The 144,179-nt window shown below is 43.1% G+C and overlaps 11 protein-coding genes across 12 annotated transcripts in view; 4 read left to right on the forward strand and 7 right to left on the reverse strand.

The window, feature by feature from the left end:
- Positions 1–9,189: 9,189 nt before the first annotated feature.
- Positions 9,190–19,580, reverse strand: LOC135699267 (proline-rich protein 36-like). Its single transcript, XM_065219470.1, has 3 exons — positions 19,191–19,580; positions 18,566–19,069; positions 9,190–11,580 (listed from the first exon to the last, which is right to left on the reverse strand). The coding sequence occupies exons 1-3, from the start codon at positions 19,506–19,508 to the stop codon at positions 9,250–9,252; spliced, it is 3,153 nt and encodes a 1,050-aa protein (XP_065075542.1). The 5' UTR covers positions 19,509–19,580; the 3' UTR covers positions 9,190–9,249.
- A 24,762-nt stretch (positions 19,581–44,342) lies between these two features.
- On the forward strand, positions 44,343–47,517 carry LOC135699565 (uncharacterized). The gene is made up of 3 exons (XM_065219840.1): positions 44,343–44,482; positions 44,550–44,931; positions 46,395–47,517. The coding sequence occupies exons 1-3, from the start codon at positions 44,379–44,381 to the stop codon at positions 47,505–47,507; spliced, it is 1,599 nt and encodes a 532-aa protein (XP_065075912.1). The 5' UTR covers positions 44,343–44,378; the 3' UTR covers positions 47,508–47,517.
- Positions 47,518–47,956: 439 nt separating this feature from the next.
- Positions 47,957–49,235, reverse strand: LOC135699574 (zinc finger protein 570-like). The gene is made up of 2 exons (XM_065219850.1): positions 49,121–49,235; positions 47,957–49,050 (listed from the first exon to the last, which is right to left on the reverse strand). The coding sequence occupies exons 1-2, from the start codon at positions 49,177–49,179 to the stop codon at positions 48,012–48,014; spliced, it is 1,098 nt and encodes a 365-aa protein (XP_065075922.1). The 5' UTR covers positions 49,180–49,235; the 3' UTR covers positions 47,957–48,011.
- A 1,057-nt stretch (positions 49,236–50,292) lies between these two features.
- Positions 50,293–52,460, reverse strand: LOC135699583 (sodium-independent sulfate anion transporter-like). Of its 2 annotated transcripts, none has more exons than XM_065219865.1 (3): positions 52,232–52,460; positions 51,508–52,163; positions 50,293–51,444 (listed from the first exon to the last, which is right to left on the reverse strand). In XM_065219865.1, the coding sequence occupies exons 1-3, from the start codon at positions 52,269–52,271 to the stop codon at positions 50,314–50,316; spliced, it is 1,827 nt and encodes a 608-aa protein (XP_065075937.1). In that variant the 5' UTR covers positions 52,272–52,460; the 3' UTR covers positions 50,293–50,313. The 2 variants fall into 2 exon arrangements, with proteins under 2 accessions (XP_065075937.1, XP_065075945.1); XM_065219873.1 differs by having other exon boundaries at positions 52,228–52,250.
- Positions 52,461–58,346: 5,886 nt separating this feature from the next.
- Positions 58,347–58,994, reverse strand: LOC135699280 (uncharacterized). The gene has a single exon (XM_065219497.1). The coding sequence runs from the start codon at positions 58,992–58,994 to the stop codon at positions 58,347–58,349; it is 648 nt and encodes a 215-aa protein (XP_065075569.1).
- A 188-nt stretch (positions 58,995–59,182) lies between these two features.
- LOC135699286 (uncharacterized) lies at positions 59,183–60,256 on the reverse strand. Its single transcript, XM_065219509.1, has one exon. It carries the CDS (start codon positions 60,254–60,256, stop codon positions 59,183–59,185), a length of 1,074 nt encoding a protein of 357 aa, XP_065075581.1.
- Positions 60,257–60,364: 108 nt separating this feature from the next.
- On the reverse strand, positions 60,365–62,882 carry LOC135699294 (uncharacterized). The gene is made up of 3 exons (XM_065219522.1): positions 62,379–62,882; positions 61,073–62,186; positions 60,365–61,005 (listed from the first exon to the last, which is right to left on the reverse strand). The coding sequence occupies exons 1-3, from the start codon at positions 62,880–62,882 to the stop codon at positions 60,365–60,367; spliced, it is 2,259 nt and encodes a 752-aa protein (XP_065075594.1).
- Positions 62,883–69,946: 7,064 nt separating this feature from the next.
- On the reverse strand, positions 69,947–79,436 carry LOC135699595 (sodium-independent sulfate anion transporter-like). The gene is made up of 5 exons (XM_065219884.1): positions 79,346–79,436; positions 79,125–79,286; positions 71,199–71,854; positions 70,381–71,136; positions 69,947–70,320 (listed from the first exon to the last, which is right to left on the reverse strand). Exons 2-5 carry the CDS (start codon positions 79,183–79,185, stop codon positions 69,961–69,963), a joined length of 1,833 nt encoding a protein of 610 aa, XP_065075956.1. The 5' UTR covers positions 79,186–79,286; positions 79,346–79,436; the 3' UTR covers positions 69,947–69,960.
- A 10,815-nt stretch (positions 79,437–90,251) lies between these two features.
- Positions 90,252–92,429, forward strand: LOC135699304 (uncharacterized). Its single transcript, XM_065219551.1, has one exon. The coding sequence runs from the start codon at positions 90,252–90,254 to the stop codon at positions 92,427–92,429; it is 2,178 nt and encodes a 725-aa protein (XP_065075623.1).
- A 72-nt stretch (positions 92,430–92,501) lies between these two features.
- LOC135699312 (uncharacterized) lies at positions 92,502–95,054 on the forward strand. The gene has a single exon (XM_065219562.1). It carries the CDS (start codon positions 92,502–92,504, stop codon positions 95,052–95,054), a length of 2,553 nt encoding a protein of 850 aa, XP_065075634.1.
- A 6,200-nt stretch (positions 95,055–101,254) lies between these two features.
- LOC135699952 (sodium-independent sulfate anion transporter-like) overlaps positions 101,255–144,179 on the forward strand; it is a 56,065-nt gene continuing 13,140 nt past the window's right edge. Inside the window, exon 1 of the mRNA XM_065220281.1 lies at positions 101,255–101,380. Coding sequence (XP_065076353.1) covers positions 101,299–101,380 — 82 coding nt within the window. The 5' untranslated portion in view covers positions 101,255–101,298. The remainder of the gene's footprint in view (positions 101,381–144,179) is intronic.

Consider the following 144,179-nt stretch of genomic DNA (forward strand, 5'->3'; position numbering starts at 1 on the left):
ATGGTAACTACCTATTTCAGTCTGTTACTGACACAGTCTAAATGAAAATACCTGTTATCGACGTGACTACGCCATGCTTGGCATACACAGTTTTGCTCACGAACTGCTCATTTGCTAATAACTTTTCACAGAGTTGACGAAACATAGTTCTGTTTGAAGCAGTCGATAGAATGGAGTTCCAGCAACAATCAATACGAAACTAATGGTTTTAAATTGGCTCACTACTTGACTAGCCTATTGGTCCCAAGCAAACGATTAACGTACCCCATTCTAGTCAAAATTCTAGTACTACACAATGTTTGTTTTGATTTGCTATGAAAGTTTGACAGATAAAATGAGGGGTTAGTGGATTTTCCTATGACCAGTTCCATTCATCGCAGCTATTTGGAACTGGATACAATGTTTACCGTGATGATCGTGATCCCATTAGTACGGGAAGTGGATGTGTTGATTGCCATCTCAAAACGCTAAAACGTTGAACGATGGCAGCAGTGGCACGACTGTGGTGGGAGGATCGGTTGCTTCCATTGTACCAACGTCGTTGCGTCCCAGAGTAGATGTAGTTCGATCCAGGAACATATCAGTTGATAGCTATAGGTCCGCTAGATGCTTCTGAAAAATTGGACAGATATCGCTCCAAGCTGAGTGGTCGATGCTGAGTTCTTTGTCCTTTGCAAGGTTACGCAGTTTGTTCACCAGTTTACAGTTAACACACTTTACGACCGAAGATTCACAATCTTTTGCTTCGTGATCACCAGCACATTTGTTGCAGGAAGATGCTGTATGGCCATCCTGCGAACGTTTAAATTAAAGAAAAAACTTAAAAACCCTACCAGCGAATTTCGACTGTATTTCTGTTTTGTCGTAATTAAATGGCAAAAAATTACATTATTTATATTAACTTACCTATTTTGCGATCTACTGTGTTTCCTGACCTATACACGCAGAGAAATGGTTTTTAATTTCAAAAATAAATCACATTGAAATCAACAAAAAATATTGTCGACTCAGGGCCTATGCAGATTTTTTCTTTGAATCCAAAATAAATGTGAATACCCTGCGCTTTGGTCAGAGAGCGTATAGGGCGTCGTTGTGCCAATTTGGTCGTGGCACATTTCGAGTATGAGAGAGTGATTGCAGTTTGCTCAAAAGTGCCTGAGTAAAATGCAAGTATTTTCGATGATTACCCGTAGTTGTTACAGTGAAGATATACACCCATATTCGCGTCTATGTCTGGACGTGTTTGCCATACAGAAACATTTTTATTTGATTTTGTGTGGTGGATGGGTTTCGGGCTTGGACGGGCATATGGGTGATAATATTAAGTTTACGTTAGGATAACGTTGAAACATTGAGAAATGTATCGCTTCAGTTTAAGAAGCACTTCACTTCGCAACCGATGAACCATTCTGACGGCCCACATTGCCGTGCAGGCGCCGTGTGTTGGCAGGGTCCAATATTGGACAGTTTGAAGTTTATAAAGTACCATCAGTTAAAACTGTATTTTTGAACTTTATCTCTATACATTCTTAGATGTTTCTTAGTACATTATCATGTTTGTGTAAGCTGATTCAAAGAGTAAATGGTATTAACATTAAGCTGTCCATAGTTGGGCGTTGTTGACCCTCTGGTACTTGCACGACACTTCATGTGAATACCAAAGTAACCATATAATCACAAAATAGCTTTAGGTGTGGGTTCAGAGTGGTACAATGTCACTGAGATATGGTTAGTTGGGTATTCAGATGAAACTATTACTTTAAAAAACTAATCCTGGTTGTATCTCTTTTTCGTTTTTTCGTTTGCATGTAACACTGTTTGATATTACTAACAGCACCGAGCCTTCATTCCGGGTGGTGAGCGAACCTGAAGAAGAAGAAGAAGAAGAAGACCATAAACCCTTCTCGGAACGAGTGTTTTGTTAGTGGACCTGGTCTGCGATTCAAGGTTGGACTCTGTGATGATAAGTATCACATAACAGGTAAAGTAGGCAGCACCATCTTTATCGAAATGTAAGTATTATTGACAATAATCATAACTAGATTATATTATTATTAGGGGAATTTACGTATTCTCGTCAATCTAAGCAGTGTCCACACTTCTATTAGAATTTTCTCAGCGTCACGCACATATATGACGTGTCTGTTGGTTTACATTCATCTGCTGCTTGCTTCTCTATCCGTTTTAATCGACAGAATTCTTCAAAACTGTTTGAAAGCGTTTTTACAACGCTCCAAACTTCTCAGGTGAGTGTGACTATTGTCGGCAGCCTCGTTTTCTTCGGCAGCCTTCCCATTAGAACTGCGTGTTAACCAGCTGTTCTATTATCGGCAGCTTGAAATCAACCCCATTTTAGAGTACGTATGCTTCATTTGAATAAAAATCTGCCATAACAGGACTGCTCAGACGTACACATACAATGAGATTGAAGCTGAAAGACTAAAGAATCGTTTGGATGCATTCAGGGAAGTGTGTTGATGGGAAAACATAGTGAAATTAACGTTTAAATTTTGGTTGCCGAAAACAGTCAATGGGTGCCGAAGCCGACATTTACCCTATTTAACTTTATTAGCTAGATTATATGCAAATTTATATGATAGGTACCTGGATCAACGTTGTTTAAACATGCGCATTCAATCGTGACGGCATCTATTTCTGCATTTTAAACCTACCCAACCCTTCTCCTTTCTACAATCCCTGAGCCGCTGGTTCACCACAAGCAGAGTTGAAAATTATCTGGGGAGAATCACCCGGGTGCAAGAGATATCATTCTCTGGGGTGAATCTCTGCTTGTCTCCTCGGAGATTTATCCTGGTGCCACTGGAGAGATTTTTAGACACAGCACGAGAGAGTGAGAATGTTGACAGTTCACTTTTTGTCTGTTCATACACTCACTTCCGTGAAAAAGATTGCAGCGCAATTGCGTTATTGTTTCTCCAAAGATTCCAGCAGAGCTTCACGTGAGTGAGTGAAAATTTCAATAAAATGGCTGAAAAACGTATACAAAGACAAGGGCGTAGCCAGGTTTTGAGCTAGGGAGGGGTGAAAAAAAAATTACTATGGAAAATTTGGCCGAATGCCATTTCACCGAAAGCCTTTGTGTTGCTGAGTTTAGTGCGGTTTGAGGACGGTACCGAAAAGGTGGTTGTGAGTGTTGTGCTTTGCAGGGCAAATGGAAAAAGCATTAAAAGTGGTCACGGTATTCAACTTGAAGCGGCATCTCGTCAATATTCATCGGGTGTTCTGGTGTGGCTAGATCGCTGCTCCTCTCTCCATTTTCGCTGCAGCTGCTGACGGCATTCCAAGTGCCTTCCTCTCGACACATTTCATCGACGACATTCTCCACGTTAAGGACGGGCATCTCCCTTCACAAAACTGCCTCGAACCTCGGACAGTCGAAGACCACATGCTCCGACGTTTCATTCACGTTGCCACACTCCGAACAGAGGGGTGACACTGCGTGTCCGAATCTATGCAGATACTTCCTGAAGCAGCCGCGGCCAGACAAGAACTGCGTTAGGTGGAATTTGACGTCTCCGTGATTTATGTTCACCCAGGTCGAAAAAATCTGTATTAGTCTACGTGGTTAGGTTAGGTTATCTTCAATAGCGAGACTTTCAGCCAGAGGCTGGTTCATCTCTTTATTAGTCTACGTGTCCATCTACCGTTCTCTGCCGTGTTCCACTCCTGTTGCCACTTAGCCAACGACTCCGCTCTCACAACTTTCCGTACTCTTCCGGCTTCCCTCCGCCTGTAGCACTCGCGGTCTTCCACTTTGAGGTTATGGCATGCCTCCGACGGTGATATCTTCCCGCTGTACCGCTCTACAGTTACTGTCCGATAGAACTTCCGTTTTATGATGGACCATCTGCAGCTTCGCTCCTTACATCCAGTTACCAATCATGTCGATCGCCTCGGTCGCCAGCACTTCCACCTCTTCCAGCGTCTCGCTTGTTACCGTCAAGACGATGTCGTCCGCAAAGCCAACGATCTCAACTCCTTTGGGCAGCTTCAGCGTTAGCACGCCATTGTACATCCCGGTCCAGAGCGTTGGACCAAGGATGGAGCCTTGTGGAACTCCCGCTGTGATACTTATCGATCTCTGTCGCATGTCTCCTTGCTTTTTAAATTTATCCACGTATCGTAAAACATTATTATCAATCGTACCATAACTACTCAACAGGGACTTATGTTCTTCGCAAATTGGCGCATTTAATATTTTGGATTCTCGTAAATCTATTGTTGGTTCCAAAAAACTATTATTCATCACATTGGACGCAAATTTGAATCCGGCTTTAATTGCTAGAGATTTACATAAATTTATTTTGTTGTTGGTAGCTCTACCACAGACAAACAGACGTAACTCTTTATTGTGTATCTTCGTTCATGCATTTAACGGTTCATTTGAATATTATCAGTTCCGCGAACTACTCGCCGCAGCGCTGGCATCGGATCACTTTGACGGTTCTATACATTCTATAGAACTTTTATGCAATATTGTTTACGAGTAAGCGAGCAAGCTTGTTTTCCGCGAGAAGCCAGAGAGATGTCGTTACTGAGGTTATATGTTTTGAGATACTATGTTTTCAAGAACAAGTTTTTCAAAGAGTTACGTCTGTTTGTCTGTGGCTCTACTATACTGTTTTGAATCTCTATGTTTTGCCTCACCTCGCATAGCCCATTGATGTCGAGGAGCATCTGATTGTAATATGAATGTAGCGTAATGCAATAAATTATGGTGTTTGGGCTTTAGCGTGTCATTAAACAATGTCAAATACTGTGAATGTTGCACATCTACTAGCTTTTTCAAAATCTGCAGGTACTCTGTTGGAATTTCACGCAGCATGAGAATGTGGCAGATTTGAAGCATTAAACATAAATGTTTCCAAACCTCATCTTCTTCTGGCACTAATCTTCCTATAATTAGTGGAATGAAGTTGACTAACGTTTTTATTTCGCTTGCAGTCATTTTGATTTTACTCTTAGATATATTTATTTCTTTAATATCGGTTGGAATATTGGACGAATTAAGGTTTCGAAAACAAATGTATTTTTTCTAAAATTGAATTCCTCAAGAGAGAACATTTTCTTAATATTAATAAAATAGTTCAAATAATGTCCTAATCCATAAATACATACTCCTTCCCAAAGGTCGTGCATCATATCAAAGTATATGTTAAATGTCACGTGAAAAGACGGAGTCTCATTGAAAATGCTTTCTTTTTTCACACCAGTTAGTGATACATCATCCATGTCTAAGTCTTCATCGTAGCTCTTAACAGTTCTGAAAGTTTCTGCATACTCGATAGTATCATTTTCCCTCTGATGTCGATTTCTCTTACATATGCGGCAATAATAATTGGCACGAACGGATTCAACTAAGTCTAAAATACCGGAAAGCCCCAAGTTATCACCGGTAATGAAACCTAGCATGAAATAAACAACTTTTATGTCTCCTTTAATGTGTATCTCTAATCCATTAGTCTCAAGTTCAATCAGTGTATCTACAAGACTACGAAAAAGATGCTTATTGTCAAATTCTTTCCTATCCTCCGACAGTATGAATCCAGCAACATGAATGTTCGAAAGTTTTGTCAGAATGCGTAATAATAGATGCCGCAAATAGAAGTTCTGGCTGCATGTGATGAAACTGTATCGCCAGTTGTAAAATCGTCAAAAAACAAGTTCAACGGTACTATAAACTTATTCGTCGAGTAGATTGTGCGTTTCTTCCAGAGGTCACCGTCAATCATGGTTCTAATGTATCCGTCACTTGATGGCGTTAAGTTGTGTAATATAGTATCCATTACACCATCTGATTCCATATATTTCCGAAGTTGAAACTTCAAAGGCATCAGAATTGCTAAATGTAAAAATATGTTATGTTTAGTTATCAAATATTTAGTTATTTAAAATAAATGATTGTATTACCAGTAATAGGGTCATTAGTCATTTGCTGCTCATTCCGCACGATACCTGGGCGTAATTCATTACTTATTACGAATTCCCTCGGTTCTACATACAAATCATTCACCTTCAGTTTTTCCACGAATTTATGCTCTGTATCGCTGTTACACATATCTCCGAGTATCTTGTTAAACATTGTTTTTCCTTCAGCCGTTATGTACCTCGAAGACTCCATCTGTTCAACTATGCTACTAAGCGGGTAAAAAAACATACTCTGCATATCTTTTTGCATATCGAATACTACTTTCCTTGGAAGAGTGTTTGCACTTAAATATTTTAAATTAAAACTAATAGATACATTCTCCATTTGATTGATCATCATATTTAGGATGGCTGGATTCATCGAGTCGCGCGTTTCTTATATTGGTGGTATATATTCTACGTCAGCATCGATTTCCTTATCAATATTACATTATAGTGTAGGTGTTTCGGCATATGCAAAAGAATCTCCGTTGAAATGATGTTGTGCTGCGTTGTCATCTATCGTGCTACTGATTTCTTCAAAGTGTTTCTTCAAGTGCCGATAGAATGAAGATTTAACGCTATACTTCCTTGTACAATTTCCGATGTTGCATTCGTAGACGTCCAGATTTCCGTGATATTTGTTTAAATGGTCGTGTAAACGATTGACCGATTGCGATGTCCAGCTACATCGCGGTGCTACACATCGAATCATTGTTGCCGTTGTTGTTGAAGACTATTCCGCAGTGAAGTGCACAGTGCCACAACGTGAGTTTGTTCACGAGAAACCTCAAAGTCGAATAACAGGTTTGCCAACAAGCTCCAAACTGACGATGATTGACGTGGGAAAGCAATGCGATATGATTTGTAAATTTTCAAACACACATCAAGTGCTTTTATGAAGCTTGGTAACTTGTATGAAACCACGTTGTTCCATACAGAAAATGATGTAGGGCTTTTTGGGTCCTCCCCATGAACCACAATGAATGGGGCTAGCTCTATACTTCTCGATTGTAATGATTGGAAAATTTTGGCAAGCGTAGTTTGGAACTCTGAAAAATCTTTCACTAAAACTGCGACGCTCTCCCGTGACTCAATAATTGACGGCTTCCAGCGTTGTTTTTCGGCAACATGAGAATAGGACTTGGCAAAATGTGATTCAAAAGCCATCTGTAAAAAAAAACATTATTGTATTGAATCCCAGATTGGATCAATCTACCTACACTACCCACCATAAGTATGGAATCGATATAAAAAGTATTGCAAAACACAAACTGAATATTGCAGCATCTTGAAAAGTTTAAAAACCTGAACAGAGTAGGGTGCAGGGTAATGCCAAACTTCTTGAGGGTGCTGCAATATTCAATTTGAGTTGTAATACTTATTGAAGCGACTCCATGTAGTGTAAATTCTGGTGATGAACACAGTTCAAGAGGAACATGTGAAAAGGCCATCTTAGCTTTTTGTAAAGCTCGCCAACCGAAGGCCACCCACGCAAACCAACATCCGGAAGGGTAAAGTTTCCCCTACCCCTAAACAAAGGTTTACAAAACGCTGAGATGACCTTGGGGTCAATTATGCGTTCAACTGCATTATAGATTATGTAGTATTACAATTTCCAGTTACACTTTGACTTACCATTTGAAATGTCGACTGTTTTTAGTAAATTTAGTAAACTCTTTCCGACGGTATCTGTTATCTCCAGTTCCAAAATTGAATAAACCTCGCTGACAAATAATTCCCAACGATCGAAAAGGAGTTTTTCCTTTTCCGGGAACCGTTGTTGAAAATCGATTTGAATCAATTGATAGGCGGTGTCTTAAAACAGGATACTCAGCCAGAAGGGAAGCAGCGTTTCGAGTTTCGTTCTGAGACAATTCAAATATTCTTTGTGTTGTTGTTTGCTTCCACTTACTTCGCACTTCGTCCGCGTGATGTAATAAAATGGCGGTCAACACATAGACAAAAAATCAGATCATTTCCAAAATATTTGTTTTAATCAAAAAGCAAGGTCTTTGTTTCTAATAACAACTTTGTAGAATGAACTCTGCTATACATTAGAAACAAAGATTTTTTTTCTTTGAATCAACAAAACAGCATGAGTTTGAATTAAAAATGCAATGTATTTGATTCTAATACGCCTTGTTTCTCTGCGTGTAAGGGATATACGTTGTGTCCGCGGGCCCCGGTTACAAAGTATACATGCTTCGTTTAATTTAACATAGCATTTACAATGCAAAATTAGACGAGATCATGTTCCCCCGGATACAACGTATATTCATTATGAGTCAGGTAAAACAGTAGGGGGATTTATCATTGATCTGTCAATGTCAAAAGAAGGGGCTTTTCATATCCAGAAACGTTCGCGAAGACACCACTTGTCTAAAATGCAAGATTCACGAGATAATTACTTTTGAGTTCTGGACCACTGTGCGACAGTCAGGCATGGAAAATCATTTACATTTATTTTCCTCTAACTTTTTTCAACAATAGAATTTCGTAAAATTATATGTATATATACATATAATTTTACGAAATTCTATTGGGGAAAAAATGTTAGAGGAAAATGAATGATATATGTACATGAAGCTTTTGTAGGTTTGCATGACGAACTAGAGCGGGTACAACATGTACATTCACTTAAAAACAATGGTAGGTTCTGTTCGCTCTGGTTCATTATGCATAAGTTTTGAGTTATTGACAAAAGTTGTATTCATTTTGTTAAAAAAAAAGTTTTTGTTTAAAATCATTAATATTTTATTTTTTTCCAATAGGTACTCAGTAGAATTCTCAAGAACACATATGGACGAGAATAATGAGTACACCGAGAAGTTTAAATAAGTACTGACTATTTATTAGTAGATTGACAAACATGAGACGTACCGAAAATTTGAGGAATCACCTGGAAAGGAGAGGGTTAACTACAACTCGATGATAAGTGGTGTGTTGTTATGTGAAGGGCTCGGTGACCTAATGTAAGACCGTTTTTGCTTACAACCGGGCCCAGCTGCAATAATTTCAGTTATTTTATTACCGAACCCGGTAAACTGAATTGATTGTGTAAATAACAAGTTTTGAACTATGAACAGGAATGAACACAAGCTTACCTTAATTCAGATGCATTGTATATTTACCTTGAAGTCATCTGGCTCCGTAGAGTTTTTTTAAAGACATTCGATCCTAATCAACCAAACGAATAGACGGAACAAAAAAAGTCATCATGCATAAACTAAACACTCCACCGCCAGCGTATTTAAGCCGAAAATCATTCATTTATTTACATAACATTTTACAACCAACTTAAAGGGTATTTTTTAATCTCTAGCGCCAATTCCCACCGTAGATGGCTAACCGCTGCCGTACCAGTGCGTAGTCCATGCCGTGCCGTTTGCGGAGATGTTTCACCAGTCCCTTTTTCTGCTCGAACACCTTATCCGAGCAGAAGGGGCACTTCCAATCCTGAGACGAAACCAGCGGAATGAACGACGGTTCCGGTTCCTTCGATTTCTTTTGCTTCACTTCCGCCGTTGGAACAATTTTCCTACTACCATTGGCTCGTTGCTCCTGCTTCTGCGTATCCAAACTGTTCCGCTTCGGTTCCACCTTGGGAGATTTCGATGGCGGTGGAGCTTCCTTCGCAACCGGATCCGGTTTGGTGTCCGATTTCCGCTTCGGCGGCTTCGCCTTCTGCGGTGTGTCCGATTTTTTATTTCCTGTTTCGGAACTTCTGGTCAGTCGTGCCACCGCAGGCTCCTCTTTGGACTGCTTATTCTTCGCATCGTTCTTCACTTCCGGCTGTTTCCGATCGGGCTTGGTAGGCGGGCGACTTTCCGAGGCTTTCTCTTCGGCAACATTCGATCGCCGAGTGCTGCGAACCGGAGGTTCTTTGGGTTTTTCTTGAGGCACCTTGCCAGATTCAACTTTCGGAGAGTCCGGATCCGGTTTGATGGTGATGATCTTCGGCATCGGAAATCCGACGGAGTCCTGGAATTTAAGGGGAACCTTTCGAACGCGGGATGATCGCGGTGAAGGCGGTGGAGCGTTGGAGCTAGGGGCCGGTGGTGCTGGCGGGGTTTCAGTTTGTTTTGGTTTTGGAGGTGCTTTGGGGGCAGGTGGGGTTTCAGTTGGTTTTGGTTTTGGTGGTGCTTTGGGGGCAGGTGGGGTTTCAGTTTGTTTTGATTTTGGAGGTGGTTTGGAGGCAGATGGTGCTGGTAGGGTTTCAGTTTGTTTTGGTTTTGGAGGTGGTTTGGAGGCAGATGGTGCTGCTAGGGTTTCAGTTTGTTTAGGTTTTGGAGGTGGCTTGGGGACAGGTGAGGGAGCGGAAAGTTTTACCGGAAGCTTCGCTGCTTGAATGATCGGTTTGTTTGGAGTTGGATCTCGTGGACTTTCAGGGACACTGTTTTCCTTCTGTTTCGGTTGCGGAGTGGCCGAGGTGGTGTTCGTGGGCTTCGGGACCGGTGATGCGGCGGTAGGTTTGACCGGGAGTTTCATTTCCTGAAGAACTTGTGGTTTTTCGGATGGTTGTTTGCGTTCGTCCGGGTTCGATATGGGCACTACTACTGCAGGTTTAGGACTTTCCACGGGTTTAGGGCTTCCCGAAGGGGTTGGTGATTTGTGATGTTTTCTAGACCCGGAAAACAATGTAGTCATAGTTCCGGGGAATTTCACTGCTCGTACCAGTGATTTGGGGAACATTCGACCAATGGATTCCTTCGGGGTACTTTTTTCAAGAACTGGCTTCCAAACACGGTGCGGAAAACGACCGCTCGTTATGCCTCTCGTTAAGGTGCTAATAGGTTTGAGAGAATATTTCTGATTAGCAAGCGCTCTAGCGGTGGCCGATGGAAGCAGTTTCACTGCCTGTAGGACACTCGGAGGATTCAGTTTTCTCTGCTCTGGGCTTGCCATAAGTTGGTGTAAGGGTTTGGCTCTGATGGTATTCATAGGAGAAGGAATCTTCGGTGGTTGCTGCTCCTCAATAGGTTCTTCCTTTTTGACGGTCACATCTTCCGATTTGCCCTCAGCGTTGGTTGCGTTGTGACCTGTACTGGGTACTTGCAGTTCTACGCCTTGGTTGGAATCCGTTGTTTCCGCTTGAACACGGATCAGCGTCACAGGAACGATTCGACCGTTCAGCTGAACTCCTTCCGGTGTGGAACTACTTTCCGATTCTGCGGGTGGTTTCTCCCCGTCTTCAGCGCTCGCCAGTGGGTCATCCGAGGTTGGAGTCTCGGCAGCAGGTCTTCGATACGGAACCGGATAGAGCGTGTCTTGCATCCTTTGCGCACGCAACGGTTGGTTTCGTTCGATGGTCTGCTGACGCCGTTGGTATCGTTCGACGTTTTCGACGCGCTGAACCTCTAGTAGGGGATCTTCTCGACGCCGCGCTGGAGATACGGAGCTAACCGTTCGAACCGGTGTCACCTTCTGTGCCGGACGGGTTGGAATGATTTCTGTGGTCTTCGTCCGGACGGAGGTCGTCTGCGTGCCGAACGATGGGGACCGGGTTGGTGTGCTGCTCATCGAGGGTAGCGGAATTCCTCGAAGGGATTGATCATTCAGCTGGACCAGTTTGCGAAATTTGACAAACTCTTGTACACTGGTGTAGCATCCGGTGCAGATCGAAGACGGAAAGTCTCTTTCAACGCAGATCTAAAAATGGAGAAATATTGTTGAGGGTCATACATATTTTGCTTCAAAGGGCAGTTATGGCTTCCTGGAAGATCTAGATACATTCAGAGAATTTCTCAAAAGTTATTGGAACTTTTGGAAAATTTTCAGAATTTATAGGAAGTTCTTGCAATTTCTTGGAAGTTACGAGAACTTTCCAGGAATGTTGAGAATTACACAGAAGTTCCGAGGACTTGGAGATTTCTGTGGAAATGTCCGAGAACATCAGGGACATCCAAGGAACTCTTAAAGTGTTAAAATACGACCAAGATTTTCAAAAAAAAAAAAAACTTAAAATGAGTTTTCTAGAGAGCTTTGAATACTTCTGCATGGGAAGTTCTGAGAACTTTGTCAGTTCTTAAAAGGAAGCTGTATTTGGTAAAATGCTAACCTGCAGTTTCGAAATCATTCTGAAGTTCTCGAAACTCCCCTAAAGCCTCGCCTTAAGCTCCCTAAAATTCTTAGACCTTGAAGTATTTTAAATTTCAATGAAGTTTTCGGCATTTCCTTGAATGTCTTGAAACTATAGAGAAGCCTATAGTTCTCGGGACTTCTCTGGAAATTTCAGAACGACACAGGAGATTTCGGGACTTCATTGAAGTTCTCGGAGCTTCCCCGCATTTCCGTAAAATTTTCTGAACATTTCGTATTTGAAAGTTTTTCTAGAACCGGAAGTCGTCATATTGGATTTCAAAATTGATTCATACTACGATTTTCGACCTCTAAACGGCGTCCCGTTCCAAAAATATCCATATTACCAGAATTTAAAAAAAACTGAATATTGTCATCTTGAACTTCAGAAAACGGGAAGTCGCCATTTTTTAAGAATAGAAAAGCATCTACCATAGATTATCGGCCTCTGCATATTGGAGAATATTTGAAAGTTTTACACAAACCGGAAGTCGCCATCTTGGATTCCAGAATGGCATCAAACATCGATTTTCGGCCTCTACATGTCGTCCCCGTTTCGAAAATATAGTGAGGAATCCTTATTACCGGATGGTTTTTAATCCATTTAAAAATAGCATATGCGGTCAGTATTCTTACTGTCAAAGGTCAAGCATCTAGGAATCCGGATGAAGTAATACGGGCAAAACAACCATTCGGGCGTAAGGGTTCCCGACTAAACCCATATCGTTGGGTATTGACAGTTTTTCACAACCAGAAGTCGCCATCTTGGACCTCAAAATGGCGTCACACAACGATTTCCGCCATTCACTCGTCGTCTCCGTTCCAAAAATACCCATATTGTAGGGTATTTGACAGTTTTTAACAAACCTGAAGTCACCATTCTGGATTCCAGGATGGTGTCAAACATCGATTTCCGGCCTCTACACGTCAATTTCATATCCATATTGTTGGCTATTTAACATTTTTTCACAAACCGAAAGTCGCCAGCTTTAATTTTAAAATGGCGTCAAACATAGATTTTTTGCCTCTACAAATCGTCCCCGTTCCATAAATATTAATACCGTTCGGTATTTGACAACCACAAAGCGGAAGTTGCCATTTTGGATTCCAGAATGACGCTTAACATCGATTTCCGTTCTCCCCGTTCCGAAAATAACCATATTGTTGAAGATTGGACAGTTATCTTGGATTTTAGAAAACTGAAAGTCGCCATCTTGGATTCCAAAATGGCGACAAACATCGATTGCCGATATTGTTGTGAATTCGACGGTTTTCCACAAACCAGAAGTCGTAATATTGGATTCTAGAAAACCGGAAGTCGCCATATTGGATTCCAAAATAGCATCAAACATCGATTTCCGGCCTCTACACGTCGTCGCCGTTCTGTAAATATCGATATTGTTAAAAGTAGATACATAGTTGATAGTCTGACAACTTTGTAGAACGTTTCAAAGCTCTTTTCTATCGGTCCTCAAAAGTTATAAAGCATTTTTGAGTTACGTCTTTCACTTATCGAAACGTTGAAGTTACATGATTGCAGTCCTGAAGTCTTAAAAAAATTCGACAGAACTTTAATGGCATCTTCGATTTGCAGTTGGAAATCTTTTAACCCTCCGTTACTCGCGCTGTTGTACTTTGTACAACACACATGAGTTTTCCATTGCCATTTTGTTGCTGAGTTATCAATTGATCTGAAACCATCGAGTATTTCTCAAAAAACTTGTTTTGATCGAAACAAGCTAAACTTTGATTACAGTAAACACCTAAAAAATGCGGATAATAGGGAAACTGTAAATGGAAACCGCGTAAACTGTGACCTCGCTGTGACCATACTACGTGAGATTTGACTTAATTGATTACAACATGGAATATATCGAGATCCTGATTAAGGGCCGTTTCTTCAACTACAGCATCATCAACGTGCACTGCCCACACGAAGGGAGACCCGACGACGAGAAAGAAGCGTTCTATGCGCAGCTGGAGCAGGTGTACGATGGCTGTTCGCAACGGGACGTCAAAATCGTCATCCGCGACATGAACGCTCAGGTAGGACGGGAGGCAATGTATAGACCGGCAATCGGGCCAAACAGCCTGCATGCCGTATCGAACGACAACGGCCAACGATGCGTGAACTTTGCAGCCTCCCGGGGTATGGTAGTTCGAAGTACCTTTTTCCCCCGCAAGGATATCCACAAAGCCACCTGGAGATCACCTGACCAACACACAGAAAACCAAATCGATCACGTTGTAATCGACGGGAAATTCTTCTCCGACATTATCAACGTCCGCACGTACCGCAGTGCGAACATAGATTCGGACCACTACCTAGTTGCAGTATGCATGCGCTCAAAACTCTCGACGGTGCAAAACACACGTCGAAGTCGAACGCCACGACCCAACATTGAGCAACTACGGGACACCGGAGTTGCCCAGGACTACGCGCAGCAGCTAGAAGTTGCACTACCCACGGAAGAGCAGCTTGGCGCAGCTTTTCTTGAAGATGGCTGGAGGGTTCAGCCATAGGTAGTACTGCTGCAGCGGCACTAGGTACTGCAATCCCGGACCGAAGAAATGACTGGTTTGACGGCGAATGCAAACTGTTAGTAGAGGAGAAGAATGCAGCACGGGCGAGAATGCTGCAACACCGCACGAGATTGAATGTGGAGCGATACAGACAAGCGCGGAACAGACAAAACTCGGTTTTCCGAAGGAAGAAGCGTCAGCAGGAAGACCGAGATCGCGAGGCGATGGAAAATCTGTACCGCGTAAACGACACACGGAAGTTCTACGAGAAGCTAAATAGTTCGCGCAAAGGCTACGTGCCGCAAGCCGATATGTGCAAGGACTTGGACGGTAACCTTCTCACGAACGAGTGTGAGGTGATTGAGAGGTGGAAGCAGTACTATGACGAGCACCTCAACGGTGAAGCAGCAGAAAACGAAGGTGGCACGGCAACAGACCTTGGAGCACGCGCAGAAGACGACAGGCTACCGGCCCCTGATCTTCAAGAAGTTGAGGAGGAGATCGGTCGGCTGAAGAACAACAAAGCAAGTGGTGTAGATCAACTACCAAGTGAGCTATTGAAATACGGTGGTGAAGCACTGGCTAGAGCGCTGCACTGGGTAATTGCCAAGATTTGGGAGGAGGAGATATTACCGGAGGAGTGGATGGAAGGTGTCGTATGCCCAATCTACAAAAAGGGCGACAAGTTGGATTGCTGCAACTACCGCGCGATCACACTGCAGAGCGCCGCCTACAAGGTACTCTCCCAAATTATATGCCGCCGTCTGTCACCATATGCAAGAGAGTTCGTGGGGCAATACCAGGCGGGATTCATGGGTGCCCGCGCTACCACGGACCAAATTTTCGCGATTCGGCAGGTTCTGCAGAAATGCCGCGAATACAACGTGCCCACACATCATTTGTTCATCGATTTCAAATCCGCATACGACACAATCGATCGAGATCAGCTATGGCAGATTATGCACGAGTACGGATTTCCGGATAAACTGACGCGATTGGTCAAGGCGACGATGGATCGAGTGATGTGCGTTGTTCGAGTATCGGGGACACTCTCGAGTCCCTTTGAATCTCGAAGGGGGTTACGGCAGGGTGATGGACTTTCGTGTCTGCTGTTCAACATCGCGTTAGAAGGTGTGATCAGAAGAGCTGGGATAGACACGAGTGGCACGATATTCAGGAAGTCCATCCAGCTCCTTGGTTTCGCCGATGACATTGACATTATGGCACGGAACTTTGAGATGATGGCGGAAACGTACATCAGACTGAAGGCTGAAGCTAGACGGATTGGACTTGCCATCAACGCATCAAAGACAAAATACATGAAAGCAAGAGGTTCTATGGAAGACAATGTTAGCCTCCCACCCCGAGTTCAGATTGACGGTGACGAAATCGAAGTGGTCGATGAGTTCGTGTATTTGGGCTCACTGGTAACCGCCGAAAATGATACCAGCAGAGAAATTCAAAGACGCATTATGGCAGGGAATCGTGCCTACTTTGGACTCCGGAGGACGCTCCGGTCGAATAAAATTCGCCGCCGCACGAAGTTGACTGTCTACAAGACGTTGATTAGACCGGTGGTCCTCTATGACCACGAGACCTGGACTATGCTCGTGGAGGACCAACGCGCCCTTGGTGTTTTCGAACGGAAGGTGTTGCGTACCATCTACGGTGGAGTGCAGATGGATGATGGAACGTGGAGGAAGCGAATGAACCACTAATTGCACCAGCTGCTGGGAGAGCCATCCATCGTCCACATTGCAAAAATTGGGCGACTACGGTGGGCTGGTCACGTCGTAAGAATGCCACACGACGACCCAGTGAAAATGGTTCTAGAAAGCGACCCGAAAGGAACAAGAAGAAGAGGCGCGCAGCGGGCAAGGTAGATCGACCAAGTAGAAGGCGACCTGCGAACCCTTCGCAGACTACGAGGCTGACGAACTGTGGCCATGGATCGAGTAGAGTGGAGACGACTTCTTCGGACAGCAGAGGACAACAAGGCCTTAGCCTGATTGGTAAGGTAAGGTAAGAATCTCGAGTTTAGCCTACGCGAGAATTGTACACGTTTACTAGCGCCATGTGGTGAGAAAATCCTAGGCTACTGTCCACCAGCCAAAAAGTCTTGACCCCCTGAACAAGTTTGCCAAAAACAGTAACTTTCTATCTGCTCAGGATCTCGAGCTATTGTATATGCGAGAAATGCATGTGTATACTAGCACCGAGTAGTGAGAAAATTTTGAACAACTGTCCACCAACGAAAAGATCTTGACTTCCTGAACAACTTTGCCAAAGACATTTACTCTCTATCTGGTCAGGATATAGTGATCTATCACATGCGAGAACTTAACATGTATACGAGCACTACCTAGTGAGAAGATTCTGAACAACTGTTAACCAGCAAAAAGGCTATGATCTCCTGAACAGCTTTGCCTAAGACAGTAACTTTCTATCTGCTCAGGATCTCGAGCTATTGTGAGAAAATTGCACGTATATACTAGCACCACGTAGTGAGAATTTTTTGAACCACTCCATCAACGGAAAGATCTTGACTTCCTTTGCCGAAGACAGTAACTTTTTATATGGTAAGGATCTAGTAATTTTTTATATTTGCGAGAATTTTACATGTATACTAACGCCGCGAAGTGAGAAAACTCTGAACTACTGTCCACTAAAGAAAAGGCTTTGACCTTCTCAACAACTTTGCCGAAGACAGTAACTTTCTATCTGGTCAGGATCTCGAGATATTTTATGAGAATTTCACGTGTATACTAGCGCCGCGTATTGATAAAATTTTGAACTATTGTGCACCAATAAATAGCCTTTGATCTCATCAACAACTTTGTTGACGACAGTAACTTTCTATCTGGTGATGATCTCGAGATATATCACATGCGATAATTTCACATGTATTCTAGCGCTACGTAGTGAGAAAATTCTGAACTACTCTCCACCAGCGAAAAGATCATGATCTCTAGAACAATTTTGCCCCAGAAAGTAACTTTCTATCTGGTCAGGATCTCGAGATTTTCCATGTTGTAACCTATTAAGTCAAATCCCACGTAGTACGGACACCGTTTAAGCGGTTTCCATTCGCATTTTCTCTATTATCCGCATTTTTGGGGGTTAACTGTGATATCAATTGGTAGCTCGGCTGCAAAGTGGCAATGGAAAACTCACACCTTTGTACAAAGTACAACGTGCGAGTACTTGTGTTACAAAAGTTGGCGCGTGTAACGGAGGGTTTAAATATTTCCCGACCAAACTGTCATTTTGCGAGACGATTTGAGAAACGCTATTCAACCACTGGGTTTTGTAAAACAAAAATTAAAGGACTTAATTGAACATTTTGATAATCTGGAGATATTTTGATCAACCAGCAATCTTGGGGGAGGGACTGAGGGACGCATTTTTTTAGCATTCGAGCAGTTCCATTCTAAACGGCTTCCCTTTCCGACAAATTCCATGAAACTTCGCATAATTATTCGCTAGGGACTATAAACCAGTGCCAGTGTGCTTTTTTTAAGTTAATAAATGCTACGACATTTTCCAAACTTGTTCAAAGTTTCAACTTGTACGAAGTTATCTGAATTTTTACAAAGTTCTTTGAATTTCTACGAAGTTATCTAAAGCTCTACGTAGTTTGTAGGATTTATATGAAGTTTCCTGTATTTCTACGAAGTTTGCTTAATTTCTACTAAGTTCAATGAATTTAAACAGAAACGTTTGATTTTGATGTCTACATCAGCATCGAAATCAAATGTATGCCTGATGTTAACATTACAAAACTGAGCTTCTACAAAACTAGCTGACATTGTTTCACATATGCTGCAGTTCTGATATTCTACACAATTCCCTGAACTTCTACGTTCTTCTAGTCCATCGAAATCAAATGATGTTACCATAACTTCTGTAAAGACTCAGCTTTGAAAATGTGAAATATTGATCACTACCAATGCAATCCCTAAAACGAAAACAAATTGCAAATCACACTACTCACCATTAAAGAGCCTAAATTTAATTCAGGCTCTTTACTCACCATCACTTCGGTGCATCCGAAAATCTGATCAATCAGATCCGGCTCGATCAGCGTTTGATCTCCGGTAAAGATTGGTTCCAAATCCTGGCGTTTGAAGCACAACCGACAGTACTGTAAACTCGGAGGGACCTTCCGCGGTCCCGCACTGGCAGTGGTGGCGGGAGCGGTGGAGTCGGTCTGTACGGCTTTGCAGTATCTCAATCGGGAGGGACTCGACACGTATGCCAAGTGTTGACTTTGCATCCTATGGGGATCTAACGGATGTCCACGCATCCCCAGAGGCGGGGGCATTGACGACCTTGCCGCATTTTGTCGTAGTTGGTCCGCTTCCGTCATACCCGCCGGCAGAGTCATTGGCCAGCGGTCTGTCAACGGTGGAAGGGCGGACATATTCAGCGGTGGCATATTAAGATGCGGCACAACCCCCTTTTTCACCAGCAACTGCCGCTTGTAGCCCGGAGGGGCTGAAATGAACTCCTGGAAATCTTTGAAATCATCCGGCACCTAAAAGTGTACACGCAGGGAAAAAACGGGTTCAAAACAAATCAAAACATTCAAATAGTGGCAGCCATCTTGAATAGCGATACAGTTCGGCACAATGTATTATCGCATAGGGTGAACTTGCCTTAAAGTGACGCGAGCAACAGTAGCTTCGCTTTTTGTCGCGGGCGGCTTGCATCAATGTCAACCAAACGAAGCGCCGCTCTGGGTAGCTGTGGCCGGGGACGCACACAAACAGAATCTCTGGGTTGCGCAAACTGTTCGAATCACAGTTCCGGACATCGCAGATCTTCGGTCGGATGCGAACACCGACAGATGCTGCGGGGGTTGCAGCTGGCGGTGGCGATGGCGAAGGCAGTGCTTGTGCCGTTGGTGCAGCAGCTTGCGGTGGAGGCGATTCAGCCGTCGGCAGTGGTTCCATTTTGGTTTCATCGACGCTCATCCCTTGCTGTTTGGCCCTTTTTTGCTCACTTTACTGGGGGGCGATGATGCGTTTTTGACACATCCGATCTGAAAAAATGCACCACTGAGACTGAGGTGGAGGAGCTACCGCGACTGACAGCTTGGTCACGAGTGGTGAATTGTGGCCGTCGAAGTGTGCGACAGTGGTGAGTTATTGTTGGGCGTTTGCCTCTGCAGTCTGGCTCAAGAGGCTGAAGAGGCGGGGGTGATGGGAGGGGGGAACCGTTTATGGAGTCACTAAATAATGCTCAGTGGTTTTGCTGGGGTGTCAATGTTTGTATGAAAACGGCATTTTGATGGGTTTGTTTTGGGTTAAAATGAGAAAACTCGCTTGATAATCATGGCTGACATTGTTCAAGACGATTAGCTCCGCAGAAATGTAATGTTCCGAAGTCCGCTTTCACGACTTGTGGTGTTTGTTTCTGCCGAGCTGTTTATATCTTCGACAGATATTGTTATAGTACCGTTTCACTTCTTTAATCTAGTACGTCGTTTGCAGTACTGGATTAAAGGAGTACAACGATACTACAATCTAAAGAGACTTAATTGGGTAAAGAGGCTACATCTTATCCATTTGACAGGTCTTCTGCTCGATTAGAATAACTTTTCCTATGACTTTGACAGATAATCGATTGATCTAATTTTGACTTGACATGTCATCTCTTTATAAATTCAGGCTCTTCACTACAATAATGTCTGTCGATGGTATTAAATGCAAATAAAATCCTCGATAAAAACAGAGATTGCAGTATACGTACTTTATAAAAGGTCCTCACTGTAATAATAGATTCCCATAATGGATAACAAAATTTAATAGGTCACTTTTCAGAATAATGTTTTAATGAACTCAGTTCCAACATGTCATTGGGGCGAAACTGTTTTGTAAACAATGACTTCAACCGCCAATTTCTCGCAAATAAAAGCTTACTCCTGCAAATTAACAATGCCAGCTGTAGAGGAAACATTCCTCTACCTGATGGTGTCGTTAATTTGCATGTGTGAATTTTTATTCGCCAGAAATCACCGGCTAAAGCCATTATTTACAAAAGCAGTTTCACCCTTGTCGCCGCCTTTAGCTACTTTCTTCTCCGGTTAGGGAGAGTCTTTCGCTTTCAGGTCAGACACTGTTTCTCGATTCTAGGAGCTACTTTTTTCCCCGGTTAAGGAGAGAAGTTTTCACTTCTAGGCCGAAAGTTCTTTCGGATTCAAAAAAGAGAAGAATCTGGAGTAACCTATGAAACTTAATTTTATTCAACAAAATTGTACAAAGTGATCTTACGGCTACGTGTTGCATTAGCAACTTATAATTATGTAAAACTTTTACATGATTTGTCCAGGGTTTTACATATCCCTTTCAATACCGGACTTTTGACCTAATTTTGCCTATTCTATTAGCTAGGATTTCGATCGCCCTTGAAAGGGTAAATTTGTGTTATTTGGATCTTATATACTATGCCCTCTCAGATCTGGGATTTCTCGGGTTATCTTGTAAGTTTATTTCTTTTTGTAACTCAGATCTGATATGGCTCTACAAATAAGAATGAGACATTTGTAACGTTTAAACATAATAATTATATCCTTCGTTAAGGATAAACAGAGAGGGAAAGCTAAACGTAACCTAGATGCGCAAGCATGCCATGCGTGGGCGTGTTTATCCTACTTGAACGCAGAAACGTTCCTAAGTAAATACTGCAGTTAGATTATGTAAAACGAGCTCTCGCTCCTTTTGCCCTACTTTTCATTTCATATTCTTGGCCTTGGTATCAACGTCAGCTAGGGCTATGCAAACGGGATGCAACTATGTGGTTATCTTATGGTTTTGGTTTTAAATTAATTGCCTCGCGGTAACATTCCGGAGCCCGTAAATCCTTCTAGGTTTACTTATATATGATCGTTATTCCGCGAGTGTAGGATTGTACTTTGTGTATCATTCCCACAAAGCAATCTTTTTTAATGGTAGTTTCAACATCTTGGTGTTTCAACACCCGTTTTGATGCTACTTGTTCTTTTTTATTGTCTTCATTTGAAGAAGCTTCGCCTGGCGGCTCAACATCCATAATAGCCAATTTGACTACTGGTCGAGTGTATTCTCCAGAGGCTGTTTTCACAACAGCCGATCTTACCTGACCATCCTTGCCTACATGTGTTTTCAAAACAACTCCCTTTTTCCACTTTGCCTTTTGATCATCTTCAGCAATCATAACGATGTCTCCTTCCTTTACATTTTTCACAGCTTCCGACCATTTTGATCTTTTGGCTAATGAAGGAAGGTATTCGTGTAACCACCTATCCCAGTAAGTTTTAGCCATAGACTGCACTTTCTTCCATTGTTGTCTAGTGGCCTCTGCCTTCGACACATCATTCAATGATGGTTCGGCACCGCCGGCACAACCAATTAGGAAGTGGTTTGGAGTGAGTGGTTCGTCATCCGTGGCATCTAAAGATATTTTCGTCAAAGGTCTACTATTTATTATATTTTCGATTTCTGTTAATAACGCACGGAATGTGTGTTCTGGCATAGTTTGATTTGGTAAAAGACTTTTAACTTCTTGAACCAACCTTTCCCATGCTCCACCAAAGTGTGGAGATGATGGAGGGTTGAAATGCCATTCAATTCCTCTTGACGCAAGTCTGTGCTGAATCTTTTTTAGTTCATTGTCAGGAATTTTATTCTGCCTCGTCTGTTCTGCACTGAGTTCAAGCATAATAAAAATGCATCTGCAGACAGATCATGGGCTATTTCAAGATATACTGCCCTTGTTGTCATACATGTAAACAATGCTCCCCATCGTTTTTCTGTTCTCCGTCCGATGGACACATTGTACGGCCCAAAGTAATCTACTCCGGTATGGGTGAATGGTTTCACGAACGGTTGCAATCGACACTCAGGTAGAGGTGCCATTTTAGGGGTATTTATCTTCGCATTTTCATTTTTACAATGTTGACATTTTTTTATTGTCCTCTTCATTCCAGCATCTATTTGGATAACATGATATTTTTGTTGCACTGCTGCTATCGTAGCCTTCATTTTTTTATGTTTAAACTGTTCATGTTGATTTTTCAATATTAAATCAACTACATGATGCTTTGCTGGAAGTATGTAAGGATATCGAGCCGCATAAGGAACGCACTCTGCATCCTTATATCGTGTTTCTGATTTTATTGTACCATTTTGATCTAGGAATGGTGTTAGCGTTCGTATTTTGCTAGATTTGTCAACCGTCTGTTTAACATTGAGTTCCGTTAACTCATCTGGAAATGCATCCCATTGAGTTTTCAGAATCAGCAAAATTTCTGCCCTTTCCATATCAACAGCACTGATGGTCTTATCGAATCTCAATTCTTTGTTTGTTTTAGACCTAAGCCACTCTATATATTTTATTGTAATGCATACAGACCTCTTTAAACGGTCCCAATCCGAACACCATTTAACGTTCAGCCAATCTAAATTTGGTTTGCTTATGCTCTTTATCGAATGTACGGGACGTAATTCTTCATGACTTAAGTCTGAACTATGATTGTCCCCATTCACGGATGGCCAATGTTTCTCGTCCAGCTTCAAAAACGCGGGTCCTTCAATCCAAGACGATTTCGATTGCCTTACTTTAGTTCCTTCATCAGCCGGGTTTGCTGCTGAACTAATATATTTCCATTGTGATTCAACGGTGCTTTCGAGGATTTCACTAACACGGTATTGAACGAATTGTTTGAACTTTCTTAATTCAGATTTGATCCAACTTATGACTGTTTTTGAATCGGACCAGTATATAACCTGGTCTATTTGTAGTCTTAATGCTCTCTGTACTGTATTAGATAATCTTGTCCCTAATACAGCAGCTTGTAGTTCTAAACGAGGTATTGACATTATTTTCGTGGGAGCAACCTTTGATTTGGCAGCAACAATCGTTACATCAATGCCGTCTTTGCTTACTGTTCTCATATATATAACAGTAGCGAAAGCGTTCAGTGAGGCGTCGCAAAAAACATGAAGTTCTCGACGTATCACGCCTTTAAAATAAGAGTAACATCTTGGGATTTTTATCTTAGATAGGGAAGACAATCTATTAATCCAGGTTTGCCAAGTCTTATTTATGTCATCGGGAATTTTATCATCCCAGTCTATACCACGTCGCCATAAATCTTGCATTATTATTTTAGATTCGATTGTTATATGTGCGATTAACCCAAGAGGATCATACACACTCATAATAAAAGACAACACTTGTCTTTTTGTCGTTTCCAACATTACTAAATTGGGAATGTTGATTTTAAATGTAAGTTTATCGTTTTGCATGTCCCAATACATACCCAGGACCTTTTCATATACATTTTCGTTATCATCCAGTTTCACTTCCTTTATTGGAGAGATTCTATCATTTGGTAATTGCTTCAAGCAGGACTTCGAATTTGATATAAAATTCCTCATTCGGAAGTTAGCTTTATCATGTATCTGAATGATGTCTGATACAGTTTTTACAGCTTCTTTTACTTCGTTGAAGCTGTCTAAATAATCATCTACATAGTGATTTTTAATTATAGCCTCAACTGCTTTAGGTCTTTCATTTATGAATTGTTTAGCATTTTCATTCTTGACAAATTGCATACAAGCTGGTGAGCAAGTAGCTCCAAAGGTCATTACTTGCATTTCATAGATGTCCAATCTTGTATTAGGTTGCTTTCGAGATACCATTCTTTGTGATTCTCGATCTTCTTTTCTGATTTTCACCTGATGGAAGGCCTCCTGAATATCCCCGGTTATTGCTATTGGACCTTCTCTAAATCTCATCTTTATATCAAGAGCTGACTCTGTCATGTCAGGTCCTGCTAATAATTGTGAATTTAAAGAAACTCCATCAATCTTAGTTGCCGCATCAAATACCATTCTTGGTTTAGGCGGTTGTTTACTTTGGTTGATAGTTATAAAATGAGGTATGTAAAAGGTTCTCGCAGTATCAATCATATACTCATCAGGACTTAACTTTTTAAGATATCCTTTCCTTACATACTCATCAATTTGTGTACTATACCATTCTTTTAAAGAAGAATCCTTCTCTAATTTCTTTTCTAATAACAGAAAGCGATTCAGAGCCGTAGAAAAACTATTTGGAAATTCGACCTTATCATTTTTCCACAAGAGGCCGATTTCGTAACCCTTATCAGTTGGTTTCCATGTTTCTTGCATAATTTTTAGAGCGCGTTCGTCTAATTTTGATATTAATTCGCTCTGAGGTACCTTTACGCCAAAGGCTTCTGTAGAGAAGTAATCTGCCATTATCTCCTTCATTGTTTTTTCTTCTTCATTCACCTCATTCATTACAAACACATGATTTTTGTTTTCGGTGTTATTTCGGCTGGTACCGAATATAACCCATCCCAACTTTGTTTTCTTGGCAATAGGTTCAGAAAATCCACGCGATCTTTCTTCAATACCCTTAAAGAGATATGCATGTGGTAATCCTAATAATATCGTTGGGACTGCCTTATCGTAAGATTGCAGTTCTATTCCCTTTAGATATGGGAACTGTTCTTGTATTTGTTTTGAATCAATAGATTGCATGGGTAAAGCCAGTTCATTAATTGTACGTAAATCCTTAAGCAAAAACGATTTCTCGTTTTCACCTTTGATATGGACTTGAACGGTCATACTCTTAGTTTCTTCTTGGACCTCTCCGTTTGTCCAAGCTATAGTCATAGGCTTATTAAATCCTGAAATATTCAATCGTTCAACTACGCTATTATGAATTAAGCTTACCGATGAACCTGAATCGAAAAATACGTGAGTTTTTAAACTGTCTTTTCCGTTGTTCAAAGTAACAGGCAAAATTTGATAATACACCATGTTGTGTTTTTGTACGTGACAGTTTACTTTGTCAGACGCAATAGTGGTTTCAGAACTTTTCCTTAATTTTTCTTTTTTATCAGTTCTTGGATGTAGCAATCGATTATGTTTACTGGTACATCCGTCAATATTGCATGGTCGTGCTACTCTACAATCCTTTAATATATGATTTGGATTGCAACATGAAAAACAAAGTTTCTTCTTCATTATAAACTGTCTTCTTTCTTCGGAAGACAATCCTCTAAATTCATTGCATCCTGTTAATCGGTGATTTTGTCCACACTTAAGGCACTTAGGATACCCTGTACTGTGGTAGTTCACTCTATCGGGTCTTTCCAATCTGGAAAACTTTTCATTTTTAATCCCCTTATCAGCTATCAACATTGTAGCCAGTTTTTCTTGGGGCTTTAACCATTCATAGAAATCACATAGTGTTGGAGCGATAAATGGATTTAATATAGTTGACAATGTCTTATTTTCATTTACATGCATCAACCATTGTTGATGCAGCCCATTGGGTAATTTTCCCGCCAGATCTCTAATTAATCTTTGATCATTTAGATATTCCTTATGATCAAGACACGTCATATTAATTACCAAATTCCCAATTGCAGAGATGAAATCCACCATTGTTTTTGGGGTTTCAAAACGAGGATTTCTAGTTGCAAGAACCTCTTGCAATAATCCAGAATAAACCAATTCTACACTTCCAAATTGGTCCTCTAATTTTCGTATTATCAAATCCACATTATCGGAGTCGAGAAGAAATGCGCTAACCGCGCGCAATGCATCTCCTTTTAGACTTTTCTGTATACGGTGTAAATTTTCAAGGTCCGAAAAATTTCCCCGCTGTGTGGTTTCGAGGTATGTTTTTTTAAATCTTGGCCAAGCTTTGAAGTTTCCATCAAAATATGGCAACTCCAGTAATGACTGTCTTAAAATGTATTTTTCCGTTGTGTTTTGTCCGCTAGCATTGATACCATTAATTTTTTTAATGATCGCTTCGAAAGCTTCTACTTGGCTATCTGCATTAGTCTTGTATTCTTTCCTGTTTTGAAGAGTTTGTATTTGCTCTTCCTGTGTAGCCAAATGGACTCTAATCTTAGTACATTTTGTACATGTCCAAGGCTCTTTTTTCTTCGGTATGTGATCTAATCCTACACAGGTCAGGTGGAACCAGCGATCGCAATCGTCGCAGGCCACCATGTTATCACTGTCGTCTTTCTCAAAACAAAGACGACAGTGTCCGTTTTTATTAACAACAAATTTTTCACTCATCTTGTTTTTTTTTTTTTTTAATTTATAAATTTCTACCTGATAATATAATAGCGTCAACTCTGATTTTACTCACACTTTAATTTGAACTTTGTTGATATTAATGGCCTAACAGCTCGCCATTGGTCTGCTCCTTGCCACTGGACGTCCTTCTAGGATTTCGGTTGGCCTATAGCTTTTGTGATATTTTCGGCCTTCAGCCGTGGGAGTCCGGATTTGATGAACTTGTAGCCTTGTTGCTTGTGGTCTGCTTCTGGCCTTCAGCCGTGGGAAAGTGCGGCGTTTTATTACTCTGGCTTGAGCTACTTCTTTGTGGCGTGGTGTAAAGTGAATTTGCTAATATGTTGCCGGAACACTTTTTCTTTATCGGTACCGCGCCACAAGGTCACTGGAAACGCCTTGCTTTCACAATACACTCCCTTTGGAAAGGGTTCATTTAGCCACTTTTTATATTTCTTTACTTTTTTTAATTTTGCAACCTGAATGTCGATTTCGTTGAAATACTCGACCAATTCATCAATTTCTTTTTGCAAATCGTTCATGTCCACTTCCACCGATGTCCGGATTTTCTGAAACTTTTCAGATCACTTGGCTATAAGCCTACTTGGCTTTGACGAGCCCAAATGTTCGCACTATCTGACCTTTGTCAGATTTGCACTTTGGCTCAACGGCCCACTTAAAACGCCAACTTTGCGGTTCTTTGCAGTCAGATTTCGACTGACTGCTATTTGGCTTAACGCCACACTATTTGGCACAAAGGCCCACTGGAACTGCCAACTTGCGGTTCTTTACAGTCAGATTTCGACTGACTGCTATTTGGCTTAACGCCACACTATTTGGCACAAAGGCCCACTGGAACTGCCAACTTGCGGTTCTTTACAGTCAGATTTCGACTGACTGCTATTTGGCTTAACGCCACACTATTTGGCACAAAGGCCCACTGGAACTGCCAACTTGCGGTTCTTTACAGTCAGATTTCGACTGACTGCTATTTGGCTTAACGCCACACTATTTGGCACAAAGGCCCACTGGAACTGCCAACTTGCGGTTCTTTTACAGTCAGATTTCGACTGACTGCTATTTGGCTTAACGCCACACTTTGTCAGATTGACACTTTGGCTCAACGGCCCACTTAAACCGCCAACTTTGCGGTTCTTTGCAGTCAGATTTCGACTGACTGCTATTTGGCTTAACGCCACACTTTGTCAGATTGACACTTTGGCTCAACGGCCCACTTAAACCGCCAACTTTGCGGTTCTTTGCAGTCAGATTTCGACTGACTGCTATTTGGCTTAACGCCACACTTTGTCAGATTGACACTTTGGCTCAACGGCCCACTTAAACCGCCAACTTTGCGGTCCTTTGCAGTCAGATTTCGACTGACTGGAAGTTCGCGGGCTCAAAACGTCGGAAAACGTCCTCCAAGATTCCTCTCTGGAGCCACCATGAAATGTCGCCGCCAAAAGCTACTTTCTTCTCCGGTTAAGGAGAGTCTTTCGCTTTCAGGTCAGACACTGTTTCTCGATTCTAGGAGCTACTTTTTTCCCCGGTTAAGGAGAGAAGTTTTCACTTCTAGGCCGAAAGTTCTTTCGGATTCAAAAAAGAGAAGAATCTGGAGTAACCTATGAAACTTAATTTTATTCAACAAAATTGTACAAAGTGATCTTACGGCTACGTGTTGCATTAGCAACTTATAATTATGTAAAACTTTTACATGATTTGTCCAGGGTTTTACATATCCCTTTCAATACCGGACTTTTGACCTAATTTTGCCTATTCTATTAGCTAGGATTTCGATCGCCCTTGAAAGGGTAAATTTGTGTTATTTGGATCTTATATACTATGCCCTCTCAGATCTGGGATTTCTCGGGTTATCTTGTAAGTTTATTTCTTTTTGTAACTCAGATCTGATATGGCTCTACAAATAAGAATGAGACATTTGTAACGTTTAAACATTATAATTATATCCTTCGTTAAGGATAAACAGAGAGGGAAAGCTAAACGTAACCTAGATGCGCAAGCATGCCATGCGTGGGCGTGTTTATCCTACTTGAACGCAGAAACGTTCCTAAGTAAATACTGCAGTTAGATTATGTAAAACGAGCTCTCGCTCCTTTTGCCCTACTTTTCATTTCATATTCTTGGCCTTGGTATCAACGTCAGCTAGGGCTATGCAAACGGGATGCAACTATGTGGTTATCTTATGGTTTTGGTTTTAAATTAATTGCCTCGCGGTAACAACCCTTCTGAAATATTGGCACTGAACACTGTGTTTTAGAAAATAATAACTAGCAACTTTCTGAAATTTGTCCAACAGGTTGTATTGGCTATCAAAAGCCGAGTCAAAAGCAACATCAAACGCATCAAGGAATGTTAATCCTAAATCAAAAGATAAAATCGACGAAAAGAATCGATAATTGTAATTAGACCCTTATGAATGCTCACTGTCGATTTGTTCACGATGCCGTGGCCTTACGGTGATCAAAAGAGAAGTCAAAAAGAATCTGCATTTAGGCTGTGAACCATTTGCCGAGTTAAATTTAACTCGAGGTTAAAAGTGACATTTCGAAAGTTATTTCTTATGTTCGAAAATCCCCGTGCTGTCGATCGACCGTTTTTCGAGCCACGGTCGTCAAAATTTAACTTCTTGTCTGTCAGAAGTAACCACGCTCGGATAGCAGGGTTAATCGATAACTTTTCATCTGTCAAATTTTAACCAAAAGTTAAAATAATCCACCAAATGGTTCAGAGCCTTAATAGATAATTACACAATGACCACCGACATGTCGGTACAATGACGCCAGCAACACAATTTTGATAGTTGAGGGAGTTTGTTTACGTCGACTTTTGGTGACATCGTTTTGAATGTTTGCGATCTCATCAGGATCAGTATTGCTCGTAGGATGCTTCAACTAAAGCTAAAGGAATTCCTTTAGTGGCAATTTTACAAAAGTTTCACGAATCATTTCGATCCCTGACATGTTATCCTTAAATTAAATTGTAAAGGCCCGCTACTAATATTTAACATCTTTCAACCGTTTTCCTTCACCAGTGCCAGATAATACAAATAACGAATATGCATTTACCTCAATACCCCTAAATAACCCAATTGGGTTCTTTAGGGGTATTGAGGTAATTGCACATTCGTAATCTGCATTTCAGATGGAACCGAAATCCAAAGTTTCATCAATTTTGGAGCGCTGGAACTATTTTAAATAAGTGTGATTACATTACAATTACCGAACAGTTATCTGTCAAATTTGTGCAATTCAAGCCTCTTGATAACATAATCCATGCATCTAGTTTCCACTGACACTTGTACGTTTCATATCAAGATACTCTATATCAAGTAATGCAGGCTGTGGTGCATAAAACAAAAATCGAATCATCATCGAAAGGCGTTTAAAATACCTTTCTTACCTTTTTTTTCGAGAATCTGTTAAGGAACATTACTAGTTCAATGTTGCATAATAAATCCTCGAAAATATATTGCTAATGTAATTAAAACCTGCAAATTGTCATCTTGCCCCTGGGGTGCATCGTACCCCGTTTTACACTACTATGCAAGTAAATACAATGATAGTGGACCATTTTTGATTGAAAAATATTTAATGACGTGTTAATTTATTCCTCGGAAACCTGATTGTACATCATATCAAGAGTCAATATGGTTGTGATCCATTTCATGAATTTTCACTTAAATTTGACACATAGAAAATAAATTAAAATAGGTCGTATGAATAAAAGCGTTTACTTTACTTTTCCCGTAAGAAAAGCACGGGAAAGTAAAGTAAACTCTTTTTATTCATACGGCCCAATGTTTGAACCGGTTCGAACATGCCGAGGAACATGCCTCTGCTATTGATAGATCGATTTTCATCAAAGGTGTTCGTCAAAATCGATTTCTTGTCTGCCAGAAATAAGTAAATATGCTAGAATAGTGATTAGACTAACCAAAAAAATGTATGAAATTATATCTATCAAAATAAATTTGACAGCGGTTTGTTATGTATTTTCCTCGGATTTTCCACTACCACAGTTTCACACAGCGCACCAATACAACCTTGCGTGAAAATCTCTATAGCAGAGTTATTTGGACATTTTCCATCTGTCAGATTTAAGTGGAAATTCACCAAATGACTAACTGCCTATTTACCATAGCCCTAATAAAATTGTTATGGTTATTTTGCTTGTGGAATAGTTCTATCATTTGGGTTATCGTTCGTTCATGGTATTTTTGATTTTTTTTTTATTAGGTAATGTTGACGTAATTAAGCCACTTCGAACGCAGGAAATAAGAATGGTGTGTACAGGTGTGCATGTGTGTTCGAATTTAACATATTTAGCAACGTCTGCACTTGCTCGATACAACACCGTACAGTATGCGGTCATACGTTGTTTCTTCTCTGTGTTGCGATCGATCGACATTCGCGGTGCACGAAGGTTGAGGGGAAATTTTCCATCTTATTTTTCCTTGCCTTCTGGGCTCGCATTTATACAAATACAACGATAATTTATTCAACATAAGTGGTGAGTTTTGCAGCTCAAATCAAATTTGTTTCGAACAGTGAAAGCACCACTAGGATGGAGTCACTAAAACGCTTACAGTACGCTCATCATTTTGCATTTTCAGGGAGAGCTTTATCACATCCGGTGCCTGATTGAGCACCGGATTCACTATTGCTATTGCTTACTGGACGACCAGCAATTTGACCCAAAGTCAAACTGACGGCACTTTTCCTGTAAAACCAGCAATTTAACTGTTTTTTTTTAATGTTCATCAACCGATATAGAAGCATAGAGGTAACTCTAAGACCACTGGGTCCCGAAGAAAATCATTATTATTTTTGGCTCACTCAGTACCAGAACAACGGTCCCAAGCAGTCCCAAGCTATTTCACTCACCCCTGCATGTTCTGCATGAATCCACACACCCCTGATGTTATCTGTCAAACTTTCATAGCGAATCAAAACAAACATAGTGTAGTAATAGAATTTCAACTAGAATAGGGTACGTTAATCGTTTGCTTGGGACCAATAGGCTACTAAAGTGGTGAGCCAATTTAAAATCGTTAGTTTCGTATTGATTGTTGATAGAAGTCTAGAACAACAATTGAAATAACGGAACAACCAAACGTAAACAATGGCTTCATATGCAAATTTCTCGAAAATCAAAATACATCTACACAATCTAACACCAGCATCTGAAAGAGGATTTTTTATTCTTTATTATAGAGATTTTTAGCGAGATTTTTAGCCATATGGCTAGTTCATCTCTTAAGATTGAAAAAAAGAGAAAAAAATGGGTTCCCAGAAGGAGATTCCCAATCTTGGCTGTGGTACATTTTGCTATAATGAAAAGGTGTAGAAAACTGCCAAAAGGGCTAACAAAACTGAAATACAAACAAGAAACACTCAGATATTGTGGTAAAGGTTCGCCTCCTTTAGGAAGGTGATGCCGGGGACTCGTCGCCCAACAGGTTCCGAATGCTGATTGACTCCAAGCCGAAGGCAGCCCGAAGGTCTTCCAACTCGGCGCAGTTCGCGAGGATGTGCTCCACGGTGGCTGGCACTCCGCAGGTTTCGCAGGTCCTCCGAAGTTGTGGGAGAATCTGCTGTTCTCGGTGCGCAGCCTTGACACCACTCACTGTTCTGGTAGGTTTGATCGATCCTTCCAGGTTCCGGTGGTCGCCTTGATCTTCCGAAGATGGTGTGTCCTGTTGTTCCTCAACTCGGTGTCCTAGGCTCTCCGAATCGTCCACTTGACCCACTTTTTGACATCTTGGAGCGGTACATTTCCGGTGGACCTGGGTCCGGTGTGGCCTGAGCCGGCGAGGTGGTCGGCTATTACGTTCCCTTGGATCCCGCAGTGACCGGGTACCCACATGAATACTGTGTTGGACGGCGCGTGATTAACCGTTCCTTGGATCCACGGATGCTTCTGTGTTTCTTTTGTTAGGGCCAATATCACGCTGTGTGAGTCAGTTACGACTAATATCGGCCGGCTGGCCGGTAACTTAACCGCGTAGAGAATGGCCACTGCCTCAGCTGAGAACACCGAGCACAAGCAGACCATCTCCGGAGACCCCCATTCCCACTCCGCTCGTGGAGAGAGAGCCGTCGGTGTACCTAACTTCATAACCTTGGTAGTGCGCCCCGAGAGTTTCTTTAACTGTCCGGTATAAAGCCAGCGAGTTGTCTCCTGCCCTGAAGTGGTCCTTGATTCGGCTGTCAATTCTGATTTTGTGCGATTGCCAACTTTTGCCTCCGTACCAGTGGACCCTAGCCAGTGGAGGGAGATCTACGTCGGCGGCCGTGCAGAGGAGTCGGTTCGCCTCGTCGAGGAGAACGGTCCTGTTGTTTCCCGACGTTTTAGCGAGAAAGGCAGCGGCTTTGGTAGCAGTAGCTGCGGTGAAAACGAGCCGAAAAGGTAGGCCGCCTGGCTACAGAGTCGCCGTGATCGCCAATTGATCAACAAACGTAAAAATTAATGGCAGTGGTGCCAGAATTCATGAAAACATTAACTTTTCATGCGACGGATGCGTGTTAGTGGGTATTTGAAGTGTGTCGAAGTGTGTTTTTGTGGGTATTAGAACAAGGCGGCAGAGTGACTTACCCCCTGGGTTTTTCCTATGTTTCGAGGGGTGATTCGATTAGCTTGGGACCGAAGAGAGTACTAGCAACAATCAATACGAAACTAACGATTTTAAATTGGCTCACCACTTTAGTAGCCTATTGGTCCCAAGCAAACGATTAACGTACCCTATTCTAGTTGAAATTCTATTACTACACTATGTTTGTTTTGATTCGCTATGAAAGTTTGACAGATAACATCAGGGGTGTGTGGATTCATGCAGAACATGCAGGGGTGAGTGAAATAGCTTGGGACTGCTTGGGACCGTTGTTCTGGTACTGAGTGAGCCAAAAATAATAATGATTTTCTTCGGGACCCAGTGGTCTTAGAGTTACCTCTATGGTACTAGAGCTGAGCCAAAAAGTTGAGTTCGTTATTTCAGGACCTTGCAGTCTTAGAGTTACCTCTATGATATTACTGAACTCTACATCCCTTCTCCACTCCAACCAAACAAAACAAAACAAACGCACAGGCTAGCACACGTCACATCTGCATATACTGAAACAAATCAGAAGAACAAAATCAACAAGACAAGACACACACACAAAATATGAACAATAGTGTAGCTTCGAAATACTCCAACAATCAAGACCATAACATTCTACATCAATCCTACCATGTGATTTTGTTTTTTTAGGAGAAGATAAAACCTATGTTTTATTTTATATGAGCTTCTCATCATTCAGGAGTGTTGTATTGATGGGATTAACAACCTCATAAATAATTTTTGGTAATAGGTTGAATACATTAAAATCATGGACGGTTTCTATACGATATGATGGAATTGAGAACTGATGCCGTAGTTGTGCTCTTCCCTATTAAGACTGTTAATCGACTTTTACCGCATTATTTCTTACGTTGGAACAATTAAGTCACTTTTCCAATACGAAGAGCACTCAAGGAGCATACGTGCACCGTAATAAGTTTCATATAAGTAACCGCAACTGTTCAGTGACAAGTGTGCTGCTCGGGATACTTCTTCTTACTTTCCCTGGCTTTCACGCCCTCACACAAGTTTACTCCTGCAATCAACCATGGATGGATCACCCAATGCCTCTTGGTTCGTTCTGCTTCAACCAGCTACTGTCGTCCACCTCCAGTGATATTTGTATCGCAACTAACTCGATAACGCTTGTGATCATCCTATCGTTCCTATTGTTCGCCAATACTACTAGACGAATACAGGGATGTATTCTAGTCCAACCATACAGAGGCGTACCAACAATCAATACGAAACTAACGATTTTAAATTGGCTCACCACTTTAGTAGCCTATTGGTCCCAAGCAAACGATTAACGTACCCTATACTAGTTGAAATTCTATTACTACACTATGTTTGTTTTGATTCGCTATGAAAGTTTGACAGATAACATCAGGGGTGTGTGGATTCATGCAGAACATGCAGGGGTGAGTGAAATAGCTTGGGACTGCTTGGGACCGTTGTTCTGGTACTGAGTGAGCCAAAAATAATAATGATTTTCTTCGGGACCCAGTGGTCTTAGAGTTACCTCTATGGGCGTACCTCTGCATAACGTATAATATTACTGAACTCTACAGTTGGAAGTGCGGCTCAAAGGATGAATTCCGATCGAGGAGCACTCCCAAGACCCTCACGGTGTTTTTGGTCGGTATCGCTTGTTTTTTAATCATGATGGGCTGTCCGTTGTTGCGATGCCTGGTGGAACACAGAAAAAAAAAGTTGTTGAATATTACATCCAAACTGCTGCAACCAGTTCAATCCATCGGTTGTTTAATATAACGTTGTACGATGTACATCGATTTTGCGAACAAAATTACATCCATTGATGTAATATTGTATCTACTTTTTGCTATTACATCATTATTTCATACATCAGCTTGAATTACGTTGATCGATATTACATTTTTTTGCTGTGTATATGGCAGCGCACACTCTTGCCGGCGGAAAGCTGGAACCAACAGAATCAGCCCATCTGACCACCGAGGAGACTGCCGCTTGCGCTCTCAGTTTCGTCCTCTGCAGGGGCTGAAAGAGAACGCTTCCTTTATCGAATGGTTTTGTTAATTTGCGTAGGTGTATGTTGAATCTCGGGAAATTTGCGTTTAAAGCCATTGTTTACGTTTGGTTGTTCCGCCTATTTCAATAATTGGTCTAGATGTATGATTATCCAACATAGCGTAATGCCAATCATTTTGCTGGAAGAACAATAACCCTCAACTGATTATAATATTCTTGATAATCATCATTATTACTGAAAATCACTATATATCACTAGTTACTGTATTATCATCGTACAAAGCTTTATTTTCTCATGTGAGGAGACAATTTTTGAACAAACGATGAAAAAATAAATCATGCCTTATTTTAAGCTCAAATAACCTTTTAAACTTAGTCAACCTAAAGTTAAGAATACTTACTCCATGATTACACTGAACGAATTTGACATATTCTTGTTATGTGGAAGTCTAATAAATTTGCGCTATAAGATAATCCATTGAAAATGATATGATTGAAAATGTGTCAGGTAAATTCTATATGAATATCTGATACATTATTTGAGTGAGCCAAAAATAATAATGATTTTCTTCGGGACCCAGTGGTCTTAGAGTTACCTCTATGGTACAACTGGTATAACTTTGAAATTTCCCTCCCCTTGGCTAGTTTTTTAACCTGGACGTTGGTGGGCGGGCCTAATCTTATGCTTCATAGTGGAGCGTTGGAGACGGTTGGTTTAGGTCCGGCATTGTTGGCTCATGCCGTGACAGAATAGCGTCATGAGCATTCGATGAGGATTACTGAGCTTCCCCTCTCTGATGAACCATTGCATAAGAGAACCAAAGTTCTAGCCTGAAGTGATAGTATCATAGAGGTAACTCTAAGACAAGTAGGTCCCGAAGAAACGTGCTCAACTTTTTGGCTCACCTCTGGTACTATCTTCGGTCCCAAGCTTGTCGAATCACCCCTCGAAACATAGGAAAAACCAATAACCCCTCATTTTATCTGTCAAACTTTCATAGCGAATCAAAACAAACATTGCGTAGTACTAGAATTTCGACTAGAATAGGGTACGTTAATCGTTTGCTTGGGACCAATAGGCTACTAAAGTGGTGAGCCAATTTAAAATCGTTAGTTTCGTATTGATTGTTGATAGTATCACACTTGTTACTCCTTTAGTTGAAAGCCGCGTTGTAGTACGCTTACGTTTTGCCGCAAATCACTCTTATTTTATTTATTTTTACGCAGATAGATTTATTTGGGTTTGCAAGGGGATTAAACTATTGAAATATTTCAGAAAGTGCCCAACAGTGCTCCTTCTACTTGCGTGACAAGCTTTCGTTGTTGTTTTCATTGAGGTATTACTCAGGGAACAATGTTAAACACCATTTTTGTACATGATATTACAACTAATCTTATATCCCGCATAAACGCGAACCATAAATTGACCTTACCTGAAATGGTTAAAAATTGTTTATAATCCCTGCTAAACTTTATCTGAAATGGTTATGGAACTTTACATGAACGTTTAATGATAAAGTTTCAACCTTATGTATTATGGTTTTTTGGAACTGGACCTTACAAATAATGGGTTGTTAAGAACCATTACCGTTCCAAATTCTTGTTTCCTCCATACATTTTCGGAAAGAGAACTATATTAGAACCTTTTAACTTATGGTTTGAGAACTTTAATGGTAATGGTTATGGTAGTCAGTAAGGTCCACGAATGGTTTTGTAACATCGATCAACTTTATGTGGAATATATCGCGAATTGGTTGCCTGTAATTTACTGATTACCAATTCACGATATATTCCACGTAAAGTTGAGCGATAATACAAAACCATTGATGGACCTTACTTACTACCATAACCATTACCATTAATGTTCTCAAATCATAAGTAAAAACGTTCTTATATAGTTCTCTTTCTGAAAATGTATGGAGAAAACAAGAATTTGGAATGGTAATGGTTCTTAACAACCCATTATTTGTAAGGTCCAGTTCCAAAAAACCATAATACATAAGGTTGAAACTTTATCATTAAACGTTCATGTAAAGTTCCATAACCATTTCAGTTAAAGTTTAGCAGGGATTATAAACAATTTTTAACCATTTTAGATAAGGTCAACTTATGGTTCGCGTTTATGCGGGATGTGCTTCATTTTGATTTGGGATAAGTGTTTGAACTATGGCTCGGGATTTCCACTGTGGCGTGCTTCTATTGTGACATAACCATACGTATTTTTGTGGTGCGACAAAGTGGAAACGTGTGAGCGTAGTTGAAGCATATACCCTATGTAATTTAAAAATCAGCTAGGAAACTAACTTCAAAGTGAATCATTTTAGTCACTTGAAGGTGTCACCTGGGACGAACTAATATATATTAAATATAGGTCAAAGTCAAAAACAACTTGAAACACGTTAAATTTTAGATTACATTCACAAGTGCAGGTACTTAATAAAGCATGGTAGGTAGATTAGAGATTTCAATTATTTATTAAATTAGACTAGAGATATCATAATCATCAAACGAACTTAAATAAGAAAATTTAGATAGCCTAGTAGCATTAAGTGGATTAACAGAAGAGTTAGGATGCGGAGGGTTCGCTTAGGGAGGCAACTAGCCTTTAAAGCAACTGGCAACTAGCCTTTTCATGTATTGTCTGTTTATTTTGATTATTGCTTTAAAATATCAATCTGGTATATATGTGAAAGGATGAATCAGTGGGAGATGGATTTTCGGTTTCTTTACATTTAGCATCACTATGTGTCATTTCCTCAAAACCCCCCAATAACCGGCCTCTTCAATACTTTCCTTTTCCCATGGCGTTCAAGTGGTCCGCATTGTCCCACCAAACGCTGCAAAATGAAAAATGCAAATGAAAATAATATCATCGTAACTTTGAAATTTGACAAAGAACAACAAAGATTGCCATCGATGCACATTTATAATCTCCTTGTTATCGATTTGCATCGCTGGTTAAAGAGAGTTCGAGACACACCAGGTGACAGATGGCAATGTTTATATTATTTATCGACATATTCGGCATTTTATCGGAAGAAGCAATCTGCCGGTAAATGAATGAGAAGACCGATGGCCGCGACGCAGCAAATGTTTACCATTGTAGTTCTTCAAGTTTAAGTCTATATATTTAATAACCCGTGATAACATGCGTGGTGGAATTCTCGGCATTTGGAACCCAATGAGTAAAATTTATACCTATTTGACCTCTTTTAACCTACATGGCTGACTGGTTGATGGTTATGACAAATAAATATTGAATTCATGTATGAAAAGATTTACAGAAATTTCAATACACCACATACTAGAGTGTGTTTGCCTGTCGTTGATAAGATCATCAACAGCAGCCGTGGACCGGAGGATTAGCAACCAACAACGAAATCAGTACACCCCAGATGGCATGGGATCGAAACTAGAAATTATGCAGAAAAAAAATCACAAATAAAATCAGCAGTTGTGTATCGATATTTTGATTTTACAACAGAAATCGATATTTTGATCTGGCAACACAATCGATATTTTAACATTGGTAACGATTGGTAGCAATATTTTGAGAAAGATCTTTATAAACGATTCACGATTAGACTTTTAGCATCTTTACAATTATTCATGAAATGGTGACGATCGCTATCGATTTTTCTTATGAATGGCTTTGAAGATCGATGTATAGAAAATTAATGAAAATTAACGAAATGGTTGGTCGATATAGGTCGGGATGACCATTTATTCCAGCTGTATAGAGACAAAATGCATTGATTCAATTGAGTTCTGAATTATAAATGAATAATTCTTTGATCGACGTTCTCTAAACTCCTTCAACCAGAAAACCGATATAAACATAAACAATAACAAAAGTCATTATAAATTTAGGGTTGCCAACCTCGTGGCTTACTTCGGCACGTTCTGCACAGCGCTTGGCAAAGCATCCGGCACTGCTTAAACACTCGGCAAGTTTTAAAAATTATTATTATTTTTTTTTCAGGTTAGAAAAAAGGCTCATTTATTTCTATACAAATCATTCTTTGGCAACATTTTTTAGGACTTAAAATTATTAAGTTATAATTGTTTGAAGAAAATGATCACAAAAAGGTTCTGCCCTTTCCAAATGTTGCTCCAGATTTTTTTAATAAAATAAGTATGCAAAGTTGCTTAAGTAGACAAAATCTATACACTTACAAAGTTTCATTGAAATCTACCAAACTATTACTACAGAAATTAAACTTATTCCACGATTTGCATAAAAGAATCAAAACTTTCGGGTATTTGACAAGAAGGGATTTTATAGAAATTTTAAAAAGTTTATAATTTTGGATCCGTGTGAGGTTCTGTGTGATGAATTGTAAATTTGCTCGAAAATTTGTTACGTTTTCCTAATTTTGCAATTTTATAATTATGGGATAAATTCAGAAATATTCAAAAACTGAAGCTATTCCTATCATTTCAAGTTTTCTAGAGAACACATCACGGACACTGATGCGACCTTTCTCATGAAATTGGAACTCGCTGTTTGCTGCACCGCAGAGTGGTGCCAAGGGTACCAAAACACGCGCTTTTTTATTTACGCTGAAATGGTTGATTAAAGGTACTAGGTGTCTTCTGAGAAGTTTCTCGGGTAACAACACTCCTTCTTATGGTAAAAGAAAATTAAAGATTAATCCACCTAAAAGTGAGATGCAAAATTATTTTTTTTAATATGATGAGAGAACATTACTGTGAACAAATTTGCTGAAGACTATAACTTTCTAGTTCTTATAACTGCTGAGATATAAAGGTTTTTTTGTGGAGATATCGTTAAAATCAATTTTGTACCTGTAACTTTTTCTGCAATATTTCTACACTAGGGGCATCCCACTCTAAACTTTAGTTCCAATACTCATTAAGTATTGTTAAATCTCTGTTAAGTATTTTAAAGTATTTTCAAATATTTTTATCTTGACGTTATTTTGATCATAGTAAGTCTAGGCTATAACATCGGTTTCTAGTGTAATTGTTTTTATTTATTTCGATGTCAAACATTACGCGTGAATTTTGCAAAATGTCTACCGAAGAGTTAGTCTCCTGTACGGTAAGTAAAATATACATTAATTCACTAATTCATTAATTAATACTGATAGGATGAAATAGCTGTTTTGATGATTTGAATATAATTTAATTGACTATTGCTGTTACTCATTTTATATTAAATATTTTATTTGCAGTCACATGGATTTTCTTGTAAAGATTAAAAAGGTGCTAGACGAGCTGGCAATTTCAAGTAGCCTAACCATAGCGCTCTTGAAGTCTGAAGTTACATCACAATTGGAAGAGGACATGAGGACGATGACAGAGTCAATTTGGAAACGGCACGACGTCAACTATGCAGACCTGTATGGGGACTTCAGTTAAACCCCGAGAACTTCCACCTGTTTACCCAATTGTACCCCTAACCTCGAGGATACCACGAGTAATCGGTCCTCGTTCCATTAACATTAGGTTTAACAGAGTTTTGTTAATCTAAAATTGAACTTCAACTTTGTGAAGCTAATGCAAATGAGCTTTGACAAATAAAAAAACATACAAATATATTAAAAAAGGCATGGTTTATATTTGCCTCACTGTCCTGTTTCACATGTTTGCCAAATACTGAATTTGGTCAATGGATTCAAATTAATCATTAATCTATTTCTATCTATTTATGTATTACCTATCTAACCTTATTTTGATCGAAATGTATTTTCAGAAATACAAATCCGGTTCGATCCAAATAGGGAATAGGAGTGAATATTATAATGAAACTTGTTCAGAAAAAGTGTGTTTGCTCAAAAACTATCTCAAATATAGCTACTTAAATAAGAGAGGGTACTTTAGGTTGAGAATCGGTGCAGCTGGAAAGCAGTTTTTTTTTTAAATTTTCTCATGTCAGAAGAAAAGACACATTCTCATAAACGAAAGACCATAATTGACCTTTCTTCTGAACTTGTAAATCTCTTCTTTTGTATGATTTATTCACTAAATACTTTAACGCTCGCAATGCACACAATCCAACCTAACACATAAAATCCTTGACAACATTGAGTAAACAAACAACAGAAATTTGTCTAGCAACCAGAGAAGCAATCTAGTAATAAGTATTTACTAAGTATTTTTAAGTATTTATAGATATCTAAGATACCAGTTAGAACTTTATAAGTACATCGTGAGAAATACAAAGTTTAGAGTGGGATGCCCCTAGTTTCTACATGTTTGGCATGTTGTACAAAGATGTTAGAAATATCAAAGACATATCTTTTCAGAAGACTGCAAATTGCTATCATTAAAAATTGAAAAGTTATTTACATTTTTGGTTGAAAATTACCCAACTTCCAATACCAATAACTTCTAAACGGGCAAAAATGAGCAGGCCATTCTTTGAGCAATTGAAAGTACAAGAAAATGCAATGAAATGGTCAAGAAACCAGACCGCCCCCACGTTACCCTTAACCGAAATACTGGCATTGCAACTTGTCACTTTTCAGAATATGAAATGGCGATTTTGTGAAACCTGGACTGTTATCGAGTAGGTGTGAAAAGAGGCATACAAATGGATAACCAAGCAACCTGGGTTATTTCTAGTGACTAACAAAATGACTCGGTGTCAACACCAGACCACTCCCACATGACCCCTTGACTGAATCGTTTATGTACTTTAATTTTTTTTCGATTTTGTCAATAAACAATACCAAAATCATTAATGTTTAATGTTTATTACGTTCCGATTCAAATTGTACGAATCTCAAAGAGCGCTTGTAGTTTCCTCTTCGTCGATATCGCTGTTCTCGCTGTTGTCATCTGTGATGGCCAAAAGTTGCAGAGCTTCTTCGTTTCTGGTAATGTTTTCTACAGCTTTCCCGAACACAATTATTTTGTATCTCATCATATTAAAAAAAAAATAATTTTGCATCTCACTTTTAGGTCGATTAATCTTTAATTTTCTTTTACCATAAGAAGGAGTGTTGTTACCCGAGAAGCTTCTCAGAAGACACCTAGTACCTTAATCAGCCATTTCAGCGTAAATAAAAAAGCGCGTGTTTTGATACCCTTGGCACCACTGTGCACCGGCGAAAATATCATGAAAGGACTTTAAAGACTCTGAAACGTTATAGCTGTGTCTAAATCAATCTCAATCATTATTTAGATGATCCACTATTACAAACAGGTGCACACTTCCTTTAGAGGCTATTAAAACAAATTTTGAATGATTACCAAAACCACATTTTTTGTTTGTTTGGAAAATACACTTTGAACGAGATTGAGAATATGGGTTTCAGCCTTTTACATAAATTTAATCGGTAAGGACTGTGATATAAAATAACGATCAATTTTAAATTAACGTTTTCTCTTGTGAATTAAAATAACAAAGAGGCATAATCGGACTTTTAGCTTCCCTTTTCCGTCTTAATCTTGGTCATCATGGCATTGAACTCCTGAAAATCAACAATCTGAATGTGGTTCCTATTTTCAGCCAGAAGGTTGCTGTCGGTCACAATCTGCTCACCATCCAGTCCAGGTTCCGATTTGATTTCCTTCTGCCCAATCGGAGGCGGTTCGTTGGCCCTCGGATTATGTTTCAATCTTTTACTAACGCCGCCTTCCACCGATTGCGGTGGCAAATCCGGTTCAGTCTTAATGTGAACCTGCTCCGTCGAAAGCAAATGGATCTGTTCGATGTCCCTGGTTTCGATGAGCCCCTCCTCCCACGTCCCGTCTCCGATGTTGGAACTTTTCGGATACACATGTTCCGGGTACAGCTCCTTTCTCTTCTTCGCCGGCATGGATGCCAGGTAAGTCCGGTGCTTGCTTCTCGATTGTAGCCGAAATCGATAGGCCTGCTCGGCCTGTTGTGCGCAGTTGGCACAAATCATTGCACTCGGTTCCCGGTTCCAGTGGAACATCAACCCGGTTGTAACGTAGAGCTGTTCCATCAGGCCCGGATCGGTCGGCTGTTGAGTGTCCTCGCAAAACAGTCGCCGTAGATTACCGCTGGTGGCCCGCACGCCACGAAGGCACAGTCGGCAGTGCACTTCGGGTATGAACATCCGGCCGGTTTGATCTCCACTGCATTCGACGTCGTCCGTTTGGATCGTGACGGTAGTGGCGAACGATGGCGTTTTCGGTCGCATGCAGCAAGCGCACTGACAGGGCCGCACTGGCGCCGTTTGTACGGGATTCTCCCAGCCATGGTAGCTGTAGGAGCCGGTTTTGAGGTTTTGCCACGGTAGGATCCCCGCACGGAGCCGACTGCCGGTGGACTTGTGGAAGAAGTCATGTTCTTTCTGAAAGAATTAGGGAGTTACATTACGGATGATTTTTTTATTAGTGAGTACATGGTGGGATAGTTACGTCAAAGTGGTTATCGCAGATGAAGAAGGCTTTGCTTTTCGGCATCGGATCGGTTCGTTTTATTACTCCCATGCGAACGAGCCATTCGTGGCGGGTTTCGGGATTGTTGGGGACGCCAATGAACCTCCCGGCGTACGTGGCGGAACTGTGGTCACAAGCTGAACAATACCTCATCTTAACCGCTTCCAGAGGGTCGGACAGACAGGAACTCATTTCACTATTTTAGATAATTAGATCATTAATTTAAAAAAAAATATTAGAAAGTTTTACAATGCTATATACAACGATTTGTTTTGATTGGCAGAGTGACGTTTCCTACCTACTCTGACAGCGCTGACAGCTTTCAACCACTATAGTGACATCTGGTTGTCAAGGTAGTCAGTTTACTGGGAACGTAATTTTTTTAAATAGTTTTTAAAAATGTTAAATGTATTTTTTTAATCAAGCATTCGATTTACTATTATATAAGAACTATTTCGTCAAAGTAGGCTTTGAATTCAGACTTAGCTTCAACGGACCTGAATCATTGAAATGATCAGTCATGCGACAGTGTTAACGGTCGAAATTCAAACATTTGTCACTTACCTCTGAATGACATTTATCAAATGTCACGAACGTCAACTCCACCTATCAATGTTATCATGTCATGTCATGTCAAAACCGGAACAACTGTCATTCAGTTTTTGAGTGGCTGTAAAAAAAAAAGATTGATTGAAAATTTGTTTTGTGAAAAATTTCATAATCGCGTCATGCCGCCGAAAAGGATGTTGGTCTGTGCGGTTCGCGGCTGCAGTAGGGGACCCGTCAATATCGAAACCACAACGTGCCACCGGTTTCCGTTGGAAGTGGGAGAGTAAGACCCTTCGTGTTTGTGCTTTTTGGGGCGTGCAAATTAATCATCTGGACGTTTCGCTTTTTAGGGCCGCCGAATGGGTTCGCTTCTCGCAGAATGCCTACGCGGAGCATCAGTTCAAGCTGGCCGGTCCGATTGGCGTTCGGAAGCTGTGGATATGTTCGCAGCACTTTGAACCGAGCTGCTACAAGGTACCGGGAACCAAAACGACTCTCAAGTACGGCGCGATGCCGACGTTGAACGAAGCCTGCGATGAACCAGCGGATCCGAATGAGACACCGTTTATGGTCGCCTGTCCAACTAAAACAGAAGCTAAGAAGAAGAATGAGAAAGCTACGAGTGGCATCGGGGAGGACACCGAGGAAACGTTAACGGATGTCGAGATGGCTGGTTCGTCTCCGGGGACCGCCGGAGTGAAGAAAGGTTCACACAAGCGGAAGAATTATCGGGTAAGTTCTTGTATAGGGTTTCCGTTATTGGCGGTTGGAAAAGGCTTTTTTGTGTCCCTCCTGGTGGGGGAAAAGGCACTTAATTCCGAACACTTATTTTTTAAATTGCTTTTCGTTCACATAATCATAACCTCTTCCTGTGGCAAAATTTCATAAAGCTGTGAGACCCTTTGGCCCATTTTGTCCGATAATTTAAAAAAATCCCTTACTATGAATAGGCTCTTTTGATGGACCATCAATGTAGAGTGCGCTAGTCGATTTTGAGAGAAAATATCATCCAATCTGTTTTGTTAAACACTGAAGCAACTCACTCAATGGGAAATTCATTTGCAGTCGGGTTATTCGCAAAAAAGAAAATCGATGAAGAGAATTGATTAACAATGATAGGATAGGTGAAAATCGACAGTGAGCATGCATAAGGGCGTAAACACGATGATCGATTCTCTTCGTCGATTTTCTCTTTTGTTAATAACTCGCTAGAGTTGACGTTTCTCGGTGCGTTTGCTGTTGCTTTTGATAGCAAATACAACCTGTTACAACTCTGCATTGAACAAATTCTAGAAAATTGTTTCACTTAGCTGTAGCAATGCAAAGAGAAAACCGATCATCGCATATACACGCCCTTATTCAGGCTCACTGTCAAAATGCTGCATTTGCAAAATAAAAGCATTTTAAGATTGCACATCATCACTAACTTTCATAGTAGTTCTTCTATTCCCACACATGATTTTTTGCAATGTGATAAACAAATGATATAGGGGAAATGGATGTAATGTCGGCCTAAATGCCCCTAATTTGGGTCCATACATATTCAGCAATCGACTAAATTTTCAATAGCGACCAAAAAATAATATCCATTTGTACCGTCCCAATGACGCGTTCATCTAGATAAAATTGATAAATAGCCGTTTTTTTTTCGATGGGCCCAATTCATAGGCCAACATTATAGCCATTCCCTCTATGTGTCGGACACATAGTTTTTATGTGTACACATATAATGCATGTGTAGCCACACATACTATTCATTTGACTCATAAATTTCATGTGTACTTCTGGGGCCACATTGCGCATCTCGAAACGAAAAACTTGTTCATACAAGCGTTCGTACAAAAAGCCATCATTTATTTGGATGACAGTCATATATGGATGCTCCTCAGCTGATGACGAATTCAACCATAAGGAAATTATCCGAAATTCAAAAGCATATTGTTAGAGGGCTCGAGCAATGCAATAATCATTCGAAGTATTGTGGATGTTTTCGTTCAGTGTAGATAAAAAAAATCCTATGGTTTTGACAGATCGAACCGCTGCACATTTGAATCAGCCGTTATAGATTTTCGAGCAAAATTTAAGTATAAGTTTCATGTTGGTTTGTCGGTGAATATCCCAAGAAGTCTTTCTTCGCGTCTGATCTCGTGAAAGTCCATCTCAGTACGTTCACGCTCCATCTTCTCTCATTCAAGCGCGCCAGTGACCGGTTCTTCGACTTCCTAATGGACGACGACGACGACGATGACGACGATCTGGACCTGGATCTGCGGCAAGTAGCTAATAAAATTCGAAAAGAGGACCAACCTGCACCCCTCAAGAGGAAAATCCCCAGCAAACACGGCCAGTTCTGCCTCTGCAACAGCTGCCGAAAGGAACGTTCGGCGAAGGCTATGGAGAAAGCCATCACGCCAAACAAGTCCACTCAAACCGAGGACAGGGGACCGCAACCGGTAGCGTCTCCGGTTCCCGCCGAAGTCAACCAGGACTCGTGCCGGCTGTGTTTCAGCACGGATCAGCTGGAACCGCTCTGTTCCGGGATGATTGTGGTTCGCGACGAGATGCTGGACAAGATCTACGTTTGTACCGGGATACTGATCATCCCGCGGCCGAAGGAGTCGATCTTCATCTGTACGCCGTGCGCACAGCTGATCAACAGTTTCCACAGCTATCGACAGCAGGTTTGCAGCAACAATCGTGCTTTGCAGCGGTTCACGGCGCGAAAGATACCTGTGGCCACGGTGGCTGTCAAGGTCCGTAAAACAGCGCCACCAGTTACTCCGCTTACCAGGAAACGTCTGCCGGTTACTCCGGCAGTTCGAAAGGTTCCAGCCCCTTTGCCACTCGTATCACAATATCGCAAGATTGCTCCGAAAGTACAGTTGCCGATGATGCAGCCAGAAATTACCATCGAACCATCGGTTCTGATCAAAACGGAACCGGAAGATCCGCTGGAAGGTTGTGGAGAACCGGCGCTGAAGATTCCCCCGGCTGTACCGCTCCCAGCAAAGATACCGACCATTGCGTTGATAAAGATGCCGGCACCGAAGATGGAAACGGAATTGAAGAAGGAACCCGTACCGGAAACAGGGCTACTCATGGAAGCGGAAGAAGGCTCACTGGATCTACCGGAGCAGGAAAGCTGGAAATGCTGGCAGTGCGAGAATTCGTTCCTATTTCAGTTCGAATGCGCCAAACATATGATGCAAGTGCACGGGGAGAAAGTGGCCTACATCAAGCAACGGATGAATCTGGACGAGCTGAACGCAAACATGCTGGAGATGATGAGCGCGCACCAGCGGAAGTAGGCAGCGTGAAGAGAACTGACGAACTGATTTTATTTTTAAATAAATATGCGTAAAGATACTGTTTGAGTTTTATTTCAAATATCACAACCACAGACAAACAGACTTAACACTCGCAAGTTGTACATCGAACAAGCATTTAACGGACAATTTAAAAGTATCGTAGTTGGCGGTACCGCCACCTGTGGCGCTCATAGTCTATTCCCTTCCGTTTGACACACTACCGCCATCTGTGTCCCAACAGTTCCCTCTGCTTACTTTTGGAATACAATCAACCCTATTCTGCGAATCAGCTCACTAGACTCGCGGAATAGGCCTAAGAGACATACGACTCACAGAATAGGAGTTCTGTTCTTGCTAGCCGTATTGTTTGATTTTTGACAGGTTGACAGTGAACAGAAAGGTTAATTTCCGTTCAGGGAGTTCTTTCGCAAGAATCACCAATGCAACACACCGTTCGGATTGCTTTATTTCTAACAGCTATGTCAAGAAAAATTCGCCCTAAACCTAACGTTGATGCAACGTCTGCAAGTTGGCCAGCTGATGCTTGGCCAGGCTGTCCAGATTAAGATTCTCCGCATTGTGGCTCGGAGCGTGTCGTCGGTAGTCCTGTAGGCGGGAGAAAACCCTCGGACAGAACTCGCACTTGATCGAAGAATCCTCCGCGACGATACCGGTCCGCGCCACCTGGATCTGATCCGGACGCTGCTGGTGCTTGGCCTGGTGCCGTTTCCACTGGATGTGCTGCGAGAAACTATCCTGGCAGATGTCGCAAACGTACGGCCGCTCGCCGGTGTGCGTTCGGATGTGATATCGCAGGTGATGGCTGTATTTGAACGACTTCGGGCAGTAGGGACACTTCCGGTCCCGCACCTCCTCGTGGACGGCTTTCATGTGTCTGGCCAGAGAGCGCTTCTCCCGGAACTGGGCGAAGCACTCCAGACACTGATAGGGTCGGTCCTCGGCGTGGTCTCCCAGGTGAATCATCCACGATTCCCGATCTGGGAACACCTGGCTGCAAACCATGCAGCGGTGTTCCTTGTTTGCATTGGCCGCGACCGATGCTTCCATCTTGGGAAACACCGTTTGATCCATTGCCCCCATCAGATCTCCGATCCCGTTCAAACTGGTTATGGCATCCGCTATAATACTGCTCTCCGTCAGGCAATCGTCCGGTGGGTACCCGTGTTCCCGATCCTCCTGTGGCATTATACCCTCTATCCCACCAACTGGGCGTCCATTGCCATCGTCCTCTCGCATTTCGACCTTAACGTGAATCTGCGGTTCCAGGATGTTCCGCTTGGTCCGGATGACCTCGTCGCAGTGCTGGCTCCGCTTCTGGAACTGGTACACCTCGTCCAGGAAAGCCACACATGACTGACAGATTCCGGCCGGATAGTCATCTCGGATCGATATTTTGACACCCGCACAGGTGCGAATCTTCTCCGTCAGTTCCCGGATGTAGCCTCCATCCGGCGGGAACAGTGCGACGACATTCTCCTCCGAGAGACACAGCCGACAGTACGACTCCGAGTTGTCGTTGGGGCTGAAATAGGGAGTGTTGTTTTCGTTGTGAGGGGACACGACGGAAGGTAAACAAAACGCAAAGTACTTACACGTCGTCATGAAAATCGCCTGCTGAAGCAGATTCCTGCTGCTGTGTCTCCGCTTCCATGGTTGGTTCGGTTTAGCACTTCGTTCGGGGCGGAAAACGAACGGAAATACTGTACAATTCACAAAAATCTGAGAAAATTTCTGTACCTAGACGGATATTGTTTACACCTAAATCGTTAATGTTTCTACCTACATCAGCACCATTTTCACCTCGAGTAAGTGACTGACAATTACTGTCAAAGTTGAGGTGAATTTTTTCACAGTGGTGAGTTTGGAGTTTTGATTTGTTTTGATCATGATGAATGTAAATATAGCGAGCGAAATAAACAATCCAAGTTTTTTTTCTTTGTAGGTCTTTGGTCTTTGCAGAATGACTGGTCAGTCTCGGCACTTATCCAAGTTTGAAATTATAGTGAATTTGTTTATTAGGTTTATTATTCTCGATCAATCATCAGTTCCAATTCAAGTTTTTTTGCGAGTGCGATCAGGTTAAACAAAAACAAACGTCCCAACATGCTGAACTTATTTTGATACCCGCCACTCGCCATTTTCCCTAAGCAAGCAATCAAATCAAACTGAGTTAATTTCTACACAAACCCAGAGCTCGTTTCACAGGAGTTGACCTGGGTAATGACGGCATTTCTGACTGAAGAAATTGGTCGTTATATTAAACTGCCGCTCTTCGCATGTCGGTCCCATAGTCGTTTTTGTCAAAACTGAGTTTTTCAATGCAAATGGTAGCAAACTACCCATATTTTCATAATACTCGATGAACTCATCAACTTTGTACTGAAAAAGTTTGGAAAGACAGTCACATTGGTTGTCCCATCACATATGAAGCAATGGTACGAAGCAAACTTAAAACGCGATTTTCTCGGCTTGCCTATTTTCGCTATGGGACGGACATGCGAAGAGCGGCAGTAAAGCCCTTCAATCAAAGCGGATAAGAAGAATTGTGACTATTTCGAGTCATTGACGACACGATCTTTGCCAGTATACCTTCTGATGTGTGTAAATTATGCACCTTCAAGGGCATGACGTGCATTTTTTTTGTTATTCCATTATCTAGGGTTGACTTGTACATTCAAAACTTCTGACATGGAAGCTTATCATGTCCATTATTTCGCACACTTCGCTGTTACTGAGGGAGTAATAAAGATACACATCATGCCAATTTGACACAATTCAAGGTTTATTATTCAGATGCGTCCTTCAGATAACCCTCGGAGGATGCCCTCCACTGATGCACAGCATCCCGTAGATCCGCTTCATCACTCAGCAAAACCCGGAATCCATCCTTCAGTCGTACCAATCCACCGGCAGTGTTCCTACTCCACCGCCACAGCACTAGTCCCACCTCTCTTGAGCGCAGGTCGTTCTCCACGCTGGCCAGGTTCTTCACCACGGTCGTATCGACAAAGTTCACCGTACTCCCATCCAGAACGACCAGATCTATGGGATTTTCGAACGCCTCAACGACCGCCCGTATCACTCGATCTCGAAGGTATTCCGCCGAAGAGAACGTCAAATCCATGGCCGGTTGCACCGTAAGCACCCGCACATCCTCAACCAGAGCCATATGCACTTCGATCTTGGGTACCGATATGAGGTACAGCAGGATACAGCAGTTGATCGCGATTCCAATCAGAATACCGTAATCCAACCCGAGGAAGATGCAGGCAATCACTGTCCCTAGGAACGGTACCATGTCCAGCTTTTTGACCCGCCAGATCTCAGCCATTCCTCGGTAGTCCACCATGAAGATCATGGCCGAGATCACGACCGAAGCGAGCGTGGCTTTGGGGATGTAGTAGAACGCATCCGTCAGGACCGCCAATGCCAACAGAAGCATGGCGGTCGTTACGGCGCATCCCAGTGAAGTCTTAACTCCGCTACTGTTGTTGATCGCGGTTCGCGTGAATGATCCCGCTACGGGCAGGGGCGAAAAGAACGCAACCGCCATATTGCACATCCCGAGAGCAAGCATTTCCTGCGTGGCATCGACGATCTTGTCCTTCGAGAAGGCCTTCCCAATGGAAATGATCTCCAGAATGGAGACCAGGGGAATCGTGATGATCGAGGTTCGCATTACAGAAACCATATCCGAGAAGGAGTAGTAAGTTCCGTTGTTAGTGATCGACAGTGGGGGGACGTGAAACGGTGGAAGACCTGCTTCCACGTGACCGGTCAATTTGAACGGTTGTACCCCGTTGAGGGAGAACCCGTAGGCTAGCGACGCACCGATGACGACGATCATAGCATTGCGAAGCAATGCAAGGTATTTAAATAATGTCTTCCACCGGCCTTGACCGCAATCTTTGGTTAGCTGAAATGAATGGCATTGTTAGCGAAACGATTCACAACCCCTAAGCAACATATCGGTACCTACCCTCAAAATGACGAGAAACGCGATCGAGCTGAACCCTAGCACTGCATCCCACAGTCTCGTCTCGCCAATATGCTCGATCACGTTCTCCCATGCGTCTATGAAATCGCTGCCCTTCCCGGCGCTACTGATCCCGAACAGCGACCGCAGCTGAGCGCTACCAATCGTCAGACAGGCTGCCGTCGTAAAACCAGTGATCACCGGCACCGATATGAACCGCACCAGAAAGCCCAAATTGAGCAGCCCGAACAGGAAAGTTATTGCACCGGCCATCAGTGTCAACAGGGCCGCTCCTGGGCCAAGCTTCGTAACCACCCCTTGGATCATGATCGCCATGATCGAGGTCGGCGCCACCGTCACATCTTTGACACTGCCGAACATAAAATACATGAAACATCCCACCAAGTTGGAGTAGATTCCGTCCTGAGGAGTCAGATTCGCCAAAATCCCGTAGGCTATGCTCTGGGGGATGGCCGTCAGCGTTACCGTGACTCCGGCGATGACGTCCGACAGCAAATACCTGGCTCGATACTTCGGTAGCCACTCGAGCACATGGATACGCCTCCGAAGTGTCGATGGGGTGCAGATTGTTCGCATCTGCGGTACCATAACCGAGTACACGTTCGGGATTCGTTCCCGATAGTCCGGTTCGGATGCATCTACGATAGCACACAAAAATAAAGATCACTCACTACTTCTGTTTAATTCAATATTTCAAATTACCAACCACTCAGTTCCGGTTGACTATGACCTGCGCTGGAAATCATCGTCGCCAAAAGTGTTTATTTTGACCTGAATTGAAGTTTGCTTTCACATGGTAAATCCAGAATAAGCAAGAAAATTGCTGATAACGCTCATCCACTGCGGACAATGTAAAACTGCGGTGCGACAGAAGTCTGTCGGAGGAACAGATATAGCACGGAATTATATTATTCGACTTGCTGCTGATTTGAACGCGGCAATGCGACTGATAGTGGGTGCATCAGCGAGTGAGAGCGAGAACTATATAGGGCCTATAGGCTAAATCTATCCTACCCACGCTTACTACCAACTTCTATCGTTCTATCTATCAATGAATCGACGAGATTGACTCAAAATTTGCCTCTCAGAGAAAATGAAAGAGTTGAAAATGGATTCGAGAGAGAGAGGTGGTTCAAACATCGCTATATGCTCTTCTGCCTTCTATCTACTAAGTAGATAGGTGCCGTAAAACGGGGTGAAGTTGATCATTAATTATTGTTGTATTTCACTAAGTAGTTTAAAATAATATGAGTAAATTTGCTCGTAATTTTGTAGCGCCATATAAAGTTTTGTTAAGGGCCACCCACATTAGATCCGTTTGCGTTGCTTTGATGTAAATTTGACAGTTAGACAATAGATTTAGCTGTCACTTTGGCGCAACGCGTCCAACGCGTCCGGTTCGATCGAACCAGAGAACCAGGATTTTTCGGCTTCACGCAAAGTATATGGGAATGACGTTTGTGTCATAGATGTGATTGGTCCCAAGCAAACGATTAACGTACCCTATTCTAGTTGAAATTCTATTACTACACTATGTTTGTTTTGATTCGCTATGAAAGTTTGACAGATAACATCAGGGGTGTGTGGATTCATGCAGAACATGCAGGGGTGAGTGAAATAGCTTGGGACTGCTTATGGGACGGTTGTTCTGGTACTGAGTGAGCCAAAAATAATAATGATTTTCTTCGGGACCCAGTGGTCTTAGAGTTACCTCTATGCTATTATTGCGTCGGTTCTCTTCGGTGCTTTGTACAGTACTTCAAAATGATGACAACGATTCTTTTGCTGAAAGATTTCGATAGAAGGAGGCGGGCAGTTTGACAGTTGCGCAAGGGGTTCGTCGACGCAGGTGTGGTCGACAGGGCTGGGCTGTATTTACACGGAAACATCCACCCCCGCCTTGAGGCACTGTTGCCTCAATCCGTTGGTAGAACGCAAATCTTCTGGATGGGACGTGAGTACTCTGCTTGCCCACGCCGCAAGGTGACCGTCCGGACGACTCCCATCGAGTCCGGGTGCAGCTCTACGATGTTGCAGTGTAGCGGCAATAGCGTGAATACGCCCTTTACGAATGTACATGCAGAGAAAAAGAATCGCAGTTAATTTTGTTCAAACAAAAATGTTCTTTCTTTGATCGTTGATTAATAAACACGTTTCTAAACAGTTCTCGCGATTTATACGTTTTTAATTCTGCGTTACATATCCGTTTTTTCACTGCATTTACCGGTGTTTTGCCCCCTGTCCGCCCACAGGTTATGGGCCCAGTGAAAGTTCCGCGGATTAGTTGAAATTCGGTCGTAAAATCGCGAAAGTTTCCGGTAGTTCCCGTAGCCAGAAGGCGGTGTTCCCGTGAGCGGATGAGGAGAAAGGAAGATGGCGGACCAGCAGCGTTTCCCGCTCCCGAAGCTTACGAACCACAACTACCAATCCTGGAAATTTCGGATGGAAATGTTGTTGGTTCGGGAGGATTTATGGCACGTCATCAGTAAGCCAAGGCCGGCTGTAATTACGGAAGACGATGATTGGACCAAGGCGGATTTGAAGGCTCGCGCGACGATTGGGCTGTGCATAGATGACAGCCAGACTAGCTTTGTGAGAAGCTGTACCAGTGCCAAGGATGCATGGAAAGCCCTTAAGGATTACCACGACAAGGGATCGGAGGTGTACTTGCTCAAGAAGCTGACGCATTTGGAGCTGAGCGAAGATGGAGACATGGAGCAACACTTGCAGCAGTTTACCGACCTGTTGCAGCGTATTGCGGATGTCGGCGATCCAATCCCGGACAAGTTGAAGGTGGCGATGTTGCTTTTTTCATTGCCGGATTCGTTCGATGCTTTAGTGACAGCTCTCGAGCAACGTCCTAGTGCCGAGCTAACTTTGGAATTAGTTAAATCCAAACTACTTTCCGAAGCCGAGAAACGACGCGAACGTTCCGGACCAGCTGCTGCTGCAGGAGGAAAAGCGCTGAAGGTGGAATATCGTCACCAGCCTCGTCGGCAGCAACGGAGCGATGGCGGTGCTAGTGGAAGTCAAGAGACACGGATTTGCTTCCACTGCAAGAAACCTGGTCATCTGAAACGAAACTGTCGGAGTCTGCAGAAAGCCACCGGGAAGAAGCAGGATGAAGCTACAGCGAGCCAGCCGAAGAGGGAAGACGCAACAAAGGCGAAGCAGGTGCAAAACGTTTTCGACGGCCCGCTTGCTTGGATTGCTGGGAATGCAGAACATGGAAGCTGGTTTGTGGACAGCGGAGCCTCGAAGCACATGACGGGAAGAAGAAGTTTCTTCGAATCTCTACAGGAGCAGCAGGGAATGAGCGTGATGCTGGCGAACGGTGAAAAGGCAGCCGTCGAAGGCATAGGCAGCGGGAAGATTACCGGAGTGAAGGTAGACGGATGTCCGGTGGATATTGTGTTGTCTGACGTGCTGTATGTTCCGAAATTAGCAAGTGGATTGATTTCGGTGAGTACCCTTGCAAATAACTGCTTCTGTGTGCTGTTTGGTGAAAACGGCTGTGAGATCCGCAAAACCGGTGCTGACATTGCGGTTGTGGCCAATCGTTGCAGTAGTCTCTACAAGTTACGGGTTCCCAATCAAGCGATGGTGAGCGTCCAGCTGTCCCACACGCTCAACTGCCAGCATACGTGGCACCGACGGCTCGGCCATCGGGACCCGGACGTGATCAAGGCAATCCACAGGAACGGCACAGCTGAAGGTATGAAGTTGGTCGATTGTGGAGTGCGAACGGTGTGCCAGTGCTGTTTGGAGGGGAAAATGTCCCGGACCCCGTTTCCAAAGGCTGTCAACCGTGGTTCGAAGGAGATTTTGGATGTCATCCATAGTGACGTCAGTGGTCTATTGGTTGCTACTCCCAGCGGCAATCAATACTTCCTGACCTTCATCGACGATCATTCTCGCATGGCCTTCGTGTACCTGTTGCGGAGAAAATCGGAGGTCGCTGAGAAGGTGAAGGATTTCGTTCGTTTCTGCAAAACTCAAGTCGGGAAAACTCCTCGTGTGCTGCAGTCAGACGGCGGCGGAGAATATGTCGCGAAGGAACTGCAGGGATTCCTGAGAAGCGAAGGGATAATCAGCCAGTTGACTGCTCCGTACTCCCCGCAGCAGAATGGGGTGGCGGAGAGACTGAATCGCTATCTCAAAGAAATGACGATGTGCATGTTATTGGAAGCCGGCTTGGAGATGAAATACTGGGGCGAGGCAGTGTTGACCGCCACCCATATTCAAAATCGATTGCCATCACGATCGATTGGTATGAGTCCCTACGAACGATGGTACGGTCGTAAGCCTTCATTCGAACATCTGCGAATCTTCGGAAGTGAAGCCTGGGTGCAGATTCCAGCGGAAACGCGGAAGAAGATGGAGGTAAAAGCCCGCAAGATGGTTTTCGTCGGAAACTCCAATCAACAGAGAGCTTACCGTTTTCTCGATAAGGACAGCGGAAGATTAACGATAAGCCGAGACGTTCGTTTCTTGGAAGATCTAGATTTTGGTGCGAAGCAGGCATCGGGAAAGCCCGAGCAGGAATCTGAAACGGAGAATTCGACGGTTGAATTGGACCCGTTGCCGAAGCCGAAAGTTGTCAACAATCCTGAAGATAACGAAGAAGATTTCCTGGGGTACGAATCTGCCGAGGAAGAATTTTACGGTGAAGAACAAAGCGACTACGAAGAAGGTGATACCGAGCAAGAAGATGTTCCTCAACCGGAGCCAAGACAAATGCCGCCACGTTCATCCCGTGGAGCGTTGCCAGCGAGGTTCAGTGACTACGTGATGGGAATGGTAGCGACGGAACCGGATGAACCGGTGACTTTCAAGGAAGCGGTCAACGGTGTCGATAAGCAGGAGTGGATCAATGCGATGACGGAGGAGTATCGTTCGTTGATGTCCAACGAAACTTGGGGGCTTGTGGACCCCCCAGAGAAACGAAACATCATAGGAAGCAAGTGGGTTTACAAGCGGAAGCTTGACTCTGACGGCAACGTGGACAGGTTCAAAGCGAGACTCGTCGCTCAGGGATTTTCCCAGCGTTTTGGTTCAGATTACGACGAGATCTTCGCTCCAGTGGCGCAGCAGTGTACTTTCCGCGTACTTCTGGCTGTCGCGGGCCAGCGTGGCTGGATCGTCAAACATCTGGACGTTAAAACGGCCTATTTATACGGCACGTTGCGAGAAGAAATCTACATGAGACAGCCACCAGGGTTTGTCGTCAAAGGAAGAGAGCATCAGGTTTGTAGGTTGCATAAAAGTATTTACGGCCTCAAACAAGCGGCCAGGGTTTGGCATATGACAATTACCGATATTTTAATTAGCTTGGGTTTCGAACAATGCAAGGCGGACACGTGCTTGTACCGGAAACGCCTTGTCGGCGATGATTGGCTGTATCTTTTGATCGTGATATTTTGGTTACGTGTGCGCATCAGGAGGAGATCACGAAGATCGAAGATTCGCTGCAAGAGAAGCTGAGCATTTCCAAGCTGGGAGACATCCACTGTTTTCTCGGAATACGCGTCACGAGGAACGCCAATGGATTCTTCATTCTGGATCAAAGTGTTTTCATAAGGAAGCTGGTGAAGCAATTCGGAATGGAAGGAGCAAAAGGTTCGAAGTATCCACTCGACCCTGGGTACTTCAAAGTCATGAAAGAGAGTCGAAACCTCAAGGACAACATTCAGTACCACAAGCTGATAGGATCACTGTTGTATCTAGCATCGAATACCCGTCCGGATATTGCGGCTAGCGTGGGAATTCTCAGTCGGAAGGTGAGCAGCCCGACGAAGCTCGATTGGAACGAGGCCAAACGGATCGTCCGGTATTTGATTCACACAATGGATTACGGTCTGAAGCTTGGCGGAGGAACTGAAGCCGAAGAGCAGACTTTGGAAGGTTTCTGCGACGCCGATTGGGCCGGCGATACGAGCGATCGCAAGTCGTGCAGCGGTTACTTGTTTCGCCTAGGAGGAGCCACTATCAGCTGGACCAGCCGTAAGCAGAGCAACGTAACAACTTCCACCATGGAGGCGGAGTACGTGGCGCTATAGGAGGCCACGCAACAAGCTGTATGGCTGCGACGATTGTTGGGTGAGCTAAACTTGAAGCAAGTTCATGCAACCGTTATCCACGAGGACAACAAAGGATGTATGGATTTCGTAGCACTCGATCAGCAGAAGCGCAGGTCGAAACATATCGACACTCGCTTCCACTACACCAAGGAGAGATGTACGTCGGGGGAGATAGAACTTCGGTTCTGTCCGTCTGAAGAGATGATCGCTGACATTCTGACCAAACCTCTCGGACCGATCAAGATCGGGAAGTTTGCAGCAGCGATGTCTTTGGCGCCAGTAGTGAAACACGGAGGATGAGGAGACTGGGCTACTTCACGAGGAGGAGTGTTGCAGTGTAGCGGCAATAGCGTGAATACGCCCTTTACGAATGTACATGCAGAGAAAAAGAATCGCAGTTAATTTTGTTCAAACAAAAATGTTCTTTCTTTGATCGTTGATTAATAAACACGTTTCTAAACAGTTCTCGCGATTCATACGTTTTTAATTCCGCGTTACATATCCGTTTTTCACTGCATTTACCGGTGTTTTGCCCCCTGTCCGCCCACATACGATACGGGTCAACTTCCACTGAGCCGGCGGCGCGTTATCGTTCTTGATCAGCACAAGCTGATCCTTCTCCAGGTTATTTAGTCTCGGTTGTTCGCCACTTGCTCCGCGGTTGCAGACTAGCAAGATATTCGTCTCGCCAACGACGCCAGATTTCAGTTATGTGCTTGTGTAGAAGTTGCCACTTGCCACTTATGGGATGTGACGGACATCAGGCTCTGGGATGAGGTTCATCGACTGACCGAACAGGAAATGTCCTGGGGTCAGTGCTTCGTAGCTGTCAGGATTTGATGAAAGTGGACATAGCTGGCGGGAGTTCAGGCACGCTTCCACCTGCGCCAATACCGTTGAGTGTTCTTCAAACGTTGCTGCTCCGGAGCCCACGACTGCCATCAGGTGCTTCTTGGCGCTCTTGACTGCCGCCTCCCAGATACCACCACGGTGTGGCGCTGAAGGTGGATTGAACACCCACTTAATTCCATAGTTGGTGAGAAATCGACAAGCAGCATCGTTGTGGATCTGTCGCGCAGTTTGAATCTCCTTCAGCCAACGGTCGGTCCCAACGAAGTTTGTGCCACAATCCGACCAAATCTCGTTAGGATGAGACCTCCGTGAAATAAATCGCTTCAGAGCACAAATGAACATGTTGGTCGAGAGGTCACTGGCGACCTCCAAGTGCACCGCCTTGGTCGCCATACATACGAATACTACGATATAGCCCTTGGTCATCTTTACACCTCGAACGCATGACGCATGAACCTTCAGAGGGCCGGCGTAATCCACGCCGACATGGGTGAATGCTCGAGTGCCCATCACCCGAGACACCGGTAAGCTGCCCATGAGCTGCGACGCCGTCTTACCATTGAGTCGAACGCAACGCGTGCATCCTTGAACTGTTAAGGCCCAAGCGCAATGACGGCGGAAGCGGAACGGCAACGGCAGCGGAAAAGCCCGATCTGAGTAAGCCTACTTGTCGGATTGAAAACTAGTTAAAATCAAATCGACTTCGGTTAGGCATCTTGATGTCATTAGTGACAACTGTCAAACTTTCCGTTTCCGTTCCGCTTCCGCCCACATTGCGTTTGGGCCTTTAAGCGGACAGCCGTCTGAAGTCCGAGCACCCAGTATTGTCGGTTGACTGTAGCTGTGAGCAGTGTGGGACCTGCATGGAGGTTTCGCAGATGAAGATCTCGCAACAGCAATTCGGTTACCTTGTTATTCCCCGGGAGTATAATTGGGTGCTTAACGTCGTATGAGTAAGACGAATTCTGCAATCGTCCTCCCACTCGCATCGTTCCTTGGCTATCCAGGAAGGGGTGAAGGGCAGACAGTTTGTGTTTGGCTGGCAAATCCTTACCCTTCTGCAACAGCTTGTATAAAGCGTACTGTGCAGCTAGAGCTAACTGCGCCTTGGCATCGTAGATTTCGTTCGGCGAAAGTCCGGGTTCGAGGTTCGCGTCCTCCGCCTTGAGTGCCAACAAGAATCGGTTCACATATGCCAGCGTGCGCACGATGAGGGTGTAGTTGGATCGTCGTTCTAGTAGACCATTCTCGATGTCGTAGTTGGTTCGGATAGCCATCGCTGCGGCGTGTAGAACATTCAACCGACGGGACTCGAGTACCTCTTCATCTTCGGTTGCTTCGACAGGTACTTGCTTCCAGTGCTCAGCTTCCGTTTTCAGTTCGCCTGGCCCATGCCACCAGAGCGGGTGCGTCACAAGTTCACTAGGTGTGAGATCTCGTGAGGCACAGTCGGCAGGATTGTTCCCGCTTCGCACATGATTCCAGCGGTCACGCGGCAGCACTTCTAGAATTGCAGATGTACGGTTGGCTGCATAAGACTTCCATTTGCGAGGATGAGTGGACAACCATTGGAGCACAATGCTGCTGTCCGTGTAGGCCCAAGGATCCACTTCGAGGTGGCTGAGCGCTTGAATTGTTGATTCCATCAGTGTTGATAGTAGAGCCGCTGCGTTGAGCTCTAACCTTGGTAGCGACACTTGCTTGATCGGAGCCACCCTGGTTTTAGCGACCAGGAGATTCACGACTATGTCGCCAGCTTCGTTCCTTCCTCTAGCATACACTACCGCAGCGTACGCCATCTCCGACGCATCCGCGAATCCATGCAATTCGATCTTCCCATTGTAGTTGGGTGCGAATCGAGCGATGCGTATCTGCTCCACTTGATGTAGAGTTTCCTTGATTTCAAGTCACGCTGGTTCGACTGCTGGAGGCAGCCAATCGTCCCACGCGAGATCAGTAAGCCAAAGTTGCTGGAACAAAATCTTGACTCTGACGGTTACAGGTGAGAGCCATCCGAACGGATCGAATAGCTTGCAGGAATCAGAAAGAAGCTGCCGTTTGGTGTTCACGCTGTTCGGGTTCAAGCTGACCTTGAATGAAAATGTGTCCTCCTTGGGTAACCACTGAATGCCGAGTGCCTTGACTGCGTCTAGTTGCTCTGCTAGTTTCACATCGACCGGCGCTTGATCGTCCTCAGGTGCTTCCTGGAGTAGTTCCGAACAGTTAGTGGTCCATTTCCGCAGGTGGAAACCAGCGGACTCCAAAATCTCCACAACTTGCTCCTTGAATTTCCTCGCTTGCTGAACGGTGGTCTGCGCGCCAAACAGAAAATCGTCGACGTAGGTGTCGAGCTCAATCCTCTGCACGGCTTCGGGATACACTTGATTGTACTCGCGGGCTACTTGCTTCATGGCTTCGAGCGCTAAGTACGGAGCGCACTTGGTTTCGTAAGTCACGGTGCACAACCGATAATGTTTGATTGGTTGATCCTCCGATTCACGAAACACGATCCTCAGGTAGTCCTGGCGATACATTTTCTCTACGTCCGCTGAAAACGCTACCGGATGGGTTAGGAAACGTAGAAACACCGAGGAGTCTGTCGTTGAGCGAAACGCCAGTCGACGACGCGCACGAGGCGTCGAAGACCACCCGCAACTTAGTCGTCGTGCTTTCGGCCTTGACGACGGCATGGTGGGGAAGGTAGAAACACTTGCTAGTCTCTACTTCCAGTTCGTCTGGTGGCACCTCTTCCATGTGCCCCTGCGCCAGGTATTCGCTGAGGAACTCCGAGTACAGCGAATGGAATTCCTCATCCTGTCGGAAACGTCTTTTCATCGATCGCAATCGCTTAGTGGCCGAAGTGAGGGACTCACCCAGCGCTGGCTTCGAATCATCGAACAGCAGTCGCACGATGAAGCGCCCATTTTCATCCCGTGTAAGAGTAGACCTAAAGAGCTCGGTGGCTGCTTGTGCAGAAGGAGTAAGCTGTTGTGGCTTCGGAACCTCCTCCTGCTCCCAAAACATCCGCAAGGTGCGGTTGAGGTCCAGCTCTGTGTGAAGATTGACGATCGAGACGTTGCTTCGAAGACTCGATGAGTAGATGGCTTGATTCCCGGACACAATCCACCCGAAGATCGTGTTCTGTGCCACAGGAACACCACCGTTGTTTTTGACTTGCCCTGGCTTGAGGAGAGCAAGAAAGACATCAGATCCCAAAATGATATCGATCGGACCCGGCTGATAGTATGCCGGATCAGCGAGGTTCTCCTTTAGCTGCTTATCCAGGAGGCTTGAATGAACCCTGCAGTGCTGTGTAGGAAGCGTCGAGGTGAGCTTCCCCAGAACGTAGGCACTTGTCTGCAAAACACACACGTCGATAAACCGGTTAGCCATCACCAGCTTTACAAGGCCACGCGTTGTTCCGGCTGCCGTTACCTTTCCGTTGGAGCAAGACAGACCGAGCTTCTTGACGCAGACTTCCGAGATCAATGATGCTTCAGAGTCCGAGTCGATCAGAGCACGCACTTGCAGAAGACCGCCGTCGAATCCCTGTTCACGGATGACAGCAGTAGGTAGCACGACCGACTTCTGCTGTGGCTCCAGCGGTACCTGCGCCACCATTGAGGTTATGGCCGCTTCACCCGCTTGTTGCTGGTCTGAATCACTGTTTTCCACTGGTTTCTTTTTTCCATCTTCACTTTTCAGTTCACATAGCAGTGTGTGATGCCGCTACTTACAGTTTTCATTCCGGCACACTGATTTAGAACTACAAAACTTCGCGGTGTGCGATGCCCTAAGACAATTAAAGCACAATCTCGTGTTCTTCACTAGTTCGCGCCTGCACTGAATGTTCATCTCTTTGAATTCACTGCACTGAAATAACGGATGCTCATTGGAGCATTTCGCGCACTTTTCTCCTACTGCAGCTGTGTGCAGCGACTGCATCCTCTTCTCACTTGCTAGTTTCTTCGACGGCTCCTTCTTGACTGCTTCCGTTGTTATCTTCTTCGTAAACGCTGTGCAAGTTTCCAGCGCATCGCATCGGTTGTCCAGGAACTTGATGAAATCGTCAAAGGAAGGGTTCTTTTCTTCGATGATTTGCTGCGCCCACATTGATCGGCTTTCCTTATCCAGCTTTTCCAGTAGGAAGTAGATAAGCCACGGATCCCGTGTGCCATAATCCTCACCAAGCGCGTTCAATTGTCGCACCACCTCATCAGAAGTAGTGACGAGCTTGCGTAGACTTCCGGATGTGGCGGTGGACACCGCCGGCTGGTCCATGAACTCACGAATAAGAGTATATTTTTTCTTATCGTAGTGGTTCGTGAGCGCCTCCCACGCATCCTGGTAGTTCGCGTCGGAAATCGGGAACGAACTTACCAGCTGCTTCGCACTGCCGTCGAGGTAGGGCACAAGATATTGCATCTTGATAGAATCCTTCAGATCGTTCCGGTCGATTTAAAAATGTCCTTGAATGACCTCCAGCTCTTCCGATTACCACTGAACGTCGGCAGGTTGATCGATCCCCCGCTGCTGGATCGAAGTTTGGTTAGTTGTTGTTCGCGGAGCTTGCCACCCGCTGCCCTTCCAGCAAGGCGCGTTGAGTGATGAGTAGCATTTTCATCGCCTCTCGGAGGTCGATGCCGACGATCGTTTTGCCACTGGATGTGGAACTCACATCATCCGGATTGTTGTCCGCGATGTATATCTCGAGGATGTCTTTCGCCTAGTAGGCACCGTTAAATTCTTCACGAAAATTGTGCACCGAGGCAACTGTTTCCGGGTCGTCAAGGAGCTCCTCGATGCTTGTTTGTTTTCCGGAAATTTCCAGCAAGTTCCTTGAGCTGGTCGAGCCGTTCCGTTGCCTCGCTGTAGGAAGCCTTCCACCCAGCGAGTTTCCCGGCTGCTGTCAGCTCCCCGACCAATTGCACCATTTGTGCGTTACGAATTTTCACTAACTTTTCCATCGCGATTCACTATATCAGACGAAGAAGGACCAATGTTTGAACCTTGTACTGGACCGGCAAGAAACACAGGCAATTCGAATCAAAAGAAAACTTGAAAACGGACCGAAATACAAATTCGACTTCACTCAACTTTTATTGCGTCTTTTCTCTTCGGTGCTTTGTACAGTACTTCAAAATGATGACAACGCAGTGCTAACATTTGAAAACGGCGCAAAAGCCATTTGTAAACAAATGGTTTGTGGGCCCTTTACTCGCTACCCGAAGAACGCCCACCCAAACCAACAGCATCGTCAGGAAGGGGAAAATTTCCCCTACCCGGTGTTGCTGTTGTGTCGCGTGGGTGTACTTCAAGTAGTGAGTAAAGGGCCCACAAACCATTTGTTTACAAATGGCTTTTGTGCCGTTTTCAAATGTTAGCACTGAACGATTCTTTTGCTGAAAGATTTCGATAGAAGGAGGCGCGCAGTTTGACAGTTGCGCAAGGGGCTCGTCGATGCAGATGTGATCGACAGGGCTGGGCGGTATTTACACGGAAACATTTAATATCTCTAAAATAAAATGAAATCCATTTGAATTACTGTTATAGCGAAGACATCCCGCATAAACGCGAACCATAAATTTGTGGAGAAATACAATGTTCACCTTTATCCATTCACCTTGGTAGTCACACCCAGTCCGAACCCCCTGCTATGCTGTCGATCCCTCGCGCAGCAGATGTGTGTGTGTCAACAAAGGTAATCATTCTCCGATCGAACAATCGACCGTCAAGTACATTTTTACCACTTTTATATTCGTGATCTGTAATATAGTTTACAATCTGTGTAACCGCGAGTGCATTTTATTTTTACATCCGATTCCCTACGCTGACTCTTCACTGTATAATTGAGACTTGCCGTCAGGTTATGGGCCCAGCGGAATCGGTGTGAAAAAGTTTTTTTTTTGTCCGGGAAAATCTTTGGCCGGGTACACAGCAAAAAAAGTTGTTGAATATTACATCGAAACTGCTGCAACCAGGTCAATCCATCGGTTGTGTAATATCACATTGTACGATGTACATCGATTTTGCGAACAAAATTACATCCATTGATGTAATATTGTATCTGCTTTTTGCTATTACATCATTATTTCATACATCAGCTTGAATTACGTTGATCGATATTACATTTTTTTTTGCTGTGTAGAGCCATTTTGATTTGTGTTCCGCCTCGAGTGTAACGAAGAGGTGAAGAAAAAGAAGTGTGCTATCGCGAACGGTCTGTGAGGGAAAACGTAAACAAAACTTGTTCAAGCAGAAAAAGTGAATAGTTTGTGGAAAAATGGTTGACCCGCGGTTCACCATTGCCAAATTGAATGGCACAAACTGGCAGACGTGGAAAGTCCGCCTGGAGAATCTGCTTTCCCGTGAAGATGTGTGGCACGCAGTTGCCGAAGAAATTCCGGAGGAGAAAAGTGAGAAGTGGAAAACTGCCGACCGACGAGCAAAAGCTACGTTGATGTTGATGCTGGAAGACAGCCAGCTGTCGCTGGTGAAGAGAAGTGTGTATGCCCGTGATGCGTTCAATGCGTTAAAAGATTACCACCAGAAGGCCACTCGCTCGGTTCGTGTTTCTCTCTTGAAGAAACTGTGTGCGATGAATATGCCGGATCGCGGTGATCTCGAGCAGCATTTGCTTGAAGTGGACGATCTTTTCGAGCGGCTTGACGCAGCCGGAACGGAATTAGACAAAGACACGAAGATTTGTATGTTTTTGCGAAGCCTTCCTCCATCGTTCGACAATCTTGTTACGGCTCTCGACAGTCGATCAGATGATGACATTTCGTTGGATGTCGTCAAATCCAGGCTGATGGACGAGTACCATCGGCGGCTGGAACGGGAAGGTGGTAGTGGTAGTGCCTCGAAAAGTGAGAAAGCGATGCGTTCCGCGGAAAGTGTTTATGGCGAGAAGCGAGTGTGCCACTTCTGTAAGAAGCCCGGCCATATCCGGCGCAACTGTAGAAAACTGTTGGCGTCGAAGAAAGACAGTGAAAGTGCACCGAGATACAGAAGAGAAGAAAAAGAAAGTGCTAAAGCGAAGGCCGCCCACGGTGATAACAAATATGTTGCGTTCACTGTTGGGAACAAAAATGCGTGCTGGATCATCGACAGCGGTGCGAGTGCGCATATGACGAACGACCGCTCGTTCTTCACGTCGCTGAAGGAGTTCGCTGGTGGATGGATCACCTTGGCGGATGGGAAGAAAACGCAGATCCAAGGTGAAGGCTGTGGTGTTCTCTACGGTGTAGACGGTGAAGACGATGTAATGAAGATATACATAAGTGAAGTGAAGTTTGTGCCCGGTCTGTCGACCAGTTTGATTTCAGTTGCTAAGCTGGCACAGAAGAAATTGAACGTGAGTTTCGACGACGAAAAGTGCAGGATCGTGGATCCAAAGGGAGTCGTTGTGGCATCTGGTAGTCGTTACGGAGGCCTGTACCGACTGAGGCTTGCGGAGACTTCACTCAAGGTAACCACCGAACAGCATCGGGAGAACTGTCAGCACCAGTGGCATCGGCGCTTCGGCCACCGTGATTGGGCTGCGACAGAGCGCATTGTGAAGGAGAACCTTGCAATAGGTATGAAGGTAAGCGATTGTGGTTTGAGAATTACATGTGAATGTTGTATGGAGGGGAAATTAGCTCGGCCTCCCTTTCCTGCCGTCACCGAGCGGAAATCGACTGGAATCCTGGACATCGTGCACACCGACCTGTGTGGCCCGATGAACACCGCCACCCCGAGCGGCAACCGATATGTAATGAACATCATCGATGACTACAGTCGATTTACGGTGACGTACCTCCTGAAGAACAAGTGGGAAGCAGCTGAGAGCATCAAGGAGTATGTTCGATGGGTTGAAACCCTGCACGGCCGGAAGCCGAAGGTTATCCGCTCTGATGGAGGCGGAGAATTCGACAACAATCAGCTGCGAAACTTCTACCGCGTGGAAGGGATCAAACCACAATTCACCACCCCCTATTCGCCACAACAGAACGGCGTGGCTGAGCGTAAAAACAGGTCACTCACCGAGATGGCCACCTGTATGCTACTCGACTCTGGCCTTGAGAAGCGCTTCTGGGGTGAGGCGACGCTTACCGCAACCTATTTGCAGAACCGTCTACCGTCCAGATCCGTCCAGAAAACGCCATACGAGCTGTGGTGGAATCGTAAGCCCGAAGTAGGTCACCTGAAAGTGTTTGGCAGCGATGCTTTCGTACACATTCCAGAGGCGAAGCGAGGGAAAATGGAAGGCAAGGCGCGAAAGCTTACGTTTGTGGGCTACTCTATGGAGCATAAAGGTTACCGTTTCGTAGACCATGAGACGGATCGGATAACTGTGAGCCGAGACGCCAGGTTCATCGAGCTTGGCAATGGCACGATTTCAGTGGAGTGTCCTGCATCCAGTGGTCCTGAGGAGAACGACGAGGATGAAATCAAGCTGCTGCCTTTCAAGGAGAAGAAGGACAAAAGCGATGCGGAGTCAGCTGATAGTGAGGAATTCTACGAAGCTGATGAAGAAAATGGAGATGTTCCAGCTACGTCACGCCGATCGAGTCGGCAGAACCGTGGAGCAGTGCCAAAGCGTTTTGATGACTATGTGTTGGATTACGCCGTAGGTGTCGCGGCATGTGCAGTAGAAGAACCTTCAAACTTCCGAGAAGCTGTGAAGATACCCGAATGGCGGAGTGCGATGGAGGATGAGCTTGCCTCTCATCGACGTAATGAGACCTGGGAGCTTGTTCCACCTCCCCAAGGACGCAAGATAGTGGGGTCAAAGTGGGTGTTCAAGGTCAAACGCAACGAGCAGGATGAAGTCGTGAAATACAAAGCCAGACTAGTCGCCCAGGGGGACACACAGCAGCATGGGATCGATTTCGACCAGGTATTCGCTCCAGTTACACGCCAGGCCACAATGCGAACGTTTCTTGCATTGGCATCAAAGCAGAACATGGTTGTCCGTCATCTTGACGTGAAGACCGCGTATCTCTACGGGTCATTGGATGAGGAGATTCTGATGCGGCAGCCCACTGGATGTGCAGTACCCGGAAAGGAGGATTATGTTTGCAGGCTTAAGCGAAGTATTTATGGTCTGCGGCAGTCAGCACGTTGCTGGCATCGAAGACTGAACGAAGCCTTATCGAAGCGAGGATTCAAACCATCAGGCGCTGATCCGTGCCTGTATGTGAAGACTGTAGGTACAATTCGAGTGTTCCTACTTGTTTATGTTGACGACATGTTGATTGGATCAACTGACGAACGAGAAGTCAAACGACTATTCGATTCTCTGAAGGAAGAGTTCGAACTCACATGCCTTGGTGAAGTTCGACACTTTCTCGGAATGGAGGTGCAGCGAAAAGATGGAGTGTACAGGATTCGTTTGCAGAACTACATCGAGAATATGGTTGCAAAGTTTGGGATGGAGCATGCCAAGACGGCGAAGTCACCCATGGAGCCTGGGTTTTTTAAAACAGACGATTCAGGTGAAGCTTTCGAAGATTCATCAAAATATCGGAGTCTTGTAGGTGGACTGTTATACATTGCTGTCAACGCTCGTCCAGACATCGCAGCCTGCACTGCAATCCTCGGACGCAAGTTCAGCGCTCCGGGAGAAGCAGATTGGAACGCCGCGAAACGAGTGCTCCGATACTTGAAGACGACGGCCGCTTACAGTCTACAACTAGGAGGAGAACCAGAACAAGCGCTGATCGGCTATGCTGATTCCGATTGGGCTGGAGACGTCGGCAGCCGAAAGTCGACATCCGGATTTGTGTTCTCGTATGCAGGTGGAGTAATCTCGTGGGCCAGCCGCCGCCAGACTTCTGTCACTCTCTCGTCCATGGAGGCGGAGTACGTGGCACTCAGCGAAGCCTGTCAAGAGACTGTATGGTTGAGGCAGCTTCTACGCGATTTAGGAGAAGAGCAAAAGTGTTCAACGGTGATGCACGAAGACAATCAGGGTTGCATCGCGTTCGTGAAGACTGAACGTTCGAGCCGACGCTCGAAGCATATCGATACGAAAGAAAACTTCGTAAAGGATCTGTGTGAGAAGAAGGAGATTAAGTTGGTCTACTGTCCGACCGATCAAATGCTTGCGGATGTTTTGACGAAACCCCTTGGACCAATGAAGCACCAGATGTTCTGTGATATGTTGGGGCTCGGAAGTATCAGTGAAGCGGCTGATCATTGAGGAGGAGTGTGGAGAAATACAATGTTCACCTTTATCCATTCACCTTGGTAGTCACACCCAGTCCGAACCCCCTGCTATGCTGTCGATCCCTCGCGCAGCAGATGTGTGTGTGTCAACAAAGGTAATCATTCTCCGATCGAACAATCGACCGTCAAGTACATTTTTTACCACTTTTATATTCGTGATCTGTAATATAGTTTACAATCTGTGTAACCGCGAGTGCATTTTATTTTTACATCCGATTCCCTACGCTGACTCTCCACTGTATAATTGAGACTTGCCGTCAAAATTGACCTTACCTAAAATGGTTAAAAATTGTTTATAATCCCTGCTAAACTTTAACTGAAATGGTTATGGAACTTTACATGAACGTTTAATGATAAAGTTTCAACCTTATGTATTATGGTTTTTTGGAACTGGACCTTACAAATAATGGGTTGTTAAGAATCATTACCGTTCCAAATTCTTGTTTTCTCCATACATTTTCGGAAAGAGAACTATATTAGAACCTTTTAACTTATGGTTTGAGAACTTTAATGGTAATGGTTATGGTAGTCATTAAGGTCCACGAATGGTTTTGTAACATCGATCAACTTTATGTGGAATATATCGCGAATTGGTTGCCTGTAATTTACTGATTACCAATTCACGATATATTCCACGTAAAGTTGAGCGATAATACAAAACCATTAATGGACCTTACTGACTACCATAACCATTACCATTAATGTTCTCAAATCATAAGTAAAAACGTTCTTATATAGTTCTCTTTCTGAAAATGTATGGAGAAAACAAGAATTTGGAATGGTAATGGTTCTTAACAACCCATTATTTGTAAGGTCCAGTTCCAAAAAACCATAATACATAAGGTTGAAACTTTATCATTAAACGTTCATGTAAAGTTCCATAACCATTTCAGTTAAAGTTTAGCAGGGATTATAAACAATTTTTAACCATTTTAGGTAAGGTCAATTTATGGTTCGCGTTTATGCGGGATCATATCAAGGATGTAATCTTTGCTATCAAATTCGTTAGAAGCATTTACCTTTGAGCGGCAGATGACGTGATTGTACCTGTCTCATAGCGTTCGTATGAGAAAATGGAAGAGTTGCCAGTCTTCTTGATTTGTTGTCTTCGGTTATAGTTAGTAAAAATGGAAGGTGTATAGAAACAAAATAATGCGACAAATTTTGAAGTAAGTGGATTGCTACTATTTTACAAAAAAAAAATGCACGTTAAGTTCGAGATTTGCTCAATTTTATTTCCTATTGCAATCAATATCATTCGCTAATATCACATTGTTTATTAAGTTTCTCACACACAACCGTCGCCAAAAGTAGCCCCTTTCCACTTTTGAACCACTTCCTCGACATTATCGTCGGCCCTGAAAAGTGGCAAAAATTGATCCTTTTTGTACCTATACAAAGAACACTGCACTTCCCGGTTCCACCGCCACAGCAGCACGTGCCTTCCTTGTAGTCGTAGCTCGTCCACTGTGCTGGAGATATTCTTCACCACCGTCGAATCGATGTACTTGATCATTTCGCCATCGATCACCACCACGTTCGCTTCGTGATTGCCGGCCATGCTGAGGATCTTTTCCCGGAAGTACTCCGCCGATGAGAAGGCCAGATCGTTTGTCGGTCTCAGCACCAGTGCGTTCACGTGATTGATCTACAAGAAGAAGCTCGTATGCGTTACAGGTTTCGAATTCGTTCAACGTTTGCAGTATACCTTCATAACCCGATGTTCAATCCTCGGTCTGGATATCAGGTACAAAAGAAAACACAGATTCACACAGATTCCGATGAGAATACCATACTCCAGTCCAATGAACAGGCAAGCTACCACCGTCACCAGAAACGGAACGATATCGATTCGCTTGATTCGCCACATTTCCGCAACGGCCCGGTACTCGATCATGAACACCATCGCAGCGATAATCACCGCTGCCAGCGTCGCTTTCGGTATGAAGTAGAAGTACTCCGTTAGCAGTCCCAATGCCGAGAGGACCAACAACCCCGTAAACACCCCACCGAACGGGGTCTTCACTCCAGAACTGCTGTTGATCGCGGTCCTCGCAAATGAAGCCGTCGTCGGAATGGATGCAGTAAACGATCCGGCTACGTTGCACAACCCCAGGGCGATCATTTCCTGAGTAGCATCAACGGGATTACCTTTGGAGAAGGCCTTCCCAATTGAGACGACCTCCAGGATCGAAATCAGTGGAATGGTGATCACCGATGATCCGAGGATTCGAAGCATTCGAGGTAAGTCGTAAAATTCGTCTTTGAATGTGGTTGAGAATGGAGGTGGCTCGATGGGCGGGAACCCGGAAGCTACTTTTCCAGTTAACCGGAATGGGTACTGATCTTGACAGGCAAACCCGAACGCTAGGGTGCCTCCACTGATGACAATCAGGGCGTTTCGCAATAGACATAGGTATTTCGTGGCAGTTCGCCACCGACCGGATCCTCGACCTTTAATGAGCTAGAATGTGACAAAGTTTTCGAAAATTCCTCTGCGGAAAAAATATCTTACATCGAACTTACCGTCAGAAAAATCAAAATCGCCAACGAGCCGAACCCCAGCATGGCGTCCCACAGCCGCGTCTGTCCAGCATTCTCGACAACATTCGTCCATGAGTCGAGGAACCCACTAGATCGCCCGGCACTGGAAATTCCCATCAGCGACTTCATCTGACTGCTCATGATGGTGAGCGCGGCCGCCGTAATGAACCCGGTGATGACTGGCATCGATATGAACTGAACTACGAATCCAAAGTTGAGCAATCCCAACAGCAGAGCAATACATCCGGACAGAAAGGAGGACAGCACTGCCCCGGCCGGTCCCAGCTCCAGTACAATGTGCTGAACCATCAGAGCCATGATGGCGGTTGGAGCGATCGTGATTTCCTTGACACTTCCGAAGAAGGCGTACACGAACGATCCCATAAAGTTCGAATACAGCCCATACTGGGGCTCCAGATTGGCTACTACAGCGTACGCAATGCTCTGCGGGATCGACGTTAGGCCGACCGTTATGCCGGCTATCGCATCCGAGGCGAACTTCCTGAGGTTGTACTGTGGACCCCACACGAGAAACGGGAAGCGTCGGAGGGCATTTTCGCGGGTCCAGATGCCTCGGAGTTGGCGCTGCAGTAGCGGACGAAGGTCCGGAAATTGTTCCCGGTAGTCGAGCTCGGAGTCTGCGAATGGAATGGAGGGAAAAGGTAGTTTGAGCTTAGGTAACACGGTAACACCTCTATGGTAACACCACAAACCCCTAGTAGCACGCTTGTCACAAATCGGTTGTGGAAACTTCTATACAACCTATATCAGTCATAAACAAGTTGCTGCAACTTATCTTGACGGAAATGTGCTACTCGGGACGAAGTGACAGACGACTAACTGGCGATAAAATAAAATAAAATAATATTCATCTTTGGTCGGAGTATCGCGAAGTGCAAGAGCGTTTGCTTGTAGTAGTGTAGAGTTTGCGTGCTGTCGGCTTGCAAGCGGCAGGTGACGAAAAGGCTGTACGAAAAAGAAAAGGTCTCGCGCGAAAACCAATTCGCGGAATGGACGATAGTGGTGAACCAGTCAGAATCGAAGTGAGTGATATGAAGGTTGTACCTGGTCTGGCGACCAATTTGATTTCGGTGGCCAAATTAGCCGAGAAGAAACTCGAAGTGAAGTTTGATAGTGTCGGGTGCCGAATCATGGATGCAGGAGGAGCTGTCGTTGCGACTGGCTGTCGATATGGTGGCCTGTACTATCTGATCTGCGGACGATCGAGGAATCCCACAAAGCATCGACTGGTGAGCACAACGTAAACTGCCAGCATCAGTGGCACCGGCGGTTGGACCACAGGGATTGGGCCACCGCTGAACGAGTCGTTAAAGAGGGCCTTGCTACAGGCATTAAGGTAAGCGACTGTGGTTTACGTCTTGTGTGTGAGTGTTGCATGGAAGGAAAATCGGCCAGACTACCGTTTTCCCCTGTCACCGAGCGAAAGGCAGATCGGGTCCTTGACATCGTCCATACGGACTTATGCGGCCCGATGAAAACTACAACACCCAGCGGAAATCGCTATGTTATGCATCTCATCGATGACTATAGTCGCTTTACGGTAACTTATCTGCTGAAACAGAAATCGGAAGCGACGGAGCTGATAAAGGAGTACGTGCGATGGACGGAGACTCTGTTTGGAAGAAAGGTTCGCGTGATTCGCTCCGACGGGGGCGGTGAGTTAAACAACAACGAGTTGAAAGTTTTCTATCGTGCTGAAGGGATCAAACCGCAGTTCACCGCGCCGTATTCACCCCAGCAGAACGGCGTGGCTGAACGAAAGAACCGTTCGATAACAGAGATGGCTACCTGCATGCCCATTGATGCTGGTATGGAAAAGCGATACTGGGGAGAGGCTGTACTCACTGCAACATACCTGCAGAACCGCTTACCATCAAGATCGCTCCAGCAAACTCCTTACGAGCACTGGTGGGGACGTAAACCGGATCTGGCACATCGCCGGGTATTTGGTGCAAAAGCTTACGTCCATATTCCAAACCAGAAGCGCAGCAAGCTGGACAGCAAATCACGGAAGCTGAGGTTTGTGGGGTATTCTATGGAGCATAAAGCTTATCGGTTCGTCGATTGCGGAACTGATGTGATTACCGTCAGTCATGACGCCCGCTTCCTCGAGTTAGGAAATGGAACATCTACAGTCGAATTTCCAATGTCGAGCACTAAAGATGAAGAACGTCCGGTTGCCGTTGAGGAGGAGATAAAGCTGCTTCCTTTCAAGTAGGAGTTTAAGGAAGAAGCTGTTTCTTCTGATGCAGATGATTTTGTAGACGCTGAGGATGAAGGACCATCACAGCAAGAAGATACCCGCCACTCGCAGCGACAAACGCGTGGTGTGGCACCACAGCACTTGGAGGATTACGTGCTAGACTATGCAGTACGCGTCGCAGCGTGCATTATCCAGGAGCCGGTGGACTACCGCGAAGCTTTGAAAGATGCTGAATGGCGAGCTGCGATGGGAGACGAACTTGATTCGCATCGTCGAAACCACACTTGGGAGCTTGTACCGTTACCGAAGGGAAAGAAGATAGTAGGCTCAAAGTGGGTCTTTAAGCTGAAACGGAATGAAGAAGGCAAGGTCGTGAAGCACACGGCCAGGATTGTGGCTCAGGGCTATACGCAGAGGATCGGTGAAGATTTAGAGGAGGTTTACGCACCCGTTACACGGCACGCGACGTTCCGAACGTTTTTGACTGTTGCGGCAAAACGTAATATGACAGTGAAACATTTGGACGTAAAGACCGCCTACCTTTACGGAGTCCTAGAAAAGGAGGTTTTCATGCGTCAGCCTCCCGGATGCGAAGTGAAAAGTAAAGATAATCTAGTCTGCCGATTGCAGAAAGGCATTTATGGGCTGCGTCAATCGGAGCGCTGCTGGAATAAGCATCTGCACAATACGCTGTCGAAGCTTGGATTTAAGCAGTCCAACGCCGATCCGTGTCTGTACATGTAGATGATATGCTTGTTGCATCGACCGATGAGGAGGAGTTGCAGAAGGTGTTCCGGAGTCTTGGTGAAGAGTTCGAGTTGACCAGTTTGGGAGACGTCCGTCATTTTCTTGGCATGGAAGTACGTCGGGATGAAGAAGGCTACAACATTCGTCTACAGAACTATATTGAAGAACTGCTAAAGATGCATGGAATGAGTGAAGCAAAACATGCCAAATCGCCGATGGACCCAGGATATCTAAGAAGTGAAGCTGACGGAAAACCATTAGAGGATGCTGCGCAGTATAGAAGTGTTGTGGGAAGCTTGCTGTATCTTTCTGTAGTTGCGAGACCAGATATAGCGAACAGTGCTGCCATTCTCGGGCGAAAATTTGCTGCTCCCACCGAGGTGGACTGGACAGCCGCCAAGCGTGTCCTGCGTTATCTACAGAAGACGAAGAGTTTCAGTCTACGCTTGGGTGGTGCTTTCGATGAGCCACTGATGGGCTATTCAGACGCCGATTGGGCCGGTGATCATGAGAGCCGAAGATCAACATCTGGATTTGCGTTCATGTTCAGTGGAGCCACAATATCGTGGGCCAGCCGAGGACAGACAAGCGTTACATTGTCGTCCATGGAGGCCGAATACGTGGCACTCAGTGAGGCTTGCCAAGAGGCCATCTGGCTGCGGAAAATGCTTGCAGATTACGGAGGACAACCAGGGGTGCCTTGCTTTTGTTCGGACCGAGAGATCCAGTCGCAGATCCAAACACATAGATACTAGGGAGAAGTTCGTCCAGGAACTATGTCAGAAGGGACAAGTTACGCTGGAATACTGTCCGACCGAGAGGATGACTGCAGATATTTTAACAAAGCCGTTGGGGCCAACAAAGCACGATCAACAATCAATACGAAACTAACGATTTTGAATTGGCTCACTACTTGACTAGCCTATTGGTCCCAAGCAAACGATTAACGTATCCCATTCTAGTCGAAATTCTAGTACTACACAATGTTTGTTTTGATTCGCTATGAAAGTTTGACAGATAAAATGAGGGGTTAGTGGATTCTCCTATGTTTCGAGGGGTGAATCGATTAGCTTGGGACCGAAGAGAGTACCAGAGCTGAGTCAAAAAGTTGAGCACGTTTCTTCGGGACCTTCTAGTCTTAGAGTTACCTCTATGGCACGATCGCTTCTGTGGCCTACTTGGATTGGAGTAGCATCGAGTGATTGGATCGGAGGCTGCTCATCGAGGAGGAGTGTGGAGAACGATGATTACCCTCCGCTGATATTCACAATCACTTCCGCGCATGGACTCCGCCATCAGTAGCAACCGGTGGAAACTAACGATTTTAAATTGGCTCACTGCTTGACTAGCCTATTGGTACAAGGCAAATCGATTAACGTACCCCATTCTAGTACTACACTGTGTTTGTTTTGATTCGATATGAAAGTTTGACCGATAAAATGAGGGGTTCGTGGATTTTCCTAGAGTACCAGAGCTGAGCCAAAAAGTTTAGCACGTTATTTCGGGACCTTCTAGTCTTAGAGTTACCTCTATGATGCTAGTGCTGTTGCCATATGGTACACTGAAAAATTACAATAGCAGGTTCGTCACCAAAGTTTTTGAGAAGCTCCTTCTGTCACTTCGTTTGTGGTGGAAAGCATAACCATCAGGCGTGAACCATTGAAAACATAGATAAAGCCTAAATTTATGCTTCCTTTGCATGAACTCAGTATGCGCATTCTGTCCCGCAGTGTTCCGAAAACAGGTTTTTGTTGGCCTTTTTAATTTTACCTGTTTAAACAAGAATTTTGCCATTTTCGTTCAGCATGTCAATTGTAATATCTCGCCAATAGGCTAATGCATAATTTGGAAGACATTGCACTTAAATTTCGATTCCCTCATATCAATAGAAGTAAAGTTTCAAACTGAAATAACTTCGGAGTTTCTTATCTTATCGATTTGGTATGTTCAGGTATGTTTGGACTTCCCTGGGCATAGGGTATCATTGTGCTTGCCACACAATATACAAATCCATGCATTGGTATTGGCATCGAAAGCTCTCAATTAATAACTGTGGAAGTGTATTTAGAACACTAAGTTGAGAGAACGCAATAAGCTAATATGCGCTACGTAATAAGCTTGAAATGCGAATAATAATAATATTAGTAATGTTCAGATGAATTATTCAAAAACAATTTTTCAATTTCATAGGCATATTAAGAGATGAGGAGGGGCTAACTATACAAACGCCCCCTCACCCATATAAATGGAGGTAAGGCTTCAAACTGCAATAACTTCGGTGTTTTTGATCTTGTCAAATTGGTATGTTCAGATGTATTCAAAAACATGTGCTCCATTTAATAGGCGTAGTTAGATATGGGCCCTCACTTATAGCAATGAAAGTAAAGATAAAGACTAAAATAACTTCGGAGTTTCCCATCTCTCGAGTTGTTCGGATGGGTTATTCAAAAACATTTGCTTAAACTCATAAGAGCAGTTGTAAAGCGAGTACTACCATTCTCTTCCCTACTCTTTTGATGCAATATACAAAGTCAGATATATTTACAATGTCATTGGATTGTAATGATTATATTTAATTTAAATATATTCTACGATATCTCAGGGTGCTCTTTTCAATGCTGTTTTATCCCTTGAAGCAAATATTGCTGTTGAACTAGGTCTCGGGTGAATTTCTTGATAAGTCAGAAATTAGCTTCACCCCTCATTCAGCCAAATCGTTGACAACCATCAAGGAAGCAAATCGTTGTATCGCACGAGGGGGGCGACACATCTAAATCTCAATTCTAGATGCTCAAAAAATCTCACACTATCGAATAAATCTTCGAAAAATCTTCTTTCATTTCTCTCATCTACTTGCATCGTGCATCATCTTTTTGCAGGAAATCTTCAGAATCGTGATAAATCTTCTTTCTATCTACTCAGCGTACGCGCAGCTAGCCACAGCAAAACACAGTATTTCCTGCATCGTAGATAGAGTCGTCCCCCTCGGTATCGCATTGAAATAATCTGTATCATTACTCCACTCGTTTGCCGGTTTTTGCATGAAGCCGGTCGAAATTTCGAAAAGGAATCAACACTGTTAGAAGTGACGTTTGGCTTGGGAGCCCAACTGAAACTTAGCCCACTTAAAGTTAGCCCAAAAAGCGAAATCCGACTGTACCTGTGTCTGAGACGAAACTGGTGAAGACAGTTTTCGTTTTCTCTTTGTTTTGGTTATTGACGTACGACTACTTCTGTGTTTTCTATATCCGGAGTGATTTGAGATTTGGGCGTAATTGCATTTGTAAACAAACACGTCAATCACCGATTTCTTGCGAATCTCGAAAAGTAATAACACTATGAGGTAGAGGAATGATTCCTCTATCGTTTGGTATAGTTTGTTTGTGAGATTGAGCTTTTATTCGAGAGAAATCAGTAATTTACGTGTTTGTTTACAAAAGCAATTACGCCCAAATCTCAAATCACTCCGGATATACGGGTAGCCCGAATGGCAGTTTAATATTTCAAATAAAAGCTTGGTATATAAATTTAAAATTTCCAAGCTGCTAATAATTCAAACAACATCTCCTCACTAACAAATAATGATCCGACAAGTGGATATTAAATATTTTCAGTACAACAATTTTCGTTTTAAAAATTGCATACAGTAAGCCCTTCCCTCTCCCCCACCCCGCTGTTCAACAACGCTTATGAGATTGAGCAAATGTTTTTGGATAATTTATCCTGAACATACCCAATCGATATAATAAGAAACTCCGAAGTTATTTCAAACTGAAACTATTGATATAAGTGAGGGGGATGAGGTATATTATTAAACCGCCCCCCCCCCCCCTGCAACTACACATATGAGATAGAGCAATTGTTTTTGAATAATTCATCTGAACATACCAAATCGGCAAGATAAGAAACTCCGAAAATATTTAGCTGAGTAGATAGTAAGAAGATTTATGTCGATTCTGAAGATTTCTTGCAAAAAGATGATGCACGATGCAAATAGATGCGAGAAATTAAAGAAGATTTTTCGAAGATTGATTAACTAGTGTGAGATTTGTTGAGCACCAAGAATTGAGATTCAGATGTGTCGCCCCCCTCGAAATATTCAATAAACTACCAACGACGGGCATCACGGCGTTCACAAATCATCTAGTATATAGATATTCTTTAAAACTAATTGTCAGATGTATTAAAATTACAATAAATAAATGACTCCAAGCCCCTCTGATCGAAAGTTGATTTTCCAAGCGACATGTATACTCTTCTTTGTAAGAAGGGTAGACATATCAAGAACAACATGGGAAAGGGGCATACAAGCTTTTTGTAATGGCTCTTGATATAAATAATTAATAAATCTAGATAGAGCTGGAATTAGGGCGTAACAGATTTCTCAAACAATGACTTCTCTCGATGATTTTTCGGAAGCCATGGCTCTCCTTGGCAAATCGACATCACCATCGAGTAGAGTAAGACTTCTCCTACCCGATGGATATGTTGATTTTTGTAGGCGTGCCTTGAATTCCGAGAAATCAACGAGAGAAGTCATTGTTTACAAAGGCTGTTACACCATAATTCCAGCTCTATCTAGAAATGTTTAGATGTGAAACGCCAGGCAAGCGGCTGATATTGAAAAAAAAAAACCCACGGTATGCACGTTGCTGCAGTGAGGGAAATTTCCGGTTGCGGTTGTTTACTAATCCATATATTTTAATCCAAGTTTGAAGCTTCATTCGAAACCATGATTCGGAGTTTAAACATTGAATATTTCCCACATGTGACGTTGCATTACCATCGCGTAGTAGGTGCCTATTATCTATTTTTTCTTTCTTTCGATGCAAATTTCTAAAACTGCAACCCCAACGCTTTTAATAGGAATTGGAAATGAGTTTTAAAAATAAACCATATTGCAATTATTTTATTCTTACAGCAGAGCAGGGACCTACCTTCTGGAATCTGATGACTTGGGTAGAGCTCTCGGTCGGTTATGATGACCTCCTTAGTCATGCTTAGCCAGCGATCCTCCGCGATTCGATTCAACTAGCGCCGACTCACTTTAATAACGCAAAAACTTGCGATCCTGCGATTTGCATCGGATTCGGTCAGCACTAAAATGGAAAATGTCAATGTTTAAGATATTTAATGTAGCAAAACAAAAACTACTGACCCACCGACGAGCGACAGCCAAGCCAAAGTGTCAATTGTGTCTACGGATGAAGAAAGCTTGAACCGAACTGCGCCGTCTCCACCAATCTCGGTCGGCACATCTTCTCTGGGCTGTACTGCTGTACTCGGCTACCTGTTGCGTCACATCACATCGCATTTGTGTGGCAGGAGCGGGAGAGGGTGAAGGTGGAATGCAAAACGTTCAACAATGATCAGCTGTCTGCTTATCTATTCCGGTACCCAACAATAGTGGACGACGCTGTCGGTAGAGAGTTACTACACCCAAATCGAGTGGGGCCTGCAGCATGGCTTCTTACTGGTTTTGCATTTGAATCTTACAAAACATTGTCATATGATAACCAATCCTGATCAATGTGGGCGTCTATGTTGGAATGCCTGTGTAAAGAAAGAGAAACGGATTAGTAATTTCCATTTAATTCGACTTCCTTAATTGTTTATCCTTGACAGATACGGGTATTTTGTCTACAATGTGCAGTAAGTCGACTATTAGTACAAGCCACTGAAGAAGTCTGCACATTGTAGACGAAAGGATAAGCTCATTCAACGCTCATTTTCTGCAGCAAGATACTTCACATCATAAGGCATCTTTTGAATGGGCTTCCGATTAATTTTCTTTAGAAAAAAAACCCGTGCTTTGAATAGGGTCTCGATGGGGCTGAAGCCGTTCTCCACCCTATCATGGAATGTTTACTAGTGTAATAGAATTCGACATGCTCACTGTCGAATTTTACGAAACTTGTTTGAGTAATAACCCGTTCACACTAAAGCCTGTATTACAATATAGAGTATTATCGGTTAAGTTGAAAACCGGAATAACCCACTAATGACAATCGATTTTACTCTCGTTCTGTACGATATATGTACATAGTATCGGAAGTAACGCATCACTGTGAGAGTACAGCGCACTACTTGCAACACTATATATTTAATGTACAGAACGCGAGTAAAATCGATTGTCGCTATTTGGATATTCCGGTCTTCAACTGTACCGATAATACCTTTATCTTAATAACAAACCTCGTACTGATTATTTCCAATGAGAACTAGATGTATAGATGCTGATATCAAGATTGTACTATGTCACGTAATATAGGTTTGAACGGGGTATAAATGACATTCAAGGTTCAAGGTATATTTGTTTACATTGTGAGAGATACACAGCTCCAGTGCGGAGGCGCGCGAATCATTGCATGATTGCTCTCAGTTAGTGTATTTAGTAGGCGACGCGTTCATCAGCATGCGATAATTATTATTATTTATCTATATTGGAGATGACAGCCGACTGCAGCGTGTTGAGTAAAAATGTTTCAAATGTTGAGTAAAAATGTAAAACAATAAAACAGAACAATCCCCCTATCGGCGGCATCGTTCTTGCTCGTGTACAGTTTTAAGTTTTGATCATATTACCTCCGGAACCGGTTGTCCGATCGCAATAGTTTTACACAGCCAACTCGGAGAATAACTACTAGACACTTGACCGTCCGGGTCTTTTATTGAACATTATTTGTTCGGTTGTTAAATGTGTTGCCTTTCGGGTAGGTTAAGCTATATGGAAAAGGTGAAAGCAACCCAGCGATACCGGTTCATTCAAGATCCTACGGAGTTTGCTTATCTTAATGGGCTAATTTCATTTTGCTAGTCTAGTACAGTACTGTGTCGTGTTTCACACAGAACAATTTAAACCATAATTTGATTAATTGCTTGTTGAGCTCTGGAATGATGTATCTTTTATTGTTGGCGGGCTGCAATCAGTTATTTTCTGTGTGGGTCAGATGAGCATTCGACACAGTTGAAAAATTCATATGAATTCATACGATTTATGGCGCACGCATAGTTTACCCCGAGGATTTTGAACAACAAATGTTTGAATTCGATAATTTACTACTTTTACGGAAGCTAATTAACAAATTGGGTCATTATTTTATTCTGTTTAGCTAGTGAATCTTGATAATAATAATGAGCAGTTCTAGATAGAGCTGGAATTAGGGCGAAATTCTCTCGTTAATTTCTAGGAATTCAAGGCACAAACCAACATATCCATCGGGTAGGAGAAGGGGAGGAGTCTTCCTCTACTCGATGGTGATGTCGATTTGCCAGGGAGATCCATGGCTTCCGAGAAATCATCGAGAGAAGTCATTGTTTGCAAAAGCTGTTACGCCCTAATTCCAGCTCTCGAGTTGGTTAGGTTAGGTTATCTTTATTAGCGAGACTTTCAGCCAGAAGTATCTAGAGTTGTAAAAGCACTGCTATAGGAACATTACCGGTATTAAAACGTGCGACCGCAGATCAAACATTCCGGTTGTGACCGTTACGACCAGAGGCAAACAGACGTAATTATTTACCCACAATCGTCGAATACACACACGAGTACACACATTTAATGTCCAATTTAAATCATATTAGTTGCTCGAATCCACCACCACAGCGCTGGTATCGGATCACTTTGACGTTTCTATACATTCTATCAATCGTGCATGCAACATTGTTGGAGACTTCGCAAGCAAGCTTTTTGACACGAATAGCTCGATGTTTTGAAGGAAAATTTATTTGAAGAGTTACCGTCTGTTTGTCTGTGTTATGGCTGTGTTTTTTGCATTCCTTCAATGCGCCTGGGTTCAATTCGGTACTCTCTTCGGTCCCAAGCTAATCGATGCACCCCTCGAAACACAGTAAAATCAACAATCAATACGAAACTAATGATTTTAAATTGGCTCACTACTTGACTACCCTATTGGTCCCAAGCAAACGATTAACATACCCAATTCTAGTCGAAATTCTAGTACTACACAATGTTTGTTTTAATTCGCTATTAAAGTTTGACAGATAAAATGAAGGGTTCGTGGATTTTCCTATATTTCGAGCGGTGCATCCATTAGCTTGGGACCGAAGAGAGTACCAGAGCTGAGCCAAAAAGTTGAGCACGTTTCTTCGGGACCTTCTGGTCTGAGTTACCTCTATGGTAAAATCTACGAACCCCTCATTTTATCTGTCAAACTTTCATAGCGAATCAAAACAAACATAGTGTAGTACTAGAATTTTGACTAGAATGGGGAACGTTAATCGATTTGCTTGGGACCAATAGGCTAGTCAAGTAGTGAACTAATTAAAAATCGTTAGTTTCCACCGTATTACTATTACCAAACCGTTGGTGGAGGTTTGTCGACGATGTCTTCAGCGTAGTTAAACTGGAAATCCTTCCACAAATTTTAGATGATATCTACAGAATTCACAAGGTTAACATTTAATCACGAGGTAGAAAAAGCCGTAAAACTCGCATTCTTTGATCTTCTTGACATCACTATTCCGTCACTACTTCTTGAATACAGAGTTTACAGGAACCAACAAGCACCAACAGAGTTATCCCAACAATCAATACGAAACTAACGCTTTTAAATTGGCTCACTACTTGACTAGCCTATTGGTCCCAAGCAAACGATTAACGTATCCCATTCTAGTCGAAATTCTAGTACTACGCAATGTTTGTTTTGATTCGCTATGAAAGTTTGACAGATAAAATGAGGGGTTCGTGGATTTTCCTATGTTTCGAGGGGTGAATCGATTAGCTTGGGACCGAAGAGAGTACCAGAGCTGAGCCAAAAAGTTGAGCACATTATTTCGGGACCTTCTAGTCTTACGACTTACCTTTATGGTTATCCCACCGATGAAATTATCCCCTATACTACTTCCAACCATTCGTTCCAGCAAAAAATGGCCACCATCAATCACATGATTTATCTGATGCAGACTGTTGTTCCACTCAGCGAAACAGGAAAGGTTAAAGAATTGCAGTACATCTTCGAAACAGCGAGACTCAACGGATACAAGGAGACCACAATCCGGGCAATCACGAGGGCAATCATCGATAAAAAGTTAAAATCATTTGCTATGATACAAGACCCAGTTAATGTTTTAGGTAAAGCAGGGGTATATAACATAAGCTGTAATCATTGTAACAAGAGAACTTTGGCCACTTGATATAAAGAACATATAGCAGAGGTCTGCTGTCAGTGGCTACGACAGCGATTTCGTCCAGCGCGTCGAACCTTCTATAAGCAGCATTCGTGACTTGCGAATTCCACCCGATGTTCCTGCTCTCCAGATCAACGAAGCTCTTACCTTCCGGGAGCTTCAGTTTGCCCTCGGCAGCGGTAGTGGTAAATCTGCCGGGCCGGACGAGATTGGATACCCGGTGTTAAAAAACTTCTCCCTCGACGGAAAAACTAGGCTACTCACCATCTTCAACGATCTATGGCTCATTGACTCGTATCCGGATCTCTGAAAACAAAGCTTGCTAGTGCCCATTCCGAAGAACAACACGGCGAGTGAAGAAGCCTCCTCCTTTAAGCCGATTGCGCTCACTTGCTGCGCGGCAAAAGTGATGGAGAGAAGAGAATGGTAAATCGTCGCCTTAGGCAGTTCCTGGAGTCAAACGGCCTTCTTGACGAACGGCAGCATGCGCGTTCCGGCAAGGACACGGCTCATCCACTTACTTTGCAGCCCTCGGGAAAGTACTTAGTCTCCCTTGATATTTCAAAGGCGTTCAACAGGACATGAACACCTGGTGTCATCAGGAAGCTCATCGGTTGGGGCCTGGAAGGTCACATCACACATTTTGTACGGAATTTTCTCCTTGATCGTACCTTCCAGGTGACTGTCGGGAACACTCGCTCGGAACTGGAGGGATCCGTCATAGTGGTAACGCTATTCCTGGTGGCAATGAACGGGGTATTCAGCCGATTGCCCAAGAACGTACACGTAATCGTTTATGCCGACGACATACTCATCGTCGTAACGGGACGAACGACTGAGCGGACCAGGAACATACCTCAAGCAGCAGTCTCCGCCGTCAGCAGGTGGACACTTTCGGTTTGTTTCGAGCTCTTCGCGCCGAAGAGTGTACGGTGCCATATCTATCACTCGGGCCATCTGATTCGAGGACCACCGATCACCATCCAAAATCATCCGATTCCGCTCAAGAAAACAGTGCGTGTTCTGGGAGTAGTACTGGATCGCACCCTAAGCTTCAATCAGCACTTCATGATGGTGAAAGAAAACTGTCGTAGCCGCATCAACATAGTCAGGACCTCCCGCCCGCATCGCTCCAGCAATCGTGAGATCCGCCTTCGTGTCGCTCAGGCTGTTATCGACAGTCCACTTTTCTACGGCCTCGAAATAACCTGCTTAGCCACCGAGAAGCTCAACCACATCCTCATTCCGGTATACAATATACCTACGTACGCATCGTAAAGGGTGATACGGTCAAAATTTGGTCAATATCAACTTGACGTATTTCTTTCAATTTTGCATTTAAAAAACCTGAACACCCCTCATTTTGAAGGTGTGTGTGTGTAGAATGTTGCTCCTATTTTGATTTTGGAATTCACTCTTCAGTTATCAAAATGCCGTCCAAGCAAGAAGAGCAGCGTATCAAAATTTTGCTCGCGCATCGCGAAAATCCGAGCTACTCGCACGCAAAGTTGGCAAAATCGCTAAAAGTTGCCAAATCAACCGTTACAAATGTAATTAAAGTGTTTGGGGAACGTTTGTCGACAGCCAGGAAGTCTGGATCGGGGGGAAATCGAAAACCGGAAGCCGCTGAGACGACAAAGAGAGTTGCCGGTAGTTTCAAGCGAAACCCTAACCTCTCTCTCCGAGATGCCGCAAATAAGCTGGGTGTATCGTCTACAACCGTGCATCGAGCCAAAAAACGAGCCGGACTATCGACTTACAAGAAGGTAGTGACTCCAAATCGCGATGATAAACAAAATACGACGGCCAAAGCGCGATCCCGGAGGCTGTACACGACGATGCTGACGAAGTTTGACTGCGTGGTAATGGACGACGAAACCTACGTCAAAGCCGACTACAAGCAGCTTCCGGGACAGGAGTTTTATACGGCAAAAGGAAGGGGAAAGGTAGCAGATGTTTTCAAGCACATGAAACTGTCAAAGTTCGCAAAGAAATATCTGGTTTGGCAAGCCATCTGTACCTGTGGCTTGAAAAGCAGCATTTTCATAGCTTCCGGGACTGTCAACCAAGAAATTTACGTGAAAGAGTGTTTGAATAAACGTCTGCTGCCTTTCCTGAAGAAACACGGTTGTTCCGTACTGTTTTGGCCGGATTTGGCATCTTGCCATTACGGTAAAAAGGCCATGGAGTGGTACGCCGCCAACAACGTGCAGGTGGTTCCCAAGGACAAGAATCCTCCCAACACGCCAGAGCTCCGCCCAATTGAGAAATACTGGGCTATTGTCAAGCGGAACCTAAAGAAGACCAAAAAACTGCTAAGGGCGAGCAGCAGTTCAAGGCAAACTGGCTTTCTGCGGCGAAGAAGGTGGACAAGGTGGCTGTACAAAATCTGATGGCAGGGGTCAAGCGTAAGGCCCGGCAATTCGGATTTGGAAAAGCGGAAGCCTAACTGAATATTTTTCCTGAATTTTATACTAATTGAACTTGAAAAAGAAATTTAATTTGATTTTTTAAATAAACGATTTCACCGATTTACACGCGTTTTCCCTTGACCAAATTTTGACCGTATCACCCTTTATTCGGCCTTCTCCCTTCCACGCCTGCAGACACCGCATGTGTGGAAATCCTAATCCTCCCTTTCCGCTATCGATCTGCTGCAGCCATTGCTACGAAAGCCGCTGCCCTCGCTGCTAAGACATCCGGGAACGAAAGGGTCTTTCTCCTCAACGAGGGGAACAGAGCCCTCCGCACTGCAGCCAACCGTGACCTCCCCGCTGTGGCCAGGGTCCACTGGCATGCAGAGAAGAGTTGGCGATCAAACGTCGTCAAAATAGATAAGCGGATTAAGAGTGGATTCCAAGCCGGAGATAACTCTGTAGCTTTGAGACGTTCTGTTGCAGAGCTTCTCAGGTCGGTTTATCCGGGGCACATTCATCGCTTTACGGACGAATCGCGGTCGCGGGCTGGAGTTGGACTCGGAGTGGCAGGACAGAACACTGCAACGAGTCAAAGTCTACCGGAGGAGTGTTCCGTCTTTACCGCTGAGGCCGCAGCTATTCTAGACGCAGCCATCACTCCGGCAGTTCAACCGATCCTCGTGTTAACTGACTCACACAGCGTCATTTAAGCGCTGGATGTCGAAGCCCCGAGCCACCCTTGGATACAAGCCATTACACGGTACGCCCCACCTTCAACCGTCTTTACGTGGATCCCCAGACACTGCGGTGTTCCCGGAAACGAGGCTTCGGATAGGCTGGCGGGATCTGGTGCATCCCATCCCCGCTACACCAGGAACGTACCCCTCCTAGACGTCAGGCGTTGGATTGCGAATACTATTATGGAAGCCTGGCCGCAGGGATGGTTCCAGTCGCGGACCCCTTTCCTGAAGAAGATCAAGGAAACCGTACGCCCCTGGCTGCACGAAACGAAAATAAATTATTTTATTTATGTGTTTTAGTTTTACATTTTTGCCAAAACATCAGTCTTATACATTCCATAAGACAAACCACATAGGTCCTATAAGATTAGTTGACTTATACATTTTATGAATAATCAGCAATAGAAATTTGCCAATAGGTATAAGGAGATTTCTATCCGTGTGGACAGCCAAAAGTACAAGGACCAGCGGATCATCTCAGGACTCCGGATCGGGCGAGAATTTCCTGTAATTTCGGTGGGACACCTTTCCGCAAGGTTTGTTCAATTTGCAGCCTCCCCGCCTCGGTGGAACACGCGCTGTGCGTCTGCTCGGAGTTCCAAAAGCTACGCGAACAACACGGGCTCCCGGAGAACGTCAGGAATCTACTTGGTTACGACCGGTTCGCGTACCCAGTCCTCAACTAAGCCCCGATGTAATCCTCACTTTACATTAAGTTTTTAAAATGTTGCCTGTCTCATTCGTTGGGTAATCAGAGCCACTTATACGTCACGTTAATGTCAAATTGAAACCTATTTTTCAAAAAGCAAGAGGAAACGGCGCCGGTGGTGTAGTGGTAAGCGTGATTACCTTTCACCCCAGCAGGCCTGGGTTCAATCCCAGTCGGCGCCGCCAGGATGTTCTGAGGCATAACATCTCTGATCACGCCTTCCTTCGGATGGGAAGTAAAGCCGTTGGTCCCCGGTTCATGAGTTGATGGGTCGATAGGTAGGGTCCAGGTGTGGGAGCTGCCTTCCTGGCACGTCGGTAGCATTGGTGCTCAGCACGGAAAACAAGATCGACGGAAAAAACAAACCAAAGGAGAAAAAAGCAAGAGGAAAAAGGCCTAACATATGATTTCAAATCAAAGGTAGCAGAACACATCTTCCCACAGGACCACCAACTATCGACTTAGGACACCACGATTTTACGAACCGCATATACACCATGGAAATTGGATGTTGCAAAGAGCCTCGAGATCAACAAACAACGGAATTCAACTTTACTCAACAGGGATCAAGGAAGCGGACACACATGGCTTTTCAGGTTACTACCTAGGACACATCAACCAGCAAGCAGCGGAGTACCTGCTCCTACAGGAAATTAGATGTAATGTCGGCCTAAATATCCCTAATTTGGGCCCATACATAAATTCTATACTCGACTAAATTTTCAATAGCGCCAAAAATATCCATTAGTACCGTTCCAATGACGCGTTCATCTAGATAAAATCACAGAGAACAGACGTTGAGGCTCGAACAAAATTTCTCTAAAAACTAGTGTAAGGATTCCTATTTGACTTGAGCGCCACTAACGGCGACTTCCCCACTTAAAAAACCTCTTTGACAACCTGATGGCGCTGGCGTTACACAATTTGCACTAGACACTAAGTGCTGGTAGCACCAAGTGGCAATTTTCAACAGCCAAATTGGTCGAAAGTGGAAAATTTATAGAGGAAATCAGAAAATGCTAGCGCCACGTAACGGCGATGTTCCTACTTATCTTTACACAAGTTTCTGACCGAAGTTGGACGTCTGTTCTCTGTGTTAGAAGCTAGGTAAACTTACAGGGCAAATGGCTAGAGTAAACTGAGGTTGTCAAAGAGGGTTTTTAAGTGGGGAAGTCGCCGTTAGTGGCGCTTAAGTCGAATAGGAATCTGTTAAATGCAAAGATAGTAACTTTTTTGAACCACCCTAACATTCCAATAGTTTTTCGAACCACCCTACCCTGTTTGTATTTGCTTTTGATCCTCATATACCATATACCTTCAGTAAACACTAACACACACACACAAACGGAAGACAATCTATGTAGAACAAACAGAATACGAAATAAAATCAGTACTTTGTAAACGGTCAAAGAGTCCGGGCGTTTTTAGTTTATTTCCCCGTCCGAGTTCACCGCGAGTTGTATCCTGAAATAATTAGAAGAAGTTAATAAAAAGAACACGAAGGCCGGTTCGCGAATCCGTAGTGAAGTGATTCGGGATCGGAACAAAAATTCCTAGATTTTACATGGTCCTTCGAGCCGGATGCATGGTTTGTTCGTGCCGGGATTTCGGATTCGTCCGACTCGCGTGTGAAAAGTGAAAGTTTGACAAAAAATTAGCTTTCACCACTGAAGTGGTGCAGTGATTTTCGCAGCTTTGCTGCCGAATAGTGTGTACAAGTGGTACAGAGCGTGAAAATTGCTGTACAGCAACGAAAGTCGCTCGTTTGAGAAATTGCGCAGTGCAAAAATCTAGACGCGCAACCGAAAGTAGCAGAACGTGCTAGTGACGCCATTTTGTAAACTGGGAAGAAATTTCCATGTGAAGCAGCACACAACTGAAAGCTTTCGATGTGTGAGTGGTGTTGGTGATTTTTGCGCGATGCACTTGAAGTGCTTTTGTTGTGTTGAATGTTTCCACACTATTCGTGACTCGTGAGAAGAACTGAAACACTGACTACGGTGTTGGTGTTATGTGAGAACGAGAAGATATCGAGAAGAAAATCGGCATCTGTGAGTGTGTTGCTGATTTGCTGCCGCCGGTTACTGGTACCGGCTACCCAAGAGAGGAGAGCGAGTTTTCTGTTCGCTTGTCGGCGTTCCATTTCCACGCTGGTCCCGAGGATTGTTTGTTAACCCAGCCACCAGGGATCGCCGTAAGCCCCCCAGCATTGAGTGAGTACCTTGCTTCTTTTTCTCTTGCACACGACTCGCGTCGTGGTCACCAATTCGCATATTGGCTCGTGTTCGTCTCGGCTCGTCGACGTCGGTGAGAAAGCACTTTTGTCGTCTCGTTTCCCCGGTTCGGTCGTTTCAACCGTGTGTTGACACGGGAAGGAGACTCGTTCCGTATTCGCGTACCGTGTAGAGCCACGTTAAAATCAAAATGTTTAAGGTTGAGGGTGATAAGGAGGCAGATTTTCTGCGGAGAAATAAAGAGCACTTGTGGGAGTCAATTGAATTGCTGATGACTCTTGCAAGGGAGGCAAAAACAGGACAGCATGCAGAATTGTTAGGAGCATGGTCAGATAGGCTTGAAGAGATAGCTAAGGAGTATCGTCGTACGGTGTGCATTCTTGAAGCCACGTACGGTGATGACAACAAAGAGGATCGTATGAAGTTCAACACGAAATACTACGCGTTGCGTGCATTTTTATCGAAACATCTCAACCAAAATGCACAACCTGTCAATCCGCCAACGCAATCTGTCAGACCCGCCAGTCACATTCGGTTTCCTGAATTAAATCTACCTCGGTTCAGTGGAAAACTTGCTGATTGGTGTGTGTTTCGTGATGCTTTTGATTCTGCCATTGGAAATCGTGTCGAAATTAGCAGTGTCGACAAATTCCAGTACCTTAAGGGGTTAGTCCAGGGTGTAGCTGCAAGGATTATTGATTCAATTTCGATAAGCAAGGACGGATACCGCGATGCTTGGAGAGCACTTAAGCTGCGCTTTGAAAACAAACGACAGCTTATTCGGTGTCATATTAAGTTGTTGTACGAGGTACCCAGTATGAAGAAGGAATCGGCTGATGAGCTACTCAACTTGGTGGATAGATTCGAGCAGCACATTTCTGTACTGAAGCGACTGGGAGAAGACACTGATTCCTGGGATTCGTTGTTAATTTACCAGTTGTCAACCCGTTTGGATCCACATACGCAGAAAGAGTGGGAAAGCTATTGTGCCCGGCTGGATAGTGATAATATTGCCAATGTTCTTGGTGGTGTGGCATGTGATGAAGCAGAAGAAAATGATATGCCGACATATGTATCGATGGTGAACTACCTTCAGAATTATGCCAGAGTTCTGCAATGTGTTAATCCGTCCCCTGGTTCCAGTCGAGATCGTGATCCAAAGGTGAAGCCAATGAAGTCCTCAGTGCATTTCAGCTCCTCGTCCTCCACCCAAGCCACAGAATCTTTCCGGAGGTGTGAAAAATGCAACCAGAGTCACTTCCTGTACCATTGCCCTGATTTCCAGAAGCTATCTGAACAGCACCGGTTCGAGTTCGTGAAGTCGAAGAAGTTATGTTCCAATTGCCTCCGTAGCACAGATCACTTTGCGAAGTCCTGTCAAAGCAAACCGTGCAACCGCTGTCCGAAGAAACACCATACTCTTCTCCAAGGGGCACAGTTCATACAACAGCCCTCTCCAGGTCCTCAAGTCAGTGGATCTGTTACACTTGTTGCACAACCATCTGCTCCAAATCCTGTTCAACCGACTCCGTCTCCTGTAGTGAATACTCCTGCACTGCCGTTGCAGAACCTGTCCCAACCTCTAAGGTTGTCCCCGGTTGTCGGTTCCCATCCTGCACAATGTTCTACAGCGCCAACAGTTCCTGCAAACCTGCATTATGCCATGATGGCATGTGACAAGGATAATGTACACACTGCTGTTATTCTCCCTACCGCACTGGTGGAAATTGAGGATGCTCAAGGTCGCAAAGTTCTTGCCCGTTGTCTACTCGACTCGGGGTCCCAGAGCCATTTCATCACGAAGGCTCTTTGCGAGAAACTACAACTCCCACGTACACGTGCTTCTGTTCCTGTTCTAGTGTGTGGCATAGGTCAATCAACCACCAAGGCCACGCACTCCGTTACCGCCAAGGTATCGTCAAGAGTTTCTCCGTACGTTGTGGAACCGCAACTTCTAGTTCTACCCTCTCTCGCCATCAAGCTGCCAGGATCAACAATCAGTACACAGAATTGGCAGATTCCTGAAACAGTGCGTCTTGCTGATCCAACTTTCCACGTGTCGAATGAAATTGACCTAATCTTAGGAGCTCAATTTTTCTTCGATATCCTCCGCTACGGTCGTATCCAGCTTGGTGAGCAGTTGCCAGTTTTGCAGAATTCTGTCCTCGGATGGGTCGTGTCAGGTCCCTGCACCATTCGAGACCACGATCATGCTGATCCTCGTTCCTGCCTAATGAGTAGTGCAGTTCGTGTAGAAGAAATGCTTCGAAAGTTTTGGGAGCTGGAAACCGTCCATGATACCAAGGGTTGGTCAGCCACGGATAAGTTTTGTGAGGAGCACTTCCTGGCCAACACCACACGGACGCCGGAAGGTCGATACGTAGTCAGGCTACCAAAACGTGAAGAACTCATCGCTCAGTTGGATGATAACATGTACCAGGCCACTAGACGCTTCTATTCGTTGGAACGTTCTCTCATGTCAGATGCAAAGAAAAGGAAGCAGTATCATGATTTCGTCACCCAATACATTGAAATGGGGCACATGCGTGAAGTTGCAGAAGAGGAACTGAACGTCAGACCACAGTTTATCCTACCACATCACGGGGACTTGAAACCTGAGAGTACAACCACCAAACTCCGAACCGTGTTTGACGCATCCTGTAAATCACGTTCGGGATTGGCTCTTAACGACGTTATGATTCCTGGTCCCACAATCCAGGAAATGCTAGTGGAAATAGTGCTACGATTCCGATTGTATCGTTTCGTCGTGACCGCTGACATTGAGAAGATGTTCAGACAGATTCTGGTCCATCTCTTGGATCAATCGTTGCAGCGCATATTGTGGCGTGATGACCCTGAACTCCGTTTGAAAGTGTACCAGTTACTCACCATTACGTACGGTTTGAACAACTCGCCTTTCCTGGCAACTCGCGTTTTGCAACAGCTATCCACAGACGAAGAACAGCGATTCCCACACGCAGCAAGAATTACTTGAAAGGATTTTTATGTGGATAACCTTCTTACCGGTTCCAACGACGTGGAACAGCTGAAGCTGATTGTGAACGAGATGATTGGGCTTCTAGCAGCCGGAGGATTTCCTCTTCGACAATGGTCTTCGAATTGTCAAGACGTGCTGGATGTCGTTCCAGAACACCTCCGAGAAACGCGTACGCTGCTAGAACTAGATCGAGATACCTCTGTTACCGGTCTTGGTCTACGCTGGGAACCCACCACCGATCAACTGTCATTCAAACCTCCAAAGTGGAAGGATAGCCAGCCAATCACTAAGAGAACCGTTCTGTCACAGATGAGTAGCCTGTTTGACCCACTCGGGCTGCTAGGCCCAAAAGTTGTTCATGCGAAGATCATAATACAAGCCCTCTGGAAGTGTCAACTAGAATGGGATACACCGCTTCCAGTGAAGTTCGTGGAAGAATGGACGTCATATCAGCGAGATATACGTCACCTAGATGGTCTTCGCATTCCGCGGTTGGTCATGCTCTCCCCGCACCAAAGGTTAGAAATCCATGGATTCAGCGACGCCTCCCTGCAGGCATATGGAGCCTACGTGTATATCAGGTCGGTCGACGCAAAAGGCCAATGCTATGTCCAATTGCTAACGGCCAAGTCCCGTGTAGCTCCACTCAGTAGTAAGTCAATTCCGAGATTGGAGCTCTCCGCCGCGCTACTCCTAGCGCATCTCCTGGCTCAAGTTCTAAAGAGCACCTCACTCGTGGCTCCAGTTTATCTTTGGACAGATTCGACCGTAACACTGGATTGGATCTCTGCTTCACCGTCGACCTGGAAGACTTTCGTCAGCAACAGAGTAGCAGAAATTCAGGAGTTGACCGCTTCAGCCTCCTGGAATCAGATACCCTCCGACGAAAACCCCGCTGACCTGTTGTCGAGAGGAACCAGCCTAGAGAATCTAGTAGAAAATACTCTATGGTGGAATGGACCTATCTGGATCAGATCGTTAAGTGAACCGTGGCCGCCGAATTACGTGTTGCGTAAACAGAATCGTGAAGATCCAGAATTACGGAAAGTTGTGGCGCTGCCAGTCTTTACAGAGCCAGAAGACATCATCGATCGCTATTCAAGCCTAACCCCTCTCGTTCGCGTGTGCGCGTGGTGGCACCGTTTTCGTGAGAACACTCGTCGGGTGAAGAATGAACGCGTAACCGGTCCGTTGTCGGCGTCGGAAATCGATCGTTCGTTACTCGGTCTCATAAGTCGTGTGCAAGAAGACGCGTTCGGTTCTGAAATGAAGCAACTCGCTCGAAACGAAGCCGTAAGCAAGAAATCCAAATTACGTTTCCTGAATCCGAAACTCATCGATGGATTGATCCGAGTTGGCGGCCGGCTTCATCATTCTGCTCTCGCCGTTGACATACGACACCCTGTGGTACTGCCTGCAAACCATCGTCTCACCAGAATGATCGTCTCGCTCGAGCACCTTAAAACGCTTCACGGTGGCCCGAATCTTCTTCTTTCATCTCTGCGTCGTCGCTTCTGGCCACTGAATGGTCGGAATCTCGCCAGTACCACCGTGCATCACTGTGTTATCTGCACTCGTGCCTCCCCGAAGTCGTTGGAGCAACTAATGTGTAATCTTCCGCCGGTTCGAGTAACCAGAGCATTCCCGTTCGAGAATGTTGGGGTTGACTTTGCCGGCCCAATTTTGCGTCGAGCACCCAACAAAAGAGCAGCTCCTGTCAAGGCGTACGTAGCGGTCTACGTGTGCTTGGCTGTCAAGGCGATACACCTTGACCTCGTTCCCGATTTGACATCGGAGGCATTCATCGCTAGCTTGCACCGTTTCACCGGAAGACGTGGCAAGCCCAGCAACATATACTGTGACAATGGTCGGAATTTTGTGGGAGCTCAACGTGAGTTAGCAGATCTCCGCACACTATTCGTTTCTCAACAGCATAAAGACGTCGTAGCTCGTGAGTGCGCTACGAGTAACATCGAATTCCACTTCATTCCTCCCAGATCGCCATCGCTAGGCGGAATCTGGGAAGCGGCGGTGAAGTCAATGAAGTTCCATCTCCGCCGTATCATGGGAAACGCTATGCTGACAGAAACTGAATTCAGAACCGCCCTCATCCAAGTCGAGGCTGCGTTGAATTCAAGACCAATAACTGCTATGTCAGAGGACCCGCAAGACTTGCAACCCTTAACTCCAGGACACTTCCTGGTGGGAAGGCCGCTCAATGCTATTCCAGAGCCCAGCCTGCAAGATGTTCCAGAGAACCGCCTGTCCCGCTGGCAACGTGTCCAGTGCCTGTCTCAGCAGTTTTGGCAACGCTGGCAGAAGGATTACCTCTGTACCCTCCACAACCGCTACCGCTGGTCAAATACTACGGCCAACCTCGTCCGTGGTGCCATCGTTCTGCTACGAGATGAAAATCTGCCGCCGCAGAAGTGGGCCGTTGGAAGAATTGTCGACGTCCATCCAGGAACCGATGGGCTTGTCCGTGTAGCTTCGGTTAGGACCAGTACCGGAGTTACGAAGAGAGCTGTAAGCAAACTCTGCCTGCTACCGGTGGAGATAGATCCAGAGACAATCCAGCAGCAATCCCCGTCATCTTATGACTCCAGCGCCGATGAAGAATAATCCATTCTTGGCGGCCGGAATGTTAAATGCAAAGATAGTAACTTTTTTGAACCACCCTAACATTCCAATAGTTTTTCGAACCACCCTACCCTGTTTGTATTTGCTTTTGATCCTCATATACCATATACCTTCAGTAAACACTAACACACACACACAAACGGAAGACAATCTATGTAGAACAAACAGAATACGAAATAAAATCAGTACTTTGTAAACGGTCAAAGAGTCCGGGCGTTTTTAGTTTATTTCCCCGTCCGAGTTCACCGCGAGTTGTATCCTGAAATAATTAGAAGAAGTTAATAAAAAGAACACGAAGGCCGGTTCGCGAATCCGTAGTGAAGTGATTCGGGATCGGAACAAAAATTCCTAGATTTTACAGAATCTTTACACTAGTTTTTAGAGAAATATTGTTCAAGCCTCAATGTTTGTTCTCTGTGCTGCTAAGTGAAAATTTACAATATATTCGGTAAGTTGCGATGATTTTTTCAGTTGGTTCTATAGCTCGATATCGAGTTGTGGAGAGTTGACTGTATTTTCAATCCACATTGAAGGGCTCAGATTATATCTGCAATATTAGACAGAATTTTTCTCTAGATGTTTTTTGACGTAGGACTACGTCTGTGATTTCTATATGGGGGTACACTTTGTGAAAACCAAAAATGGAACATGTGACAAATTTTGAAAGATTTTGAACGTTAATGACTCAACTGCCCCTTGGTCCAATTTCAATAATTTTATCACCAATCGATCAGAAATATGGCTACGCATCGATAAAAATGCTTCCGAATGTTTATTTTCAACAAGAAACTATTGAAAAACTGGTAAATGTCCACCATTGTCCAAAAGCGTCGAATTAACTAACAAATCCCCCAATTACCTACATGCATATGCTGCTTCCCCAGCACAGTCGTCAGAGAGTAGTCTAGTAAGTAGACGAAACAAGTCGAAGTGGCATTCGCCTCCGATCCTCGGGCGCGTGCGAATAGGGAGGATGGAATTGCGTAATATTTTGCACACTCATCGCCATATTCTTTTCAGGGCAATCATAGTCATACTAAAGAGTATAATCAGAGAGAACCCCGCTAAAATTCCTATTCCTACACAAAACACAAGCTCCTGCTGCAGTTAACAACAATATTTATTATATCATACCACGTAGTCCTACGGCATCATTGCGTAAAACCCCATTGGGGTGTCCCTTGTAGTTTTTGCTATGCACTTTTGTTCACATAAGCGCATAGTAATCTGCATCGGCATCCGCAAATTCCCTTATGCATTTGATCAGAGAAGCAGCTGTAGATTGATATTTGTACGCCCACTAAGTTTTGACTAGAAAAAAAAAAAAACAGTTTTCAGAGATTGAGTAAATCCACTTTTACCTAAATTGAGTCGACTGGATTCAATTTTGAGTTGGTGTGATCGACCGTGTAGATGCAGGTTTAATCAGCGTGAATTCGCCTAGTATCGGTTCATCAACAAATTCGTACTGAAAAGCAGTATGCCTACGAATACTATCAAAATAAATTTACGAATGTCGTTTCACGGCGAATGAGAACGACTCAAATTTGAGTTTAGTTCACTCATAATCGCCAAAAGTGCAGGAACTCAGCGATGAGTAAAATTAGTCCCATGGTTTCTTGTGGAAAACCTAAAAAATCTGCCGGAAAATGAGGAAATTGACGAAAATTTTATTCAGTCTCGGAGTAGTACCAATAGACTGAGTGAATCCAATCTTTATACTTTTCTCAAATTCGGGAATTTTTCCCTGGAAAATCCTGGAAAAACCTGGGAAAACATGAGGCATATTAACTCATCGCTGAGTTCCTGCACTTTTGGCGATTATGAGTGAACTAAACTCAAATTTGGGTTGCTCTCATTCGCCGTGTAAGGTCCGGGCCAACAGGCTTATTGGAGTTATGTCGTTTTCGTTTTTGCGGTGTAGCTACACCGGTGCTACACTGCCGTACACAGCGTTGCCAGGTCATTTTCAGAAAAATCTGGACCCGGTAAATATAAAATCTGGAAAAATCTGGAATGCTCCAAAAATCCTCTTTTTAACATAATGCTATTGAAATCAAAGTGATGTGCCAATCTCCCTTAAAAATAGGTCAGTATGATAATCTGGAATTTTTTTAAAGTACTATAATGGTTATAAATTACATGTTTAAATAAATTAAATAAAGCAATAACTTGTTAGCATTGCTAAAATCATCCAAAAGTTGAAAAGTATTGACACGGTGTGCCCAAGAAGTTCAAATATCCATTACGCAGCATTTCAAAAATTGTGTTAAATGTGGGTAAAAAACAGCAGAAAATATGACTAGAATTGTTTTTTAAGCTGTAACTTTTTTAAAAAGAATGAGAAGCAAAGAATCAAGGAAATTTGATGGGATGAATTTTTTAAACTAAGAGTCGATGTAGTTCTTACTATTTGATGCAGTACCAGAATTTAAAGATTTATTACTTCTAAATTATTCTAATATTACTCTGAGGTTTATTCAGATTAATTCTTGACATCAAACAACACACAACACCCAGCAGACCAGTAGGCAATTTTATTTTGAAGCAAAATTCACCGGGCTGAAGTGGGAATCAAAGCCTAACATCGTGGAACTCACACACTACGGGTAACTCATGACCATTATGTCAAAGAATAATTTAATTATATTACTAAAATGAAATTCGGATAGCTTCATTTTTGAAGTCTCAGGATCTTGCAATGATTCTAAATTCTGGAATTTATATTTTTCCTGCGTCCCAGATCATGAATTGTTTTGTTAGTCTGAATTTACTTGGAACTCTTCACAGGATATCTTCGCCTTTTTTTTAGTTCAAATCGAATCGTCCTAGAATTCCATCATATTATTTTTTCTGTATTCCCCTGAAATAATTTTGAAAATATCTCAACTTTTCCAGTAACATTCTAAGACTTCTTAGCATTATCTCTTGTAATCTCTTATAAATCACTCTCCAATCCCACAACTTCCTCAAATTGGTAATAAGTCCCAAGAATTAGCTCAATTTTGTGCCCATTTTTCTCTATGAAATTCTTAAACTATTCTTATCAACTTCCTTGGTACACTCTTCTCATACTTATCCGATAATTCCCTTTAAACTGCTTTGTAGGTAAGATCAGAATTGTTTTGAAGTCCTTTTCAGTATTATCTAAGTACTTTGCCAAAATGGTTTTGAAAGTCTCCCAGAAATTGCGATTCAAATTTTTTTAATTTTTCTCCATAGAAACATTGGACAGAATTCTATTGTAATTATTCTCACGATTCGTATCAGCATACTCCTAAAGTTTCATCATAAGTATTTTCTATGATTTCTCTTCCGGATTGTATTTCCTTTATTGACAAAATCTCCATGCAATTGTCATCAGAATTGACAAGACAATTGACATCGGCTTCAACCAGAGGTTGCACAGACTAAATATTTAACACTAGACAACGGACAACACACCACACCCATTAGACCAGTAGGGAAATTTTCAGGTTGCCAAAATTAGCACCGGCTGGAGCGGGAATCGAACCATCACTTCGTGGCACTCACAATACGCCTAAATGATGGGTGACGCCACACGACCCCGAAGCCCACTAAGATGGATGTAATTCTGCTCAGAAGTAGCTTGAAATTGTCCTTTGATTTCACAAAGAATTCACCTCACACTTAACTGTGAACTCTTTTCAGAATTACCTTAAAATTCCATTAATGTCCAACGTTGATGGCTTTTAATAATTAAAGTACCAAGTTTGGCTTTTTATTTTTTTCATTAGAGTGTAAATCAATTGCAGTGATATTTTTAAAGCAACATGTTTAAAAAATCTGGAAAAATCTGGAACATATTTTAAAAATCTGGAAATATACGTGGTCTGTCTGTGTATCTGGCAAAACGACTAGAAATCTGGAAAATCCAGATAAATCTGGAATACTGGCAACGCTGGCCGTTCACCGAAATATTTTAGGGTGTAGATATAGGATGCACCTTTGTTTACAAATAAATTAAAGAGCCTGAATTTATAGAGGTGACATCTTATCCATTTGACAGGTCTTCTGCTCGATTGGAATGACGTTTCCTACACGAAACGAAAATCAATAATTTTATTCATGTGTTTCACTTATACATTTTTGCCAATACATCAGCCTTATACATTCCATTAGACAAACCACATAGGTCTTATAAGAATGCTTAAAAGGTATGTGTGACCGCTTATACATTTCATTTGACACATGATCTTCATTAACTTTTTGCTAGGCGTCTGCTTATTAGTTGACTTATACATTTTATGAATAATCAGCAATAGAAATTTGCCAAAAGGTATAAGGAGATTTCTATCCGTGTATGATTTTGACAGACAATCGATTGTTCCAATTTTGACATTTCGTCTCTTTATTAATTCAGGCTCTTTAAACTAAATGATGTTGAGTTGTCAAAGACTCGCGCTTATTCCTGCTTACACTACACCAGTGCTACACCGCAAAAACGAAAACGACATTAGTGAAATGTGCAAACAGCTGTTGGCAGTGACGTAAATCCCACTGTTCGCAATATGGAACGACGTCGTCACTTCCCTAATAAATTTGTTATGGTTATTTTGCTTAACGGCATGTTCTGGGTATCATCCAAACCATCTGTGGAAAAAATCTATCATTTGGGTTATCGTTCGTTAATGATATTTTTGTTAGGGTTGTGTGCTTAGCAATGTTGGCCCGGACCTTACATACACAGTTAGAAAAAAGTACCCAAAATTAAGTTCTTTTCACTCATCTCGGCACTATAGTGCAGGAACCCAAAAGTAGGTAAAGCGAGTCAAGTTATTTTTCATTTACTTGTGTGCAGTTCGTATGGAATTTTCCACTGGCTTTTTAACCAAAAGTAAGTTAGTTGTACCCAACAGTAGGTAAATATGATTATACTCAACGTTGGGTTCCCACACTTTACTACCCCTGTTGGGTGGTTTTGCTACTCCGTTTTTGACAACATTAGAAGGAGAAAATGAGACAAACTAGTCAAAAGTAGGTAAAAGTGAACTGGCCGTTGGGTACTTTTTTCTTACCGTGTAAATTTCATTGCTGCTGAACGATATTCACCACCTTTCAATTCAACGGCACATTTTCACCACGACAGCACCAATACTCCGTCATAATATAACTGTTATTGTAGTAGCCGCTCTGCGGGGAATGATAAACGTCAAAAGCAGCTGCCCACACTTCGCTTGTTTTGTTTATAAACATTCCCGAGGTCATCGCGAGCTTATCGCGCGCTTTCCTCCTTTATCTAGGATTATCCTAGATTATCGCTATTAGTATTTTTTGTTTAATTTATAGTGTTTTTTTACCAATGTAGAATTGAAGTTCAAACGAATTATAAGTTCAAACGTGTTCAAATGAAGACGTGATGTGCGCGTGTTGCAGCCGTCAAGTGAGATTATTTATCATGCCATCATCTGAATATGATGCTGTCTGGCGGAAAAAAAAAAATACAACGCCGAAGATGATTCCTCCGAACGGAATTGTACCGGAATAGTATGCGCTCATGGCAGAATAATTATCCAGTGTCTATTTTCGTAGGCGTCCCTGGTGACGGTCGTGACAATACGACGAGCAATTATAAGTTGGTACACAGTGCAATTAGATGTAAACATGGAATCCGACGGTCTTTTTTAGAGGCGGTAAAACAAGCAAAAATAAATCTTTTACTGCTTCGGTTATCTTCATCGTTGCCATTGAGATGAGAAAATGGGGTTCATCACCATCCGTCAGCACACGACGTGGACATAGTTACACATTAGTTAGTAGTGGAAGATAGTGGGAGATAGGGCAGTTAGCGCGAATTTCAACGATGCTTGAAAAGGGATACATTCCGCTGGCCACGGTTCGTTTGGAGCTGCTATGAATCGAGGTGGCACGAGGCAGTCGGTCGGTCGGCAGGTGGCGGCGAGGTATTAAGATAATAATTTCCGACAGCGTGAAGCAGCAATAGCGACGACTGATAAGCATAGGGCACGTTGGACGCCTGAAAGGAGCCTTTCGGGCAGAGTTTGAACTCAGTAAGTCGCTGATTAGAGCCCGAAAAAGATCCATCCCGGTCCCGGTTGCAGGTGTTGCTCGGAAAAAGCGATTGAGAATTCTGTACCAATTTTTTTTTTTGTCGACCCTAAGAAAAGTTTGTCAACTGATCGTCACGAATAAATACACCGATTACAGATTTTCTCGTTTCGGACAATCGAATAATCGCGAACAAATGGACAAGCGCAATGCGAAAGCTGGAACGATCTACCAGAACCTACCTCAACATGAGAATGGCGTTGCCCTGGCCGTTGCAGGTGAGTGTCGATCAATGGGTTTGTTTTCTATTTTTCTTAAGTCTACGAGTGGGTGTGACGCGATGACCTATTGAGCAACGAAAGTCTATGTATTATACTGATAATGCGAATTGGATGGATGAAACGATATCCAATGAAGTGTGGGCAGGCTTTTACAAGGAATTGATTTTATAACTGATTGAATATACATAACATAAATGATGACCATTTTAAATTTCTATACAACGAGCTAAGCTACTGGCAAGACCCGTTTTCTTTCACTGATAATAGACGTCGGTTATCTTTGGAGTATTTCATGGTTTCATGATGACAGGCAAATTAAAGGGCATTTTTTCGTGTAAAAGTAAAAACATATCGCTGAATGACGTTTATCGGATATTGATAAGTGAAATACTTTCGCTTTTTTGCAATTTTTCGCTTAAACATACCAATTTGGAACGCCTCAAAAATTATAAACTTTCAAATGGATACTTATCTTTACTTTCCTTTCCGGTACCTCTCTTCTAGTAAAGTAAACTCTTTTATTCAATAACAATTTGTGTTGCATTCACTTATTTTCCTAGATGTCAAATAATTAGAAAATAAACACCTGATTCGGAACGAAATCGGAAAAGCACTGCAATGATAAGTGTTTGTAAATTAAACAAACAGTGTAATAAATTGTAATAATCTTGAAAACAAGGTTACTAGTTAATTTAAATCGCAAAAAAAATCGTCAACGTATGAAATGTAGATAGACTGAGTGACGTAGGTCAGTCTCATGATGTGAAAAGGAATCATGTTACTTGGGAACTGGTCTGGCATCCATGCCTCTCACTAGAGATTTAAGAGATTTTTAGAGATATTGTGGTCTCACTGAAAATCGGTCAATACCGCCAATGTATCCCAGGAATATAACTCTTCCTGTAAAAATTGGTGATCCTGAGAAGGACCGATTGCTCGATCTAAATCAGAAGGCTCCAGCTCTTACCGTTGGAGTTACTACTACTGCTAGTTGGTCAGGAGATCGGTCCACTACGTTGTACGATGCGAAAATGAGCTCGGATCGCCAGTCGGATTGAGCTTAATGCAAAAACAGTGAGTCTCCTTCCACCCCATCACTGGTCGTCAAGATGATCCACTCATCACGTTGTCCTCGGCACAAGCAGAGGGAAAATTACACCTTTTTACCGCTGACTTGCTGCTGGTAACACTCACCACGCCGTCCGAAGCGAAAATGAGCCAAGGCACGACAGCAGCGCTCTTTTATAACTTTTCAGCTTCAAGTAGAACGATGTGCAACCAACAATCAATACAAAACTATCGATTTTAAATTCGTCATGACACCAGTCCCTAAGTGACGTGAGTGAGTTTCTTCACACACATTTAGACAGTTCCTTGTGGGGTTTTACCAACAATCAATACGAAACTAACGATTTTGGTCGATATTGGTCCCAAGCAAATCGATTAACGTAACCCATTCTAGTCGAAATTCTAGTACTACACAATGTTTGTTTTGATTTGCCATGAAAGTTTGACAGATAAAATGAGGGGTTCGTTGATTTTCTTATGTTTTGAGGGGTGCATCGATTAGCCTGGGACCGAAGATAGTACCAGAGCTGAGCCAAAAGTTGAGCACGTTTCTTCGGGTCCTTCTGGTCTTAGAGTTACCTCTATGGTGCAACCAAGTGGTACTCGATTATGTATTTATTTTGCCAGATTCGTAGAGCTATTTTCTATCAACTGATGTATTTGGATTTTAATTTCATCTATAGATGACAAAGTTATGAGCGTTCAAAACCTAACAGCAGCAAAAACGATTATCTATGATCATTATGTCGACGATTTCCTAGCGAGTTTCAGGTCCGAAGAAGAAGTAGCGAAGGTGGCGAGCGACGTGCATTACGTTCACGCCAATGGAGGATTCAAGTTTCGACCAATGAGGTACAGAGAGAGGTGAGGCAGATCGTGAATTATTGTTGTGTTTAGTAAACCAAAAAATCAACGTAAACGCAATTAGTGACGTCACTAATTGCTTGTATCGTACAGGGGTTTCACTCACACAACTTACCCGATTGCTTCACCTCGGTAATCCTGCTCATTGGTGTACGACGTCTAAAGATGTGACAACCGTCACATCCACAGACGAACTGATACAAAACGTACAGGTAAGCTCTTGTATAACCTCACAATCAGCTCGTCCCTCTCTCTGCTCTCTCGATAGTCATATATTGCGACCAAACAATTTGATCAATTTTCAATAGTTTACTAATGATAAATTACTGTTATCTTTACACCAAATAAATCTGAAACAAATGGTGTGAAAAGAATCGAAATCCATCAATAAATGGCCAAGCAATAAGCGCTTAAAATCTGACACTATTTGGTGACAGAATTTCTTGATTTGCACCCCCAGTATAGTAAAAAAAAAAACGTAGTCCTTGAGGGCAGCAACCGCGCAGGAACCACAACGAACCGAAGCGAATAATCGGAGCAAAAATGGAATCGGAGAACTGAATGTACACCGAGTCATTACTTGCTCGATAAGCCCAAGCTCTCCAAGAAAACCCGGAACTTCGTAGTGCCCAAGGGCTCCGTGAGCACGTCTGCAGTCATCTTCTCGAAAGGGCAGAAGATCAGCTTCACTTCACCTTGATCGCATAGGTCCTTGATAAAATGCTGCTTAGTGTCTATGTGTTTGGACCGCTTGTTAGTATTCTTCGTAAACTATCGTTGCTTACTGTTTAAGGGTCACCGAGATCCGCCAGCAATCGACGAACCCAGATCAACTCCTGGCAAGTCTCGCTCAATGCGATATACTCCGCTTCCATGGACGACAAACTCACACTGGTCTGCCGACGACTCACCCAGACAATAGGACCTCGGCCTTAGAAGAATACAAAACCTGTAGTCGACTTCCTGCTCTCTTGGTCACCTGCCCAGTCCGCATCCGAAAAAGCAACCAATGACCATCCATCACAAGGTCCGAATTATAGCATAAGCTCCTTCGTACCCTTAAGGTACCTGACGACTCGCTTTGCAGCCGTCCAATCCATCTCACTTGAGCCACAGACTCGGCGACCAAGCAACGACACGCTCGCGGCTACGTCAGGCCGAGCGTTGACCGCGATGTAGAGAAGAGATCCTACCAGGCTTCTGTATCTGCTAACATCCTTGAACGGCTTGCTGTCGCCGTTTGACTTTGGGTATCCAAGCTCCATTGGCGTCTTAGAAGGATTACATTCACTAAAGCCAAACTTCTCGATCAGCGACTCGATGAAACGGGTCAATCGTAGACCGTATACTCCTCCATCGTAGATAATCTCGTACTCCAAAAAAAAAATGCTTGACTGTTCCTAGGTCGGTGATATCCAAATCCTTCCGCAGCGGCCAAAATGTCGTCAACGTAAACGATTAGTAGAACTAGACCATCATGGTTACTTCGTATGTAGAGGCAACTATCAGACTGGCACTGCCTGAAGCCCAACTTCGCCAACACGACATTTAGGGCACGGTTCCAGCAGCGTTCACACTGCTTAAGCCCGTAAATGCTCTTTCTGATTCTGCAGTTCCTCATTTCCCCTATCGACGTATCCTGGAGGTTGGCGCATATATATTTCCTCCTGAACGGTACCATACAAATATGCCGTACGGACATCCAGGTGTCGAAGACCAAATCCACGTTTTCCCGCCACTGCTAGCAACGCTCGAAGGGTTTCATGTCGGTTAACCGGTGCAAAATCGTCCAGGTAATTAACCCCGTACCGATGGTTGAACCCCTGCGCTACCAGACGTGCCTTATGTTTCACAACGCCTCCGTGCTCATCCCGTTTCAACTGGAAAACCCATCGTGAACCGATGGTTTTCTTCTCCTCCGGCAGTCCATCTCGGCTTCCATAGCTTCCTTCCACGCCGGAACCTTCAGCGCTCTACGGTAGTCCGATGGCTCCTCTGTCATTGTCTTCACCAAGCCAACGACATAATCGTCGAGCTTCTTCGGATGGATTCCTCTCGTACTCCTTTGCTGCCGCTGCAGCTCTGGCTCCTCCTGATCGGCTACCGCCTCTTCATCCCCGGAGGAATTATCCAACGCATCGTCCCATCCGTCCGAATCAGGGTCTGAAGCGACCGAACACAAATCATCGACACCAGCAGTTTTACCCTGCCACTGCCCCAGGTCTTCATCATCTTTGAAAACAACATCGATCTCGACGGATGCGACTTCTACACCGTCAGTCTTATCTGGTTGTGCAACTTGCTCGGATCCATTACCAAGCTCGATAAACTTGGCATCCCAGCTGACTGTCACTCGGTTAGTGGAACGATCGAGGAATCGGTAGCCTTTACGATCCTGACAGTAACGTTAACTTTACTGACTTCTGGTTTCCGGAATCTGACAATATGTATGCGTCGCATCCAAACACCTTCAAGTGGGAAAGATCAGGCTTCCGCCCTGTCCCAAATTCGTAGGGGGTCTTGCTGATCACTCGCGAAGGCAACCGATTCTGGAGGTATGCAGCTGTCATTACTGCCTCCCCCCAGTACAGCTTGTCCATACCGGCGTCAGCCAGCATGCAAATCGCCAGTTCTTGCAGCGAGCGATTCTTTCGCTCAGCTATCCCGTTCTGTTGGGGTGAGTAGGTTATGGTGTACTGCGCTTTGATGCCCTCTGACTTGTAGAAATCACTCAACTCCCGGTTGACGAACTCGCCACCGCAGTCCGCTTTCGAGGCTTTCTCCCGAAAATGTTCTCAACCCAACGAACGTACTCCTTTATTTTCCGCGCTGCCTCGTCCTAGCTTTTCAGAAGATAGACGACTGGCTATAATCGTCTATAATGTTCATCAGATACCGGTTTTCGGAAGGTGTTTTCGTCTCCATTGGCCCACAGAGGTCTGTGTTGACCAAATCATCGAGCCGATCCGCCTTTCTCTCCGTCACCCGGGGAAAGGCTTTCGCGCCAGCTTCCCTATAAAGCAGCACTCGCAAGTAATACGTGCTCCACAATCATTTAGATTAAATCCACTTACCAGATCTTCAGTCTCAAGTCGCCGGATTACCTCTGGATCTCGGTGCCCCATGCGCCGATGCCACGTATGCTGGCACCGTTCATGATGGTCGCAGCTTGCACGCAGCGACCGCTCTTGCAGCCGCAGCCGGTAAAGGCCGCCGACCTTGTCACCAACAACGACCCGTAGCGATTTGCAGTGATTCTTCCAAATTTTGACCAGCAGCACAGAGCTTTTAAATCAGTTCCTCCATGCTGTTCAAATGCGTTTCCATGTTATCACCATCCTTCATTTGCGCACTACACAATAGGTTCAACTAATGCACTATTGTTGACATCGATGCTTCTTCGTGGTGTCTTTTCAGAGCGTAGCACATGCCACGAGCACTGTCCGCGTTTTTCACAAGTTTGAATTGGCTCTCCTCTAAGACGAGACCAATATTTGCACGCGCTATTGGCAAATCAAAGTTGGTACTCGTGGAGAATAGAAGAACTATGAAAGTGATGATGGTTTCAATTTTTTACATGGTGAGGTATACGAGTTCAATCTTTAAATGCTTATATTTTGCAAATGGAGCATTTTATTTAAATCTGGTTGCTCGTGGCTATAATGGTAGAAATGCTGAAATCTATTTTTTTTTTAATCTAGTTCGTTTATTTGGAAGGCTCAATCGCGTTAGCTTTACGAAGCCGATAATTCATTGTTCACTGTGTGTAACAAAATTCGCTTAATTCTATGTCTAGTAGGAGTTGGGCCGATTACTCGCGGCTTACTCGAGGTTAGAAGGGTACATTTTCGAAGAATAGGATCAGGGGAGGAGCTTGGGGTAGGGTTTCGTTGTCTCATCAGAGCGTTGTCGCCAGTATGAACGGTAGTGCTGTTCTAGCTTCGTCCGGAGTTCGACCGGCTATGGTGGGTGACCAGTGGGCGACGATGAGACTCATCGAGACGGGGGGACAAGACAAACAAAAACTAATAAAGAGAGACAAAAGACAAAAGGAATTAAATTCTTATACTAGACATTTGAAGAAAAACATAAACGGACTGCATATAGCAGAGATCACGGGTTGCCAACACGTCTCTGATAGGAACATGGGGTTGTCTTCCTTGGGCCTCGAGGGTATTCAAAAGTCGCTCTCTGGCGGCGTCATTATCCGTACATTGCCAAACTGCGTGTTCGATGTCATCGTAACCGTTTCCACACCGACAGATGTTGCTGTCCACGAGGTTTATTCTATTGAGATGAGCATCTAGCGAGTAGTGGTTGGACATAAGTCTACTCATCACGCGATGAAGTCACGACTTAAGCCCAAGCCTTTAAACCACGCTCTCGAAGAAACATTAGGAATAATTGAATGTAACCACCGTCCAAGATTTCCAGTGTCCCAATCGGTTTGCCAACTCGAAAAGGTACTCTGACGCACTAAATGGTAAAATTCATCGTGTGAAATTTGCCTGTCATACAATTCGCCTTCCTGCGTGCCCACCTTTGCGAGAGAGTCCGCCTTCTCATTGCCTGGGATTGAGCAATGTGAGGGGACCCATACAAAGGTAATCATATATGATCTTTCGACCAGCACACTCATCTGCTCCCTTACCTTTGAAAGGAAATAAGATGAGTGCCTACCTTGTTTCATCGACCGAATAGCCTCAATCGAACTGAGACTATCCGTGAAGATGAAGTAATGGTCTGCGGGCATGTTGGAAATCATCCCCAATGCGAAGTTGATTGCTGCCAGCTCAGCAACAAAAACGGAACAAGGTTCCTGAAGTTTGCGGAAGGCGCTAGAGTTTTCATTGAAGACACCGAAGCCAGTGGATCCACTGAGACGAGACCCGTCTGTAAAATATCTTTTCATGCAATTGACTTGTTGGTACTTTTCAGTAAAAATACGCGGAATAATAATAGGTCGAAGTTGATCGGGAATCCCATGAGTTGCTTGTTTCATGGTCAGATCATATTCAATTGAGGAACTGCGATTGGTGAAGTGAACACGGTCTGGAGTTTAACAAGGAAGACACATATCTGATGATATGTAGTGGTGGTAGATTTTCATAAATCGAGATTGTGTGTTCAGCCCAAGAATTTCTTCAAAATTAGCAATTATAAGTGTGTTCGTCACTCCGCATTTGATTAGTATTCTGAGAGAGAGCTCCCAGAAACGGTTCTGGAGGGGTGTTATTCCTGCCAGAACCTCGAGACTCATGTTATGCGTTGATTGCATACAGCCTAGAGCAATACGCAGACAACGATATTGAATTCGTTCCAATTTTATTAGGTGACTTTTTCTTGCCGAGAGAAAGCAGAAAGAGCCGTACTCTAGAACAGAGAGAATAGTTGTTTTATAAAGCGTTATGAGGTCTCCCGGATGAGCACCCCACCATGTGCCGCAAATTGAACGGAGAAAGTTGATCCTCTGTTGACATTTTTGCTTCAAATACGTAATATGGGTATTCCAAGTGCACTTTGAATCAAACCAGACCCCAAGGTACTTGAAAGACAATGATTGGGTAATGTTTCTGCCCAAAAGATTAAGCTGCATTTGGGCTGGGTACCGCTTTCGAGTAAACACTACCAGTTCAGTTTTCTGCGGCGAGAATTCGATTCCTAGATTCATAGCCCAAGAAGACAAGTTATCTAAGGAATTTTGCAATGGTCCTTGCAAGTCCACGGCATGTGGACCTCTTACGGAAACCACACCGTCATCTGCAAGTTGTCTAAGCGTGCATTGTTCTGCCAAACAGTTGTCGATATCTTTGACGTAAAAGTTATAAAGAAGAGGGCTGAGACATGAGCCTTGAGGCAGGCCCATGTAGCTAATTCTGGAAGTTGTCAGTTGTCCAAGGGAAAAGTTCATTTGCTTTTCTGACAACAAATTGTACAAGAAATTATTTAAAATTCCAGAAAGTCCACATCTGTGCAGATTGTCTGACAGAATTTCAATGGAAACTGAATCAAAAGCCCCCTTAATGTCCAAGAATACTGAAGCCAATTGCTCCTTGTGCGCAAAGGCCAGTTGAATATCTGAGGAAAGCAGCGCTAGACAATCGTTTGTTCCTTTGCTCTTGCGGAACCCAAACTGTGTATTTGATAGCAAGTTATTTGATTCGACCCAGCGATCGAGTCTCCGAAGGATCATTTTCTCCAACAATTTCCTAATGCACGAAAGCATCGCAATCGGACGGTATGAGTTATGGTCAGACGCTGATTTGCCAGGTTTTTTAATGGCTATTACTTTGACCTGTCTCCATTCAGGCGGTACAATGTTGTTTTCTAGCAAGGAATTGAATAAATCTAGCAAGCGTCTTTTAGCGATATCTGGGAGATTTTTCAGAAGATTGAATTTAATCATATCGCTTCCCGGTGAGGAGTTGTTCGATGAAAGAAGAGCCATAGAGAAATCCAGCATTGAGAATGGTCTATCCAGAGAGCTGCCGCTAGGAGACGCTTCTCGAAGAATATTTTGTGCTGGAACTGAGTCCGGACAGACCTTTTTAGCGAAATCGAATATCCATCGGTTGGAGTATTCTTCACTCTCATTAGAAGATGAGCGGTTACGCATGTTGCGAGCCACCCTCCACAAGGTGTTCATTGAGGTTTCTCGTGAGAGTCCCTCGACGAAATTGCGCCAATAACCGCGTTTTTTTGCTTTGATTAATTGTTTCAGCTTTGTCTCAAGCTTTGAATATTCCTCGAAGTAAGTGGAGGTTTTGTGTCTACGAAAAGCTTTGAAAGCATCAGATTTTTCTACATACAATTTTGTGCATTCTTCGTCCCAACCAGGTGTGGCTGGTCTCCTTTTAAAGGGTGCACTTGGAACTTTTCTTTTTTGTGCTTCCAGTGAGCTTTTGTAAATCAAATCGGCTAGGAATCGATATTCTTCCAATGGTGGAAGCGCATCTATTGATTCGACACCGATTGTCACCGCCGTTGCATATTTCTGCCAGTCGATGTTCCTTGTAAGATCAAATGGAACCCGAGATGGTTCTGCAGAGTGAGGGCCACACTTTATTGAAATGATGATTGGCAAATGATCGCTACCATGGGGATCATTGATAACCTTCCACTGACAGTCCAATGATAGCGATCTTGAACACAAAGATAGGTCGAGTCGGCTTTCTCGAGCCGGAGGTTTTGCTATACGTGTCGCTTCACCAGTGTTCAAAATAGTCAAATTGAAATCGTCACATAAATCGTAAAAAATAGCCGCTCTATTGTCGTCATATAGATCGCCCCACCCAGTACCATGGGAGTTCATATCACCCAGAATTAATACTGGGGATGGAAGAATCGAAACTAGATTCCAGAGTTGACTACGGCTAATGGAGGTTCTTGGTGGAATGTATACTGAAGCTATGCAAAGATCTTTGTTCTTCACATTTATTTGGCAAGCAACGATTTCGACGCCGGATAGAGCAGGAAGGGAAATTTTGTAGAAAGGGTAGCACTTTTTGATCCCTAAAAGTACTCCTCCATAAGAATCGTCTCTATCCAGGCGAATAATGTTAAAATCGTGGAAGTTGAGTTCTTTATCGGAAGAAAGCCATGTTTCACAGAGAGCAAATATATCACAATCAGAATTGTGAAGTAAAAATTTGAACGAGTCTAGTTTAGGCACTAGACTACGGTAGTTCCACTGTAGCACAGTGATCATATCTTCAACCTCGTTCGACGAATTATCCATCGAAAGATATGATTGATGCAAGGATGGGCCATGAAACAGTCAATTGCTTAAGCTATGATTCTAGTGTTGGAAGCAAGGCAGAAACTAAGCTTCTTAGGGGGTCTTGTATGTTGAACATGTTTAATATGAATTCCACAATGTCCGAAAAAGCTAGCAAACCTTGTTCGGACTTGGATTTCTTTTGAGAAGTTTGAGGAGCAGCTTTTTTGTTTTTCTTTTCTTTGTTGGGTAATGGCGGAAAATTCTTGCTGCATCCAGGGATTGGATCAACAGGAGCCTTCGATTTAATTTTTTCAGCCCCATTACCCTGGGAATTTTGCAATCCTCTGGGAGTGACTTTAGTTTTCTTACGGCGCACTTCCGGGAAGGGGCATTTTCTTTTTGAAGAACCGTCCATTTTTGAAGGTGCGTGTACCACCGTAGAATCACCTTCATCGGATGAGTCAGAGTCCGATTCTTCAACTGACAAAACCGAAAATTGGTTTGCATCTTGGACGGCTGATGCAGCCTTCAACATTTGAGCATATGTCTGCTTGGAGCGTCCAGAGATTGAACGCTGCACTTTATCAGAGTGCTGTTTGTACATCGGGCACTCCTGCAAGGGGTGAGGATTCTCGCCACAGTAAGCGCATTTTACTGATTCTTTGTGGCAAGAATCCTCTTTGTGGTTTTCACCACATTTGCCACAACGAGTTTTGTTGCCGCAATGGCTGGCCGAGTGTCCCAGCCTTTTGCAGTTGGTACAATTATATACCCTCTGTACAAACAGTCGCACCGGAAAAAAAGCACCATCAATTTTAACAAAGTTTGGGAGAACTGAACCTGTGAAAGTCACGCGAAACGAGTCTGAATGCCGATAAACTTTTTTACCGTCTAGCAAAGATGCTGAATGCAGTTGCCTTACATCCAGTATCTTCACTAGCGCGGTAGCGAATGTCGAGTTTTTAAAAGTTCCCGAGGCATGTTTCAAGTCCTCGACAGTCAGACTCGCGTCGGAGACCACGCCTTCTAAAGGGTGATACGGTCAAAATTTGGTCAATATCAACTTGACGTATTTCTTTCAATTTTGCATTTAAAAAACCTGAACACCCCTCATTTTGAAGGTGTGTGTGTGTAGAATGTTGCTCCTATTTTGATTTTGGAATTCACTCTTCAGTTGTCAAAATGCCGTCCAAGCAAGAAGAGCAGCGTATCAAAATTTTGCTCGCGCATCGCAAAAATCCGAGCTACTCGCACGCAAAGTTGGCAAAATCGCTAAAAGTTGCCAAATCAACCGTTACAAATGTAATTAAAGTGTTTGGGGAACGTTTGTCGACAGCCAGGAAGTCTGGATCAGGGGGAAATCGAAAACCGGAAGCCGCTGAGACGACAAAGAGAGTTGCCGGTAGTTTCAAGCGAAACCCTAACCTCTCTCTCCGAGATGCCGCAAATAAGCTGGTTGTATCGTCTACAACCGTGCATCGAGCCAAAAAACAAGCCGGACTATCGACTTACAAGAAGGTAGTGACTCCAAATCGCGATGATAAACAAAATACGACGGCCAAAGCGCGATCCCGGAGGCTATACACGACGATGCTGACGAAGTTTGACTGCGTGGTAATGGACGACGAAACCTACGTCAAAGCCGACTACAAGCAGCTTCCGGGACAGGAGTTTTATGCGGCAAAAGAAAGGGGAAAGGTAGCAGATGTTTTCAAGCACATGAAACTGTCAAAGTTCGCAAAGAAATATCTGGTTTGGCAAGCCATCTGTACCTGTGGCTTGAAAAGCAGCATTTTCATAGCTTCCGGGACTGTCAACCAAGAAATTTACGTGAAAGAGTGTTTGAATAAACGTCTGCTGCCTTTCCTGAAGAAACACGGTTGTTCCGTACTGTTTTGGCCGGATTTGGCATCTTGCCATTACGGTAAAAAGGCCATGGAGTGGTACGCCGCCAACAACGTGCAGGTGGTGTCCAAGGACAAGAACCCTCCCAACACGCCAGAGCTCCGCCCAATTGAGAAATACTGGGCTATTGTCAAGCGGAACCTAAAGAAGACCAAAAAAACTGCTAAGGGCGAGCAGCAGTTCAAGGCAAACTGGCTTTCTGCGGCGAAGAAGGTGGACAAGGTGGCTGTACAAAATCTGATGGCAGGGGTCAAGCTTAAGGCCCGGCAATTCGGATTTGGAAAAGCGGAAGCCTAACTGAATATTTTTCCTGAATTTTATACTAATTGAACTTGAAAAAGAAATTTAATTTGATTTTTTAAATAAACGATTTCACCGATTTACACGCGTTTTCCCTTGACCAAATTTTGACCGTATCACCCTTTATCTCCACATCTTGAGAAGGGATGTAGATGTTAATTTCAACACTCAAAAGCTCGTGTTCAGCAATTTTATTTGCCACATCATAAGTCGGTGCTTCTACACGCAGTTTGTTGAATCTTTCTTTGTGTACCAAGATTCCCGGATACTTACGCAGCAAATCTCTCGTTATGTCGAGAGTTTTCAAAGGTTTATTTTTGGGCCGAAAAAAGACAACCCGTGGTCCTTTCGAAGACGGTTCATAGTATCTGGTTCGCGTAACGTAGGCATCGGAAGATGCCATACGTGTTGCGCAAAAGCGGTGCGCAACCACTTAAGAAGGAAAAAAAATTAAAACCTTCACTAATTAATTAATTTTAATTACTAGTGATAAAATTTTTTGCCCGACGTACAAACAAATCAAAAAGAAAAAAAAAATCTTATATCTACTTGCAAAAAGTTGTCTCACTATGACCCATACTCCCCTACCAGGGGTGAGAGACAGAGTCACGCGCCACGAGGCAAAATTTAACTACAATAGGGAGGCAATGGACTTGCAAAATGTATTGTCTAATACTTATGCCGGTTGTAAACAACCTATCAGCCGGTGCAGCTAGATGGTCCGTTTGCTGCTGCTGGTGGTGATGTTGGTGTTGGTGGGTCGGCACGATGATGAAAAAATGGCTTGACGACCGGATGGATTACCGGGGTGAACTAAAGCTGGATGGCAACTCCAAGGGGCTCGGCCCATGGAATTCCACTTCCTCTGTTGCACACTGGTCACTTGGGGCACCCAATGGGGGGGGGGGGGTGAAAAAACCGCTCGGGCGGAAAAAACACCGAAAAAAAGTAGATGCCGCGCGGCTGAGACCGGGACGTTGTTAACCGACTGAGTGTTCAACTAGGAATGACTGAAATCTATGTATACAACTTAAAATCTGAAAAGAAATTATTTTTTCTATATTATATGTCTATGGCATAGCCCTTAAGTTTGTACTAACGTAGCATCAACCAGATTTTATTAAAATAATTTATTCGCAAAGCAAATACATTTTAAGAATGCATTCGTATACCTCACCGTGTAAAATTTTTGAAACCATCATCTCTTTCATAGTTCTTCTATTCTCCACGAGTGCCAACTTTGATTTCCCAATACGGTCACGAACTTTCCACTCTTCCGTTATTGGCTCAGGTTTAGCCACACTTATCACTTCCCAGAGGTCTTCCTTTTCGAGCAGCCACTCCATACGCTGCTTCCACGAAGCCCAGTTGGCCTGGCCTAGCTTCGGAAACGAAACTTTTGCACTATCCGTTATCTTTTCCCAAGAAGCAATTTGGGTTTTATGAGGGACCTGTAGACCGTGGTTTAGACTTTCTGAATGCTTTAAAACGTCGATAAAACTTGCAATGGTACTGAGGGCAGCAACCGCACAGGAACCACAACGACCGAAGCGAATAATTGGAGCAAAAAAGGAATCGGAGAACTGAATAAAAAGATTTAGGCGTAGCAAAAACAAAACACGTGTATTTCGGTTAAAGTACACAGCTCGAATGAAAAGAGGAAGTAGACACTTGCACGACGACCGCTGCTCGCACGGTAATTCGCAACAACTCAAAATTGAGTCGAACATGCTCATTTCAGCGGGAAGTATGGCTACTCAAAAGTGAGTAGGCGCACTTTGACTCACTTTTGAGTAAACGACGTTCTCGCGCAGAGTAAGTCAAAACCACTCAGTGATATTTTCAGCCAGGAAGTTTGTTTTTTTCATTTGTTTTGATACATAATTGATTTTACCTGCTCCAGATTCGTTTAACTGGAGCTGAAGACGACTGAAAATCGTCTCCCCATGCAATTCCTACTTACCTTAATAGATTTCGGCCGGTGTTTTACAATAATTTCGCCGTTTCTTAGAGCGTTTGCTCCGACACGGCTGGCATTTTTTTCTAAGTCCCGAATTTGGCTGACTGAGTGGCTTTTACTCAGTTTGACATTTTTCGTTTACTCAGATTTTGACAACCTAATGCATCAGACGAAATTGAGTACGATCGACTCACTCGGTGAGTAAGCTGAGGTAAGCGTGCGGTCTCGTTCGGTAATGTTGGCAGCAGTTCGATGATTGCGTTTCGGTAGATGGTGTGTGCGCGCGAGGTAGTCATTTCTTACTCCCCACAGTCCTACCACCGACAAACCGACATGAATGATCATACAAATTGTAAAGAAATTTCTGATCAAAGCACAAAACCGAGGGGGACGACTCTATCTACGATGCAGAAAAAAATGTGTTATGCTGTGGCTAGCTGCGCGCACGCTGAGTAGATAGAAAGAAGATTGATGACGATTCTGAAGATTTCCTGCAAAAAGATGATGAGCGATGCAAGTAGATGCGACAAATGAAAGAAGATTTTTCGAAGATTGATTCGCTAGTGTAAGATTTTTTGAGCATCTAAACTTGAGATTTAGATGTGTCGCCCCCCTGGCACAAAACGGATCGTGGAAAATATTTATTATTATTATTATTATTATTATTTAATTTTATTCATCGGACTATTGTCTACATGAAACAACCTCAAAGCTAAAACAATTCAAGTGTTTCTAATCCGTGCCAAAAAGCGAGATGAAGATTCCCCAAATTCGAATAATTCTTCGACAGCCGTAAACGTACGCATCATAGTTGTTAGTGGTTCGTTGTAACCGAACGCCGTTCGATGGTACCGCGGTTGGAGGTACCCTTCTCCAACCCTTCTACTTCGTAATGTTCTCGGTGGTACTCGGATATCCAACAGCGAGAGAAGCCTCGAGCAGTCGACCTCACCATTCAATAGCTTGGTAACAAAAACTGCTTGCTGATTTTTCCGTCGGCATTCCAGAGTATCCAAGCTCAGCAGATTGCAGCGATCAGAATACGGCGGGAGATTTTGCGGATCACGCCATGGTAGATTACGTAATGCTATCCTGATAAACTTGCGCTGAACACTTTCGATCCTCAAGCTCCAGGTCAACTGATGAGGAAACCAGAACAAGGAGGCATTTTCCAGGATTGGTCGCACAAGTGAGCAATAGAGAGCTTTCAGGCAGTGTGGGTCAATGAAGTCCTTCGATATTTTCGACACAAAACCTAGCTGGCGATTCGCCTTTGTGATCAGAGCAGAGCGGTGGAGGTTGAACGTCAACTTATGGTCCAGTAGAACTCCAAGATCGCTGAACTGGTCACACCGTTGATGGCATAGTCAAAAACAATCGGCTGCCTGATGCGGTAATACGACATTACCATACATTTAGGAATGCTGAGGGTAAGCTTATTCCGACGACACCAATCAACGAACAGATCCAATACCGATTGAAGACGAATGCAATCCTCAGCAGTTCGCACCACGAAGTACAGCTTTAGGTCATCGGCATACGCAAGCTTCAGCCATTTCCAAGTAGAAGAAGTGCGTCGTTGATGTACAACACAAACAGCAACGGGCCAAGATAGCTACACCTGACGAGTTCGTGAAATACGAGGAAGTACTGGAATCGAGTTTCACTCGCAGAGACCTGTCAGGAGCACAACCACGAAGTCAAACGGTCCGACGCACCGAGTTTGGATAGCTTTGCCAACATAATGTCCTGGTTGATCGTATCAAACGCTGCTTTTAGATTAGTGTAGATGACGTCTATTTGTGCCCCATTTTCCAGTTGCTCAAAACATGTCGTGGTAAAATCTAGAAGATTTGTGGTAACCGATCGTCCAGGCATGAAGCCATGTTGGTCACTAGAGATATAGCATTTGGTGTGCTCAAGAATGAAACCACACACAATTATCTCAAACAGTTTTGATGCTGCAGAGAGATTAGTAATTCCTCTGTAGTTTTTAACGTCACGTTTATCTCCTTTCTTGTGTACCGGAACCATAAATGACTCTTTCCAGATTGCAGGAAATTTCGACTCTACAAAAGATTTGCTGAAGATTCTGCAAAGCGGTTCAACAAGCGCTCCAATGGTATGACAATACACTGCAGAAGGAATGCTATCTGGTCCAGGCGAGAAGGTACATTTCATTTTCTTGGCGGCATTAGTTACCATAACGGGCGTTATTTCAAAAGTGTTTATGTCAACAAGGTTTGAAGGCACATCCGAAACAGCCGAGACAAGTTCAGTCGAGGTGATGGATTCTGCGGCAAAAACTGACGAAAAATGAGCAGCAAAAAGCTCACATTTCTCCCCGCCTATCGACGATTCAACGTCATTGAAAAAAAAACGCTTGCAGGCATTGTTGAATGTTTCCTCTTCGAGTTTACATAGCTCCAAAAGCTCTTGGGGTTTCGCCTTAAATTAGTTTGCACTCGTAAAACGTACGATTTGTAGAGCGAAGAGTTTAGATTACGGTACTCGTTACACGCCAAGTGAAAACTACGCTTATATGCCAGGGAACGGTATCGCCGAAGTCTACGTTGCGAAGCATTTCTTTTTCGTTTTAGTTTTCGTAGCAAAGCGGTGCTCCACGCAGGAGAAACAGCAGGCCGACGAATCGGTACGTTTGTATCCATCCAAGTATTTAGCACAGCACACAACGTTTCAGCCATTTCATCAGCATTCAGTCCATCGAAAAGAAGATCCCAGTCAGTGACGGAAAGGAAGTCCATTAGAACATCGAAATCAATCTTGCTATAGTCTAACGCAAGCTCATCACTCGCATTCAGCAGCAGTGCATCGTCATCAACTAGAGATGGTAAGCAGACGACTAGTGGCGGATGATGAAGATCAACTGGCAAGAGTGGTGAAACAGATCTCGAGATTTCCACAGGAAAGTCCGTATGGCAAAAGAACAAATCCAGGATGCGTCCTAAGTGGTTGCGCTCGAGATTTCTCTGATGCAGGTTGTGGAAATCCATGCCATCAATCAAGAATGAGCTAGCAACTGGTAAAGGAACAGAGTTCACAGGTCGAATCTCGCCATCAGCCGAACTCCAGGATATCCCAGGTTGATTGTAGTCACCGCATACCAGCAAGCAATCGCTGTCAGAGCCGCTGTTACAAAGCTCTTGGATCGATTCAATATGCCCATTCAAAACGCTGAGATCCTTGCTCTTGTCTGGAGGAACGTAAATTGCACACAGCAATAGTCGCTTGGATCCAATCGTCGTCGATACACACACTTGTTCTATCGTTTATCCGCTCGTTGCAACGACACTGCTACTGATGAAACGATGATGTACGGTAATTAGAACCCCTCCGAAACGAGATTTGCTGCTGTTTATATGGCTTCGGTCACATCGGTACACATTGTAGTTGCTTCCGAAAAGCTGCGTCGAATTGATAGCCTCGTTAAGCCCCGTCTCGATTAAAATGATGACGTCAAAATTGCACTCCACTTGTACGTTTTGGTAATAAACCCATAAACGACTAGCGTCACGGGTCGTGTTCTGCAACATGGAAATATTTGGCGCGGGAATATTTGGTGAATGGTACAGATACTCACCTCTGGTGGAAACACAGAATGTCGCAAAGAAAGATTATTGATAATGGTGCTAACCCTAGGGTTTCCACCGTCCACATGATAGAGCCTTAAGTATTTGTCAGTGGATTGCCGTTGGATCTAGACTGGTTTTTTGAGTAGTCGGTGAATTCACGGAATAATATCCCATCAGGCCACGTAGAAGCGTCGAGAGCTAGTTCTTTCAGCGATGGATCCAAGCCAACTTTGAAGGAAATGAAAGTCAGCTTCGTCATATCCACTTCCTTGGGAACGAGACGCACGACGTCAGCAGATGTTGTTAGATCCAAGCAGCGAGAAGTAATTTTTTGAATGTCCTCAGCAGTTATTAACGGGTGTAATCCGGACAGGTTGAGCCAGAACTTTGGAGGGGAGATCGGTGGTGTTAGACACGGTACAGACAAGTCACTGAGATCAATTGCATTGGTCCCACGCACAGAAGAAGTGCCAATCGGTCCACCTTCATTACCACGACGACGTTTAACACCAAGTCTGGGCCAGGCATTTCCCTTCCTTGATCGATTCGATGGTCGCTCAGCAGGAATATCCATGGAAATGCACTTGTCAACTTTATCACTCAGCGATTCCACCAAGTTGAACAGTTGTTGAACCTGAGCCGGTAAGCCATCAGATGACGGAGTCGTGTCGTGTGCGAGCTCATCAGTAAAATACTGTTTCACACTTCTGCCATTCATTTTATCCCGGCAATTTGAACAAACGAATACAGCCTTGCCTTGCGAGAATAGGTCTTTGCTCGCACGACTGAGGTTGAAACCACAACATTGCATGCTGATGTGGAAGTAAACCTCACAAAAGCCGCAGCGCAACGGCTCGATTTCGTTGATTTCCAACTGGCATTCTAGCTTATTTATCCTGACGTCACGTAACCTCACTTTTAAATGCCAGATTTAATGCCACATTCATATCTTCTAGTTTACACTATAAATATCCATTGCAAGTAGTATTTTGATAATTGTTTATGTTTTGAGTGTTGGTGCACAGGTAGATTGAGGTTAAGGAAACGCCGCTGCTAGCCACGAACACGCGTACAAAATTTATGAGTTGGTTCGCGTCTAATCTGTTTCGGACAAATTATTGTTATCTAGATGACAGATGGGATCGCTACACATTTGAATCGGCCGTTATGGATTCTCGATCAGGAGTTAAGTTTTAGCTTCATGTCGGTTTGTCGCTGGATCCACGTGAAAAAATACAGGATCAAAAATGGCCAAAGTTCTGGAAAAATACAATTATGCAATGTTTCATGTAAATCAGAGAAGGGCAACTGAATATTTCATGCATTTCAATTTGATATGATAATCATTCGTATTTCAACTGAATCTTGTATCGGCTTGTATCAATGCTCATCCTGTATTGGAGAGCAACACCATATGATTTCAAGCAACAGCCATCTGGTTGCAGCTATCATTCGCAAAATCGATTTCGATGTATCGATATGAATGGTCGGAGGATTCACACGAACACTTTGATGATGATGTTTCGGTACAGTGTAGGATTGTGTGTGGCGCAGTTGCGAAATGTTTGCTCGGTTGACGAATTGGTCCTACAGCAAGTCGAAGAATCAAGTTTACCATCGATATTCGCAACCTACGACCCGTCCGGTAGCCAGCAGCTAAGCTCCGCTGAGCCCTCACTTATTCAAGCGGTACACCGAACCGCTTCCAGATCCAACAGATCCATTTCTGTTGTTGGATTTCTTGAGCAAACAAACCTTGGCGCCGGCAACTACACTGATATTGACCATGCCCTGAACTTAAGTCCTAAATCCCCACTTCAAGCCGGAGAACGGCGGATAGATGAATAATGATTAGTTATCACATGGAAGCCTTGCTTCAAGATAATCATCGGTATATACTGAAACCATAGACAAACAGACGTAACTCTTTGAATATTGTTTTCTTGAAAACATTGTACCTACAAAATATGACCCTGCGGAAAACAAGCTTACTCGATAAGTCGCAAACAATATTGCATGCAAGGAAAACAGAACACGGCGAATGAGAACGACTCAAATTTGAGTTTAGTTCAATCATAATCGCCAAAAGTGCAGGAACTCAGCGATGAGTAAAATTAGTCCCATGGTTTCTTGTGGAAAACCTAAAAAATCTGCCGGAAAATGAGGAAATTGACGAAAATTTTATTCAGTCTCGGAGTAGTACCAATAGACTGAGTGAATCCAATCTTTATTTTCTCAAATTCGGGATTTTTTCCCTGGAAAATCCTGGAAAAACCTGGGAAAACATGAGACAAATTTCAAACATCGCTGAGTTCCTACACTTTTGGCGATTATGAGTGAACTAAACTCAAATTTGGGTCGTTCTCATTCGCCGTGAATATATAGAAACGTCAAAGTGATCCGATGTTAGCGCCGCCTACTCACCGGCAATGATAATATTCAAATCAATTGGTAAATATGTGAACGCTGATCCAGAATGTCACTACCAACATTACACTGCCATTTGTAATTGTTGGTAAGTGTGATTACCTCTCGCCTCAAAAGGCCTGGGTTCAATCCCAGACGGCGCCACCGGGATGTTATCTGAGTTATGCCTTTGTGATCACGCCTTCTTTCGGAAGGGAATTAAAGCCGTTAGTCCCCGGTTCATGAGTTGATGGGTCGATAGGTAGGGTCCAGGTGTGGGAGCTACCTCCCTGGCGTCGGTAGCAAAAAATAGTCCATTTTATGAAATGACAGGAGCTGGTTTGCCTGCCAGAATTTGATGATATTGATATTGCTTCTCACAGCCGTTAGGTAACCGCCTCCTGTCAAAGTTCATTCATAAGTTGAACCAGAAACGTCTCATAAAATGCTCTATTGCAATTCAGGATCAACAACAGAAAAGGGCCCATCAGCATTTGTAAACAAACCGTTCCAAACCCCATTCCTCACAAAGCGAAGGCCACCCACGCAAACCAACACCATCATCGAATAGGAGAAACTTCGATTTGTGAGGAATGGGCTTTGGAACTGTTTGTTTACAAATGCTGATGGGCTCTTTTCTATTGTTGATCCAGAATTGTTCACGCATCGAAGTTGGAATGTCGGCAGTAAACAAATGCGTTGAAATCAAAGCACATCTCTTCGATTCGATCACGAAAGTGCTTTTACCATGACTCATGAAAAAAGCCGGTAATTCCCTACTATATACACAGTGCTAGCATTACATTTCTCGTTTGTTAGATTGTTAGGAACCCACACTTACAGATTATTTCTAGATAGAGCTGGATTTAGGGCGTAACAGCTTTTGTAAACAATGACTTCTATGGATGATTTCTAGGAACTCATGGCATCGGATAGGGGAAGTATTTCCCTACCTGATGAGGATGTTGGTTTGCGTGGGCGAGCCTTGAATTTCTAGAAATCATCGATAGGAGTCATTGTTTACAAAAGCTGTTAGGCCCTAATTCCAGCTCTATCTAGATATATTTATGCCGTTTGCTTTGCGGGTAGGTGTTAACGGATTCCGCAAATCTTATAGTGGCATGATTATTCTGCGATAATGCGTTGCAATTATTTGAATGATCGAGCTAAAATCATACAGATTATCTCAATTTTCGTTGCGTAATCATTTGACGCAACTGCCCATACATTCACAACAAGTATTGAAAGTCGCTTTCATTTTTCAGTAGATTGCAGCAGGGGTGGAATTATTTTCGATTTATCAGCTAACCCACGTCAACAATTCAAACTTATCGGCGATGTCGAAGAGGACGCATCTCCGTCCAGCTCGCAACGTGCAAACAAAGAACCATAGATAACAATAAATCGTCTTGTCCACAACGATAAAATGACCATAGAATTTGTTGTTTCCACAATGGAATCTATGGTAAATGGGGAAATCTAAATTAGAATAAGGGGTTGTTATGTATCTTAACCATTGAAAAAAAAACACTTGAGCCATTTACCGTTAATTGTATTGTTTTTGTATTGTTGAAAAATCTAACTATATGGGACGTATTGTAGATCTATTGCAATAACAATATTCTAATTCGACTTGCATGATAAACGTACACTAATAGTACGTTCAGACTACACAGTTATAACATGTTATAGCGCTATCTTGATGGTGGTTTCTGTGTTGCAATTATTTGACAACCGTTATAACATGTTATAACTGCTCAGTCTGGACAGCGGTTAAGATCGATTGTTGGCAATAGATTTTGGTTGTAATTGTCAGGGGACCCTATCCCTGTCAACCACACATAGATACACCATAGCTCAGATGATTTTGACATTTTTGGACAATCTGACCCTTTTGGGCATACTGACAGCGGCAAAACTGACGGAGGTACAACAGAACTAAACAGCCTACTCTTTCACACTTGCATCGCAGTGCTGAATGCTAGAAAGAGTAGTCTGTTGCAGTCATCCTCACCCACTATATTCATCACATTGATGTAAGCTCCGCCGAAATTCGTGATTGTTGCTCCCGTGGGGAAACTGCCACTAGAACTAGACAATTTTTTCCGAATGACAGTGTGCATTCTTCCAACCTGTCGAAAGTCTGAATAATTGTCTCACACATCAGCCGACTCCGATAAAAGCCTCCCGTAAATAGTAATCTCCAGTAAAGTGGCGACGTATCATCCATTTGACAGGTTGTCTGCGCGATTGGAATGATGTTTTCCAAAGACTTTGACAGATAATCGATTGTTTCAATTTGGACGTGTCGTCTCATTCTTGGGTTCAGCTTCTTTAATTTCCATCAGAGGGTAATCGATCACTACGTAGATGATGGAAGCTTTTATTTCGAGCGTGGTAGCAGCCGGATGTTTATATTTTTCGATGAGTTTGATGGAATTTTCTGTGACGTCCATTTGTGAATCTGCAAGCAACGCGGACCGGTAAAAGTATGACGCGGTAGGTTCATCGATGATTGCAGCGTAGTTCCTAAGCCGTTGGTCTACAATTCTCAATGTTCACCAGGTGATTTATGGCCGCGAAACTTAGAAGGATGCCATTGATTGGGTCTTTAACCTTATTTGTGATGATATATCTGCTAAAGGTCTGTTTGTCGACTACTGCTTTATGAATTGTTTGATAAGCCTACCGAGATTCCATTTATAGTAGCTATAGTTGTAATTTTTATAACCGAACCATCCGTTCGGTAGATAACTGTTTATAGGCTGGTGTGATTTGAAACGGCCGTAAAAGTTCCAGCAGGGGTGGTAACAGTTTATGGTCGACCACAGGTGGAAAAGACACACAAAAGTGTAGATAATGGTTGAATATTTTTGAACGATAATGCCAACAGCTTGTTGGAGATAGCATATCTCATTGTAAGATTGATCTCATTGTAAGATCGATGACAAATTTATGACCAAGGAATTTTAAAGCAACGGAAAACACCACTCCTTTCTGTTTTGAGATTTAAGGCGACAATTTCAGATTTGATGCTTGAACTGGGTATTAACAATTGCAATTAGTATTCGTTTCAGGACTTAACGACTGCTATCCTCGTTCGAATAAGGTTCTGCAGCGTGACTTCACCAAGGAACTCAGTGTTCATCGGGTGAACATTTGACAGTTCAATGGTACCGTTTACAAGCACTTAAAACACGTTAACACTTGTTGAAGTTAAAACGTAGAATGATTTTACATAACTTGATTATTTACTAGATAAACTTTTGAGACTTACATCTACTTACAATGAGTCTATAAATTATTTCTTGTTGCATACATATGCATTGTGCATAATCTATCTGTACGCTGTTCTAGTCCATCGCGTATGCGCGTAGTATAGAGAGAAACATATTGTCAATGCCATTAAAATATGCGTCGCGCGATTATTGGCCGCTCCGTATGCTCCATAATTTGTGGGACGTAGAGGCAGTCTTAGCATAAGGTTGTTGGTCGGGGTTGAACATTCAGGTCAATTTGCCTCAGGATAGCCTCGCAATCTGTCCTTCCTTGCAGGATATCGGCCACGGTTAGGGCTCTGCTTGTTCTTTTCTACTCCGCAGAAGTTGACAACGGCTTTCGTAACTGGGTAATTCCAATGCGATCTACGCAACGCAAAACGAAGAAAGTGACGTTCAACAGATTCAATTATCTCTGCACCGTTGGTGGGTTCCAAACCGCTGAACAATACTCAAGCGCCGATCGAACAAGCGAACAGTAGAGAGATTATAGACAGTAGATATCGGTGAAGTTTTTAGCTATCCTAAAAACCCTTAAGTTCTTGACACCTTATCGACAACATATTCAATGTGTTGCTTGAATGATAGCTGCGAATCAAAAACCACACCCAAGTCGTTCACGTGATTCACGCGTTCGATTGTCGAGCCAAGCAGGCTATGCTAAATATTATCGGTTGTTTTTTGCGAGAACGTAATTCTTCAATACACGACGTGTAAGAATTTACATGATTGACAAATCTCAGATAATGATGACATTTTGATGTTTGAAAATAACGCGCATGAGAAAAAGAGACCTACTGCGTCAGGATCTGTCATGATAACCTGAGTTTTGTCGAAAAATCGTAAATATTTACGCTGTGTGCAGCGAAGAATAGCATTTGGCTGGGTTCACTACCATTCTGTTTAAACTGCACCAACTAGCGAATAGACGAGCACACGGATAGATTTGAGTTCACTCGCTCGACAAAAAGTGACACAACAGCGGGGCTCTGTTTACTAAAAAATGAACACATGAATAATGTTCGCGTAACATTTGAAACGGGCCTATCAACTTTTTACACAAAACTTGTTAAGCCCTTTTCGTGTAAACCGATGTACGCTCACGCAAACTAACAACACTATCGGGTAGGGGAAATTTTCCCCTTCCCAATAGTGCTCTTGGTTTGCGTGGGCGTATTTCGGTTCTCGTGAAGAGGACCTAGCAAATTGCTTACAAAAGTTGATAGGCCCTTTTCAAATGTTACGCGAGCATTATTCATGTGTTCATTTTTAGTAAACAGGGCCCCGCTGTTGTGTTAATTTTTGTTCAGTAGATGAACAAATGTTCACCCGTGCACTCGTCTATACATTCAGTTGACGTTGAAGAAAGTGGCAGTCAGCAATTGATCAGTTCACGAAGATTTGCCGCACTCTTCTCTCACCCGTAAGTTTTGACAGTTTTGGGTGGTTTGTTTTGGCTCCCATTCGTTGCTATCTCTTTTACTCAGAAGCAAAATGATAGGGAGCAAAAAGTGAGGTTAGGGACCGTGCACTGATCTATAGGATGCTGCACGCTGACGTCACGAATGAACGCGATGAACCCGCATTCATCAGTTTGACATCCAGTGGTGGTTTGTTTACCTATGCTTTTTAGGCTATTCAAGTGGATTTTAGGTTTTAAATAGAAAGAACTAAAACATATGATATCCGACTATGTTCCTTTGAAAAATATTCCACTCCAAAAAATTACAAGGTAAGACAAAAGTACCCAGCGGCAAGTTCACTTTTACCTACTTTTGACTTGTTTGTCCTTTTTCCTTCTAATGTTTTCAAACACGGAGGAGCAAAACCACCCAACAGGGGTAGTAAAGGTTGCGGGAGTGGGAAACCCAACGTTGAATATAATCATGTTTACCTACTTTTGGGTAGAAAGCGAGTGGAAAATTCCATACGAATTGCACACAAGTAAATGAAAGCTACTTTGACCCGCTTTACCTACTTTTGGCTTCCTGCACTATCAGTGATAGCATAATCATTAGCAAATTTATATTTTTCCGCTCCCATACGCTCTTGGAGCAACGATTTTACAAGCTCCTTTCATATTGCAAGACTATTCACTCACAATGTGTAAAGTTGAAGCTGAGAGTTGAATCGCTACAAAAATGATTTCCTTGCACCTCGTTTTCTTAGCAAGAGAAAGTATAGCTTGCTATCTCTTTTTTCACCGATGGCAGACACGAAGCGACTGCTACCAGCCGTTCTGGAAGGTTCGGTTGCATTCGGGTGTAAATCAATTATCATGAATCTCATTCTCACCACAGTTTGGTGAGATTTGCAGCTGAAGGGGGTTTAGTTAGCTTGATATTCCAAGCTGCGATATCACAGCTTGCAATATCAACCATAGTTGTTTGCAGGCATGGAAAATCATTTACATTCATTTGCTTCTAACTTTTGTCATCAACAGCATTCCGCAAAATGATGTATAGAGCTTTAGTAGGTTTTGTTATTAGCTGCAACTTTTGCCCATAACTCAAATCTGTATCTCTTATGCATCACGAATTAGAGCAGGCAGAACTTGTTACTGTTATTGAGTTTAGTTTACTCATAAATTGCAAAAAACTACAGGAACTCAGCGATGAGTAAATTTGCCTCATGTTTTTCCAGTTTTTTCCAGGAAAAAAATCCCGAATATGAGTCTCAGTCTATTGGTACTACTCCTAGACTGAGTAAAATTTCCTTCAATTTTCCTCATTTTCTGGCAGATTTTTTAGGTTTTCCACAGGAAAATATGAGGCAAATTTATTCATCGTAGAATTCCTGCACTTTTAGCGATTATGAGTAAACTGAACTCAAATTTAGGTTGACCTCATTGGCCGTGTACGCCCTTTCAAATGTCTTCATAAAACGCTGTCCAGACTGAGCAGTTATAACATGTTATAACGGTTGTCAAATAATTGCAACACAGAAACCACCATCAAGCTAGCGCTATAACATGTTATAACTCTGTAGTCTGAACGTACTATTAGTTGGACCCAACCAAAGATTCTAATATTTGAAAAGAGGGCATATTTTCATAAAAACTGCGTTTTCAAAGTTCTAAAAGTTATCTCCAAACAACTTTGCTGAGAAATTTGATACAATTTAAATAGAGCAAAAAATTATCTTTTATTTTTAGAGACCTTCTGAGTCAATTGGGTTCTTTAGGGGTATTGAGGTTAATCCATATTCATAATTCTGCATGTCAATTGGAACCGAAATCCAAAATTTCATCAATTTTGGAGCACTGGAACTATTTTAAATAAGTGTGATTAAATTAGAAAACAAAAATCACCATCTTAGCGCCCCAATTTATTAGTTTGGTATCATAGGGGAAATGGATGTTAAGTCGGCCTAAATGCCCCTAATTTGGGGCCCATACATACATTAAGCAATCGACTAAATTTTCAATAGCGACCAAAAATATCCATTGATACCGTCCCAATGACGCGTTCATCTAGATAAAGTTGATAAATAGCAGATTTTTAACGATGGGCCCAATCTTAGATACATAGGCCAACATTAGAGCCATTTCTCCTACTTGATTTAAAAATCTAGATGGAAGTAAATAAGATCGAAAAAAATATCGCTGTGCTTAGAAAACGAAGCACTTTCAGATGATGTACAGTATGAGCCATACAAAAAATGCGACATTGCTTACACCTTAGTTTTGGGTAGATTTTAAAATTGTTTTTAGTACTGTTAAATATGCGTGTATTCGTTAGAATCTCTAGTGTCAAGTGTTGTAAACAAATCAGCGATTTTCGTTCAAAAAGTTTACTAAAATGTACGCAAAATAAACTGTTACGAGTTTGCTTCTCGCCCAAAAGCCAATACAGCATTTTACGAGCGCTTATGGCCGCCACAATCTGGCTGAGTTTTTGGTAGGGAACATATGATTTGACGGTTGGGTTGTGTCGTTTGACGTGTAAACGTTTAAATTTGATCGTTTACACGTCAAACGACACTACCCAAACTTCAAATCTTATGTTAGCGTTAGCGTTAGCGTTGTTATGATATACTTCGTAGATTGGATACTAGCGACACTCACGTCTCTTCTGAAATTCTCAGTTAGACTACTTTCAGGAATAATGCTGAGGAGTAAACATTGGTTCCAATCTAAACAAGAGTAACAGAAGCATGACTGTCGCTATTCCCGGCCACGCCCATCTTTACCATAACTAGGGATAGGGAAGGAAATGTTGATGTAGTACTTACTTAACGAGAGGCCACCGACTTAGCGACACCCTCATAAGTGCTACGGAGTTGGAGGGTTGGGTAGGGTATTCGGTTAGGATTCACCTCAAGTTGGCGATGCAACCAAAAGTATGTATTGTTTATTTGTTGTTTATTTAATCTCTCGATAGCCGGCTATCGAAAGAACATATTAATTTTGTTTAGTGATAATGAATTTTAAGAGTCATGACGGAGAGCTTGGGATTAAACCCATAATTTTCTGCTCAGTAAGCAAAAACGATCCCTCCAGGGTCATCGAGCATCTCAGAACCATAACGCTTCGCGACAATACAGGACTACGTTTTCGCTTGATATGCAAATAGTTTCCAAGGTTAATGTTTAATATCAAATATACACATGATGGTGGCGATTTATTGTGCTGTTGAAGAGCTTGGGGTTAAATCTATGATTTTCTGCTCAGTAAGCAAAATCGATTCCTCCAGGGTCATCGAGCATCTCATAATCCACAGCGCTTCGCGTCAAAGTACGAATATATGGATGAACTATCTATTATTGAATAACTATTATTTACGATAATTACATGAATAAATAAAATATAAACTACAAACAAAACGTGACTGTTAAAATCTCAAAAAGATATTCTCACAAATATATTTCACGCCACCAGGAATCTCAAAACCAGTAGACGTTATAATGATACTCTGCACATGTTAGACACAAGAAAAGGCCAAAAACAAGCGTCCGAAACACAAAACCCGTCAAATCCACTTGCAGTCACAATCAACGATTCTACGAATCGCGAGCGCTCACGAATCATAAAACCGCTGACTGCGACACTCTGAAAGCGAAATTGACATGCTCTATGCATCAAACACCCGCCCTCCAATCTCCACCCGCATCCAACAGCACAAATCTCCATTACAACATCTAACGAATTCAAAACTCCGAAAATCACTCATCTATAGCAAGTGAGTGGAAGCAACCCTGCATGCAACCATTCTTAATGATACACTTGTTCTGCCTATCTTTCTATTAGGCCTGTGGACATGCGTTAGCTTCGAAACTTCTAACCAAACTGGGTAAATTTTCAGATCACAAAAAAAAAACTTAAAAAAAAAAACTTTCAAAGGTAATTACAAGTAAGATAAATATTGATTATTTTACGCGAAAACGAGCAAGTAATATTAAATCTCTTGTATCATATGCTAATGTAAATTGACTGTAACAAAAATAATATGCTTAAATAAAATAAAATATTAATAAAATTAAATGCAAAATTTACTAGAAGATCATTATTTTATTGGTGATAAGTTTCTAATAAGCCCTCCCAGTTCCTCTGTATACAGAACAAATCTGACACTATAATCAGAATTGCTCAGTCTGCATGAAGCAGCCGATTTCATCAAGGAAGTTCTATTAACAACTAAGAATTAATCGTTTGAGGCATACTGAAGCATTAAGAAGGTGATATGTGTCACTATAGGAAATCATCAACGTTGCAATGATCAGTGAACGGGCACCATATGGTACATTTTCTCACCATGAACCTATCATTTCCCGCCTATCTGAACTATTTAATAAATGGAAGCCATAACATGGGTTACGCTCCCCCTAAGCGGGCCCTCCGCATCCTGTCTCTGTATTTATCTCAAATACCAAATGCCAATGGTATGAATGTATCTTATATCTGAAAAATCCAAACCTGTTCTAATCCACCTGAAATGACTAACGAATGGAAGACTTTGACTACCCAGCCATGCAATAGTCTCATTCCGTGCCTTATGGCAACTTGATGATTCTATTGCGCTCATATTTTGGCACCACCCAGGGGAGACTTGGTCCTGTACCCAATGCTTAACTTATCTCCATTCCACTCAGCTACTCGCAATTTCTTGTGATATAGTGGGCGGAATATTATTATATGAGACAATTCAATGCAGACGTCTTTCCAAATTTGGCAGATCGACAGGTAATCGGTGAGTTAGCACGATAGTTGCTATTCAACAACTCGCACCGTCCCATCGTCAACGCCTGCTATGAGAATTTCCCATTGCAGACGCCAACGAAATGATGTCATCGAGCTATCGATCAACTACCCTGGTTATCGCCTGGTACCTTATAGCACGATGCTAGGAGGCGAACCGGAAGAATCGATGAGCTACCTCCCCCAAACTTCAAATCTTATGTTCCCTACCAGAAACTCAGCCAGATTATGGCGGCCATAAACGATCGTAAAATACTGGATAAAAGAGATTACGAAGATCGTGGGATGCCAGCGGGTCATTGTCATTGGCGTAGCTAGACAATTTATCTGGAGGGGGCCTAGATAATTCTGGAGGGGGCCTAGATAATTCTTGAGGGGGTCTAGATAATTCTTGAGGGGCCTGGCCCCCTGGCACTCCCATTAGCAACGCCAATGGTCATTGTTCATCGGATTAAACGTTCTCTTCTTGCTGGACCACATCCACGGAAGCCAGGAAGTGGACGTCCGCGATCGGCTCGCACTCCAGCGGTCATCAGAGCGATCAAAAGGAAAATAACGATGAATCCAAGCAAATATTGCCAACACCTCGATGATACGGTTGGTCGAGGAGGTTCCTGAGGACATAAAATTTAAGTTTACCACCAAGCATCCTGGTTTTCGGGGTAGTCGCGTCCAATGCACAGTGGATCAAACCTACCGAAAACGTGCGTTTTTTATTTTGGGTATGTAAACGTCATTTTGGAAGGGTAGTGTCTTGAAAGAAGTTGTTAGATACTTTGTAAGCTTTGTTTTGAAGTAAGTAAAATTAGGATCTATTCACCTAGAAGGGCTTTAGAAAATTCAAATTTTGTAAACATGCTCAAAAGTGGTTGGCATCTTCAGCAAAGTTGTAGATAATGCAAATACTAGCAAGTTTGCTCAACATGTCAATATCGTATACTCAATGTATGATGAGTTAACTGACGTTTTTATGAAAACTCCCTCAAAAATCATTTTTTGTTAGAAAAAATGTCCAAAATTTTATTTTAGCAGTATGACTTTTGAGCATGTTTACAAAATTTGAATTTTCTATTGCCCTTCTAGGTGGATAGATCCTAATTTTACTTACTTCAAAACAAAGCTTACAAAGTATCTAACAACTTCTCTGAAGACACTACCCTTCCAAAATGACGTTTACATACACGCAAATCAAAAATCTATTACAATGAATGTTAGTTCCGTTTCCTATCATCCTCTGTTCATGAACATCGCAACGAATGTTAGAAACTGACCATGCAGGCAATGTAATGGTTTTTTGTCTTTTTTATTTCGTGTTCCATCTACGCTTTCGACTATACCAGTAAGCTTGTAGAACGACGCACATTGTAGAACATTGTAGAACGACGCACACACTTGTCTCGAATCTCTCCAGCAGAAAAAGCATACGAAGTCGAGCATGCGAGAAAATGAGCGCTTGATGTTTGCTTTTAGGCTATCCATATTCAGAAGCAGTGCTGTAAATTTTCATATCATTCGATTGAAGATGAACCACTACAACCATTCAATCAATTCTGTGTAAACGAATTCTCACATGACCATAATTTGAAGAGCCCCTTTCTCATTCGAAGCTCATTGTCACTGTCAATTGAGTCACTCAGTATCATTTGATATACGACAGTGGAGTATGGCAGAAATCCAGGAAAATGGTCCCGAACAGACAAGTCGACCCGATGTCGGATCAATGTAAGGCTAATTTAAGGTCGATGTCGACCCAATGTCGTGTTAATGTCGGGTCAATTTTGGGTTTATGTCGGGTAAATGTCGGATAAACATCGGGTTGGGGTTTGATAGAAGTCAGGTTGGTGTCGGGTTGGCTTAGCTTTTTCGCCGGAATGTCGACCAGAGCTCCGTTTGTGTGTAGGTTACACTCAATCGAATGATATATAGCGTTTCTCAAATGAGAATGATCCATGCCTTCGTCAAATGACTAAGCAACTGATATCACCCATTCGGAGGAGGTCCCCTTTGATAGCGAATAGCTACTTTTCTCATTTTCATCAAAAATGTTCAAATGATTTTGAGAATTTACAGCACTGTTCAGAAGCATGGAGAGAGCAGTGGAGAAAGCACAGGTCTGATAGTCGCAACGTCCGTGGTTCGAGTCCAGTCGGCAACCTTTTTTCTATTTTTTTCGACATATTAATTTCACTCACTAATACACTCCACATTTTTCGGTCTCCAATTTTCTTACATCGGACCGCAGCTAGGTATATCGCATCCTCGGTTCATGCGGTCTCCACTTACATTCTCTGATGATGAATCCCACATAATTGTAAGCGAATCTTACATCCACCGGTTGGGTGTAAAGTCTCAAGTTCTGGCTCTAAATGCATCTTTCCTGCTTTCCATTTTGGACCACTGTGCATTATTCAAGCCTGTATAGAACTTCAAGATCTTAACTCCAGAATAGTTTGGAAAGCATGATGTGAATGTTGTAAAGAAGCTCTGTTGAGCTCCATGGACTCATAACGATTTTCTGGACATTGTTCAAGACTTCATTGAGTCAGTAGAACTTCAAGATCTTAAATCTAGAATAATTTGAAGAGCATTAAATATCTTATTGATACCATTCCATTAAGCGCACGTTGTCAAGAGGCTCTCACGGACGCCTAAAGATTTTCAGGACATTGTTCAGGACTTCATTGAGCCTGGTAATGATGGCGGTTATATAATTTGTGACAGCGAGCGACAAATTGACGTTTGAAGTCATTGCCTATAAAAAATCGTACGTCTAATTAATAATTTGTCGATCGATGATCGAAATGAAGTCTTAAAATAATTAAAATTTATACTTCAAGACTGTACTAAAAAAAAAGCAACAGACAAAAATAATCACCAAAAATTCATTTTAAGTTGGACGCTACCCATTAAATTCTGTGCAACACTTGCGCCATCTTTCTTACACACTTTCATCCTTTTTTCTTCAAATCCTTGTCGTTTTTGAAGACCTTCTCTGTTTTCTGGAGCTTGAAAATCCTTCATAATCCCCCAGAATTTTTCTATTGGGCGAAGTTCTGGCGAGTTTGGCGGATTTGCCTCCTTCGGCACAAAAACAACATCGTTGGCTTCGTACCACTCCATCACCGGTTTCGCGTAATGACGCGATGTCAGATCCGGCCAAAACAGAGTGTCACCTTCGTGGGACCGGAGGAAGGACTGCGGGCGCTTCTGGAGGCATTCTTTATATATTTGGCCGTTGATGGTACCGGTCGTTATGTATGGCTTGCTGAATTTGCCGCACCCACAGATCGCCTGCTACACTAAGTACTTCTTGGAAAATTTGTCGACTTTCTTCTTCCGGAACATCCAGGCGGGACTTGCCGACGAAAAACTCCAGGCTTGGCGTCCGCTTTAATGTACGTCTCGTCGTCCATTACGATGAATTTCGGCTGCACCAACCACTCGCAGCTTCCTGGCGCAGAATTTGGCCATCGTATTCTGTTTATCGGTTCGGTTAGGTGCCTTCCTAACCTTAAAGACTTGAAGTCCGGCCCGCATCATTGGCTGCTGGACGAACCAGTCGAAAGAATTGACCTTCTTGGGGCCACGTCCCGAATCGAAAGGTTCGGATTGCACTTGGAGTAATCCCTCACCTTCCTTGCGTTCACGGGGTCGGTCGTCCTCACTTTTCTTCCGCTGCCAGCTCGCAACTGGGTCGTTTGGGTCGAATTGTCGATTCCAAACTGCTTCGCGATTAACCTGTGGGACTGGCCTAGATTTTTCACGACCGCTCCCATATTTTTTTTGTCGGAGCAATTCTTGTCGCGATCGAGTCATCTCGATAACCACTTGACATATTGTGACGAGATTTTGCACATTGACCTTTCTGACGTTTATAATTCGCACACTTGCGTAATCCCATTTTCAAGTGCGAAGTTCCTCACTTTCGCTCCAGCCAAAAATGGTGGTTTTTTCATTGTTATCTTCACTTTCAGACCATCAATACTTGTGCGCATAGAATGGACTATGTAAACATTACACTCTAGACTAGTTTTACCCTGAGTGGTGCGAAGACGGACCTCAAAATCGAACCACTTTCGAGCTGTCAAATCGAACCACTTTTTTATCATTGTGGTTCGTTGAAATAGATAGAAGTATTGTTATCGTCCAAAATAAAAAATAAATATTTTTCAGTAATGTTTTTGATCTTTTTAAAAACGTGATTCGAAACGACTCAAACAATTAAAAATAACAGTATTATTGCGTATTTTGGACCAAAGTAGACTCCTGCGCTGAAAAAAACCCCCCCGATTTTTTTTCGCTCAGGAACGACTGTGACTTCGGAGAACGTTCTAAGGAGATTTGTGATGATAGTATAGATAGTATAGTATAGATATACGAGTCCCTATTCAGCACAAACACATTGATAAGCCTTTGCATCCCACATCAGCACACAATGAAGGCAAAAAAGGAATGAAAAAAAGGAGTCGCTTGGAGTGCTTCTTTTGTTTTCGCGAACAAAAGGTGTAAATATTCATACGTTGTCCTCTTGAAGGCATCGTACCAAACGTATAATTGACTCGTTAATGCCGAAGTCGTAGATTTCATCGTTTCGGTGTCCAACTTGACCGACACTATTTTTTATTCTTCCTGCACGATAGACCAACAATGAGGGATTAGGCCGCAGAGGCTCTCTACCCTATTTTGTTTGTTGATTTCAAATTCAATTTAAAAAATGTCTCACCTTTGCTTTGCAATATTTTCCAGTTCCGGCGATAGCCAATCTTCATCGTTAACAACTTTATCACTTTCGTCAATTGTTTCACTGATAAATGGACCATCATCTTATGTTCGCAGTGTAGGGATTGCATTTTTATCACGATAAGCAACTGAATTCAGATGTTTTACACAATTTTTATCAAAATGAATACTGCACAACCGGTCACTGGGTTTGATTTGAAAATTGAGATCCACCTCACAGAAACTGAGCCACTCTTTTCGTACTGCTGAATCCTTGGGAAACCTGAATAGGTTTCGCTTTTCGTCGTGTCCATCTTTATAATTGCAAAAGTGAGCAAAACACTTCATTCTGAATTTTATTCCACTCCGTAAAAACTCCAGCTATGAACAATGTCAACAAACAATCACAAAGTCACGAATCGGCTCTGCACAAAAAGCCGTTTGACACTTCTCTCTACCAACCGACGGTGATGAAACGTTTATTTCAACACTACCAACATGAAGAAAATTTCACTTCGCACCATTCAGGTTTTACCCAAAATTTCATCATTTTTTACCCATGCAATAAAAAGTTATCCAGCTTTCCATGCTCGGTAATGGCGGCCTGTTTGTATGAATAAATGTATCCTTCACTGTGCTTTTTGACACTATCTGGATGTTCGAATTTCAACCCCTTCCCTTTCCCTCTCCCAGGAACAGAAGAAAATGGAACAACATACGTGTCAAATAGCACAGTGAAGGATACATTTATTCATACAAACAGGCCGCCATTACCGAGCATGGAAAGCTGGATAGACAAAAGAAAGTGTTGCATTTTTTTCGGGTACAATCTTTAGTTGTGTTCAGACTATTACCCGAGCTATTCCCAACAATCAATTCAAAACTAAAGATTTTAAATTGGCTCACTACTTGACTAGCCTATTGGTCCCAAGCAAATCGATTAACGTACCCCATTCTAGTCGAAATTCTAGTACTACACTATGTTTGTTTTGATTCACTATGAAAGTTTGACAGATCGAATAAGGAGCTCGTGGATTTTCCTATGTTTCGAGGGGTGCATCGATTAGCTTGGGACCAAAGATAGTCCAAGAGCTGAGCCAAAAAGTTGAGCTCGTTTCTTCGGGTACTTCTGGCCTTAGAGTTACCATTACCATTACCAACCGTTGGAAACTTACGATTTTAATTAATGCTACTACCATACACAGCAAAAAAAATATAATATCGATCAACGTAATTCAAGCTGATGTATGAAATAATGATGTAATAGCAAAAAACAGATACAATATTACATCAATGGAGGTAATTTTGTTCGCAAAATCTATGTACATCGAACAATGTGATATTACACAACCGATGGATTGACCTGGTTGCAGCAGTTTAGATGTAATATTCAACAACTTTTTTTGCTGTGTAGAGGTAATTCTATGACCAGATGGTCCTGAAGAAACGTGTTCAACTTTTTGGCTCAGCTCTGCTACTATCTTCGGTCCCAATCTAATAGACGCACCCCTCGAAACATAGGAAAATCCACGAACTCCTCATTTGATCTGTCACACTTTTATAGTGAATCAAAACAAACCTAGTGTAGTACTAGGATTTCAACTAGAATTGGGCACGTTGATCGATTTGCTTGGAACCATTAGGCTAGTCAAGTAGTGAGCCAATTTAAAATCGTTAGTTTCCACCGGTTGCTATTACGTAGTGACAATGAGAAAGAGCCTAGTATTGAATCTACGATCTTCTACTCAGTATGCAAAAACCGGTCGTCACTAGGCCTCCGAGTGCCTCACATTACTAGAAACCTCTAAGACCGTTACCCCGAAAATCTGGTGGAAAATAATCACAACCAGAGCTCGGGATTGTTCGATGGCCTTAACCTCAATTAATACATCTGGAATGTTCTGGAAATTATGGCTCTTCTTTTGATTCCTTCAAGTGGCTTGAATATAAAATTGCGTTTTACATCTCCATGAGATGTTCGTTTTACATCTGCCATGAGGTGTTCTGCAGCACTTTTTGCATTTCACTAGGGTAAATGAACTAATGTTCGACCTTTTTTTGTGAACAGCCAAAACCTACGCCAAAAACTCTCAATGCAACACATGATTTGAAAGATTTCTTCGAGTGTGCTGCTAGTCATTCCATCGTAGCAAGTCACCACACCATCTTCCAAATTAACCTTAAAAAATCACATTCTTCCCCCTCTGCATATATCACGTATCGGAATGTCTAATTTTAGAATCCGAATCCCACCGCAAATAAACAGGGAAGAATGGAGCACCCATTTTGGTAAATACAATCATCATCGATAATAGTGGTCAGCATCCATCCGATAATGAGCTTATCAAACAATTTTGATTTGTGGACGTCCCACACGCTGTCAATGTCACTTTTGCATTCATCACCTGAGAGCGCCTAGGTGAGAGCGAGGCGGAAATTGCCGGGTTCCTCCAGCACCGGAGGTAATCGGGCTATACATCTACATCTGTCGTCACATGGGTTCGCGAGCCGACTGCTGATCGATGTAGTTTAGTAGCTATACTTCCCATTGATTACGTGCTAATTTTCGCGCGACTCGCTTCTTATCAAACATCAATAGCATCACAGCGCGGTGTACGATGGAAGCGCAAAGTCGTTCGCTACTCCGACGCCAGAATCCATTGTTCGCAGATGTTTCCAAAAGGGATTCAACCTGGGGCTGCGGGCAGCGGTTAGTTCCCATCATCGTTCCATCGCAGTATCAGCAGCAGTGCGGCAGTTTACCGATATAGTGACAGGCAGCGGTGGGACCCAATTCAGTCTAGCTATAGATTGTTGAACCGAACGGAAGCGTTTGGAATTGTGGTGTTGTGGTGATTCGTACGTTTTAAAAAGACGCGCGAGTGCGATCGAACATTTGTAACGAAGTAATCCATGAGTTTAAGATAACTTTACTATTGATGAAAGGTGTTTCCCAAAGCTAGTGATAACGTCCGCAACCAGGCAGCGGTGATAGTGCGGTCGAAAAAAAAAAATTACCGCAGCCTACTTTCTACGGAGAAGGATGTAAACGATCAAAGGCACATGATTTGGATCAATTTGTTGCCAACACAGTGTCCACTGGATTTGATTTGACTGCCGGATTGTTCGTTGAATTTTGGTAGTGCTGTTTGTTTACCCAGTCCCATTAGCGGGGCAGTCAGTGGAAGTTCCCCAAATAGCTCTCTGGATGATGTGATTCGTGTACAAAATTCATACAACCTTGAGCACCGGATGATGGAAATGTGCGGAAATTTATTCGAAATAATTTTGTATTGTTGCACTCTTTTATATGTCTGGAAGCACGTGTGGGGAGAACAATCGGCAAATTCACCGAGCTGGGGAATGTGGTTAATCTACGAATGGAAGTGATTGCTCGATCCAATCCATTAATGTAGTACTGTGTGTACTGTGCAGACATAAGGTTCGTCACAGTCGTCTGCCTGCCAATATGTAACATCGTTGGTTTCATTAACAATCATGGTTGAACATTTCGTGATTATGACAAGCAAAGTACAGGATTTCGATTTCAAATCGGTTGAAATGGGGCTTAGATCTTATTCTGCCTCTATTTTTCGCAAAATGAAATGTTTTCACTGCAGATGAATTCTAAATTTATTTACCTTTCCAGACGTACCGTAAGATTTACTAAAGAGAAACAAATTGTTGAGATATTGTTATAAATCTAACACTGCTTCTTGACTCCAAACTCGGCCTACGGATTCTAAAATAGACTTAATGCATTGAAACTCCATTGAATTTAGTTCGGCCTATCGGATGAAGATAAAAATTGATTCGGTTGGAGCGCTTCTTATGTTTTTTGAGAGAAATGGCTGTAAACATTCATATCACGCGTTCTCATTGACTTCGTTCGGTAGTTTTTGAACTAAAGTATCGTACCAAACGCATAATTGAATGGTTAACTCTGAAACAATGGATTTATTTGATGTTTTCTGCTCGATAGGCCAATTAGACCGAAGTAGTGCTCTACCCTACCTTTTACAATACATAAATGCATTCAAAATTTATTTTAAAATCTGGAAATAATTTTAACCATGGTGTATCTCCCTCGTTGAATTTAAAACTATCCAGCTTTCCATGCTCGGTAATGGCGGCCTGTTTGTACGAATAAATGTATCCTTCACTGTGCTTTTTGACACTAACTGGAGGGCGTATGCCAAGAGAAGAGGTGACAATACGGGGGCGAAAATGAACCACTTTTCTGTCAAACGTGAACCAGCTCCCGATTTCATGTGCGTAAGATAGAGATAGATAAAGATAGAGATAGAGATAGAAATAAAAGAGGAAGAAGCCAATTGTCACCTCTTCCTCCTAGGGCGTATGTGGTTTCATTTTCTTCTGTTCCTGTGAGAGGGAAAGGGAGGGGTCAAAATCCGAACCTCCACATAGCACAGTGAAGGATACATTTATTCGTACAAACAGGCCGCCATTACCGAGCATGGAAAGAGAGCGTGTTAGTGAAAACCCGAGCAAAACACATAACAAATCGCTGTCGAACTCAATTTGACTGATTTAATTTCATACATTTTTTAGGTTAGCCTAAGGAAAATAGTAAACAACTTTACACGGCGATACACCCGCTAGTTTGCGTGCGTTAAACGGCACTAATCTCTATGGGCGTGTACTTGGGAGTTAGGGGGAGGGACAGTGAAAAATTTAGAGCTGAGAAACTCTCTTGCTCTCTGAGCGAATCTTTCGCTCATTGCTAGTGGATTTTTGCAAAAGGTCTTATTTATTTCTTGACAACAATTCGTGTTTAAAGTTCGTTTAAGGCTTTTTGAAAGTGATGAACAGCAGCAGAAGACTTATATTTTTTCACCATTGTTGATTTTAACTGTCTTGAATATTAAAATCCGAATCAAACATCGGGATACAGAATAATGTTTCCTCATCATCGGAGTGACATTCAGGCTGCAGCTCCAAGCAAGCCGGAAAGCGGGACAATAAGTTTTTTTTTATTATAAAACAAACCATAAAATGGTTTTTAAATAATCTCTGCCTTTTTCTCGGCCTTTTAAATCACTTTAATTCCTATCTCGCGTAACATTTTAAAATTGCCTATAATTAAAATATCCAGCTTTCCATGCTCGGTAATAACGGCCTGTTTGTATGAATAAATGTATCCTTCACTGTGCTTTTTGACACCAACTGGAGGGCGCACAGGGGCCTGGCTGGCGGCCATGTTTTTGAAACTTTCATCTGCTCTTGTCTTTCTGCTTAAAACACTATTTTGCGTCTCTTTCCTTCATGTATACGTCAGGCGGGCCGTATTTAAATAAGGCCCGTGATCTTGCCTACTGTCAAACGTATAGGATTGATATGGGGTTGCCAGTCCCCTGAGGGCGCATGTTGTTCCATTTCATTCTGTTCCTGGGAGAGGGGAAAGGGAGGGATCAACATCCGAACCTCCAGATAGTGTGAAAAAGCACAGTGAAGGATACATTTATTCATACAAACATTACCGCCATTACCGAGCATGAAAAGCTGGATAAACAAACTAGAAAATGGGCTGTAAACAATCTGCCTGCCTTCTTCTCTCCTATATAAGAAAATCTAAGTTTCTTATGTTAGCATTTCTACAGTTCTGTACACAACACCCAAATAATACATGGTTGGCCATTTTAGCATGTGGGCCAATAAATGATTCGAACAATTTCTTTGATCGGCCGTTGTGAAAATGGAGTTATTCATAATGATTCATAATGCGGAACATTCCTACATGATTGGAAGCTATTTAGCGGTGCTATAGAATGGTATCAAAAACCGATTTTTTTACATTTTGATTATAGGCCCTTTTCAAATGTTACCTTGTTCGATTTTTCCTAAGCAGATCAGAGCAAATCAGAGTTACCAACCGGTAGAAACTAACGATTTTAGATTAAATTAACACACCCCATTCTAGTCAAGGGTGTCAAATACGAACAATCGTCGCCTACCTCGCATAACTGGTTCCAAACGTAAACAAGCCATAAGAAACCTACAGGGTTTGTTTACGTTTGGAACCAATTTTATACAAGAATGATCAGTAGGCTGATTTGACAGCACGTCCCCCCAGATTCTAGTAGAAATTCTAGTACTACACTATATTTGTTTTGAGTCGCTATGAAAGTTTGACAGACAAAATGAGGGGCTCGTGGATTTTCCTATTTTTCGAGGGGTGCATCGATTAGCTTGGGACCGAAGAGAGTACTAGAACTGAGCCAAAAAGTTGAGCACGTTTCTTCGGGACCTTCTGGTCTTAGAGTTACCTCTATGGAGTTACTCTGAGTAACTCTCAGCTAAAAAGACACTCGCATTAAAGTCGTCCTCCCCCTTAATGAGAACACCCAAATGGGAATCACACATTCAGAATGTAGTTACTGTTCTTATCTATCGTCAAGTATTATAATCTCATGCAAATGATCCATACCGAGATCCATACGTACTTTTTCATAATTTTAACTAACTCAGCTGAGTTTTCAATTGCAATAAAACGAAATTTTACAAAACATGTGTGTGAGCATCACGACAAGAATCCATCAATTCTAATACTGATGCCAGATTTCAGAAAAAGTGGCAAATACTGTCAAATACCCTTCAATATGGGTATTTTCTGAATCTGGGTGACGTCTAGAGACCGGAAATCGATGTTCGACACCATTTTGAAATGCAAGATGGCGGTTTCCGGTTTCAGAAAAAAAGTGGGAAATACTGTCAAACATCCTTTAACATTGGAATTTTAGGAATTGGGGTGCCGTCTAGAGACCGAAAATTGATGTCTTACCCAGGTAACAATTTGATGCTTAACAAGTGTTGTTCAATAGATTTTAATTCAGCCTTAGTTTGAATAATTGTTGTACATAGACCACGTTAACCTTTGTTCAGCTTTTGAACATCTAAATCCGGTGATTTTAATCAGCCAAAAGCTTAACAGTTATATAAATCATAAGCTTTTTAAGGCATTAAATAACAGTCTTCTCCAACCCGTGTTCAGCCTTCTAGTTTTATTATGAGAAAAAAAATATGGAAGAACGCTTCATATCTAATATATTTTTATGGGACTACAAGGTGCTGACTAATTGTATTTATATTGTTATTATAAGTCTATAAATTACCTTTGCATATCGGGATTCGAAGCGGCAGTTGCTAATTCACAGGCATCAATCATACCTACTGGACCACTTAAGCATATGTGTGGCAAAAGGTATGATCATTAACATGAAACACGTCAAATTTATGTTGAATAACAACAACCGGAAGAGTATTGTTCAGCAATGCAGAATTGTAAACAACTGCTGGTGATAGTAAACATTCCTCTCATTTTCAAGCGTAGTCAACACAATGTGAACACAAGTGTTCGATTTATTTCGATGGTCATTTGGAAGCTATTTTAGTGCCATAATTGAGTTATATTTTTCGAATTCTGTCTGAAAATTCAGTGCAATTTAGCAGTCAAAATACAGAAAAATGCAAATGTTAATACTTCCGATGTCGTCGCAGCCCACTTCTACCTGGAGCTATTCCTAAAAAGTTCCTCTACCTTATCTCTACTGCTGCCGCTGCTTGGGATTAGAAAGGCAGGCAGTGAATTTAGAGGAACTAAAATGCCGAAAATGCAACGAGTGACTCTAACTACATTTAACAAATCAGGCTATCAAAATATTTGTAGTGCATTGCTGATTTGTGGAGTTGTGTTAAGCTTATTTTAGCTTGTTCAATCTTTAGATCAGCTTATTCATTGAGGTTGAATTATGGGGATACAATTAGCTTCATGCACTACTAATCAACTATATATTCAGCCTGCTGTTAAACAGCTTTGTACACCTTACATCAACCAATAATCAGCTTCTGTTCTTACTGTTCAGCTTGAATTGTTACTTGGGGACGTCATTTTTAAATCCAAGATGGTGGCTTGTGGTGTCATAAAAAAGTAGGAAAAACTGTCAAATACCCATCAATATGGGTATTTTCGGAATCAGGACGTTGTCTAAAGACCAGAAATCGATGTCCGACGCTATTTTGTAATCCAAGATGTTGGCTTTCAGTTTCAGAAAAAAAGATGGAAATACAGTCAAATACCCTTCAATATGGAAAATTTTGGATTCGGAGTGACGTCCAGAGACCGTAAATCGATGTCCGACGCCATCTTGAAATCCAATATGTTGGATTTCAGTTTATTGGTATTTTAGGAATTGGGGTGACGTCTGTTATGACCAAAAATCGATGTCCAACGACACTTTTCGTTTCAGAAAGTGAGAAATACGGTCAAATGCCCTTCAATATTGGTATTTTCGGAATCGGGATGTCGTCTAAAAACCGGAAATCGATGTCCGACGCTTGGCAAAGTTGCTTAGAATTGATTCTGCTACAACAAGACAGTTTGTATTTGAACATCGGTTAATTGGATGACCACCTTAATATTGACCTAATAAGTACCAAAGAAGGGATTTATTAAGCACAAAATCATCACCGAAGACACCAAACGTCTAAATATTAAGACAAAAGTATTATCACATTTTTTTAAATATGGCTTTAGGGTGGTCCTCTGAAAACCATCTTTTGGGTGTAACTTTTTTAATTCAAACTTCTCATCTTCGAGAGACAATTTGGTTGTAAAAACATCACTTGTATCCCTTTTAATTTACACCCAGTTATATTTAAGAAAATTTGTTCAGTCCAGTTGATTTTATGGAAGTAAAAATACTGACTTATCTCAAATGTATATTTGAATTTAATTGAATAATAAACGTCCATTCAAATGCCGCCAAA

This window comes from Ochlerotatus camptorhynchus, unplaced genomic scaffold (genome assembly GCF_037179485.1).
Source record: "Ochlerotatus camptorhynchus isolate MF236.1 unplaced genomic scaffold, CSIRO-AGI_Acam_v1.1 ptg000010l, whole genome shotgun sequence".
NCBI classification, from domain to species: domain Eukaryota; kingdom Metazoa; phylum Arthropoda; class Insecta; order Diptera; family Culicidae; genus Ochlerotatus; species Ochlerotatus camptorhynchus.

Coding starts and splice junctions, on each gene's coding strand:
- LOC135699280 (XM_065219497.1), bottom strand. CDS start 58,994: ATGGGCAGCTTACCGGTGTCTCGGGTGATGGGCACTCGAGCATTCACC.
- LOC135699583 (XM_065219865.1), bottom strand. CDS start 52,271: ATGATTTCCAGCGCAGGTCATAGTCAACCGGAACTGAGTG. Junction 52,164..52,231: donor TAGTCAACCGGAACTGAGTG/GTTGGTAATTTG, acceptor GTGCTATCGTAG/ATGCATCCGAACCGGACTAT. Junction 51,445..51,507: donor CGTTTCTCGTCATTTTGAGG/GTAGGTACCGAT, acceptor CATTCATTTCAG/CTAACCAAAGATTGCGGTCA.
- LOC135699286 (XM_065219509.1), bottom strand. CDS start 60,256: ATGGCGTACGCTGCGGTAGTGTATGCTAGAGGAAGGAACGAAGCTGGC.
- LOC135699267 (XM_065219470.1), bottom strand. CDS start 19,508: ATGAGCGTCGATGAAACCAAAATGGAACCACTGCCGACGGCTGAATCG. Junction 19,070..19,190: donor GTTGCTCGCGTCACTTTAAG/GCAAGTTCACCC, acceptor GTACACTTTTAG/GTGCCGGATGATTTCAAAGA. Junction 11,581..18,565: donor TCGGATGCACCGAAGTGATG/GTGAGTAAAGAG, acceptor CTCCATTTTTAG/ATCTGCGTTGAAAGAGACTT.
- LOC135699595 (XM_065219884.1), bottom strand. CDS start 79,185: ATGACTAAGGAGGTCATCATAACCGACCGAGAGCTCTACCCAAGTCAT. Junction 71,855..79,124: donor AAGTCATCAGATTCCAGAAG/GTAGGTCCCTGC, acceptor TTCCATTCGCAG/ACTCCGAGCTCGACTACCGG. Junction 70,321..70,380: donor TTGAACATCGGGTTATGAAG/GTATACTGCAAA, acceptor TTCTTCTTGTAG/ATCAATCACGTGAACGCACT.
- LOC135699565 (XM_065219840.1), top strand. CDS start 44,379: ATGCCGCCGAAAAGGATGTTGGTCTGTGCGGTTCGCGGCTGCAGTAGG. Junction 44,483..44,549: donor TTTCCGTTGGAAGTGGGAGA/GTAAGACCCTTC, acceptor TTCGCTTTTTAG/GGCCGCCGAATGGGTTCGCT. Junction 44,932..46,394: donor ACAAGCGGAAGAATTATCGG/GTAAGTTCTTGT, acceptor CTCTCATTCAAG/CGCGCCAGTGACCGGTTCTT.
- LOC135699304 (XM_065219551.1), top strand. CDS start 90,252: ATGAAGAAGGAATCGGCTGATGAGCTACTCAACTTGGTGGATAGATTC.
- LOC135699312 (XM_065219562.1), top strand. CDS start 92,502: ATGATTGGGCTTCTAGCAGCCGGAGGATTTCCTCTTCGACAATGGTCT.
- LOC135699294 (XM_065219522.1), bottom strand. CDS start 62,882: ATGCAATATCTTGTGCCCTACCTCGACGGCAGTGCGAAGCAGCTGGTA. Junction 62,187..62,378: donor AGTCGCTGCACACAGCTGCA/GTAGGAGAAAAG, acceptor AACTGTAAGTAG/CGGCATCACACACTGCTATG. Junction 61,006..61,072: donor CTCGTGCGCGTCGTCGACTG/GCGTTTCGCTCA, acceptor TAGCGTTTTCAG/CGGACGTAGAGAAAATGTAT.
- LOC135699574 (XM_065219850.1), bottom strand. CDS start 49,179: ATGGAAGCGGAGACACAGCAGCAGGAATCTGCTTCAGCAGGCGATTTT. Junction 49,051..49,120: donor GGCGATTTTCATGACGACGT/GTAAGTACTTTG, acceptor TCCCTATTTCAG/CCCCAACGACAACTCGGAGT.